Source organism: Diprion similis, chromosome 4, assembly GCF_021155765.1.
Source record: "Diprion similis isolate iyDipSimi1 chromosome 4, iyDipSimi1.1, whole genome shotgun sequence".
NCBI lineage: Eukaryota > Metazoa > Arthropoda > Insecta > Hymenoptera > Diprionidae > Diprion > Diprion similis.
This window is the reverse complement of record NC_060108.1, coordinates 217,628-361,806: the sequence shown is the minus strand read 5'-3', so window position 1 is coordinate 361,806 and position 144,179 is coordinate 217,628.

Here is a 144,179-nt window from a genome sequence, read left to right as displayed (position 1 = left end):
GGCCGTTTCCGGCGTAATTTGACGCGCTGAATGCGATAAAACAAGTTTTAGGTCGCTAGCATGTATAGAAAAAAAGTTACTCACCGATATCCACGAAACAAACGAACGGAATTCGACTTCGTGTTTTAAGCAATATCGGAACAAAGACGACCGTTTCCGGCGTAATTTGACGCGCTGAATGCGATGAAACAAGTTTTAGGTCGCTAGCATGTATAGAAAAAAAGTTACTCACCGATATCCACGAAACAAACAAACGGAATTCGACTTCGTGTTTTGAGCAATATCAGAACAAAGACGACCGTTTCCGGCGTAATTTGACGCGCTGAATGCGATAAAACAAGTTTTAGGTCGCTAGCATGTATAGAAAAAAAGTGACTCACCGATATCCACGAAACAAACAAACGGAATTCGACTTCGTGTCTTGAGCAATATCAGAACAAAGACGACCGTTTCCGGCGTAATTTGACGCGCTGAATGCGATGAAACAAGTTTTAGGTCGCTAGCATGTATAGAAAAAAAGTTACCGACCGATATCCACGAAACAAACAAACGGAATTCGACTCCGTGTTTTGAGCAATATCAGAACAAAGACGACCGTTTTCGGCGTAATTTGACGCGCTGAATGCGATAAAACAAGTTTGAGGTCGCCAGCATGTATAGAAAAAAAGTTATCAACCGATATCTGAAAAACAAACAAACGGACTTCGACTTCGTGTTTCGAGCAATATCAAAACAAAGACGGCCGTTTCCGGCGTAATTTGACGCGCTGAATGCGATAAAACAAGTTTTAGGTCGCTAGCATGTATAGAAAAAAAGTTACCAACCGATATCCACGAAACAAACAAACGGAATTCGACTCCGTGTTTTGAGCAATATCAGAACAAAGACGACCGTTTCCGGCGTAATTTGACGCGCTGAATGCGATAAAACAAGTTCGAGGTCGCCAGCATGTATAGAAAAAAAGTTATCAACCGATATCTGAAAAACAAAAAACGGACTTCGACTTCGTGTTTTAAGCAATATCAAAACAAAGACGACCGTTTCCGGCGTAATTTGACGCGCTAAATGCGATGAAACAAGTTTTAGGTCGCTAGCATGTATAGAAAGAAAGTTATCAACCGATATCTGAAAAACAAACAAACGGACTTTGACTTCGTGTTTCGAGCAATATCAGAACAAAGACGGCCGTTTCCGGCGTAATTTGACGCGCTGAATGCGATAAAACAAGTTTTAGGTCGCTAGCATGTATAGAAAAAAAGTTACTCACCGATATCCACGAAACAAACAAACGATATTCGACTTCGTGTTTTGAGCAATATCAGAACAAAGACGACCGTTTCCGGCGTAATTTGACGCGCTGAATGCGATAAAACAAGTTTCAGGTCGCTAGCATGTATAGAAAAAAAGTTTCCAACCGATATCTGAAAAACAAACAAACGGACTTCGACTTCGTGTTTCGAGCAATATCAAAACAAAGACGGCCGTTTCCGGCGTAATTTGACGCGCTGAATGCGATAAAACAAGTTCGAGGTCGCCAGCATGTATAGAAAAAAAGTTATCAACCGATATCTGAAAAACAAACAAACGGACTTCGACTTCGTGTTTTAAGCAATATCAAAACAAAGACGACCGTTTCCGGCGTAATTTGACGCGCTGAATGCGATAAAACAAGTTTTAGGTCGCTAGCATGTATAGAAAAAAAGTTACTCACCGATATCCACGAAACAAACAAACGGAATTCGACTTCGTGTTTTGAGCAATATCAGAACAAAGACGACCGTTTCCGGCGTAATTTGACGCGCTGAATGCGATGAAACAAGTTTTAGGTCGCTAGCATGTATAGAAAAAAAGTGACTCACCGATATCCACGAAACAAACAAACGGAATTCGACTTCGTGTCTTGAGCAATATCAGAACAAAGACGACCGTTTCCGGCGTAATTTGACGCGCTGAATGCGATAAAACAAGTTTTAGGTCGCTAGCATGTATAGAAAAAAAGTTACCAACCGATATCCACGAAACAAACAAACGGAATTCGACTCCGTGTTTTGAGCAATATCAGAACAAAGACGACCGTTTCCGGCGTAATTTGACGCGCTGAATGCGATAAAACAAGTTTGAGGTCGCCAGCATGTATAGAAAAAAAGTTATCAACCGATATCTGAAAAACAAACAAACGGACTTCGACTTCGTGTTTCGAGCAATATCAAAACAAAGACGGCCGTTTCCGGCGTAATTTGACGCGCTGAATGCGATAAAACAAGTTTTAGGTCGCTAGCATGTATAGAAAAAAAGTTACCAACCGATATCCACGAAACAAACAAACGGAATTCGACTCCGTGTTTTGAGCAATATCAGAACAAAGACGACCGTTTCCGGCGTAATTTGACGCGCTGAATGCGATAAAACAAGTTCGAGGTCGCCAGCATGTATAGAAAAAAAGTTATCAACCGATATCTGAAAAACAAACAAACGGACTTCGACTTCGTGTTTTAAGCAATGACAAAACAAAGACGACCGTTTCCGGCGTAATTTGACGCGCTAAATGCGATGAAACAAGTTTTAGGTCGCTAGCATGTATAGAAAGAAAGTTATCAACCGATATCTGAAAAACAAACAAACGGACTTTGACTTCGTGTTTCGAGCAATATCAGAACAAAGACGGCCGTTTCCGGCGTAATTTGACGCGCTGAATGCGATAAAACAAGTTTTAGGTCGCTAGCATGTATAGAAAAAAAGTTACTCACCGATATCCACGAAACAAACAAACGATATTCGACTTCGTGTTTTGAGCAATATCAGAACAAAGACGACCGTTTCCGGCGTAATTTGACGCGCTGAATGCGATAAAACAAGTTTCAGGTCGCTAGCATGTATAGAAAAAAAGTTTCCAACCGATATCTGAAAAACAAACAAACGGACTTCGACTTCGTGTTTCGAGCAATATCAAAACAAAAACGGCCGTTTCCGGCGTAATTTGACGCGCTGAATGCGATAAAACAAGTTTTAGGTCGCTAGCATGTATAGAAAAAAAGTTACTCACCGATATCCACGAAACAAACGAACGGAATTCGACTTCGTGTTTTAAGCAATATCGGAACAAAGACGACCGTTTCCGGCGTAATTTGACGCGCTGAATGCGATGAAACAAGTTTTAGGTCGCTAGCATGTATAGAAAAAAAGTTACTCACCGATATCCACGAAACAAACAAACGGAATTCGACTTCGTGTTTTGAGCAATATCAGAACAAAGACGACCGTTTCCGGCGTAATTTGACGCGCTGAATGCGATAAAACAAGTTTTAGGTCGCTAGCATGTATAGAAAAAAAGTGACTCACCGATATCCACGAAACAAACAAACGGAATTCGACTTCGTGTCTTGAGCAATATCAGAACAAAGACGACCGTTTCCGGCGTAATTTGACGCGCTGAATGCGATGAAACAAGTTTTAGGTCGCTAGCATGTATAGAAAAAAAGTTACCGACCGATATCCACGAAACAAACAAACGGAATTCGACTCCGTGTTTTGAGCAATATCAGAACAAAGACGACCGTTTTCGGCGTAATTTGACGCGCTGAATGCGATAAAACAAGTTTGAGGTCGCCAGCATGTATAGAAAAAAAGTTATCAACCGATATCTGAAAAACAAACAAACGGACTTCGACTTCGTGTTTCGAGCAATATCAAAACAAAGACGGCCGTTTCCGGCGTAATTTGACGCGCTGAATGCGATAAAACAAGTTTTAGGTCGCTAGCATGTATAGAAAAAAAGTTACCAACCGATATCCACGAAACAAACAAACGGAATTCGACTCCGTGTTTTGAGCAATATCAGAACAAAGACGACCGTTTCCGGCGTAATTTGACGCGCTGAATGCGATAAAACAAGTTCGAGGTCGCCAGCATGTATAGAAAAAAAGTTATCAACCGATATCTGAAAAACAAGAAACGGACTTCGACTTCGTGTTTTAAGCAATATCAAAACAAAGACGACCGTTTCCGGCGTAATTTGACGCGCTAAATGCGATGAAACAAGTTTTAGGTCGCTAGCATGTATAGAAAGAAAGTTATCAACCGATATCTGAAAAACAAACAAACGGACTTTGACTTCGTGTTTCGAGCAATATCAGAACAAAGACGGCCGTTTCCGGCGTAATTTGACGCGCTGAATGCGATAAAACAAGTTTTAGGTCGCTAGCATGTATAGAAAAAAAGTTACTCACCGATATCCACGAAACAAACAAACGATATTCGACTTCGTGTTTTGAGCAATATCAGAACAAAGACGACCGTTTCCGGCGTAATTTGACGCGCTGAATGCGATAAAACAAGTTTCAGGTCGCTAGCATGTATAGAAAAAAAGTTTCCAACCGATATCTGAAAAACAAACAAACGGACTTCGACTTCGTGTTTCGAGCAATATCAAAACAAAGACGGCCGTTTCCGGCGTAATTTGACGCGCTGAATGCGATAAAACAAGTTTTAGGTCGCTAGCATGTATAGAAAAAAAGTTACTCACCGATATCCACGAAACAAACAAACGGAATTCGACTTCGTGTTTTGAGCAATATCAGAACAAAGACGACCGTTTCCGGCGTAATTTGATGCGCTGAATGCGATAAAACAAGTTTGAGGTCGCTAGCATGTATAGAAAAAAAGTTACTCTCCGATATCCACGAAACAAACAAACGGAATTCGACTCCAAGTTTTGAGCAATATCAGAACAAAGACGACCGTTTCCGGCGTAATTTGACGCGCTGAATTCGATAAAACAAGTTTTAGGTCGCCAGCATGTATAGAAAAAAAGTTATCAACCGATATCTGAAAAACAAACAAACGGACTTCGACTTCGTGTTTTAAGCAATATCAAAACAAAGACGACCGTTTCCGGCGTAATTTGACGCGCTGAATGCGATCAAACAAGTTTTAGGTCGCTAGCATGTATAGAAAGAAAGTTACTCACCGATATCCACGAAACAAACAAACGGAATTCGACTTCGTGTTTTGAGCAATATCAGAACAAAGACGACCGTTTCCGGCGTAATTTGACGCGCTAAATGCGATGAAACAAGTTCGAGGTCGCTAGCATGTATAGAAAAAAAGTTACTCACCGATATCCACGAAACAAACAAACGGAATTCGACTCCGTGTTTTAAGCAATATCAGAACAAAGACGACCGTTTCCGGCGTAATTTGACGCGCTGAATGCGATAAAACAAGTTTTAGGTCGCTAGCATGTATAGAAAAAAAGTTACCAACCGATATCTGAAAAACAAACAAACGGACTTCGACTTCGTGTTTCGAGCAATATCAAAACAAAGACGGCCGTTTCCGGCGTAATTTGACGCGCTGAATGCGATAAAACAAGTTTTAGGTCGCTAGCATGTATAAAAAAAAAGTTACTCACCGATATCCACGAAACAAACGAACGGAATTCGACTTCGTGTTTGAAGCAATATCAAAACAAAGACGACCGTTTCCGGCGTAATTTGACGCGCTGAATGCGATAAAACAAGTTTTAGGTCGCTAGCATGTATAGAAAAAAAGTTACTCACCGATATCCACGAAACAAACAAACGGAATTCGACTTCGTGTTTTGAGCAATATCAGAACAAAGACGACCGTTTCTGGCGTAATTTGACGCGCTGAATGCGATGAAACAAGTTTTAGGTCGCTAGCATGTATAGAAAAAAAGTTATCAACCGATATCTGAAAAACAAACAAACGGACTTCGACTTCGTGTTTCGAGCAATATCAAAACAAAGACGGCCGTTTCCGGCGTAATTTGACGCGCTGAATGCGATAAAACAAGTTTTAGGTCGCTAGCATGTATAGAAAAAAAGTTACTCTCCGATATCCACGAAACAAACAAACGGAATTCGACTCCAAGTTTTGAGCAATATCAGAACAAAGACGACCGTTTCCGGCGTAATTTGACGCGCTGAATTCGATAAAACAAGTTTTAGGTCGCCAGCATGTATAGAAAACAAGTTATCAACCGATATCTGAAAAACAAACAAACGGACTTCGACTTCGTGTTTTAAGCAATATCAAAACAAAGACGACCGTTTCCGGCGTAATTTGACGCGCTGAATGCGATCAAACAAGTTTTAGGTCGCTAGCATGTATAGAAAGAAAGTTACTCACCGATATCCACGAAACAAACAAACGGAATTCGACTTCGTGTTTTGAGCAATATCAGAACAAAGACGACCGTTTCCGGCGTAATTTGACGCGCTGAATGCGATAAAACAAGTTTTAGGTCGCTAGCATGTATAGAAAAAAAGTTACCAACCGATATCCACGAAACAAACAAACGGAATTCGACTCCGTGTTTTGAGCAATATCAGAACAAAGATGACCGTTTCCTGCGTAATTTGACGCGCTGAATGCGATAAAACAAGTTTGAGGTCGCCAGCATGTATAGAAAAAAAGTTATCAACCGATATCTGAAAAACAAACAAACGGACTTCGACTTCGTGTTTTAAGCAATATCAAAACAAAGACGACCGTTTTCGGCGTAATTTGACGCGCTGAATGCGATAAAACAAGTTTTAGGTCGCCAGCATGTATAGAAAAAAAGTTATCAACCGATATCTGAAAAACAAACAAACGGACTTCGACTTCGTGTTTTAAGCAATATCAAAACAAAGACGACCATTTCCGGCGTAATTTGACGCGCTAAAGGCGATAAAACAAGTTTCAGGTCGCTAGCATGTATAGAAAAAAAGTTATCAACCGATATCTGAAAAACAAACAAACGGACTTCGACTTCGTGTTTCGAGAAATATCAAAACAAAGACGGCCGTTTCCGGCGTAATTTGACGCGCTGAATGCGATGAAACAAGTTTTAGGTCGCTAGCATGTATAGAAAAAAAGTTACGCACCGATATCCACGAAACAAACGAACGGAATTCGACTTCGTGTTTTAAGCAATATCAAAACAAAGACGACCGTTTCCGGCGTAATTTGACGCGCTGAAGGCGATCAAACAAGTTTCAGGTCGCTAGCATGTATAGAAAAAAAGTTATCAACCGATATCTGAAAAACAAACAAACGGACTTCGACTTCGTGTTTCGAGAAATATCAAAACAAAGACGGCCGTTTCCGGCGTAATTTGACGCGCTGAATGCGATAAAACAAGTTTTAGGTCGCTAGCATGTATAAAAAAAAAGTTACTCACCGATATCCACGAAACAAACGAACGGAATTCGACTTCGTGTTTGAAGCAATATCAAAACAAAGACGACCGTTTCCGGCGTAATTTGACGCGCTGAATGCGATAAAACAAGTTTTAGGTCGCTAGCATGTATAGAAAAAAAGTTACTCACCGATATCCACGAAACAAACAAACGGAATTCGACTTCGTGTTTTGAGCAATATCAGAACAAAGACGACCGTTTCTGGCGTAATTTGACGCGCTGAATGCGATGAAACAAGTTTTAGGTCGCTAGCATGTATAGAAAAAAAGTTATCAACCGATATCTGAAAAACAAACAAACGGACTTCGACTTCGTGTTTCGAGCAATATCAAAACAAAGACGGCCGTTTCCGGCGTAATTTGACGCGCTGAATGCGATAAAACAAGTTTTAGGTCGCTAGCATGTATAGAAAAAAAGTTACTCTCCGATATCCACGAAACAAACAAACGGAATTCGACTCCAAGTTTTGAGCAATATCAGAACAAAGACGACCGTTTCCGGCGTAATTTGACGCGCTGAATTCGATAAAACAAGTTTTAGGTCGCCAGCATGTATAGAAAACAAGTTATCAACCGATATCTGAAAAACAAACAAACGGACTTCGACTTCGTGTTTTAAGCAATATCAAAACAAAGACGACCGTTTCCGGCGTAATTTGACGCGCTGAATGCGATCAAACAAGTTTTAGGTCGCTAGCATGTATAGAAAGAAAGTTACTCACCGATATCCACGAAACAAACAAACGGAATTCGACTTCGTGTTTTGAGCAATATCAGAACAAAGACGACCGTTTCCGGCGTAATTTGACGCGCTGAATGCGATAAAACAAGTTTTAGGTCGCTAGCATGTATAGAAAAAAAGTTACCAACCGATATCCACGAAACAAACAAACGGAATTCGACTCCGTGTTTTGAGCAATATCAGAACAAAGATGACCGTTTCCTGCGTAATTTGACGCGCTGAATGCGATAAAACAAGTTTGAGGTCGCCAGCATGTATAGAAAAAAAGTTATCATCCGATATCTGAAAAACAAACAAACGGACTTCGACTTCGTGTTTTAAGCAATATCAAAACAAAGACGACCGTTTTCGGCGTAATTTGACGCGCTGAATGCGATAAAACAAGTTTTAGGTCGCCAGCATGTATAGAAAAAAAGTTATCAACCGATATCTGAAAAACAAACAAACGGACTTCGACTTCGTGTTTTAAGCAATATCAAAACAAAGACGACCATTTCCAGCGTAATTTGACGCGCTAAAGGCGATAAAACAAGTTTCAGGTCGCTAGCATGTATAGAAAAAAAGTTATCAACCGATATCTGAAAAACAAACAAACGGACTTCGACTTCGTGTTTCGAGAAATATCAAAACAAAGACGGCCGTTTCCGGCGTAATTTGACGCGCTGAATGCGATGAAACAAGTTTTAGGTCGCTAGCATGTATAGAAAAAAAGTTACGCACCGATATCCACGAAACAAACGAACGGAATTCGACTTCGTGTTTTAAGCAATATCAAAACAAAGACGACCGTTTCCGGCGTAATTTGACGCGCTGAAGGCGATCAAACAAGTTTCAGGTCGCTAGCATGTATAGAAAAAAAGTTATCAACCGATATCTGAAAAACAAACAAACGGACTTCGACTTCGTGTTTCGAGAAATATCAAAACAAAGACGGCCGTTTCCGGCGTAATTTGACGCGCTGAATGCGATGAAACAAGTTTTAGGTCGCTAGCATGTATAGAAAAAAAGTTACTCACCGATATCCACGAAACAAACAAACGGAATTCGACTTCGTGTTTTGAGCAATATCAGAACAAAGACGACCGTTTCCGGCGTAATTTGACGCGCTGAATGCGATGAAACAAGTTTTAGGTCGCTAGCATGTATAGAAAAAAAGTTATCAACCGATATCTGAAAAACAAACAAACGGACTTCGACTTCGTGTTTTGAGCAATATCAGAACAAAGACGACCGTTTCCGGCGTAATTTGACGCGCTGAATGCGATGAAACAAGTTTTAGGTCGCTAGCATGTATAGAAAAAAAGTGACTCACCGATATCCACGAAACAAACAAACGGAATTCGACTTCGTGTTTTGAGCAATATCAGAACAAAGACGACCGTTTTCGGCGTAATTTGACGCGCTGAATGCGATAAAACAAGTTTTAGGTCGCTAGCATGTATAGAAAAAAAGTTACCAACCGATATCTGAAAAACAAACAAACGGACTTCGACTTCGTGTTTCGAGCAATATCAAAACAAAGACGGCCGTTTCCGGCGTAATTTGACGCGCTGAATGCGATGAAACAAGTTTTAGGTCGTTAGCATGTATAGAAAAAATGTTCTCACCGATATCCACGAAAAAAACAAACGAAATTCGACTTCGTGTTTTGAGCAATATCAGAACAAAGACGACCGTTCCCGGCGTAATTTGACGCGCTGAATGCGATGAAACAAGTTTTAGGTCGCTAGCATGTATAGAAAAAAAGTTACTCACCGATATCCACGAAACAAACAAACGGAATTCGACTTCGTGTTTTGAGCAATATCAGAACAAAGACGACCGTTTCCGGCGTAATTTGACGCGCTGAATGCGATGAAACAAGTTTTAGGTCGCTAGCATGTATAGAAAAAAAGTTATCAACCGATATCTGAAAAACAAACAAACGGACTTCGACTTCGTGTTTTGAGCAATATCAGAACAAAGACGGCCGTTTTCGGCGTAATTTGACGCGCTGAATGCGATAAAACTAGTTTTAGGTCGCTAGCATGTATAGAAGAAAAGTTACTCACCGATATCCACGGAACAAACGAACGGAATTCGACTTCGTGTTTCAAGCAATATCAAAACAAAGACGACCGTTTCCGGCGTAATTTGACGCGCTGAATGCGATAAAACAAGTTTTAGGTCGCTAGCATGTATAGAAAAAAAGTTACTCACCGATATCCACGGAACAAACAAACGGAATTCGACTTCGTGTTTTGAGCAATATCAGAACAAAGACGACCGTTTCCGGCGTAATTCGACGCGCTGAATGCGATAAAACAAGTTTTAGGTCGCCAGCATGTATAGAAAAAAAGTTATCAACCGATATCTGAAAAACAAACAAACGGACTTCGACTTCGTGTTTCAAGCAATATCAAAACAAAGACGACCGTTTCCGGCGTAATTTGACGCGCTGAATGCGATAAAACAAGTTTTAGGTCTCTAGCATGTATAGAAAAAAAGTTACCAACCGATATCTGAAAAACAAACAAACGGACTTCGACTTCGTGTTTCGAGCAATATCAGAACAAAGATGACCGTTTCCGGCGTAATTTGACGCGCTGAATGCGATGAAACAAGTTTTAGGTCGCTAGCATGTATAGAAAAAAAGTTACCAACCGATATCCACGAAACAAACAAACGGAATTCGACTCCGTGTTTTGAGCAATATCAGAACAAAGACGACCGTTTCCGGCGTTATTTGACGCGCTGAATGCGATAAAACAAGGTTGAGGTCGCCAGCATGTATAGAAAAAAAGTTATCAACCGATATCTGAAAAACAAACAAACGGACTTCGACTTCGTGTTTCGAGCAATATCAAAACAAAGACGGCCGTTTCCGGCGTAATTTGACGCGCTGAATGCGATGAAACAAGTTTTAGGTCGCTAGCATGTATAGAAAAAAAGTTACTCACCGATATCCACGAAACAAACGAACGGAATTCGACTTCGTGTTTTAAGCAATATCAAAACAAAGACGACCGTTTCCGGCGTAATTTGACGCGCTGAAGGCGATAAAACAAGTTTCAGGTCGCTAGCATGTATAGAAAAAAAGTTATCAACCGATATCTGAAAAACAAAGAAACGGACTTCGACTTCGTGTTTCGAGAAATATCGAAACAAAGACGGCCGTTTCCGGCGTAATTTGACGCGCTGAATGCGACGAAACAAGTTTTAGGTCGCTAGCATGTATAGAAAAAAAGTTACCAACCGATATCTGAAAAACAAACAAACGGACTTCGACTTCGTGTTTCGAGCAATATCAAAACAAAGACGGCCGTTTCCGGCGTAATTTGACGCGCTGAATGCGATGAAACAAGTTTTAGGTCTCTAGCATGTATAGAAAAAAAGTTACCAACCGATATCTGAAAAACAAACAAACGGACTTCGACTTCGTGTTTCGAGCAATATCAGAACAAAGATGACCGTTTCCGGCGTAATTTGACGCGCTGAATGCGATGAAACAAGTTTTAGGTCGCTAGCATGTATAGAAAAAAAGTTACCAACCGATATCCACGAAACAAACAAACGGAATTCGACTCCGTGTTTTGAGCAATATCAGAACAAAGACGACCGTTTCCGGCGTTATTTGACGCGCTGAATGCGATAAAACAAGGTTGAGGTCGCCAGCATGTATAGAAAAAAAGTTATCAACCGATATCTGAAAAACAAACAAACGGACTTCGACTTCGTGTTTCGAGCAATATCAAAACAAAGACGGCCGTTTCCAGCGTAATTTGACGCGCTGAATGCGATGAAACAAGTTTTAGGTCGCTAGCATGTATAGAAAAAAAGTTACTCACCGATATCCACGAAACAAACAAACGGAATTCGACTTCGTGTTTTGAGCAATATCAGAACAAAGACGACCGTTTCCGGCGTAATTTGACGCGCTGAATGCGATGAAACAAGTTTTAGGTCGCTAGCATGTATAGAAAAAAAGTTACTCACCGATATCCACGAAACAAACAAACGGACTTCGACTTCGTGTTTCGAGAAATATCAAAACAAAGACGGCCGTTTCCGGCGTAATTTGACGCGCTGAATGCGATGAAACAAGTTTTAGGTCGCTAGCATGTATAGAAAAAAAGTTACTCACCGATATCCACGAAACAAACGAACGGAATTCGACTTCGTGTTTTAAGCAATATCAAAACAAAGACGACCGTTTCCGGCGTAATTTGACGCGCTGAAGGCGATAAAACAAGTTTCAGGTCGCTAGCATGTATAGAAAAAAAGTTATCAACCGATATCTGAAAAACAAAGAAACGGACTTCGACTTCGTGTTTCGAGAAATATCGAAACAAAGACGGCCGTTTCCGGCGTAATTTGACGCGCTGAATGCGACGAAACAAGTTTTAGGTCGCTAGCATGTATAGAAAAAAAGTTACCAACCGATATCTGAAAAACAAACAAACGGACTTCGACTTCGTGTTTCGAGCAATATCAAAACAAAGACGGCCGTTTCCGGCGTAATTTGACGCGCTGAATGCGATGAAACAAGTTTTAGGTCGCTAGCATGTATAGAAAAAAAGTTACTCACCGATATCCACGAAAAAAACAAACGAAATTCGACTTCGTGTTTTGAGCAATATCAGAACAAAGACGACCGTTCCCGGCGTAATTCGACGCGCTGAATGCGATGAAACAAGTTTTAGGTCGCTAGAATGTATAGAAAACAAGTTACTCACCAATATCCACGAAACAAACAAACGGAATTCGACTTCGTGTTTTGAGCAATATCAGAACAAAGACGACCGTTTCCGGCGTAATTTGACGCGCTGAATGCGATGAAACAAGTTTTAGGTCGCTAGCATGTATAGAAAAAAAGTTATCAACCGATATCTGAAAAACAAACAAACGGACTTCGACTTCGTGTTTTGAGCAATATCAGAACAGAGACGACCGTTTCCGGCGTAATTTGACGCGCTGAATGCGATGAATCAAGTTTTAGGTCGCTAGCATGTATAGAAAAAAAGTGACTCACCGATATCCACGAAACAAACAAACGGAATTCGACTTCGTGTTTTGAGCAATATCAGAACAAAGACGACCGTTTCCGGCGTAATTTGACGCGCTGAATGCGATAAAACAAGTTTTAGGTCGCTAGCATGTATAGAAAAAAAGTTACCAACCGATATCCACGAAACAAACAAACGGAATTCGACTCCGTGTTTTAAGCAATATCAGACCAAAGACGACCGTTTCCGGCGTTATTTGACGCGCTGAATGCGATAAAACAAGTTTGAGGTCGCCAGCATGTATAGAAAAAAAGTTATCAACCGATATCTGAAAAACAAACAAACGGACTTCGACTTCGTGTTTCGAGCAATATCAAAACAAAGACGGCCGTTTTCGGCGTAATTTGACGCGCTGAATGCGATAAAACTAGTTTTAGGTCGCTAGCATGTATAGAAGAAAAGTTACTCACCGATATTCACGGAACAAACGAACGGAATTCGACTTCGTGTTTCAAGCAATATCAAAACAAAGACGACCGTTTCCGGCGTAATTTGACGCGCTGAATGCGATAAAACAAGTTTTAGGTCGCTAGCATGTATAGAAAAAAAGTTACTCACCGATATCCACGAAACAAACAAACGGAATTCGACTTCGTGTTTTGAGCAATATCAGAACAAAGACGACCGTTTCCGGCGTAATTTGACGCGCTGAATGCGATGAAACAAGTTTTAGGTCGCTAGCATGTATAGAAAAAAAGTTACTCACCGATATCCACGAAACAAACAAACGGAATTCGACTTCGTGTTTTGAGCAATATCAGAACAAAGACGACCGTTTCCGGCGTAATTCGACGCGCTGAATGCGATAAAACAAGTTTTAGGTCGCCAGCATGTATAGAAAAAAAGTTATCAACCGATATCTGAAAAACAAACAAACGGATTTCGACTTCGTGTTTTAAGCAATATCAAAACAAAGACGACCGTTTCCGGCGTAATTTGACGCGCTGAAGGCGATAAAACAAGTTTCAGGTCGCTAGCATGTATAGAAAAAAAGTTATCAACCAATATCTGAAAAACAAACAAACGGACTTCGACTTCGTGTTTCGAGAAATATCGAAACAAAGACGGCCGTTTCCGGCGTAATTTGACGCGCTGAATGCGATGAAACAAGTTTTAGGTCGCTAGCATGTATAGAAAAAAAGTTACTCACCGATATCCACGAAACTAACAAACGGAATTTGACTTCGTGTTTTGAGCAATATCAGAACAAAGACGACCGTTTCCGGCGTGATTTGACGCGCTGAATGCGATAAAACAAGTTTTAGGTCGCTAGCATGTATAGAAAAAAAGTTACCAACCAATATCCACGAAACAAACAAACGGAATTCGACTCCGTGTTTTAAGCAATATCAGAACAAAGACGACCGTTTCCGGCGTTATTTGACGCGCTGAATGCGATAAAACAAGTTTGAGGTCGCCAGTATGTATAGAAAAAAAGTTATCAACCGATATCTGAAAAACAAACAAACGGACTTCGACTTCGTGTTTCGAGCAATATCAAAACAAAGACGGCCGTTTTCGGCGTAATTTGACGCGCTGAATGCGATAAAACAAGTTTTAGGTCGCTAGCATGTATAGAAAAAAAGTTACTCACCGATATCCACGAAACAAACAAACGGAATTCGACTTCGTGTTTTGAGCAATATCAGAACAAAGACGACCGTTTCTGGCGTAATTTGACGCGCTGAATGCGATGAAACAAGTTTTAGGTCGCTAGCATGTATAGAAAAAAAGTTACTCACCGATATCCACGAAACAAACAAACGGAATTCGACTTCGTGTTTTGAGCAATATCAGAACAAAGACGACCGTTTCCGGCGTAATTCGACGCGCTGAATGCGATAAAACAAGTTTTATGTCGCCAGCATGTATAGAAAAAAAGTTATCAACCGATATCTGAAAAACAAACAAACGGACTTCGACTTCGTGTTTCGAGCAATATCAAAACAAAGACGGCCGTTTTCGGCGTAATTTGACGCGCTGAATGCGATAAAACAAGTTTTAGGTCGCTAGCATGTATAGAAAAAAAGTTACTCACCGATATCCACGAAACAAACAAACGGAATTCGACTTCGTGTTTTGAGCAATATCAGAACAAAGACGGCCGTTTCCGGCGTAATTTGACGCGCTGAATGCGATGAAACAAGTTTTAGGTCGCTAGCATGTATAGAAAAAAAGTTACTCACCGATATCCACGAAACAAACAAACGGAATTCGACTTCGTGTTTTGAGCAATATCAGAACAAAGACGGCCGTTTCCGGCGTAATTTGACGCGCTGAATGCGATGAAACAAGTTTTAGGTCGCTAGCATGTATAGAAAAAAAGTTACTCACCGATAACCACGAAACAAAGGAACGGAATTCGACTTCGTGTTTTAAGCAATATCAAAACAAAGACGACCGTTTCCGGCGTAATTTGACGCGCTGAAGGCGATAAAACAAGTTTCAGGTCGCTAGCATGTATAGAAAAAAAGTTATCACCCGATATCTGAAAAACAAACAAACGGACTTCGACTTCGTGTTTTAAGCAATATCAAAACAAAGACGACCGTTTCCGGCGTAATTTGACGCGCTGAAGGCGATAAAACAAGTTTCAGGTCGCTAGCATGTATAGAAAAAAAGTTATCAACCGAGATCTGAAAAACAAACAAACGGACTTCGACTTCGTGTTTCGAGAAATATCAAAACAAAGACGGCCGTTTCCGGCGTAATTTGACGCGCTGAATGCGATGAAACAAGTTTTAGGTCGCTAGCATGTATAGAAAGAAAGTTACTCACCGATATCCACGAAACAAACGAACGGAATTCGACTTCGTGTTTTAAGCAATATCAAAACAAAGACGACCGTTTCCGGCGTAATTTGACGCGCTGAAGGCGATGAAACAAGTTTCAGGTCGCTAGCATGTATAGAAAAAAAGTTATCAACCGATATCTGAAAAACAAACAAACGGACTTCGACTTCGTGTTTCGAGAAATATCGAAACAAAGACGGCCGTTTCCGGCGTAATTTGACGCGCTGAATGCGATGAAACAAGTTTTAGGTCGCAAGCATGTATAGAAAAAAAGTTACTCACCGATATCCACGAAACAAACGAACGGAAATCGACTTCGTGTTTTAAGCAATATCAAAACAGAGACGACCGTTTCCGGCGTAATTTGACGCGCTGAATGCGATAAAACAAGTTTAAGGTCGCTAGCATGTATAGAAAAAAAGTTACTCACCGATATCCACGAAACAAACGAACGGAATTCCACTTCGTGTTTTAAGCAATATCAAAACAAAGACGACCGTTTCCGGCGTAATTTGACGCGCTGAATGCGATAAAACAAGTTTTAGGTCGCTAGCATGTATAGAAAAAAAGTTACCAACCGATATCTGAAAAACAAACAAACGGACTTCGACTTCGTGTTTCGAGCAATATCAGAACAAAGACGACCGTTTCCGGCGTAATTTGACGCGCTGAATGCGATGAAACAAGTTTTAGGTCGCTAGCATGTATAGAAAAAAAGTTATCAACCGATATCTGAAAAACAAACAAACGGACTTCGACTTCGTGTTTTGAGCAATATCAGAACAAAGACGACCGTTTCCGGCGTAATTTGACGCGCTGAATGCGATGAAACAAGTTTTAGGTCGCTAGCATGTATAGAAAAAAAGTGACTCACCGATATCCACGAAACAAACAAACGGAATTCGACTTCGTGTTTTGAGCAATATCAGAACAAAGACGACCGTTTCCGGCGTAATTTGACGCGCTGAATGCGATAAAACAAGTTTTAGGTCGCTAGCATGTATAGAAAAAAAGTTACCAACCGATATCCACGAAACAAACAAACGGTATTCGACTCCGTGTTTTGAGCAATATCAGAACAAAGACGACCGTTTCCGGCGTTATTTGACGCGCTGAATGCGATAAAACAAGTTTGAGGTCGCCAGCATGTATAGAAAAAAAGTTATCAACCGATATCTGAAAAACAAACAAACGGACTTCGACTTCGTGTTTCGAGCAATATCAAAACAAAGACGGCCGTTTTCGGCGTAATTTGACGCGCTGAATGCGATAAAACAAGTTTTAGGTCGCTAGCATGTATAGAAAAAAAGTTACTCACCGATATCCACGAAACAAACAAACGGAATTCGACTTCGTGTTTTAAGCAATATCAGAACAAAGACGACCGTTTCCGGCGTAATTTGACGCGCTGAATGCGATGAAACAAGTTTTAGGTCGCTAGCATGTATAGAAAAAAAGTTACTCACCGATATCCACGAAACAAACAAACGGAATTCGACTTCGTGTTTTGAGCAATATCAGAACAAAGACGGCCGTTTCCGGCGTAATTTGACGCGCTGAATGCGATGAAACAAGTTTTAGGTCGCTAGCATGTATAGAAAAAAAGTTACTCACCGATATCCACGAAACAAACGAACGGAATTCGACTTCGTGTTTTAAGCAATATCAAAACAAAGACGACCGTTTCCGGCGTAATTTGACGCGCTGAAGGCGATAAAACAAGTTTCAGGTCGCTAGCATGTATAGAAAAAAAGTTATCAACCGATATCTGAAAAACAAACAAACGGACTTCGACTTCGTGTTTCGAGAAATATCAAAACAAAGACGGCCGTTTCCGGCGTAATTTGACGCGCTGAATGCGATGAAACAAGTTTTAGGTCGCTAGCATGTATAGAAAGAAAGTTACTCACCGATATCCACGAAACAAACGAACGGAATTCGACTTCGTGTTTTAAGCAATATCAAAACAAAGACGACCGTTTCCGGCGTAATTTGACGCGCTGAAGGCGATGAAACAAGTTTCAGGTCGCTAGCATGTATAGAAAAAAAGTTATCAACCGATATCTGAAAAACAAACAAACGGACTTCGACTTCGTGTTTCGAGAAATATCGAAACAAAGACGGCCGTTTCCGGCGTAATTTGACGCGCTGAATGCGATGAAACAAGTTTTAGGTCGCTAGCATGTATAGAAAAAAAGTTACTCACCGATATCCACGAAACAAACGAACGGAATTCGACTTCGTGTTTTAAGCAATATCAAAACAGAGACGACTGTTTCCGGCGTAATTTGACGCGCTGAATGCGATAAAATGAGTTTTAGGTCGCTAGCATGTATAGAAAAAAAGTTACTCACCGATATCCACGAAACAAACGAACGGAATTCAACTTCGTGTTTTAAGCAATATCAAAACAAAGACGACCGTTTCCGGCGTAATTTGACGCGCTGAATGCGATGAAACAAGTTTTAGGTCGCTAGCATGTATAGAAAAAAAGTTATCAACCGATATCTGAAAAACAAACAAACGGACTTCGACTTCGTGTTTCGAGCAATATCAAAACAAAGACGGCCGTTTTCGGCGTAATTTGACGCGCTGAATGCGATAAAACAAGTTTTAGGTCGCTAGCATGTATAGAAAAAAAGTTACTCACCGATATCCACGAAACAAACAAACGGAATTCGACTTCGTGTTTTGAGCAATATCAGAACAAAGACGACCGTTTCTGGCGTAATTTGACGCGCTGAATGCGATGAAACAAGTTTTAGGTCGCTAGCATGTATAGAAAAAAAGTTACTCACCGATATCCACGAAACAAACAAACGGAATTCGACTTCGTGTTTTGAGCAATATCAGAACAAAGACGACCGTTTCCGGCGTAATTCGACGCGCTGAATGCGATAAAACAAGTTTTATGTCGCCAGCATGTATAGAAAAAAAGTTATCAACCGATATCTGAAAAACAAACAAACGGACTTCGACTTCGTGTTTCGAGCAATATCAAAACAAAGACGGCCGTTTTCGGCGTAATTTGACGCGCTGAATGCGATAAAACAAGTTTTAGGTCGCTAGCATGTATAGAAAAAAAGTTACTCACCGATATCCACGAAACAAACAAACGGAATTCGACTTCGTGTTTTGAGCAATATCAGAACAAAGACGGCCGTTTCCGGCGTAATTTGACGCGCTGAATGCGATGAAACAAGTTTTAGGTCGCTAGCATGTATAGAAAAAAAGTTACTCACCGATATCCACGAAACAAACAAACGGAATTCGACTTCGTGTTTTGAGCAATATCAGAACAAAGACGGCCGTTTCCGGCGTAATTTGACGCGCTGAATGCGATGAAACAAGTTTTAGGTCGCTAGCATGTATAGAAAAAAAGTTACTCACCGATAACCACGAAACAAAGGAACGGAATTCGACTTCGTGTTTTAAGCAATATCAAAACAAAGACGACCGTTTCCGGCGTAATTTGACGCGCTGAAGGCGATAAAACAAGTTTCAGGTCGCTAGCATGTATAGAAAAAAAGTTATCACCCGATATCTGAAAAACAAACAAACGGACTTCGACTTCGTGTTTTAAGCAATATCAAAACAAAGACGACCGTTTCCGGCGTAATTTGACGCGCTGAAGGCGATAAAACAAGTTTCAGGTCGCTAGCATGTATAGAAAAAAAGTTATCAACCGAGATCTGAAAAACAAACAAACGGACTTCGACTTCGTGTTTCGAGAAATATCAAAACAAAGACGGCCGTTTCCGGCGTAATTTGACGCGCTGAATGCGATGAAACAAGTTTTAGGTCGCTAGCATGTATAGAAAGAAAGTTACTCACCGATATCCACGAAACAAACGAACGGAATTCGACTTCGTGTTTTAAGCAATATCAAAACAAAGACGACCGTTTCCGGCGTAATTTGACGCGCTGAAGGCGATGAAACAAGTTTCAGGTCGCTAGCATGTATAGAAAAAAAGTTATCAACCGATATCTGAAAAACAAACAAACGGACTTCGACTTCGTGTTTCGAGAAATATCGAAACAAAGACGGCCGTTTCCGGCGTAATTTGACGCGCTGAATGCGATGAAACAAGTTTTAGGTCGCAAGCATGTATAGAAAAAAAGTTACTCACCGATATCCACGAAACAAACGAACGGAAATCGACTTCGTGTTTTAAGCAATATCAAAACAGAGACGACCGTTTCCGGCGTAATTTGACGCGCTGAATGCGATGAAACAAGTTTAAGGTCGCTAGCATGTATAGAAAAAAAGTTACTCACCGATATCCACGAAACAAACGAACGGAATTCCACTTCGTGTTTTAAGCAATATCAAAACAAAGACGACCGTTTCCGGCGTAATTTGACGCGCTGAATGCGATAAAACAAGTTTTAGGTCGCTAGCATGTATAGAAAAAAAGTTACCAACCGATATCTGAAAAACAAACAAACGGACTTCGACTTCGTGTTTCGAGCAATATCAGAACAAAGACGACCGTTTCCGGCGTAATTTGACGCGCTGAATGCGATGAAACAAGTTTTAGGTCGCTAGCATGTATAGAAAAAAAGTTATCAACCGATATCTGAAAAACAAACAAACGGACTTCGACTTCGTGTTTTGAGCAATATCAGAACAAAGACGACCGTTTCCGGCGTAATTTGACGCGCTGAATGCGATGAAACAAGTTTTAGGTCGCTAGCATGTATAGAAAAAAAGTGACTCACCGATATCCACGAAACAAACAAACGGAATTCGACTTCGTGTTTTGAGCAATATCAGAACAAAGACGACCGTTTCCGGCGTAATTTGACGCGCTGAATGCGATAAAACAAGTTTTAGGTCGCTAGCATGTATAGAAAAAAAGTTACCAACCGATATCCACGAAACAAACAAACGGTATTCGACTCCGTGTTTTGAGCAATATCAGAACAAAGACGACCGTTTCCGGCGTTATTTGACGCGCTGAATGCGATAAAACAAGTTTGAGGTCGCCAGCATGTATAGAAAAAAAGTTATCAACCGATATCTGAAAAACAAACAAACGGACTTCGACTTCGTGTTTCGAGCAATATCAAAACAAAGACGGCCGTTTTCGGCGTAATTTGACGCGCTGAATGCGATAAAACAAGTTTTAGGTCGCTAGCATGTATAGAAAAAAAGTTACTCACCGATATCCACGAAACAAACAAACGGAATTCGACTTCGTGTTTTAAGCAATATCAGAACAAAGACGACCGTTTCCGGCGTAATTTGACGCGCTGAATGCGATGAAACAAGTTTTAGGTCGCTAGCATGTATAGAAAAAAAGTTACTCACCGATATCCACGAAACAAACAAACGGAATTCGACTTCGTGTTTTGAGCAATATCAGAACAAAGACGGCCGTTTCCGGCGTAATTTGACGCGCTGAATGCGATGAAACAAGTTTTAGGTCGCTAGCATGTATAGAAAAAAAGTTACTCACCGATATCCACGAAACAAACGAACGGAATTCGACTTCGTGTTTTAAGCAATATCAAAACAAAGACGACCGTTTCCGGCGTAATTTGACGCGCTGAAGGCGATAAAACAAGTTTCAGGTCGCTAGCATGTATAGAAAAAAAGTTATCAACCGATATCTGAAAAACAAACAAACGGACTTCGACTTCGTGTTTCGAGAAATATCAAAACAAAGACGGCCGTTTCCGGCGTAATTTGACGCGCTGAATGCGATGAAACAAGTTTTAGGTCGCTAGCATGTATAGAAAGAAAGTTACTCACCGATATCCACGAAACAAACGAACGGAATTCGACTTCGTGTTTTAAGCAATATCAAAACAAAGACGACCGTTTCCGGCGTAATTTGACGCGCTGAAGGCGATGAAACAAGTTTCAGGTCGCTAGCATGTATAGAAAAAAAGTTATCAACCGATATCTGAAAAACAAACAAACGGACTTCGACTTCGTGTTTCGAGAAATATCGAAACAAAGACGGCCGTTTCCGGCGTAATTTGACGCGCTGAATGCGATGAAACAAGTTTTAGGTCGCTAGCATGTATAGAAAAAAAGTTACTCACCGATATCCACGAAACAAACGAACGGAATTCGACTTCGTGTTTTAAGCAATATCAAAACAGAGACGACTGTTTCCGGCGTAATTTGACGCGCTGAATGCGATAAAATGAGTTTTAGGTCGCTAGCATGTATAGAAAAAAAGTTACTCACCGATATCCACGAAACAAACGAACGGAATTCAACTTCGTGTTTTAAGCAATATCAAAACAAAGACGACCGTTTCCGGCGTAATTTGACGCGCTGAATGCGATGAAACAAGTTTTAGGTCGCTAGCATGTATAGAAAAAAAGTTACTAACCGATATCTGAAAAACAAACAAACGGACTTCGACTTCGTGTTTCGAGCAATATCAAAACAAAGACGGCCGTTTCCGGCGTAATTTGACGCGCTGAATGCGATGAAACAAGTTTTAGGTCGCTAGCATGTATAGAAAAAAAGTTACTCACCGATATCCACGAAAAAAACAAACGAAATTCGACTTCGTGTTTTGAGCAATATCAGAACAAAGACGACCGTTCCCGGCGTAATTTGACGCGCTGAATGCGATGAAACAAGTTTTAGGTCGCTAGAATGTATAGAAAAAAAGTTACTCACCGATATCCACGAAACAAACAAACGGAATTCGACTTCGTGTTTTGAGCAATATCAGAACAAACACGACCGTTTCCGGCGTAATTTGACGCGCTGAATGCGATGAAACAAGTTTTAGGTCGCTAGCATGTATAGAAAAAAAGTTATCAACCGATATCTGAAAAACAAACACACGGACTTCGACTTCGTGTTTTGAGCAATATCAGAACAAAGACGACCGTTTCCGGCGTAATTTGACGCGCTGAATGCGATGAAACAAGTTTTAGGTCGCTAGCATGTATAGAAAAAAAGTGACTCACCGATATCCACGAAACAAACAAACGGAATTCGACTTCGTGTTTTGAGCAATATCAGAACAAAGACGACCGTTTCCGGCGTAATTTGACGCGCTGAATGCGATGAAACAAGTTTTAGGTCGCTAGCATGTATAGAAAAAAAGTTACTCACCGATATCCACGAAACAAACGAACGGAATTCGACTTCGTGTTTTAAGCAATATCAAAACAAAGACGACCGTTTCCGGCGTAATTTGACGCGCTGAAGGCGATAAAACAAGTTTCAGGTTGCTAGCATGTATAGAAAAAAAGTTATCAACCGATATCTGAAAAACAAACAAACGGACTTCGACTTCGTGTTTTAAGCAATATCAAAACAAAGACGACCGTTTCCGGCGTAATTTGACGCGCTGAAGGCGATAAAACAAGTTTCAGGTCGCTAGCATGTATAGAAAAAAAGTTATCAACCGATATCTGAAAAACACACAAACGGACTTCGACTTCGTGTTTCGAGAAATATCAAAACAAAGACGGCCGTTTCCGGCGTAATTTGACGCGCTGAATGCGATGAAACAAGTTTTAGGTCGCTAGCATGTATAGAAAAAAAGTTACTCACCGATATCCACGAAACAAACGAACGGAATTCGACTTCGTGTTTTAAGCAATATCAAAACAAAGACGACCGTTTCCGGCGTACTTTGACGCGCTGAAGGCGATAAAACAAGTTTCAGGTCGCTAGCATGTATAGAAAAAAAGTTATCAACCAATATCTGAAAAACAAACAAACGGACTTCGACTTCGTGTTTCGAGAAATATCGAAACAAAGACGGCCGTTTCCGGCGTAATTTGACGCGCTGATCGCGATGAAACAAGTTTTAGGTCGCTAGCATGTATAGAAAAAAAGTTACTCACCGATATCCACGAAACAAACGAACGGAATTCGACTTCGTGTTTTAAGCAATATCAAAACAGAGACGACCGTTTCCGGCGTAATTTGACGCGCTGAATGCGATAAAATAAGTTTTAGGTCGCTAGCATGTATAGAAAAAAAGTTACTCACCGATATCCACGAAACAAACGAACGGAATTCAACTTCGTGTTTTAAGCAATATCAAAACAAAGACGACCGTTTCCGGCGTAATTTGACGCGCTGAATGCGATAAAACAAGTTTTAGGTCGCTAGCATGTATAGAAAAAAAGTTACCAACCGATATCTGAAAAACAAACAAACGGACTTCGACTTCGTGTTTCGAGCAATATCAAAACAAAGACGGCCGTTTCCGGCGTAATTTGACGCGCTGAATGCGATGAAACAAGTTTTAGGTCGCTAGCATGTATAGAAAAAAAGTTACTCACCGATATCCACGAAAAAAACAAACGAAATTCGACTTCGTGTTTTGAGCAATATCAGAACAAAGACGACCGTTCCCGGCGTAATTTGACGCGCTGAATGCGATGAAACAAGTTTTAGGTCGCTAGAATGTATAGAAAAAAAGTTACTCACCGATATCCACGAAACAAACAAACGGAATTCGACTTCGTGTTTTGAGCAATATCAGAACAAACACGACCGTTTCCGGCGTAATTTGACGCGCTGAATGCGATGAAACAAGTTTTAGGTCGCTAGCATGTATAGAAAAAAAGTTATCAACCGATATCTGAAAAACAAACACACGGACTTCGACTTCGTGTTTTGAGCAATATCAGAACAAAGACGACCGTTTCCGGCGTAATTTGACGCGCTGAATGCGATGAAACAAGTTTTAGGTCGCTAGCATGTATAGAAAAAAAGTGACTCACCGATATCCACGAAACAAACAAACGGAATTCGACTTCGTGTTTTGAGCAATATCAGAACAAAGACGACCGTTTCCGGCGTAATTTGACGCGCTGAATGCGATGAAACAAGTTTTAGGTCGCTAGCATGTATAGAAAAAAAGTTACTCACCGATATCCACGAAACAAACGAACGGAATTCGACTTCGTGTTTTGAGCAATATCAAAACAAAGACGACCGTTTCCGGCGTAATTTGACGCGCTGAAGGCGATAAAACAAGTTTCAGGTTGCTAGCATGTATAGAAAAAAAGTTATCAACCGATATCTGAAAAACAAACAAACGGACTTCGACTTCGTGTTTCGAGAAATATCAAAACAAAGACGGCCGTTTCCGGCGTAATTTGACGCGCTGAATGCGATGAAACAAGTTTTAGGTCGCTAGCATGTATAGAAAAAAAGTTACTCACCGATATCCACGAAACAAACGAACGGAATTCGACTTCGTGTTTTAAGCAATATCAAAACAAAGACGACCGTTTCCGGCGTAATTTGACGCGCTGAAGGCGATAAAACAAGTTTCAGGTCGCTAGCATGTATAGAAAAAAAGTTATCAACCAATATCTGAAAAACAAACAAACGGACTTCGACTTCGTGTTTCGAGAAATATCGAAACAAAGACGGCCGTTTCCGGCGTAATTTGACGCGCTGATCGCGATGAAACAAGTTTTAGGTCGCTAGCATGTATAGAAAAAAAGTTATCAACCGATATCTGAAAAACAAACACACGGACTTCGACTTCGTGTTTTGAGCAATATCAGAACAAAGACGACCGTTTCCGGCGTAATTTGACGCGCTGAATGCGATGAAACAAGTTTTAGGTCGCTAGCATGTATAGAAAAAAAGTGACTCACCGATATCCACGAAACAAACAAACGGAATTCGACTTCGTGTTTTGAGCAATATCAGAACAAAGACGACCGTTTCCGGCGTAATTTGACGCGCTGAATGCGATGAAACAAGTTTTAGGTCGCTAGCATGTATAGAAAAAAAGTTACTCACCGATATCCACGAAACAAACGAACGGAATTCGACTTCGTGTTTTGAGCAATATCAAAACAAAGACGACCGTTTCCGGCGTAATTTGACGCGCTGAAGGCGATAAAACAAGATTCAGGTTGCTAGCATGTATAGAAAAAAAGTTATCAACCGATATCTGAAAAACAAACAAACGGACTTCGACTTCGTGTTTCGAGAAATATCAAAACAAAGACGGCCGTTTCCGGCGTAATTTGACGCGCTGAATGCGATGAAACAAGTTTTAGGTCGCTAGCATGTATAGAAAAAAAGTTACTCACCGATATCCACGAAACAAACGAACGGAATTCGACTTCGTGTTTTAAGCAATATCAAAACAAAGACGACCGTTTCCGGCGTAATTTGACGCGCTGAAGGCGATAAAACAAGTTTCAGGTCGCTAGCATGTATAGAAAAAAAGTTATCAACCAATATCTGACAAACAAACAAACGGACTTCGACTTCGTGTTTCGAGAAATATCGAAACAAAGACGGCCGTTTCCGGCGTAATTTGACGCGCTGATCGCGATGAAACAAGTTTTAGGTCGCTAGCATGTATAGAAAAAAAGTTATCAACCAATATCTGAAAAACAAACAAACGGACTTCGACTTCGTGTTTCGAGAAATATCGAAACAAAGACGGCCGTTTCCGGCGTAATTTGACGCGCTGATCGCGATGAAACAAGTTTTAGGTCGCTAGCATGTATAGAAAAAAAGTTACTCACTGATATCCACGAAACAAACGAACGGAATTCGACTTCGTTTTTTAAGCAATATCAAAACAGAGACGACCGTTTCCGGCGTAATTTGACGCGCTGAATGCGATAAAACAAGTTTTAGGTCGCTAGCATGTATAGAAAAAAAGTTACTCACCGATATCCACGAAACAAACAAACGGAATTCAACTTCGTGTTTTAAGCAATATCAAAACAAAGACGACCGTTTCCGGCGTAATTTGACGCGCTGAATGCGATAAAACAAGTTTTAGGTCGCTAGCATGTATAGAAAAAAAGTTACCAACCGATATCTGAAAAACAAACAAACGGACTTCGACTTCGTGTTTCGAGCAATATCAAAACAAAGACGGCCGTTTCCGGCGTAATTTGACGCGCTGAATGCGATGAAACAAGTTTTAGGTCGCTAGCATGTATAGAAAAAAAGTTACTCACCGATATCCACGAAGAAAACAAACGAAATTCGACTTCGTGTTTTGAGCAATATCAGAACAAAGACGACCGTTCCCGGCGTAATTTGACGCGCTGAATGCGATGAAACAAGTTTTAGGTCGCTAGAATGTATAGAAAAAAAGTTACTCACCGATATCCACGAAACAAACAAACGGAAATCGACTTCGTGTTTTGAGCAATATCAGAACAAAGACGACCGTTTCCGGCGTAATTTGACGCGCTGAATGCGATGAAACAAGTTTTAGGTCGCTAGCATGTATAGAAAAAAAGTTATCAACCGATATCTGAAAAACAAACACACGGACTTCGACTTCGTGTTTTGAGCAATATCAGAACAAAGACGACCGTTTCCGGCGTAATTTGACGCGCTGAAGGCGATAAAACAAGTTTTAGGTCGCTAGCATGTATAGAAAAAAAGTTATCAACCGATATCTGAAAAACAAACAAACGGACTTCGACTTCGTGTTTCGAGAAATATCAAAACAAAGACGGCCGTTTCCGGCGTAATTTGACGCGCTGAATGCGATGAAACAAGTTTTAGGTCGCTAGCATGTATAGAAAAAAAGTTACTCACCGATATCCACGAAACAAACGAACGGAATTCGACTTCGTGTTTTAAGCAATATCAAAACAAAGACGACCGTTTCCGGCGTAATTTGACGCGCTGAAGGCGATAAAACAAGTTTCAGGTCGCTAGCATGTATAGAAAAAAAGTTATCAACCGATATCTGATAAACAAACAAACGGACTTCGAATTCGTGTTTCGAGAAATATCGAAACAAAGACGGCCGTTTCCGGCTTAATTTGACGCGCTGAATGCGATGAAACAAGTTTTAGGTCGCTAGCATGTATAGAAAAAAAGTTACTCACCGATATCCACGAAACAAACGAACGGAATTCGACTTCGTGTTTTAAGCAATATCAAAACAGAGACGACCGTTTCCGGCGTAATTTGACGCGCTGAATGCGATAAAACAAGTTTTAGGTCGCTAGCATGTATAGAAAAAAAGTTACTCACCGATATCCACGAAACAAACGAACGGAATTCAACTCCGTGTTTTAAGCAATATCAAAACAAAGACGACCGTTTCCGGCGTAATTTGACGCGCTGAATGCGATGAAACAAGTTTTAGGTCGCTAGCATGTATAGAAAAAAAGTTACCAACCGATATCTGAAAAACAAACAAACGGACTTCGACTTCGTGTTTCGAGCAATATCAAAACAAAGACGGCCGTTTCCGGCGTAATTTGACGCGCTGAATGCGATGAAACAAGTTTTAGGTTGCTAGCATGTATAGAAAAAAAGTTACTCACCGATATCCACGAAAAAAACAAACGAAATTCGACTTCGTGTTTTGAGCAATATCAGAACAAAGACGACCGTTCCCGGCGTAATTTGACGCGCTGAATGCGATGAAACAAGTTTTAGGTCGCTAGAATGTATAGAAAAAAAGTTACTCACCGATATCCACGAAACAAACAAACGGAAATCGACTTCGTGTTTTGAGCAATATCAGAACAAAGACGACCGTTTCCGGCGTAATTTGACGCGCTGAATGCGATGAAACAAGTTTTAGGTCGCTAGCATGTATAGAAAAAAAGTTATCAACCGATATCTGAAAAACAAACACACGGACTTCGACTTCGTGTTTTGAGCAATATCAGAACAAAGACGACCGTTTCCGGCGTAATTTGACGCGCTGAAGGCGATAAAACAAGTTTTAGGTCGCTAGCATGTATAGAAAAAAAGTTATCAACCGATATCTGAAAAACAAACAAACGGACTTCGACTTCGTGTTTCGAGAAATATCAAAACAAAGACGGCCGTTTCCGGCGTAATTTGACGCGCTGAATGCGATGAAACAAGTTTTAGGTCGCTAGCATGTATAGAAAAAAAGTTACTCACCGATATCCACGAAACAAACGAACGGAATTCGACTTCGTGTTTTAAGCAATATCAAAACAAAGACGACCGTTTCCGGCGTAATTTGACGCGCTGAAGGCGATAAAACAAGTTTCAGGTCGCTAGCATGTATAGAAAAAAAGTTATCAACCGATATCTGATAAACAAACAAACGGACTTCGACTTCGTGTTTCGAGAAATATCGAAACAAAGACGGCCGTTTCCGGCTTAATTTGACGCGCTGAATGCGATGAAACAAGTTTTAGGTCGCTAGCATGTATAGAAAAAAAGTTACTCACCGATATCCACGAAACAAACGAACGGAATTCGACTTCGTGTTTTAAGCAATATCAAAACAGAGACGACCGTTTCCGGCGTAATTTGACGCGCTGAATGCGATAAAACAAGTTTTAGGTCGCTAGCATGTATAGAAAAAAAGTTACTCACCGATATCCACGAAACAAACGAACGGAATTCAACTCCGTGTTTTAAGCAATATCAAAACAAAGACGACCGTTTCCGGCGTAATTTGACGCGCTGAATGCGATGAAACAAGTTTTAGGTCGCTAGCATGTATAGAAAAAAAGTTACCAACCGATATCTGAAAAACAAACAAACGGACTTCGACTTCGTGTTTCGAGCAATATCAAAACAAAGACGGCCGTTTCCGGCGTAATTTGACGCGCTGAATGCGATGAAACAAGTTTTAGGTTGCTAGCATGTATAGAAAAAAAGTTACTCACCGATATCCACGAAAAAAACAAACGAAATTCGACTTCGTGTTTTGAGCAATATCAGAACAAAGACGACCGTTACCGGCGTAATTTGACGCGCTGAATGCGATGAAACAAGTTTTAGGTCGCTAGAATGTATAGAAAAAAAGTTACTCACCGATATCCACGAAACAAACAAACGGAATTCGACTTCGTGTTTGGAGCAATATCAGAACAAAGACGACCGTTTCCGGCGTTATTTGACGCGCTGAATGCGATGAAACAAGTTTTAGGTCGCTAGCATGTATAGAAAAAAAGTTACTCACCGATATCCACGAAACAAACAAACGGAATTCGACTTCGTGTTTTGAGCAATATCAGAACAAAGACGACCGTTTCCGGCGTGATTTGACGCGCTGAATGCGATAAAACAAGTTTTAGGTCGCTAGCATGTATAGAAAAAAAGTTACCAACCGATATCCACGAAACAAACAAACGGAATTCGACTCCGTGTTTTAAGCAATATCAGAACAAAGACGACCGTTTCCGGCGTTATTTGACGCGCTGAATGCGATAAAACAAGTTTGAGGTCGCCAGTATGTATAGAAAAAAAGTTATCAACCGATATCTGAAAAACAAACAAACGGACTTCGACTTCGTGTTTCGAGCAATATCAAAACAAAGACGGCCGTTTTCGGCGTAATTTGACGCGCTGAATGCGATAAAACTAGTTTTAGGTCGCTAGCATGTATAGAAGAAAAGTTACTCACCGATATCCACGGAACAAACGAACGGAATTCGACTTCGTGTTTCAAGCAATATCAAAAAAAAGACGACCGTTTCCGGCGTAATTTGACGCGCTGAATGCGATAAAACAAGTTTTAGGTCGCTAGCATGTATAGAAAAAAAGTTACTCACCGATATCCACGAAACAAACAAACGGAATTCGACTTCGTGTTTTGAGCAATATCAGAACAAAGACGACCGTTTCCGGCGTAATTTGACGCGCTGAATGCGATGAAACAAGTTTTAGGTCGCTAGCATGTATAGAAAAAAAGTTACTCACCGATATCCACGAAACAAACAAACGGAATTCGACTTCGTGTTTTGAGCAATATCAGAACAAAGACGACCGTTTCCGGCGTAATTCGACGCGCTGAATGCGATAAAACAAGTTTTATGTCGCCAGCATGTATAGAAAAAAAGTTATCAACCGATATCTGAAAAACAAACAAACGGACTTCGACTTCGTGTTTCGAGCAATATCAAAACAAAGACGGCCGTTTTCGGCGTAATTTGACGCGCTGAATGCGATGAAACAAGTTTTAGGTCGCTAGCATGTATAGAAAAAAAGTTACTCACCGATATCCACGAAACAAACAAACGGAATTCGACTTCGTGTTTTGAGCAATATCAGAACAAAGACGACCGTTTCCGGCGTAATTTGACGCGCTGAAGGCGATAAAACAAGTTTTAGGTCGCTAGCATGTATAGAAAAAAAGTAATCAACCGATATCTGAAAAACAAACAAACGGACTTCGACTTCGTGTTTCGAGAAATATCAAAACAAAGACGGCCGTTTCCGGCGTAATTTGACGCGCTGAATGCGATGAAACAAGTTTTAGGTCGCTAGCATGTATAGAAAAAAAGTTACTCACCGATATCCACGAAACAAACGAACGGAATTCGACTCCGTGTTTTAAGCAATATCAAAACAAAGACGACCGTTTCCGGCGTAATTTGACGCGCTGAAGGCGATAAAACAAGTTTCAGGTCGCTAGCATGTATAGAAAAAAAGTTATCAACCGATATCTGATAAACAAACAAACGGACTTCGACTTCGTGTTTCGAGAAATATCGAAACAAAGACGGCCGTTTCCGGCTTAATTTGACGCGCTGAATGCGATGAAACAAGTTTTAGGTCGCTAGCATGTATAGAAAAAAAGTTACTCACCGATATCCACGAAACAAACGAACGGAATTCGACTTCGTGTTTTAAGCAATATCAAAACAGAGACGACCGTTTCCGGCGTAATTTGACGCGCTGAATGCGATAAAACAAGTTTTAGGTCGCTAGCATGTATAGAAAAAAAGTTACTCACCGATATCCACGAAACAAACGAACGGAATTCAACTCCGTGTTTTAAGCAATATCAAAACAAAGACGACCGTTTCCGGCGTAATTTGACGCGCTGAATGCGATAAAACAAGTTTTAGGTCGCTAGCATGTATAGAAAAAAAGTTACCAACCGATATCTGAAAAACAAACAAACGGACTTCGACTTCGTGTTTCGAGCAATATCAGAACAAAGACGGCCGTTTCCGGCGTAATTTGACGCGCTGAATGCGATGAAACAAGTTTTAGGTTGCTAGCATGTATAGAAAAAAAGTTACTCACCGATATCCACGAAAAAAACAAACGAAATTCGACTTCGTGTTTTGAGCAATATCAGAACAAAGACGACCGTTACCGGCGTAATTTGACGCGCTGAATGCGATGAAACAAGTTTTAAGTCGCTAGAATGTATAGAAAAAAAGTTACTCACCGATATCCACGAAACAAACAAACGGAATTCGACTTCGTGTTTGGAGCAATATCAGAACAAAGACGACCGTTTCCGGCGTTATTTGACGCGCTGAATGCGATGAAACAAGTTTTAGGTCGCTAGCATGTATAGAAAAAAAGTTATCGACCGATATCTGAAAAACAAACACACGGACTTCGACTTCGTGTTTTGAGCAATATCAGAACAAAGACGACCGTTTCCGGCGTAATTTGACGCGCTGAATGCGATGAAACAAGTTTTAGGTCGCTAGCATGTATAGAAAAAAAGTGACTCACCGATATCCACGAAACAAACAAACGGAATTCGACTTCGTGTTTTGAGCAATATCAGAACAAAGACGACCGTTTCCGGCGTAATTTGACGCGCTGAATGCGATAAAACAAGTTTTAGGTCGCTAGCATGTATAGAAAAAAAGTTACCAACCGATATCCACGAAACAAACAAACGGAATTCGACTCCGTGTTTCAAGCAATATCAGAACAAAGACGACCGTTTCCGGCGTTATTTGACGCGCTGAATGCGATAAAACAAGTTTGAGGTCGCCAGCATGTATAGAAAAAAAGTTATCAACCGATATCTGAAAAACAAACAAACGGACTTCGACTTCGTGTTTCGAGCAATATCAAAACAAAGACGGCCGTTTTCGGCGTAATTTGACGCGCTGAATGCGATGAAACAAGTTTTAGGTCGCTAGCATGTATAGAAAAAAAGTTACTCACCGATATCCACGAAACAAACAAACGGAATTCGACTTCGTGTTTTGAGCAATATCAGAACAAAGACGACCGTTTCCGGCGTGATTTGACGCGCTGAATGCGATAAAACAAGTTTTAGGTCGCTAGCATGTATAGAAAAAAAGTTACCAACCGATATCCACGAAACAAACAAACGGAATTCGACTCCGTGTTTTAAGCAATATCAGAACAAAGACGACCGTTTCCGGCGTTATTTGACGCGCTGAATGCGATAAAACAAGTTTGAGGTCGCCAGTATGTATAGAAAAAAAGTTATCAACCGATATCTGAAAAACAAACAAACGGACTTCGACTTCGTGTTTCGAGCAATATCAAAACAAAGACGGCCGTTTTCGGCGTAATTTGACGCGCTGAATGCGATAAAACTAGTTTTAGGTCGCTAGCATGTATAGAAGAAAAGTTACTCACCGATATCCACGGAACAAACGAACGGAATTCGACTTCGTGTTTCAAGCAATATCAAAAAAAAGACGACCGTTTCCGGCGTAATTTGACGCGCTGAATGCGATAAAACAAGTTTTAGGTCGCTAGCATGTATAGAAAAAAAGTTACTCACCGATATCCACGAAACAAACAAACGGAATTCGACTTCGTGTTTTGAGCAATATCAGAACAAAGACGACCGTTTCCGGCGTAATTTGACGCGCTGAATGCGATGAAACAAGTTTTAGGTCGCTAGCATGTATAGAAAAAAAGTTACTCACCGATATCCACGAAACAAACAAACGGAATTCGACTTCGTGTTTTGAGCAATATCAGAACAAAGACGACCGTTTCCGGCGTAATTCGACGCGCTGAATGCGATAAAACAAGTTTTATGTCGCCAGCATGTATAGAAAAAAAGTTATCAACCGATATCTGAAAAACAAACAAACGGACTTCGACTTCGTGTTTTAAGCAATATCAAAACAAAGACGACCGTTTCCGGCGTAATTTGACGCGCTGAAGGCGATAAAACAAGTTTTAGGTCGCTAGCATGTATAGAAAAAAAGTTATCAACCGATATCTGAAAAACAAACAAACGGACTTCGACTTCGTGTTTCGAGAAATATCAAAACAAAGACGGCCGTTTCCGGCGTAATTTGACGCGCTGAATGCGATGAAACAAGTTTTAGGTCGCTAGCATGTATAGAAAAAAAGTTACTCACCGATATCCACGAAACAAACGAACGGAATTCGACTTCGTGTTTTAAGCAATATCGAAACAAAGACGACCGTTTCCGGCGTAATTTGACGCGCTGAAGGCGATAAAACAAGTTTCAGGTCGCTAGCATGTATAGAAAAAAAGTTATCAACCGATATCTGAAAAACGAACAAACGGACTTCGACTTCGTGTTTCGAGAAATATCGAAACAAAGACGGCCGTTTCCGGCGTAATTTGACGCGCTGAATGCGATGAAACAAGTTTTAGGTCGCTAGCATGTATAGAAAAAAAGTTACTCACCGATATCCACGAAACAAACGAACGGAAATCGACTTCGTGTTTTAAGCAATATCAAAACAGAGACGACCGTTTCCGGCGTAATTTGACGCGCTGAATGCGATGAAACAAGTTTAAGGTCGCTAGCATGTATAGAAAAAAAGTTACTCACCGATATCCACGAAACAAACGAACGAAATTCGACTTCGTGTTTTGAGCAATATCAGAACAAAGACGACCGTTACCGGCGTAATTTGACGCGCTGAATGCGATGAAACAAGTTTTAAGTCGCTAGAATGTATAGAAAAAAAGTTACTCACCGATATCCACGAAACAAACAAACGGAATTCGACTTCGTGTTTGGAGCAATATCAGAACAAAGACGACCGTTTCCGGCGTTATTTGACGCGCTGAATGCGATGAAACAAGTTTTAGGTCGCTAGCATGTATAGAAAAAAAGTTATCGACCGATATCTGAAAAACAAACACACGGACTTCGACTTCGTGTTTTGAGCAATATCAGAACAAAGACGACCGTTTCCGGCGTAATTTGACGCGCTGAATGCGATGAAACAAGTTTTAGGTCGCTAGCATGTATAGAAAAAAAGTGACTCACCGATATCCACGAAACAAACAAACGGAATTCGACTTCGTGTTTTGAGCAATATCAGAACAAAGACGACCGTTTCCGGCGTAATTTGACGCGCTGAATGCGATAAAACAAGTTTTAGGTCGCTAGCATGTATAGAAAAAAAGTTACCAACCGATATCCACGAAACAAACAAACGGAATTCGACTCCGTGTTTCAAGCAATATCAGAACAAAGACGACCGTTTCCGGCGTTATTTGACGCGCTGAATGCGATAAAACAAGTTTGAGGTCGCCAGCATGTATAGAAAAAAAGTTATCAACCGATATCTGAAAAACAAACAAACGGACTTCGACTTCGTGTTTCGAGCAATATCAAAACAAAGACGGCCGTTTTCGGCGTAATTTGACGCGCTGAATGCGATGAAACAAGTTTTAGGTCGCTAGCATGTATAGAAAAAAAGTTACTCACCGATATCCACGAAACAAACAAACGGAATTCGACTTCGTGTTTTGAGCAATATCAGAACAAAGACGACCGTTTCCGGCGTGATTTGACGCGCTGAATGCGATAAAACAAGTTTTAGGTCGCTAGCATGTATAGAAAAAAAGTTACCAACCGATATCCACGAAACAAACAAACGGAATTCGACTCCGTGTTTTAAGCAATATCAGAACAAAGACGACCGTTTCCGGCGTTATTTGACGCGCTGAATGCGATAAAACAAGTTTGAGGTCGCCAGTATGTATAGAAAAAAAGTTATCAACCGATATCTGAAAAACAAACAAACGGACTTCGACTTCGTGTTTCGAGCAATATCAAAACAAAGACGGCCGTTTTCGGCGTAATTTGACGCGCTGAATGCGATAAAACTAGTTTTAGGTCGCTAGCATGTATAGAAGAAAAGTTACTCACCGATATCCACGGAACAAACGAACGGAATTCGACTTCGTGTTTCAAGCAATATCAAAAAAAAGACGACCGTTTCCGGCGTAATTTGACGCGCTGAATGCGATAAAACAAGTTTTAGGTCGCTAGCATGTATAGAAAAAAAGTTACTCACCGATATCCACGAAACAAACAAACGGAATTCGACTTCGTGTTTTGAGCAATATCAGAACAAAGACGACCGTTTCCGGCGTAATTTGACGCGCTGAATGCGATGAAACAAGTTTTAGGTCGCTAGCATGTATAGAAAAAAAGTTACTCACCGATATCCACGAAACAAACAAACGGAATTCGACTTCGTGTTTTGAGCAATATCAGAACAAAGACGACCGTTTCCGGCGTAATTCGACGCGCTGAATGCGATAAAACAAGTTTTATGTCGCCAGCATGTATAGAAAAAAAGTTATCAACCGATATCTGAAAAACAAACAAACGGACTTCGACTTCGTGTTTTAAGCAATATCAAAACAAAGACGACCGTTTCCGGCGTAATTTGACGCGCTGAAGGCGATAAAACAAGTTTTAGGTCGCTAGCATGTATAGAAAAAAAGTTATCAACCGATATCTGAAAAACAAACAAACGGACTTCGACTTCGTGTTTCGAGAAATATCAAAACAAAGACGGCCGTTTCCGGCGTAATTTGACGCGCTGAATGCGATGAAACAAGTTTTAGGTCGCTAGCATGTATAGAAAAAAAGTTACTCACCGATATCCACGAAACAAACGAACGGAATTCGACTTCGTGTTTTAAGCAATATCGAAACAAAGACGACCGTTTCCGGCGTAATTTGACGCGCTGAAGGCGATAAAACAAGTTTCAGGTCGCTAGCATGTATAGAAAAAAAGTTATCAACCGATATCTGAAAAACGAACAAACGGACTTCGACTTCGTGTTTCGAGAAATATCGAAACAAAGACGGCCGTTTCCGGCGTAATTTGACGCGCTGAATGCGATGAAACAAGTTTTAGGTCGCTAGCATGTATAGAAAAAAAGTTACTCACCGATATCCACGAAACAAACGAACGGAAATCGACTTCGTGTTTTAAGCAATATCAAAACAGAGACGACCGTTTCCGGCGTAATTTGACGCGCTGAATGCGATGAAACAAGTTTAAGGTCGCTAGCATGTATAGAAAAAAAGTTACTCACCGATATCCACGAAACAAACGAACGGAATTCAACTTCGTGTTTTAAGCAATATCAAAACAAAGACGACCGTTTCCGGCGTAATTTGACGCGCTGAATGCGATAAAACAAGTTTTAGGTCGCTAGCATGTATAGAAAAAAAGTTACCAACCGATATCTGAAAAACAAACAAACGGACTTCGACTTCGTGTTTCGAGCAATATCAGAACAAAGACGACCGTTTCCGGCGTAATTTGACGCGCTGAATGCGATGAAACAAGTTTTAGGTCGCTAGCATGTATAGAAAAAAAGTTATCAACCGATATCTGAAAAACAAACAAACGGACTTCGACTTCGTGTTTTGAGCAATATCAGAACAAAGACGACCGTTTCCGGCGTAATTTGACGCGCTGAATGCGATGAAACAAGTTTTAGGTCGCTAGCATGTATAGAAAAAAAGTGACTCACCGATATCCACGAAACAAACAAACGGAATTCGACTTCGTGTTTTGAGCAATATCAGAACAAAGACGACCGTTTCCGGCGTAATTTGACGCGCTGAATGCGATAAAACAAGTTTGAGGTCGCTAGCATGTATAGAAAAAAAGTTAACAACCGATATCCACGAAACAAACAAACGGAATTCGACTCCGTGTTTTGAGCAATATCAGAACAAAGACGACCGTTTCCGGCGTTATTTGACGCGCTGAATGCGATAAAACAAGTTTGAGGTCGCCAGCATGTATAGAAAAAAAGTTATCAACCGATATCTGAAAAACAAACAAACGGACTTCGACTTCGTGTTTCGAGCAATATCAAAACAAAGACGGCCGTTTTCGGCGTAATTTGACGCGCTAAATGCGATAAAACAAGTTTTAGGTCGCTAGCATGTATAGAAAAAAAGTTACTCACCGATATCCACGAAACAAACAAACGGAATTCGACTTCGTGTTTCGAGCAATATCAGAACAAAGACGACCGTTTCCGGCGTAATTTGACGCGCTGAATGCGATGAAACAAGTTTTAGGTCGCTAGCATGTATAGAAAAAAAGTTACTCACCGATATCCACGAAACAAACAAACGGAATTCGACTTCGTGTTTTGAGCAATATCAGAACAAAGACGGCCGTTTCCGGCGTAATTTGACGCGCTGAATGCGATGAAACAAGTTTTAGGTCGCTAGCATGTATAGAAAAAAAGTTACTCACCGATATCCACGAAACAAACGAACGGAATTCGACTTCGTGTTTTAAGCAATATCAAAACAAAGACGACCGTTTCCGGCGTAATTTGACGCGCTGAAGGCGATAAAACAAGTTTCAGGTCGCTAGCATGTATAGAAAAAAAGTTATCAACCGATATCTGAAAAACAAACAAACGGACTTCGACTTCGTGTTTCAAGCAATATCAAAACAAAGACGACCGTTTCCGGCGTAATTTGACGCGCTGAAGGCGATAAAACAAGTTTCAGGTCGCTAGCATGTATAGAAAAAAAGTTATCAACCGATATCTGAAAAACAAACAAACGGACTTCGACTTCGTGTTTCGAGAAATATCAAAACAAAGACGGCCGTTTCCGGCGTAATTTGACGCGCTGAATGCGATGAAACAAGTTTTAGGTCGCTAGCATGTATAGAAAGAAAGTTACTCACCGATATCCACGAAACAAACGAACGGAATTCGACTTCGTGTTTTAAGCAATATCAAAACAAAGACGACCGTTTCCGGCGTAATTTGACGCGCTGAAGGCGATGAAACAAGTTTCAGGTCGCTAGCATGTATAGAAAAAAAGTTATCAACCGATATCTGAAAAACAAACAAACGGACTTCGACTTCGTGTTTCGAGAAATATCGAAACAAAGACGGCCGTTTCCGGCGTAATTTGACGCGCTGAATGCGATGAAACAAGTTTTAGGTCGCTAGCATGTATAGAAAAAAAGTTACTCACCGATATCCACGAAACAAACGAACGGAATTCGACTTCGTGTTTTAAGCAATATCAAAACAGAGACGACCGTTTCCGGCGTAATTTGACGCGCTGAATGCGATAAAACAAGTTTTAGGTCGCTAGCATGTATAGAAAAAAAGTTACTCACCGATATCCACGAAACAAACGAACGGAATTCAACTTCGTGTTTTAAGCAATATCAAAACAAAGACGACCGTTTCCGGCGTAATTTGACGCGCTGAATGCGATAAAACAAGTTTTAGGTCGCTAGCATGTATAGAAAAAAAGTTACCAACCGATATCTGAAAAACAAACAAACGGACTTCGACTTCGTGTTTCGAGCAATATCAAAACAAAGACGGCCGTTTCCGGCGTAATTTGACGCGCTGAATGCGATGAAACAAGTTTCAGGTCGCTAGCATGTATAGAAAAAAAGTTACTCACCGATATCCACGAAAAAAACAAACGAAATTCGACTTCGTGTTTTGAGCAATATCAGAACAAAGACGACCGTTCCCGGCGTAATTTGACGCGCTGAATGCGATGAAACAAGTTTTAGGTCGCTAGAATGTATAGAAAAAAAGTTACTCACCGATATCCACGAAACAAACAAACGGAATTCGACTTCGTGTTTTGAGCAATATCAGAACAAACACGACCGTTTCCGGCGTAATTTGACGCGCTGAATGCGATGAAACAAGTTTTAGGTCGCTAGCATGTATAGAAAAAAAGTTATCAACCGATATCTGAAAAACAAACAAACGGACTTCGACTTCGTGTTTCGAGCAATATCAAAACAAAGACGGCCGTTTCCGGCGTAATTTGACGCGCTGAATGCGATGAAACAAGTTTTAGGTCGCTAGAATGTATAGAAAAAAAGTTACTCACCGATATCCACGAAACAAACAAACGGAATTCGACTTCGTGTTTGGAGCAATATCAGAACAAAGACGACCGTTTCCGGCGTAATTTGACGCGCTGAATGCGATGAAACAAGTTTTAGGTCGCTAGCATGTATAGAAAAAAAGTTATCGACCGATATCTGAAAAACAAACACACGGACTTCGACTTCGTGTTTTGAGCAATATCAGAACAAAGACGACCGTTTCCGGCGTAATTTGACGCGCTGAATGCGATGAAACAAGTTTTAGGTCGCTAGCATGTATAGAAAAAAAGTGACTCACCGATACCCACGAAACAAACAAACGGAATTCGACTTCGTGTTTTGAGCAATATCAGAACAAAGACGACCGTTTCCAGCGTAATTTGACGCGCTGAAAGCGATAAAACAAGTTTTAGGTCGCTAGCATGTATAGAAAAAAAGTTACTAACCGATATCCACGAAACAAACAAACGGAATTCGACTCCGTGTTTCAAGCAATATCAGAACAAAGACGACCGTTTCCGGCGTTATTTGACGCGCTGAATGCGATAAAACAAGTTTGAGGTCGCCAGCATGTATAGAAAAAAAGTTATCAACCGATATCTGAAAAACAAACAAACGGACTTCGACTTCGTGTTTCGAGCAATATCAAAACAAAGACGGCCGTTTTCGGCGTAATTTGACGCGCTGAATGCGATAAAACTAGTTTTAGGTCGCTAGCATGTATAGAAGAAAAGTTACTCACCGATATCCACGGAACAAACGAACGGAATTCGACTTCGTGTTTCAAGCAATATCAAAACAAAGACGACCGTTTCCGGCGTAATTTGACGCGCTGAATGCGATAAAACAAGTTTTAGGTCGCTAGCATGTATAGAAAAAAAGTTACTCACCGATATCCACGAAACAAACAAACGGAATTCGACTTCGTGTTTTGAGCAATATCAGAACAAAGACGACCGTTTCCGGCGTAATTTGACGCGCTGAATGCGATGAAACAAGTTTTAGGTCGCTAGCATGTATAGAAAAAAAGTTACTAACCGATATCCACGAAACAAACAAACGGAATTCGACTTCGTGTTTTGAGCAATATCAGAACAAAGACGACCGTTTCCGGCGTAATTCGACGCGCTGAATGCGATAAAACAAGTTTTAGGTCGCCAGCATGTATAGAAAAAAAGTTATCAACCGATATCTGAAAAACAAACAAACGGACTTCGACTTCGTGTTTTAAGCAATATCAAAACAAAGACGACCGTTTCCGGCGTAATTTGACGCGCTGAAGGCGATAAAATAAGTTTTAGGTCGCTAGCATGTATAGAAAAAAAGTTACCAACCGATATCCACGAAACAAACAAACGGAATTCGACTCCGTGTTTCAAGCAATATCAGAACAAAGACGACCGTTTCCGGCGTTATTTGACGCGCTGAATGCGATCAAACAAGTTTGAGGTCGCCAGCATGTATAGAAAAAAAGTTATCAACCGATATCTGAAAAACAAACAAACGGACTTCGACTTCGTGTTTCGAGCAATATCAAAACAAAGACGGCCGTTTTCGGCGTAATTTGACGCGCTGAATGCGATAAAACTAGTTTTAGGTCGCTAGCATGTATAGAAGAAAAGTTACTCACCGATATCCACGGAACAAACGAACGGAATTCGACTTCGTGTTTCAAGCAATATCAAAACAAAGACGACCGTTTCCGGCGTAATTTGACGCGCTGAATGCGATAAAACAAGTTTTAGGTCGCTAGCATGTATAGAAAAAAAGTTACTCACCGATATCCACGAAACAAACAAACGGAATTCGACTTCGTGTTTTGAGCAATATCAGAACAAAGACGACCGTTTCCGGCGTAATTTGACGCGCTGAATGCGATGAAACAAGTTTTAGGTCGCTAGCATGTATAGAAAAAAAGTTACTAACCGATATCCACGAAACAAACAAACGGAATTCGACTTCGTGTTTTGAGCAATATCAGAACAAAGACGACCGTTTCCGGCGTAATTCGACGCGCTGAATGCGATGAAACAAGTTTTAGGTCGCTAGCATGTATAGAAAAAAAGTTACTAACCGATATCCACGAAACAAACGAACGGAATTCGACTTCGTGTTTTAAGCAATATCAAAACAAAGACGACCGTTTTCGGCGTAATTTGACGCGCTGAATGCGATAAAACCAGTTTTCGGTCGCTAGCATGTATAGAAAAAAAGATACTCACCGATATCCACGAAACAAACGAACGGAATTCGACTTCGTGTTTTAAGCAATATCAAAACAAAGACGACCGTTTTCGGCGTAATTTGACGCGCTGAATGCGATAGAACAAGTTTTAGGTCGCTAGCATGTATAGAGAAAAAGTTACTCACCGATATCCACGAAACAAACAAACGGAATTCGACTTCGTGTTTCGAGCAATATCAAAACAAAGACGGCCGTTTCCGGCGTAATTTGACGCGCTGAATGCGATGAAACAAGTTTTCGGTCGCTAGCATGTATAGAAAAAAAGATACTCACCGATATCCACGAAACAAACAAACGGAATTCGACTTCGTGTTTCGAGCAATATCAAAACAAAGACGGCCGTTTCCGGCGTAATTTGACGCGCTGAATGCGATAAAACAAGTTTTAGGTCGCTAGCATGTATAGAAAAAAAGTTACTCACCGATATCCACGAAACAAACGAACGGAATTCGACTTCGTGTTTTAAGCAATATCAAAACAAAGACGACCGTTTTCGGCGTAATTTGACGCGCTGAATGCGATAGAACAAGTTTTAGGTCGCTAGCATGTATAGAAAAAAAGTTACTCACCGATATCCACGAAACAAACAAACGGAATTCGACTTCGTGTTTCGAGCAATATCAAAACAAAGACGGCCGTTTCCGGCGTAATTTGACGCGCTGAATGCGATGAAACAAGTTTTAGGTCGCTAGCATGTATAGAAAAAAAGTTACTCACTGATATCCACGAAACAAACAAACGGAATTCGACTTCGTGTTTTGAGCAATATCAGAACAAAGACGACCGTTTCCGGCGTAATTTGACGCGCTGAATTCGATAAAACAAGTTTTAGGTCGCCAGCATGTATAAAAAAAAAGTTATCAACCGATATCTGAAAAACAAACAAACGGACTTCGACTTCGTGTTTCGAGCAATATCAAAACAAAGACGGCCGTTTCCGGCGTAATTTGACGCGCTGAATGCGATAAAACAAGTTTTAGGTCGCTAGCATGTATAGAAAAAAAGTTACTCACCGATATCCACGAAACAAACGAACGGAATTCGACTTCGTGTTTTAAGCAATATCAAAACAAAGACGACCGTTTTCGGCGTAATTTGACGCGCTGAATGCGATAAAACCAGTTTTCGGTCGCTAGCATGTATAGAAAAAAAGTTACTCACCGATATCCACGAAACAAACAAACGGAATTCGACTTCGTGTTTCGAGCAATATCAAAACAAAGACGGCCGTTTCCGGCGTAATTTGACGCGCTGAATGCGATAAAACAAGTTTTAGGTCGCTAGCATGTATAGAAAAAAAGTTACTCACCGATATCCACGAAACAAACGAACGGAATTCGACTTCGTGTTTTAAGCAATATCAAAACAAAGACGACCGTTTTCGGCGTAATTTGACGCGCTGAATGCGATAGAACAAGTTTTAGGTCGCTAGCATGTATAGAAAAAAAGTTACTCACCGATATCCACGAAACAAACAAACGGAATTCGACTTCGTGTTTCGAGCAATATCAAAACAAAGACGGCCGTTTCCGGCGTAATTTGACGCGCTGAATGCGATGAAACAAGTTTTAGGTCGCTAGCATGTATAGAAAAAAAGTTACTCACTGATATCCACGAAACAAACAAACGGAATTCGACTTCGTGTTTTGAGCAATATCAGAACAAAGCCGACCGTTTCCGGCGTATTTTGACGCGCTGAATGCGATAAAACAAGTTTTAGGTCGCTAGCATGTATAGAAAAAAAGTTACTCACCGATATCCACGAAACAAACAAACGGAATTCGACTCCGTGTTTTGAGCAATATCAGAACAAAGACGACCGTTTCCGGCGTAATTTGACGCGCTGAATTCGATAAAACAAGTTTTAGGTCGCCAGCATGTATAAAAAAAAAGTTATCAACCGATATCTGAAAAACAAACAAACGGACTTCGACTTCGTGTTTTGAGCAATATCAAAACAAAGACGACCGTTTCCGGCGTAATTTGACGCGCTGAATGCGATAAAACAAGTTTTAGGTCGCTAGCATGTATAGAAAAAAAGTTACTCACCGATATCCACGAAACAAACAAACGGAATTCGACTTCGTGTTTTGAGCAATATCAGAACAAAGACGACCGTTTCCGGCGTAATTTGACGCGCTGAATGCGATGAAACAAGTTTTAGGTCGCTAGCATGTATAGAAAAAAAGTTACTAACCGATATCCACGAAACAAACGAACGGAATTCGACTTCGTGTTTTAAGCAATATCAAAACAAAGACGACCGTTTTCGGCGTAATTTGACGCGCTGAATGCGATAAAACAAGTTTTAGGTCGCTTGCATGTATAGAAAAAAAGTTACTCACCGATATCCACGAAACAAACAAACGGAATTCGACTTCGTGTTTTGAGCAATATCAAAACAAAGACGGCCGTTTCCGGCGTAATTTGACGCGCTGAATGCGATAAAACAAGTTTTAGGTCGCTAGCATGTATAGAAGAAAAGTTACTCACCGATATCCACGAAACAAACAAACGGAATTCGACTTCGTGTTTTGAGCAATATCAGAACAAAGACGACCGTTTCCGGCGTAATTTGACGCGCTGAATGCGATAAAACAAGTTTTAGGTCGCTAGCATGTATAGAAAAAAAGTTACTCACCGATATCCACGAAACAAACAAACGGAATTCGACTCCGTGTTTTGAGCAATATCAGAACAAAGACGACCGTTTCCGGCGTAATTTGACGCGCTGAATGCGATAAAACAAGTTTCAGGTCGCTGGCATGTATAGAAAAAAAGTTTTCAACCGATATCTGAAAAACAAACAAACGGAATTCGACTTCGTGTTTTGAGCAATATCAGAACAAAGACGACCGTTTCCGGCGTAATTTGACGCGCTGAATGCGATAAAACAAGTTTTAGGTCGCTAGCATGTATAGAAAAAAAGTGGATCACCGATATCCACGAAACAAACAAACGGAATTCGACTTCGTGTTTTGAGCAATATCAGAACAAAGACGACCGTTTCCGGCGTAATTTGACGCGCTGAATGCGATAAAACAAGTTTCAGGTCGCTAGCATGTATAGAAAAAAAGTTTCCAACCGATATCTGAAAAACAAACAAACGGACTTCGACTTCGTGTTTCGAGCAATATCAAAACAAAGACGGCCGTTTCCGGCGTAATTTGACGCGCTGAATGCGATGAAACAAGTTTTAGGTCGCTAGCATGTATAGAAAAAAAGTTACTCACCGATATCCACGAAACAAACAAATGGAATTCGACTTCGTGTTTTGAGCAATATCAGAACAAAGACGACCGTTTCCGGCGTAATTTGACGCGCTGAATGCGATGAAACAAGTTTTAGGTCGCTAGCATGTATAGAAAAAAAGTTACTCACCGATATCCACGAAACAAACAAACGGAATTCGACTTCGTGTTTTGAGCAATATCAGAACAAAGACGACCGTTTCCGGCGTAATTTGACGCGCTGAATGCGATGAAACAAGTTTTAGGTCGCTAGCATGTATAGAAAAAAAGTTATCAACCGATATCTGAAAAACAAACAAACGGACTTCGACTTCGTGTTTTGAGCAATATCAGAACAAAGACGACCGTTGCCGGCGTAATTTGACGCGCTGAATGCAATAAAACAAGTTTCAGGTCGCTGGCATGTATAGAAAAAAAGTTTCCAACCGATATCTGAAAAACAAACAAACGGACTTCGACTTCGTGTTTCGAGCAATATCAAAACAAAGACGGCCGTTTCCGGCGTAATTTGACGCGCTGAATGCGATGAAACAAGTTTTAGGTCGCTAGCATGTATAGAAAAAAAGTTACTCACCGATATCCACGAAACAAACAAACGGAATTCGACTTCGTGTTTTGAGCAATATCAGAACAAAGACGACCGTTTCCGGCGTAATTTGACGCGCTGAATGCAATAAAACAAGTTTCAGGTCGCTGGCATGTATAGAAAAAAAGTTTCCAACCGATATCTGAAAAACAAACGAACGGACTTCGACTTCGTGTTTCGAGCAATATCAAAACAAAGACGGCCGTTTCCGGCGTAATTTGACGCGCTGAATGCGATAGAACAAGTTTGAGGTCGCTAGCATGTATAGAAAAAAAGTTACTCACCGATATCCACGAAACAAACAAACGGAATTCGACTCCGTGTTTTGAGCAATATCAGAACAAAGACGACCGTTTCCGGCGTAATTTGACGCGCTGAATGCGATAAAACAAGTTTCAGGTCGCTGGCATGTATAGAAAAAAAGTTTTCAACCGATATCTGAAAAACAAACAAACGGAATTCGACTTCGTGTTTTGAGCAATATCAGAACAAAGACGACCGTTTCCGGCGTAATTTGACGCGCTGAATGCGATAAAACAAGTTTTAGGTCGCTAGCATGTATAGAAAAAAAGTGGATCACCGATATCCACGAAACAAACAAACGGAATTCGACTTCGTGTTTTGAGCAATATCAGAACAAAGACGACCGTTTCCGGCGTAATTTGACGCGCTGAATGCGATAAAACAAGTTTCAGGTCGCTAGCATGTATAGAAAAAAAGTTTCCAACCGATATCTGAAAAACAAACAAACGGACTTCGACTTCGTGTTTCGAGCAATATCAAAACAAAGACGGCCGTTTCCGGCGTAATTTGACGCGCTGAATGCGATGAAACAAGTTTTAGGTCGCCAGCATGTATAGAAAAAAAGTTATCAACCGATATCTGAAAAACAAACAAACGGACTTCGACTTCGTGTTTTGAGCAATATCAGAACAAAGACGACCGTTTCCGGCGTAATTTGACGCGCTGAATGCGATGAAACAAGTTTTAGGTCGCTAGCATGTATAGAAAAAAAGTGGATCACCGATATCCACGAAACAAACAAACGGAATTCGACTTCGTGTTTTGAGCAATATCAGAACAAAGACGACCGTTTCCGGCGTAATTTGACGCGCTGAATGCGATAAAACAAGTTTCAGGTCGCTAGCATGTATAGAAAAAAAGTTTCCAACCGATATCTGAAAAACAAACAAACGGACTTCGACTTCGTGTTTCGAGCAATATCAAAACAAAGACGGCCGTTTCCGGCGTAATTTGACGCGCTGAATGCGATAAAACAAGTTTTAGGTCGCTAGCATGTATAGAAAAAAAGTTACTCACCGATATCCACGAAACAAACGAACGGAATTCGACTTCGTGTTTTGAGCAATATCAAAACAAAGACGACCGTTTCCGGCGTAATTTGACGCGCTGAATGCGATGAAACAAGTTTTAGGTCGCTAGCATGTATAGAAAAAAAGTTACTCACCGATATCCACGAAACAAACAAACGGAATTCGACTTCGTGTTTTGAGCAATATCAGAACAAAGACGACCGTTTCCGGCGTAATTTGACGCGCTGAATGCAATAAAACAAGTTTCAGGTCGCTGGCATGTATAGAAAAAAAGTTTCCAACCGATATCTGAAAAACAAACGAACGGACTTCGACTTCGTGTTTCGAGCAATATCAAAACAAAGACGGCCGTTTCCGGCGTAATTTGACGCGCTGAATGCGATAGAACAAGTTTGAGGTCGCTAGCATGTATAGAAAAAAAGTTACTCACCGATATCCACGAAACAAACAAACGGAATTCGACTCCGTGTTTTGAGCAATATCAGAACAAAGACGACCGTTTCCGGCGTAATTTGACGCGCTGAATGCGATAAAACAAGTTTCAGGTCGCTGGCATGTATAGAAAAAAAGTTTTCAACCGATATCTGAAAAACAAACAAACGGAATTCGACTTCGTGTTTTGAGCAATATCAGAACAAAGACGACCGTTTCCGGCGTAATTTGACGCGCTGAATGCGATAAAACAAGTTTTAGGTCGCTAGCATGTATAGAAAAAAAGTGGATCACCGATATCCACGAAACAAACAAACGGAATTCGACTTCGTGTTTTGAGCAATATCAGAACAAAGACGACCGTTTCCGGCGTAATTTGACGCGCTGAATGCGATAAAACAAGTTTCAGGTCGCTAGCATGTATAGAAAAAAAGTTTCCAACCGATATCTGAAAAACAAACAAACGGACTTCGACTTCGTGTTTCGAGCAATATCAAAACAAAGACGGCCGTTTCCGGCGTAATTTGACGCGCTGAATGCGATGAAACAAGTTTTAGGTCGCTAGCATGTATAGAAAAAAAGTTACTCACCGATATCCACGAAACAAACAAATGGAATTCGACTTCGTGTTTTGAGCAATATCAGAACAAAGACGACCGTTTCCGGCGTAATTTGACGCGCTGAATGCGATGAAACAAGTTTTAGGTCGCTAGCATGTATAGAAAAAAAGTTACTCACCGATATCCACGAAACAAACAAACGGAATTCGACTTCGTGTTTTGAGCAATATCAGAACAAAGACGACCGTTTCCGGCGTAATTTGACGCGCTGAATGCGATGAAACAAGTTTTAGGTCGCTAGCATGTATAGAAAAAAAGTTATCAACCGATATCTGAAAAACAAACAAACGGACTTCGACTTCGTGTTTTGAGCAATATCAGAACAAAGACGACCGTTGCCGGCGTAATTTGACGCGCTGAATGCAATAAAACAAGTTTCAGGTCGCTGGCATGTATAGAAAAAAAGTTTCCAACCGATATCTGAAAAACAAACAAACGGACTTCGACTTCGTGTTTCGAGCAATATCAAAACAAAGACGGCCGTTTCCGGCGTAATTTGACGCGCTGAATGCGATAAAACAAGTTTGAGGTCGCTAGCATGTATAGAAAAAAAGTTACTCACCGATATCCACGAAACAAACAAACGGAATTCGACTCCGTGTTTTGAGCAATATCAGAACAAAGACGACCGTTTCCGGCGTAATTTGACGCGCTGAATGCGATAAAACAAGTTTCAGGTCGCTGGCATGTATAGAAAAAAAGTTTTCAACCGATATCTGAAAAACAAACAAACGGAATTCGACTTCGTGTTTTGAGCAATATCAGAACAAAGACGACCGTTTCCGGCGTAATTTGACGCGCTGAATGCGATAAAACAAGTTTTAGGTCGCTAGCATGTATAGAAAAAAAGTTACTCACCGATATCCACGAAACAAACAAACGGAATTCGACTCCGTGTTTTGAGCAATATCAGAACAAAGACGACCGTTTCCGGCGTAATTTGACGCGCTGAATTCGATAAAACAAGTTTTAGGTCGCCAGCATGTATAGAAAAAAAGTTATCAACCGATATCTGAAAAACAAACAAACGGACTTCGACTTCGTGTTTCAAGCAATATCAAAATAAAGACGACCGTTTCCGGCGTAATTTGACGCGCTGAATGCGATAAAACAAGTTTTAGGTCGCTAGCATGTATAGAAAAAAAGTTATCAACCGATATCTGAAAAACAAACAAACGGACTTCGACTCCGTGTTTTGAGCAATATCAAAACAAAGACGACCGTTTCCGGCGTAATTTGACGCGCTGAATGCGATAAAACAAGTTTCAGGTCGCCAGCATGTATAGAAAAAAAGTTATCAACCGATATCTGAAAAACAAACAAACGGACTTCGACTTCGTGTTTTAAGCAATATCAAAACAAAGACGACTGTTTCCGGCGTAATTTGACGCGCTGAATGCGATAAAACAAGTTTGAGGTCGCTAGCATGTATAGAAAAAAAGTTACTCACCGATATCCACGAAACAAACAAACGGAATTCGACTCCGTGTTTTGAGCAATATCAGAACAGAGACGACCGTTTCCGGCGTAATTTGACGCGCTGAATGCGATAAAACAAGTTTCAGGTCGCTGGCATGTATAGAAAAAAAGTTACTCACCGATATCCACGAAACAAACAAACGGAATTCGACTCCGTGTTTTGAGCAATATCAGAACAAAGACGACCGTTTCCGGCGTAATTTGACGCGCTGAATGCGATAAAACAAGTTTGAGGTCGCTAGCATGTATAGAAAAAAAGTTACTCACCGATATCCACTAAACAAACAAACGGGATTCGACTCCGTGTTTTGAGCAATATCAGAACAAAGACGACCGTTTCCGGCGTAATTTGACGCGCTGAATGCGATGAAACAAGTTTTAGGTCGCTAGCATGTATAAAAAAAAAGTTACTCACCGATATCCACGAAACAAACAAACGGAATTCGACTTCGTGTTTTGAGCAATATCAGAACAAAGACGACCATTTCCGGCGTAATTTGACGCGCTGAATGCGATAAAACAAGTTTTAGGTCGCTAGCATGTATAGAAAAAAAGTTACTCACCGATATCCACGAAACAAACAAACGGAATTCGACTCCGTGTTTTGAGCAATATCAGAACAAAGACGACCGTTTCCGGCGTAATTTGACGCGCTGAATGCGATAAAACAAGTTTCAGGTCGCTGGCATGTATAGAAAAAAAGTTACTCACCGATATCCACGAAACAAACAAACGGAATTCGACTCCGTGTTTTGAGCAATATCAGAACAAAGACGACCGTTTCCGGCGTAATTTGACGCGCTGAATGCGATAAAACAAGTTTCAGGTCGCTGGCATGTATAGAAAAAAAGTTTCCAACCGATATCTGGAAAACAAACAAACGGAATTCGACTTCGTGTTTTGAGCAATATCAGAACAAAGACGACCGTTTCCGGCGTAATTTGACGCGCTGAATGCGATAAAACAAGTTTAAGGTCGCTAGCATGTATAGAAAAAAAGTTACTCACCGATATCCACGAAACAAACAAACGGAATTCGACTCCGTGTTTTGAGCAATATCAGAACAAAGACGACCGTTTCCGGCGTAATTTGACGCGCTGAATGCGATGAAACAAGTTTTAGGTCGCTAGCATGTATAGAAAAAAAGTTACTCACCGATATCCACGAAACAAACAAACGGAATTCGACTTCGTGTTTTGAGCAATATCAGAACAAAGACGACCGTTTCCGGCGTAATTTGACGCGCTGAATGCGATGAAACAAGTTTTAGGTCGCTAGCATGTATAGAAAAAAAGTTATCAACCGATATCTGAAAAACAAACAAACGGACTTCGACTTCGTGTTTTGAGCAATATCAGAACAAAGACGACCGTTTCCGGCGTCATTTGACGCGCTTAATGCGATGAAACAAGTTTTAGGTCGCTAGCATGTATACAAAAAAAGTTACTCACCGATATCCACGAAACAAACAAACGGAATTCGACTTCGTGTTTTGAGCAATATCAAAACAAAGACGACGGTTTCTGGCGTAATTTGACGCGCTGAATGCGATAAATCAAGTTTCAGGTCGCTGGCATGTATAGAAAAAAAGTTCCCAACCGATATCTGAAAAACAAACAAACGGACTTCGACTTCGTGTTTCGAGCAATATCAAAACAAAGACGGCCGTTTTCGGCGTAATTTGACGCGCTGAATGCGATAGAACAAGTTTGAGGTCGCTAGCATGTATAGAAAAAAAGTTGCTCACCGATATCCACGAAACAAACAAACGGAATTCGACTCCGTGTTTTGAGCAATATCAGAACAAAGACGACCGTTTCCGGCGTAATTTGACGCGCTGAATGCGATAAAACAAGTTTCAGGTCGCTGGCATGTATAGAAAAAAAGTGGATCACCGATATCCATGAAACAAACAAACGGAATTCGACTTCGTGTTTTGAGCAATATCAGAACAAAGACGACCGTTTCCAGCGTAATTTGACGCGCTGAATGCGATAAAACAAGTTTCAGGTCGCTAGCATGTATAGAAAAAAAGTTTCCAACCGATATCTGAAAAACAAACAAACGGACTTCGACTTCGTGTTTCGAGCAATATCAAAACAAAGACGGCCGTTTCCGGCGTAATTTGACGCGCTGAATGCGATAAAACAAGTTTTAGGTCGCTAGCATGTATAGAAAAAAAGTTACTCACCGATATCCACGAAACAAACGAACGGAATTCGACTTCGTGTATTAAGCAATATCGAAACAAATACGACCGTTTCCGGCGTAATTTGACGCGCTGAATGCGATAAAACAAGTTTGAGGTCGCTAGCATGTATAGAAAAAAAGTTACTCACCGATATCCACTAAACAAACAAACGGGATTCGACTCCGTGTTTTGAGCAATATCAGAACAAAGACGACCGTTTCCGGCGTAATTTGACGCGCTGAATGCGATGAAACAAGTTTTAGGTCGCTAGCATGTATAAAAAAAAAGTTACTCACCGATATCCACGAAACAAACAAACGGAATTCGACTTCGTGTTTTGAGCAATATCAGAACAAAGACGACCGTTTCCGGCGTAATTTGACGCGCTGAATGCGATGAAACAAGTTTTAGGTCGCTAGCATGTATAGAAAAAAAGTGGATCACCGATATCCACGAAACAAACAAACGGAATTCGACTTCGTGTTTTGAGCAATATCAGAACAAAGACGACCGTTTCCGGCGTAATTTGACGCGCTGAATGCGATAAAACAAGTTTCAGGTCGCTAGCATGTATAGAAAAAAAGTTTCCAACCGATATCTGAAAAACAAACAAACGGACTTCGACTTCGTGTTTCGAGCAATATCAAGACAAAGACGGCCGTTTCCGGCGTAATTTGACGCGCTGAATGCGATGAAACAAGTTTTAGGTCGCTAGCATGTATAGAAAAAAAGTTACTCACCGATATTCACGAAACAAACGAACGGAATTCGACTTCGTGTTTTAAGCAATATCAAAACAAAGACGACCGTTTCCGGCGTAATTTGACGCGCTGAATGCGATGGAACAAGTTTTAGGTCGCTAGCATGTATAGAAAAAAAGTTACTCACCGATATCCACGAAACAAACAAACGGAATTCGACTTCGTGTTTTGAGCAATATCAGAACAAAGACGACCGTTTCCGGCGTAATTTGACGCGCTGAATGCGATGAAACAAGTTTCAGGTCGCTAGCATGTATAGAAAAAAAGTTACTCACCGATATCCACGAAACAAACAAACGGAATTCGACTTCGTGTTTTGAGCAATATCAGAACAAAGACGACCGTTTCCGGCGTAATTTGATGCGCTGAATGCGATGAAACAAGTTTTAGGTCGCTAGCATGTATAGAAAAAAAGTTATCAACCGATATCTGAAAAACAAACAAACGGACTTCGACTTCGTGTTTTGAGCAATATCAGAACAAAGACGACCGTTTCCGGCGTAATTTGACGCGCTGAATGCGATGAAACAAGTTTTAGGTCGATAGCATGTATAGAAAAAAAGTTACTCACCGATATCCACGAAACAAACAAACGGAATTCGACTTCGTGTTTTGAGCAATATCAAAACAAAGACGACCGTTTCCGGCGTAATTTGACGCGCTGAATGCGATAAAACAAGTTTCAGGTCGCTGGCATGTATAGAAAAAAAGTTTCCAACCGATATCTGAAAAACAAACAAACGGACTTCGACTTCGTGTTTCGAGCAATATCAAAACAAAGACGGCCGTTTCCGGCGTAATTTGACGCGCTGAATGCGATAGAACAAGTTTGAGGTCGCTAGCATGTATAGAAAAAAAGTTACTCACCGATATCCACGAAACAAACAAACGGAATTCGACTCCGTGTTTTGAGCAATATCAGAACAAAGACGACCGTTTCCGGCGTAATTTGACGCGCTGAATGCGATAAAACAAGTTTCAGGTCGCTGGCATGTATAGAAAGAAAGTTTCCAACCGATATCTGAAAAACAAACAAACGGAATTCGACTTCGTGTTTTGAGCAATATCAGAACAAAGACGACCGTTTCCGGCGTAATTTGACGCGCTAAATGCGATAAAACAAGTTTTAGGTCGCTAGCATGTATAGAAAAAAAGTTACTCATTGATATCCACGAAACAAACAAACGGAATTCGACTCCGTGTTTTGAGCAATATCAGAACAAAGACGACCGTTTCCGGTGTAATTTGACGCGCTGAATTCGATAAAACAAGTTTTAGGTCGCCAGCATGTATAGAAAAAAAGTTATCAACCGATATCTGAAAAACAAACAAACGGACTTCGACTTCGTGTTTCAAGCAATATCAAAACAAAGACGACCGTTTCCGGCGTAATTTGACGCGCTGAATGCGATAAAACAAGTTTTAGGTCGCTAGCATGTATAGAAAAAAAGTTATCAACCGATATCTGAAAAACAAACAAACGGACTTCGACTCCGTGTTTTGAGCAATATCAAAACAAAGACGACCGTTTCCGGCGTAATTTGACGCGCTGAATGCGATAAAACAAGTTTTAGGTCGCTAGCATGTATAGAAAAAAAGTTACTCACCGATATCCACGAAACAAACGAACGGAATTCGACTTCGTGTTTTAAGCAATATCAAAACAAAGACGACCGTTTCCGGCGTAATTTGACGCGCTGAATGCGATGAAACAAGTTTTGGGTCGCTAGCATGTATAGAAAAAAAGTTTCCAACCGATATCTGAAAAACAAACAAACGGAATTCGACTCCGTGTTTTGAGCAATATCAGAACAAAGACGACCGTTTCCGGCGTAATTTGACGCGCTGAATGCGATAAAACAAGTTTCAGGTCGCTGGCATGTATAGAAAAAAAGTTACTCACCGATATCCACGAAACAAACAAACGGAATTCGACTCCGTGTTTTGAGCAATATCAGAACAAAGACGACCGTTTCCGGCGTAATTTGACGCGCTGAATGCGATGAAACAAGTTTTAGGTCGCTAGCATGTATAGAAAAAAAGTTACTCACCGATATCCACGAAACAAACAAACGGAATTCGACTTCGTGTTTTGAGCAATATCAAAACAAAGACGACCGTTTCCGGCGTAATTTGACGCGCTGAATGCGATAAAACAAGTTTCAGGTCGCTGGCATGTATAGAAAAAAAGTTTCCAACCGATATCTGAAAAACAAACAAACGGACTTCGACTTCGTGTTTCGAGCAATATCAAAACAAAGAGGGCCGTTTCCGGCGTAATTTGACGCGCTGAATGCGATAGAACAGGTTTGAGGTCGCTAGCATGTATAGAAAAAAAGTTACTCACCGATATCCACGAAACAAACAAACGGAATTCGACTCCGTGTTTTGAGCAATATCAGAACAAAGACGACCGTTTCCGGCGTAATTTGACGCGCTGAATGCGATAAAACAAGTTTCAGGTCGCTGGCATGTATAGAAAAAAAGTTTCCAACCGATATCTGAAAAACAAACAAACGGAATTCGACTTCGTGTTTTGAGCAATATCAGAACAAAGACGACCGTTTCCGGCGTAATTTGACGCGCTGAATGCGATAAAACAAGTTTTAGGTCGCTAGCATGTATAGAAAAAAAGTTACTCACCGATATCCACGAAACAAACAAACGGAATTCGACTCCGTGTTTTGAGCAATATCAGAACAAAGACGACCGTTTCCGGCGTAATTTGACGCGCTGAATTCGATAAAACAAGTTTTAGGTCGCCAGCATGTATAGAAAAAAAGTTATTAACCGATATCTGAAAAACAAACAAACGGACTTCGACTTCGTGTTTTGAGCAATATCAGAACAAAGACGACCGTTTCCGGCGTAATTTGACGCGCTGAATGCGATGAAACAAGTTTCAGGTCGCTAGCATGTATAGAAAAAAAGTGACTCACCGATATCCACGAAACAAACAAACGGAATTCGACTTCGTGTTTTGAGCAATATCAGAACAAAGACGACCGTTTCCGGCGTAATTTGACGCGCTGAATGCGATAAAACAAGTTTCAGGTCGCTAGCATGTATAGAAAAAAAGTTTCCAACCGATATCTGAAAAACAAACAAACGGACTTCGACTTCGTGTTTCGAGCAATATCAAAACAAAGACGGCCGTTTCCGGCGTAATTTGACGCGCTGAATGCGATAAAACAAGTTTTAGGTCGCTAGCATGTATAGAAAAAAAGTTACTCACCGATATCCACGAAACAAACGAACGGAATTCGACTTCGTGTTTTAAGCAATATCAAAACAAAGACGACCGTTTCCGGCGTAATTTGACGCGCTGAATGCGATGAAACAAGTTTGAGGTCGCTAGCATGTATAGAAAAAAAGTTACTCACCGATATCCACGAAACAAACAAACGGAATTCGACTTCGTGTTTTGAGCAATATCAGAACAAAGACGACCGTTTACGGCGTAATTTGACGCGCTGAATGCGATGAAACAAGTTTTAGGTCGCTAGCATGTATAGAAAAAAAGTTACTCACCGATATCCACGAAACAAACAAACGGAATTCGACTTCGTGTTTTGAGCAATATCAGAACAAAGACGACCGTTTCCGGCGTAATTTGACGCGCTGAATGCGATGAAACAAGTTTCAGGTCGCTAGCATGTATAGAAAAAAAGTTATCAACCGATATCTGAAAAACAAACAAACGGACTTCGACTTCGTGTTTTGAGCAATATCAGAACAAAGACGACCGTTTCCGGCGTAATTTGACGCGCTGAATGCGATGAAACAAGTTTTAGGTCGCTAGCATGTATAGAAAAAAAGTTACTCACCGATATCCACGAAACAAACAAACGGAATTCGACTTCGTGTTTTGAGCAATATCAAAACAAAGACGACCGTTTCCGGCGTAATTTGACGCGCTGAATGCGATGAAACAAGTTTTAGGTCGCTAGCATGTATAGAAAAAAAGTTACTCACCGATATCCACGAAACAAACGAACGGAATTCGACTTCGTGTTTTAAGCAATATCAAAACAAAGACGACCGTTTCCGGCGTAATTTGACGCGCTGAATGCGATGAAACGAGTTTTAGGTCGCTAGCATGTATAGAAAAAAAGTTATCAACCGATATCTGAAAAACAAACAAACGGACTTCGACTTCGTGTTTTGAGCAATATCAGAACAAAGACGACCGTTTCCGGCGTAATTTGACGCGCTAAATGCGATGAAACAAGTTTTAGGTCGCTAGCATGTATAGAAAAAAAGTTACTCACCGATATCCACGAAACAAACAAACGGAATTCGACTTCGTGTTTTGAGCAATATCAGAACAAAGACGGCCGTTTCCGGCGTAATTTGACGCGCTGAATGCGATGAAACAAGTTTTAGGTCGCTAGCATGTATAGAAAAAAAGTTACTCACCGATATCCACGAAACAAACGAACGGAATTCGACTTCGTGTTTTAAGCAATATCAAAACAAAGACGACCGTTTCCGGCGTAATTTGACGCGCTGAATGCGATGAAACGAGTTTTAGGTCGCTAGCATGTATAGAAAAAAAGTTATCAACCGATATCTGAAAAACAAACAAACGGACTTCGACTTCGTGTTTTGAGCAATATCAGAACAAAGACGACCGTTTCCGGCGTAATTTGACGCGCTAAATGCGATGAAACAAGTTTTAGGTCGCTAGCATGTATAGAAAAAAAGTGACTCACCGATATCCACGAAACAAACAAACGGAATTCGACTTCGTGTCTTGAGCAATATCAGAACAAAGACGACCGTTTCCGGCGTAATTTGACGCGCTGAATGCGATAAAACAAGTTTTAGGTCGCTAGCATGTATAGAAAAAAAGTTACCAACCGATATCCACGAAACAAACAAACGGAATTCGACTCCGTGTTTTGAGCAATATCAGAACAAAGACGACCGTTTCCGGCGTAATTTGACGCGCTGAATGCGATAAAACAAGTTTGAGGTCGCCAGCATGTATAGAAAAAAAGTTATCAACCGATATCTGAAAAACAAACAAACGGACTTCGACTTCGTGTTTCGAGCAATATCAAAACAAAGACGGCCGTTTCCGGCGTAATTTGACGCGCTGAATGCGATAAAACAAGTTTTGGGTCGCTAGCATGTATAGAAAAAAAGTTACCAACCGATATCCACGAAACAAACAAACGGAATTCGACTCCGTGTTTTGAGCAATATCAGAACAAAGACGACCGTTTCCGGCGTAATTTGACGCGCTGAATGCGATAAAACAAGTTCGAGGTCGCCAGCATGTATAGAAAAAAAGTTATCAACCGATATCTGAAAAACAAACAAACGGACTTCGACTTCGTGTTTTAAGCAATATCAAAACAAAGACGACCGTTTCCGGCGTAATTTGACGCGCTAAATGCGATGAAACAAGTTTTAGGTCGCTAGCATGTATAGAAAGAAAGTTATCAACCGTTATCTGAAAAACAAACAAACGGAATTCGACTTCGTGTTTTGAGCAATATCAGAACAAAGACGACCGTTTCCGGCGTAATTTGACGCGCTGAATGCGATAAAACAAGTTTTAGGTCGCTAGCATGTATAGAAAAAAAGTTACTCACCGATATCCACGAAACAAACAAACGGAATTCGACTCCGTGTTTTGATTAATATCAGAACAAAGACGACCGTTTCCGGCGTAATTTGACGCGCTGAATTCGATAAAACAAGTTTTAGGTCGCCAGCATGTATAGAAAAAAAGTTATTAACCGATATCTGAAAAACAAACAAACGGACTTCGACTTCGTGTTTTGAGCAATATCAGAACAAAGACGACCGTTTCCGGCGTAATTTGACGCGCTGAATGCGATGAAACAAGTTTTAGGTCGCTAGCATGTATAGAAAAAAAGTGACTCACCGATATCCACGAAACAAACAAACGGAATTCGACTTCGTGTTTTGAGCAATATCAGAACAAAGACGACCGTTTCCGGCGTAATTTGACGCGCTAAATGCGATGAAACAAGTTTTAGGTCGCTAGCATGTATAGAAAAAAAGTTACTCACCGATATCCACGAAACAAACAAACGGAATTCGACTTCGTGTTTTGAGCAATATCAGAACAAAGACGGCCGTTTCCGGCGTAATTTGACGCGCTGAATGCGATGAAACAAGTTTTAGGTCGCTAGCATGTATAGAAAAAAAGTTACTCACCGATATCCACGAAACAAACGAACGGAATTCGACTTCGTGTTTTAAGCAATATCAAAACAAAGACGACCGTTTCCGGCGTAATTTGACGCGCTGAATGCGATGAAACGAGTTTTAGGTCGCTAGCATGTATAGAAAAAAAGTTATCAACCGATATCTGAAAAACAAACAAACGGACTTCGACTTCGTGTTTTGAGCAATATCAGAACAAAGACGACCGTTTCCGGCGTAATTTGACGCGCTAAATGCGATGAAACAAGTTTTAGGTCGCTAGCATGTATAGAAAAAAAGTGACTCACCGATATCCACGAAACAAACAAACGGAATTCGACTTCGTGTCTTGAGCAATATCAGAACAAAGACGACCGTTTCCGGCGTAATTTGACGCGCTGAATGCGATAAAACAAGTTTTAGGTCGCTAGCATGTATAGAAAAAAAGTTACCAACCGATATCCACGAAACAAACAAACGGAATTCGACTCCGTGTTTTGAGCAATATCAGAACAAAGACGACCGTTTCCGGCGTAATTTGACGCGCTGAATGCGATAAAACAAGTTTGAGGTCGCCAGCATGTATAGAAAAAAAGTTATCAACCGATATCTGAAAAACAAACAAACGGACTTCGACTTCGTGTTTCGAGCAATATCAAAACAAAGACGGCCGTTTCCGGCGTAATTTGACGCGCTGAATGCGATAAAACAAGTTTTGGGTCGCTAGCATGTATAGAAAAAAAGTTACCAACCGATATCCACGAAACAAACAAACGGAATTCGACTCCGTGTTTTGAGCAATATCAGAACAAAGACGACCGTTTCCGGCGTAATTTGACGCGCTGAATGCGATAAAACAAGTTCGAGGTCGCCAGCATGTATAGAAAAAAAGTTATCAACCGATATCTGAAAAACAAACAAACGGACTTCGACTTCGTGTTTTAAGCAATATCAAAACAAAGACGACCGTTTCCGGCGTAATTTGACGCGCTAAATGCGATGAAACAAGTTTTAGGTCGCTAGCATGTATAGAAAGAAAGTTATCAACCGTTATCTGAAAAACAAACAAACGGAATTCGACTTCGTGTTTTGAGCAATATCAGAACAAAGACGACCGTTTCCGGCGTAATTTGACGCGCTGAATGCGATAAAACAAGTTTTAGGTCGCTAGCATGTATAGAAAAAAAGTTACTCACCGATATCCACGAAACAAACAAACGGAATTCGACTCCGTGTTTTGATTAATATCAGAACAAAGACGACCGTTTCCGGCGTAATTTGACGCGCTGAATTCGATAAAACAAGTTTTAGGTCGCTAGCATGTATAGAAAAAAAGTTACCAACCGATATCCACGAAACAAACAAACGGAATTCGACTCCGTGTTTTGAGCAATATCAGAACAAAGACGACCGTTTCCGGCGTAATTTGACGCGCTGAATGCGATAAAACAAGTTTGAGGTCGCCAGCATGTATAGAAAAAAAGTTATCAACCGATATCTGAAAAACAAACAAACGGACTTCGACTTCGTGTTTCGAGCAATATCAAAACAAAGACGGCCGTTTCCGGCGTAATTTGACGCGCTGAATGCGATAAAACAAGTTTTGGGTCGCTAGCATGTATAGAAAAAAAGTTACCAACCGATATCCACGAAACAAACAAACGGAATTCGACTCCGTGTTTTGAGCAATATCAGAACAAAGACGACCGTTTCCGGCGTAATTTGACGCGCTGAATGCGATAAAACAAGTTCGAGGTCGCCAGCATGTATAGAAAAAAAGTTATCAACCGATATCTGAAAAACAAACAAACGGACTTCGACTTCGTGTTTTAAGCAATATCAAAACAAAGACGACCGTTTCCGGCGTAATTTGACGCGCTAAATGCGATGAAACAAGTTTTAGGTCGCTAGCATGTATAGAAAGAAAGTTATCAACCGTTATCTGAAAAACAAACAAACGGAATTCGACTTCGTGTTTTGAGCAATATCAGAACAAAGACGACCGTTTCCGGCGTAATTTGACGCGCTGAATGCGATAAAACAAGTTTTAGGTCGCTAGCATGTATAGAAAAAAAGTTACTCACCGATATCCACGAAACAAACAAACGGAATTCGACTCCGTGTTTTGATTAATATCAGAACAAAGACGACCGTTTCCGGCGTAATTTGACGCGCTGAATTCGATAAAACAAGTTTTAGGTCGCCAGCATGTATAGAAAAAAAGTTATTAACCGATATCTGAAAAACAAACAAACGGACTTCGACTTCGTGTTTTGAGCAATATCAGAACAAAGACGACCGTTTCCGGCGTAATTTGACGCGCTGAATGCGATGAAACAAGTTTTAGGTCGCTAGCATGTATAGAAAAAAAGTGACTCACCGATATCCACGAAACAAACAAACGGAATTCGACTTCGTGTCTTGAGCAATATCAGAACAAAGACGACCGTTTCCGGCGTAATTTGACGCGCTGAATGCGATAAAACAAGTTTTAGGTCGCTAGCATGTATAGAAAAAAAGTTACCAACCGATATCCACGAAACAAACAAACGGAATTCGACTCCGTGTTTTGAGCAATATCAGAACAAAGACGACCGTTTCCGGCGTAATTTGACGCGCTGAATGCGATAAAACAAGTTTGAGGTCGCCAGCATGTATAGAAAAAAAGTTATCAACCGATATCTGAAAAACAAACAAACGGACTTCGACTTCGTGTTTCGAGCAATATCAAAACAAAGACGGCCGTTTCCGGCGTAATTTGACGCGCTGAATGCGATAAAACAAGTTTTAGGTCGCTAGCATGTATAGAAAAAAAGTTACCAACCGATATCCACGAAACAAACAAACGGAATTCGACTCCGTGTTTTGAGCAATATCAGAACAAAGACGACCGTTTCCGGCGTAATTTGACGCGCTGAATGCGATAAAACAAGTTCGAGGTCGCCAGCATGTATAGAAAAAAAGTTATCAACCGATATCTGAAAAACAAACAAACGGACTTCGACTTCGTGTTTTAAGCAATATCAAAACAAAGACGACCGTTTCCGGCGTAATTTGACGCGCTAAATGCGATGAAACAAGTTTTAGGTCGCTAGCATGTATAGAAAGAAAGTTATCCACCGATATCTGAAAAACAAACAAACGGACTTTGACTTCGTGTTTCGAGCAATATCAGAACAAAGACGGCCGTTTCCGGCGTAATTTGACGCGCTGAATGCGATAAAACAAGTTTTAGGTCGCTAGCATGTATAGAAAAAAAGTTACTCACCGATATCCACGAAACAAACAAACGATATTCGACTTCGTGTTTTGGGCAATATCAGAACAAAGACGACCGTTTCCGGCGTAATTTGACGCGCTGAATGCGATAAAACAAGTTTCAGGTCGCTAGCATGTATAGAAAAAAAGTTTCCAACCGATATCTGAAAAACAAACAAACGGACTTCGACTTCGTGTTTCGAGCAATATCAAAACAAAAACGGCCGTTTCCGGCGTAATTTGACGCGCTGAATGCGATAAAACAAGTTTCAGGTCGCTAGCATGTATAGAAAAAAAGTTACTCACCGATATCCACGAAACAAACGAACGGAATTCGACTTCGTGTTTTAAGCAATATCAGAACAAAGACGACCGTTTCCGGCGTAATTTGACGCGCTGAATGCGATGAAACAAGTTTTAGGTCGCTAGCATGTATAGAAAAAAAGTTACTCACCGATATCCACGAAACAAACAAACGGAATTCGACTTCGTGTTTTGAGCAATATCAGAACAAAGACGACCGTTTCCGGCGTAATTTGACGCGCTGATCGCGATGAAACAAGTTTTAGGTCGCTAGCATGTATAGAAAAAAAGTGACTCACCGATATCCACGAAACAAACAAACGGAATTCGACTTCGTGTCTTGAGCAATATCAGAACAAAGACGACCGTTTCCGGCGTAATTTGACGCGCTGAATGCGATAAAACTAGTTTTAGGTCGCTAGCATGTATAGAAAAAAAGTTACCAACCGATATCCACGAAACAAACAAACGGAATTCGACTCCGTGTTTTGAGCAATATCAGAACAAAGACGACCGTTTCCGGCGTAATTTGACGCGCTGAATGCGATAAAACAAGTTCGAGGTCGCCAGCATGTATAGAAAAAAAGTTATCAACCGATATCTGAAAAACAAACAAACGGACTTCGACTTCGTGTTTTAAGCAATATCAAAACAAAGACGACCGTTTCCGGCGTAATTTGACGCGCTAAATGCGATGAAACAAGTTTTAGGTCGCTAGCATGTATAGAAAGAAAGTTATCAACCGATATCTGAAAAACAAACAAACGGACTTTGACTTCGTGTTTCGAGCAATATCAGAACAAAGACGGCCGTTTCCGGCGTAATTTGACGCGCTGAATGCGATAAAACAAGTTTTAGGTCGCTAGCATGTATAGAAAAAAAGTTACTCACCGATATCCACGAAACAATCAAACGATATTCGACTTCGTGTTTTGAGCAATATCAGAACAAAGACGACCGTTTCCGGCGTAATTTGACGCGCTGAATGCGATAAAACAAGTTTCAGGTCGCTAGCATGTATAGAAAAAAAGTTTCCAACCGATATCTGAAAAACAAACGAACGGAATTCGACTTCGTGTTTGAAGCAATATCAAAACAAAGACGACCGTTTCCGGCGTAATTTGACGCGCTGAATGCGATAAAACAAGTTTTAGGTCGCTAGCATGTATAGAAAAAAAGTGACTCACCGATATCCACGAAACAAACGAACGGAATTCGACTTCGTGTTTTAAGCAATATCAGAACAAAGACGACCGTTTCCGGCGTAATTTGACGCGCTGAATGCGATGAAACAAGTTTTAGGTCGCTAGCATGTATAGAAAAAAAGTTACTCACCGATATCCACGAAACAAACAAACGGAATTCGACTCCGTGTTTTGAGCAATATCAGAACAAAGACGACCGTTTCCGGCGTAATTTGACGCGCTGAATGCGATAAAACAAGTTTTAGGTCGCTAGCATGTATAGAAAAAAAGTGACTCACCGATATCCACGAAACAAACAAACGGAATTCGACTTCGTGTCTTGAGCAATATCAGAACAAAGACGACCGTTTCCGGCGTAATTTGACGCGCTGAATGCGATAAAACAAGTTTTAGGTCGCTAGCATGTATAGAAAAAAAGTTACCGACCGATATCCACGAAACAAACAAACGGAATTCGACTCCGTGTTTTGAGCAATATCAGAACAAAGACGACCGTTTTCGGCGTAATTTGACGCGCTGAATGCGATAAAACAAGTTTGAGGTCGCCAGCATGTATAGAAAAAAAGTTATCAACCGATATCTGAAAAACAAACAAACGGACTTCGACTTCGTGTTTCGAGCAATATCAAAACGAAGACGGCCGTTTCCGGCGTAATTTGACGCGCTGAATGCGATAAAACAAGTTTTAGGTCGCTAGCATGTATAGAAAAAAAGTTACCGACCGATATCCACGAAACAAACAAACGGAATTCGACTCCGTGTTTTGAGCAATATCAGAACAAAGACGACCGTTTTCGGCGTAATTTGACGCGCTGAATGCGATAAAACAAGTTTTAGGTCGCTAGCATGTATAGAAAAAAAGTTTCCAACCGATATCTGAAAAACAAACGAACGGAATTCGACTTCGTGTTTGAAGCAATATCAAAACAAAGACGACCGTTTCCGGCGTAATTTGACGCGCTGAATGCGATAAAACAAGTTTTAGGTCGCTAGCATGTATAGAAAAAAAGTGACTCACCGATATCCACGAAACAAACAAACGGAATTCGACTTCGTGTCTTGAGCAATATCAAAACAAAGACGGCCGTTTCCGGCGTAATTTGACGCGCTGAATGCGATAAAACAAGTTTTAGGTCGCTAGCATGTATAGAAAAAAAGTTTCCAACCGATATCTGAAAAACAAACGAACGGAATTCGACTTCGTGTTTGAAGCAATATCAAAACAAAGACGACCGTTTCCGGCGTAATTTGACGCGCTGAATGCGATAAAACAAGTTTTAGGTCGCTAGCATGTATAGAAAAAAAGTGACTCACCGATATCCACGAAACAAACAAACGGAATTCGACTTCGTGTCTTGAGCAATATCAGAACAAAGACGACCGTTTCCGGCGTAATTTGACGCGCTGAATGCGATAAAACAAGTTTTAGGTCGCTAGCATGTATAGAAAAAAAGTTACCGACCGATATCCACGAAACAAACAAACGGAATTCGACTCCGTGTTTTGAGCAATATCAGAACAAAGACGACCGTTTTCGGCGTAATTTGACGCGCTGAATGCGATAAAACAAGTTTGAGGTCGCCAGCATGTATAGAAAAAAAGTTATCAACCGATATCTGAAAAACAAACAAACGGACTTCGACTTCGTGTTTCGAGCAATATCAAAACAAAGACGGCCGTTTCCGGCGTAATTTGACGCGCTGAATGCGATAAAACAAGTTTTAGGTCGCTAGCATGTATAGAAAAAAAGTTACCAACCGATATCCACGAAACAAACAAACGGAATTCGACTCCGTGTTTTGAGCAATATCAGAACAAAGACGACCGTTTCCGGCGTAATTTGACGCGCTGAATGCGATAAAACAAGTTCGAGGTCGCCAGCATGTATAGAAAAAAAGTTATCAACCGATATCTGAAAAACAAACGAACGGAATTCGACTTCGTGTTTGAAGCAATATCAAAACAAAGACGACCGTTTCCGGCGTAATTTGACGCGCTGAATGCGATAAAACAAGTTTTAGGTCGCTAGCATGTATAGAAAAAAAGTGACTCACCGATATCCACGAAACAAACAAACGGAATTCGACTTCGTGTCTTGAGCAATATCAGAACAAAGACGACCGTTTCCGGCGTAATTTGACGCGCTGAATGCGATAAAACAAGTTTTAGGTCGCTAGCATGTATAGAAAAAAAGTTACCGACCGATATCCACGAAACAAACAAACGGAATTCGACTCCGTGTTTTGAGCAATATCAGAACAAAGACGACCGTTTTCGGCGTAATTTGACGCGCTGAATGCGATAAAACAAGTTTGAGGTCGCCAGCATGTATAGAAAAAAAGTTATCAACCGATATCTGAAAAACAAACAAACGGACTTCGACTTCGTGTTTCGAGCAATATCAAAACAAAGACGGCCGTTTCCGGCGTAATTTGACGCGCTGAATGCGATAAAACAAGTTTTAGGTCGCTAGCATGTATAGAAAAAAAGTTACCAACCGATATCCACGAAACAAACAAACGGAATTCGACTCCGTGTTTTGAGCAATATCAGAACAAAGACGACCGTTTCCGGCGTAATTTGACGCGCTGAATGCGATAAAACAAGTTCGAGGTCGCCAGCATGTATAGAAAAAAAGTTATCAACCGATATCTGAAAAACAAACAAACGGACTTCGACTTCGTGTTTTAAGCAATATCAAAACAAAGACGACCGTTTCCGGCGTAATTTGACGCGCTAAATGCGATGAAACAAGTTTTAGGTCGCTAGCATGTATAGAAAGAAAGTTATCAACCGATATCTGAAAAACAAACAAACGGACTTTGACTTCGTGTTTCGAGCAATATCAGAACAAAGACGGCCGTTTCCGGCGTAATTTGACGCGCTGAATGCGATAAAACAAGTTTTAGGTCGCTAGCATGTATAGAAAAAAAGTTACTCACCGATATCCACGAAACAAACAAACGATATTCGACTTCGTGTTTTGAGCAATATCAGAACAAAGACGACCGTTTCCGGCGTAATTTGACGCGCTGAATGCGATAAAACAAGTTTCAGGTCGCTAGCATGTATAGAAAAAAAGTTTCCAACCGATATCTGAAAAACAAACAAACGGACTTCGACTTCGTGTTTCGAGCAATATCAAAACAAAGACGGCCGTTTCCGGCGTAATTTGACGCGCTGAATGCGATAAAACAAGTTTTAGGTCGCTAGCATGTATAGAAAAAAAGTTACTCACCGATATCCACGAAACAAACAAACGGAATTCGACTTCGTGTTTTGAGCAATATCAGAACAAAGACGACCGTTTCCGGCGTAATTTGACGCGCTGAATGCGATAAAACAAGTTTTAGGTCGCTAGCATGTATAGAAAAAAAGTTACTCTCCGATATCCACGAAACAAACAAACGGAATTCGACTCCAAGTTTTGAGCAATATCAGAACAAAGACGACCGTTTCCGGCGTAATTTGACGCGCTGAATTCGATAAAACAAGTTTTAGGTCGCCAGCATGTATAGAAAAAAAGTTATCAACCGATATCTGAAAAACAAACAAACGGACTTCGACTTCGTGTTTTAAGCAATATCAAAACAAAGACGACCGTTTCCGGCGTAATTTGACGCGCTGAATGCGATCAAACAAGTTTTAGGTCGCTAGCATGTATAGAAAGAAAGTTACTCACCGATATCCACGAAACAAACAAACGGAATTCGACTTCGTGTTTTGAGCAATATCAGAACAGAGACGACCGTTTCCGGCGTAATTTGACGCGCTAAATGCGATGAAACAAGTTTGAGGTCGCTAGCATGTATAGAAAAAAAGTTACTCACCGATATCCACGAAACAAACAAACGGAATTCGACTCCGTGTTTTAAGCAATATCAGAACAAAGACGACCGTTTCCGGCGTAATTTGACGCGCTGAATGCGATAAAACAAGTTTTAGGTCGCTAGCATGTATAGAAAAAAAGTTACCAACCGATATCTGAAAAACAAACAAACGGACTTCGACTTCGTGTTTCGAGCAATATCAAAACAAAGACGGCCGTTTCCGGCGTAATTTGACGCGCTGAATGCGATAAAACAAGTTTTAGGTCGCTAGCATGTATAAAAAAAAAGTTACTCACCGATATCCACGAAACAAACGAACGGAATCCGACTTCGTGTTTGAAGCAATATCAAAACAAAGACGACCGTTTCCGGCGTAATTTGACGCGCTGAATGCGATAAAACAAGTTTTAGGTCGCTAGCATGTATAGAAAAAAAGTTACTCACCGATATCCACGAAACAAACAAACGGAATTCGACTTCGTGTTTTGAGCAATATCAGAACAAAGACGACCGTTTCCGGCGTAATTTGACGCGCTGAATGCGATGAAACAAGTTTTAGGTCGCTAGCATGTATAGAAAAAAAGTGACTCACCGATATCCACGAAACAAACAAACGGAATTCGACTTCGTGTCTTGAGCAATATCAGAACAAAGACGACCGTTTCCGGCGTAATTTGACGCGCTGAATGCGATAAAACAAGTTTTAGGTCGCTAGCATGTATAGAAAAAAAGTTACCAACCGATATCCACGAAACAAACAAACGGAATTCGACTCCGTGTTTTGAGCAATATCAGAACAAAGACGACCGTTTCCGGCGTAATTTGACGCGCTGAATGCGATAAAACAAGTTTGAGGTCGCCAGCATGTATAGAAAAAAAGTTATCAACCGATATCTGAAAAACAAACAAACGGACTTCGACTTCGTGTTTCGAGCAATATCAAAACAAAGACGGCCGTTTCCGGCGTAATTTGACGCGCTGAATGCGATAAAACAAGTTTTAGGTCGCTAGCATGTATAGAAAAAAAGTTACCAACCGATATCCACGAAACAAACAAACGGAATTCGACTCCGTGTTTTGAGCAATATCAGAACAAAGACGACCGTTTCCGGCGTAATTTGACGCGCTGAATGCGATAAAACAAGTTCGAGGTCGCCAGCATGTATAGAAAAAAAGTTATCAACCGATATCTGAAAAACAAACAAACGGACTTCGACTTCGTGTTTTAAGCAATATCACAACAAAGACGACCGTTTCCGGCGTAATTTGACGCGCTAAATGCGATGAAACAAGTTTTAGGTCGCTAGCATGTATAGAAAGAAAGTTATCAACCGATATCTGAAAAACAAACAAACGGACTTTGACTTCGTGTTTCGAGCAATATCAGAACAAAGACGGCCGTTTCCGGCGTAATTTGACGCGCTGAATGCGATAAAACAAGTTTTAGGTCGCTAGCATGTATAGAAAAAAAGTTACTCACCGATATCCACGAAACAAACAAACGATATTCGACTTCGTGTTTTGAGCAATATCAGAACAAAGACGACCGTTTCCGGCGTAATTTGACGCGCTGAATGCGATAAAACAAGTTTCAGGTCGCTAGCATGTATAGAAAAAAAGTTTCCAACCGATATCTGAAAAACAAACAAACGGACTTCGACTTCGTGTTTCGAGCAATATCAAAACAAAAACGGCCGTTTCCGGCGTAATTTGACGCGCTGAATGCGATAAAACAAGTTTTAGGTCGCTAGCATGTATAGAAAAAAAGTTACTCACCGATATCCACGAAACAAACGAACGGAATTCGACTTCGTGTTTTAAGCAATATCGGAACAAAGACGACCGTTTCCGGCGTAATTTGACGCGCTGAATGCGATGAAACAAGTTTTAGGTCGCTAGCATGTATAGAAAAAAAGTTACTCACCGATATCCACGAAACAAACAAACGGAATTCGACTTCGTGTTTTGAGCAATATCAGAACAAAGACGACCGTTTCCGGCGTAATTTGACGCGCTGAATGCGATAAAACAAGTTTTAGGTCGCTAGCATGTATAGAAAAAAAGTGACTCACCGATATCCACGAAACAAACAAACGGAATTCGACTTCGTGTCTTGAGCAATATCAGAACAAAGACGACCGTTTCCGGCGTAATTTGACGCGCTGAATGCGATGAAACAAGTTTTAGGTCGCTAGCATGTATAGAAAAAAAGTTACCGACCGATATCCACGAAACAAACAAACGGAATTCGACTCCGTGTTTTGAGCAATATCAGAACAAAGACGACCGTTTTCGGCGTAATTTGACGCGCTGAATGCGATAAAACAAGTTTGAGGTCGCCAGCATGTATAGAAAAAAAGTTATCAACCGATATCTGAAAAACAAACAAACGGACTTCGACTTCGTGTTTCGAGCAATATCAAAACAAAGACGGCCGTTTCCGGCGTAATTTGACGCGCTGAATGCGATAAAACAAGTTTTAGGTCGCTAGCATGTATAGAAAAAAAGTTACCAACCGATATCCACGAAACAAACAAACGGAATTCGACTCCGTGTTTTGAGCAATATCAGAACAAAGACGACCGTTTCCGGCGTAATTTGACGCGCTGAATGCGATAAAACAAGTTCGAGGTCGCCAGCATGTATAGAAAAAAAGTTATCAACCGATATCTGAAAAACAAAAAACGGACTTCGACTTCGTGTTTTAAGCAATATCAAAACAAAGACGACCGTTTCCGGCGTAATTTGACGCGCTAAATGCGATGAAACAAGTTTTAGGTCGCTAGCATGTATAGAAAGAAAGTTATCAACCGATATCTGAAAAACAAACAAACGGACTTTGACTTCGTGTTTCGAGCAATATCAGAACAAAGACGGCCGTTTCCGGCGTAATTTGACGCGCTGAATGCGATAAAACAAGTTTTAGGTCGCTAGCATGTATAGAAAAAAAGTTACTCACCGATATCCACGAAACAAACAAACGATATTCGACTTCGTGTTTTGAGCAATATCAGAACAAAGACGACCGTTTCCGGCGTAATTTGACGCGCTGAATGCGATAAAACAAGTTTCAGGTCGCTAGCATGTATAGAAAAAAAGTTTCCAACCGATATCTGAAAAACAAACAAACGGACTTCGACTTCGTGTTTCGAGCAATATCAAAACAAAGACGGCCGTTTCCGGCGTAATTTGACGCGCTGAATGCGATAAAACAAGTTTTAGGTCGCTAGCATGTATAGAAAAAAAGTTACTCACCGATATCCACGAAACAAACAAACGGAATTCGACTTCGTGTTTTGAGCAATATCAGAACAAAGACGACCGTTTCCGGCGTAATTTGATGCGCTGAATGCGATAAAACAAGTTTGAGGTCGCTAGCATGTATAGAAAAAAAGTTACTCTCCGATATCCACGAAACAAACAAACGGAATTCGACTCCAAGTTTTGAGCAATATCAGAACAAAGACGACCGTTTCCGGCGTAATTTGACGCGCTGAATTCGATAAAACAAGTTTTAGGTCGCCAGCATGTATAGAAAAAAAGTTATCAACCGATATCTGAAAAACAAACAAACGGACTTCGACTTCGTGTTTTAAGCAATATCAAAACAAAGACGACCGTTTCCGGCGTAATTTGACGCGCTGAATGCGATCAAACAAGTTTTAGGTCGCTAGCATGTATAGAAAGAAAGTTACTCACCGATATCCACGAAACAAACAAACGGAATTCGACTTCGTGTTTTGAGCAATATCAGAACAAAGACGACCGTTTCCGGCGTAATTTGACGCGCTAAATGCGATGAAACAAGTTCGAGGTCGCTAGCATGTATAGAAAAAAAGTTACTCACCGATATCCACGAAACAAACAAACGGAATTCGACTCCGTGTTTTAAGCAATATCAGAACAAAGACGACCGTTTCCGGCGTAATTTGACGCGCTGAATGCGATAAAACAAGTTTTAGGTCGCTAGCATGTATAGAAAAAAAGTTACCAACCGATATCTGAAAAACAAACAAACGGACTTCGACTTCGTGTTTCGAGCAATATCAAAACAAAGACGGCCGTTTCCGGCGTAATTTGACGCGCTGAATGCGATAAAACAAGTTTTAGGTCGCTAGCATGTATAAAAAAAAAGTTACTCACCGATATCCACGAAACAAACGAACGGAATTCGACTTCGTGTTTGAAGCAATATCAAAACAAAGACGACCGTTTCCGGCGTAATTTGACGCGCTGAATGCGATAAAACAAGTTTGAGGTCGCTAGCATGTATAGAAAAAAAGTTACTCTCCGATATCCACGAAACAAACAAACGGAATTCGACTCCAAGTTTTGAGCAATATCAGAACAAAGACGACCGTTTCCGGCGTAATTTGACGCGCTGAATTCGATAAAACAAGTTTTAGGTCGCCAGCATGTATAGAAAAAAAGTTATCAACCGATATCTGAAAAACAAACAAACGGACTTCGACTTCGTGTTTTAAGCAATATCAAAACAAAGACGACCGTTTCCGGCGTAATTTGACGCGCTGAATGCGATCAAACAAGTTTTAGGTCGCTAGCATGTATAGAAAGAAAGTTACTCACCGATATCCACGAAACAAACAAACGGAATTCGACTTCGTGTTTTGAGCAATATCAGAACAAAGACGACCGTTTCCGGCGTAATTTGACGCGCTAAATGCGATGAAACAAGTTCGAGGTCGCTAGCATGTATAGAAAAAAAGTTACTCACCGATATCCACGAAACAAACAAACGGAATTCGACTCCGTGTTTTAAGCAATATCAGAACAAAGACGACCGTTTCCGGCGTAATTTGACGCGCTGAATGCGATAAAACAAGTTTTAGGTCGCTAGCATGTATAGAAAAAAAGTTACCAACCGATATCTGAAAAACAAACAAACGGACTTCGACTTCGTGTTTCGAGCAATATCAAAACAAAGACGGCCGTTTCCGGCGTAATTTGACGCGCTGAATGCGATAAAACAAGTTTTAGGTCGCTAGCATGTATAAAAAAAAAGTTACTCACCGATATCCACGAAACAAACGAACGGAATTCGACTTCGTGTTTGAAGCAATATCAAAACAAAGACGACCGTTTCCGGCGTAATTTGACGCGCTGAATGCGATAAAACAAGTTTTAGGTCGCTAGCATGTATAGAAAAAAAGTTACTCACCGATATCCACGAAACAAACAAACGGAATTCGACTTCGTGTTTTGAGCAATATCAGAACAAAGACGACCGTTTCTGGCGTAATTTGACGCGCTGAATGCGATGAAACAAGTTTTAGGTCGCTAGCATGTATAGAAAAAAAGTTATCAACCGATATCTGAAAAACAAACAAACGGACTTCGACTTCGTGTTTCGAGCAATATCAAAACAAAGACGGCCGTTTCCGGCGTAATTTGACGCGCTGAATGCGATAAAACAAGTTTTAGGTCGCTAGCATGTATAGAAAAAAAGTTACTCTCCGATATCCACGAAACAAACAAACGGAATTCGACTCCAAGTTTTGAGCAATATCAGAACAAAGACGACCGTTTCCGGCGTAATTTGACGCGCTGAATTCGATAAAACAAGTTTTAGGTCGCCAGCATGTATAGAAAACAAGTTATCAACCGATATCTGAAAAACAAACAAACGGACTTCGACTTCGTGTTTTAAGCAATATCAAAACAAAGACGACCGTTTCCGGCGTAATTTGACGCGCTGAATGCGATCAAACAAGTTTTAGGTCGCTAGCATGTATAGAAAGAAAGTTACTCACCGATATCCACGAAACAAACAAACGGAATTCGACTTCGTGTTTTGAGCAATATCAGAACAAAGACGACCGTTTCCGGCGTAATTTGACGCGCTGAATGCGATAAAACAAGTTTTAGGTCGCTAGCATGTATAGAAAAAAAGTTACCAACCGATATCCACGAAACAAACAAACGGAATTCGACTCCGTGTTTTGAGCAATATCAGAACAAAGATGACCGTTTCCTGCGTAATTTGACGCGCTGAATGCGATAAAACAAGTTTGAGGTCGCCAGCATGTATAGAAAAAAAGTTATCAACCGATATCTGAAAAACAAACAAACGGACTTCGACTTCGTGTTTTAAGCAATATCAAAACAAAGACGACCGTTTCCGGCGTAATTTGACGCGCTGAATGCGATCAAACAAGTTTTAGGTCGCTAGCATGTATAGAAAGAAAGTTATCAACCGATATCTGAAAAACAAAGAAACGGACTTCGACTTCGTGTTTCGAGAAATATCGAAACAAAGACGGCCGTTTCCGGCGTAATTTGACGCGCTGAATGCGACGAAACAAGTTTTAGGTCGCTAGCATGTATAGAAAAAAAGTTACCAACCGATATCTGAAAAACAAACAAACGGACTTCGACTTCGTGTTTCGAGCAATATCAAAACAAAGACGGCCGTTTCCGGCGTAATTTGACGCGCTGAATGCGATGAAACAAGTTTTAGGTCGCTAGCATGTATAGAAAAAAAGTTACTCACCGATATCCACGAAAAAAACAAACGAAATTCGACTTCGTGTTTTGAGCAATATCAGAACAAAGACGACCGTTCCCGGCGTAATTCGACGCGCTGAATGCGATGAAACAAGTTTTAGGTCGCTAGAATGTATAGAAAACAAGTTACTCACCGATATCCACGAAACAAACAAACGGAATTCGACTTCGTGTTTTGAGCAATATCAGAACAAAGACGACCGTTTCCGGCGTAATTTGACGCGCTGAATGCGATGAAACAAGTTTTAGGTCGCTAGCATGTATAGAAAAAAAGTTATCAACCGATATCTGAAAAACAAACAAACGGACTTCGACTTCGTGTTTTGAGCAATATCAGAACAGAGACGACCGTTTCCGGCGTAATTTGACGCGCTGAATGCGATGAATCAAGTTTTAGGTCGCTAGCATGTATAGAAAAAAAGTGACTCACCGATATCCACGAAACAAACAAACGGAATTCGACTTCGTGTTTTGAGCAATATCAGAACAAAGACGACCGTTTCCGGCGTAATTTGACGCGCTGAATGCGATAAAACAAGTTTTAGGTCGCTAGCATGTATAGAAAAAAAGTTACCAACCGATATCCACGAAACAAACAAACGGAATTCGACTCCGTGTTTTAAGCAATATCAGACCAAAGACGACCGTTTCCGGCGTTATTTGACGCGCTGAATGCGATACAACAAGTTTGAGGTCGCCAGCATGTATAGAAAAAAAGTTATCAACCGATATCTGAAAAACAAACAAACGGACTTCGACTTCGTGTTTCGAGCAATATCAAAACAAAGACGGCCGTTTTCGGCGTAATTTGACGCGCTGAATGCGATAAAACTAGTTTTAGGTCGCTAGCATGTATAGAAGAAAAGTTACTCACCGATATTCACGGAACAAACGAACGGAATTCGACTTCGTGTTTCAAGCAATATCAAAACAAAGACGACCGTTTCCGGCGTAATTTGACGCGCTGAATGCGATAAAACAAGTTTTAGGTCGCTAGCATGTATAGAAAAAAAGTTACTCACCGATATCCACGAAACAAACAAACGGAATTCGACTTCGTGTTTTGAGCAATATCAGAACAAAGACGACCGTTTCCGGCGTAATTTGACGCGCTGAATGCGATGAAACAAGTTTTAGGTCGCTAGCATGTATAGAAAAAAAGTTACTCACCGATATCCACGAAACAAACAAACGGAATTCGACTTCGTGTTTTGAGCAATATCAGAACAAAGACGACCGTTTCCGGCGTAATTCGACGCGCTCAATGCGATAAAACAAGTTTTAGGTCGCCAGCATGTATAGAAAAAAAGTTATCAACCGATATCTGAAAAACAAACAAACGGATTTCGACTTCGTGTTTTAAGCAATATCAAAACAAAGACGACCGTTTCCGGCGTAATTTGACGCGCTGAAGGCGATAAAACAAGTTTCAGGTCGCTAGCATGTATAGAAAAAAAGTTATCAACCAATATCTGAAAAACAAACAAACGGACTTCGACTTCGTGTTTCGAGAAATATCGAAACAAAGACGGCCGTTTCCGGCGTAATTTACGCGCTGAATGCGATGAAACAAGTTTTAGGTCGCTAGCATGTATAGAAAAAAAGTTACTCACCGATATCCACGAAACAAACGAACGGAAATCGACTTCGTGTTTTAAGCAATATCAAAACAGAGACGACCGTTTCCGGCGTGATTTGACGCGCTGAATGCGATAAAACAAGTTTAAGGTCGCTAGCATGTATAGAAAAAAAGTTACTCACCGATATCCACGAAACAAACGAACGGAATTCGACTTCGTGTTTCAAGCAATATCAAAACAAAGACGACCGTTTCCGGCGTAATTTGACGCGCTGAATGCGATAAAACAAGTTTTAGGTCGCTAGCATGTATAGAAAAAAAGTTACTCACCGATATCCACGAAACAAACAAACGGAATTCGACTTCGTGTTTTGAGCAATATCAGAACAAAGACGACCGTTTCTGGCGTAATTTGACGCGCTGAATGCGATGAAACAAGTTTTAGGTCGCTAGCATGTATAGAAAAAAAGTTACTCACCGATATCCACGAAACAAACAAACGGAATTCGACTTCGTGTTTTGAGCAATATCAGAACAAAGACGACCGTTTCCGGCGTAATTCGACGCGCTGAATGCGATAAAACAAGTTTTATGTCGCCAGCATGTATAGAAAAAAAGTTATCAACCGATATCTGAAAAACAAACAAACGGACTCCGACTTCGTGTTTTAAGCAATATCAAAACAAAGACGACCGTTTCCGGCGTAATTTGACGCGCTGAAGGCGATAAAACAAGTTTTAGGTCGCTAGCATGTATAGAAAAAAAGTTATCAACCGATATCTGAAAAACAAACAAACGGACTTCGACTTCGTGTTTCGAGAAATATCGAAACAAAGACGGCCGTTTCCGGCGTAATTTACGCGCTGAATGCGATGAAACAAGTTTTAGGTCGCTAGCATGTATAGAAAAAAAGTTACTCACCGATATCCACGAAACAAACGAACGGAAATCGACTTCGTGTTTTAAGCAATATCAAAACAGAGACGACCGTTTCCGGCGTAATTTGACGCGCTGAATGCGATAAAACAAGTTTAAGGTCGCTAGCATGTATAGAAAAAAAGTTACTCACCGATATCCACGAAACAAACGAACGGAATTCGACTTCGTGTTTCAAGCAATATCAAAACAAAGACGACCGTTTCCGGCGTAATTTGACGCGCTGAATGCGATAAAACAAGTTTTAGGTCGCTAGCATGTATAGAAAAAAAGTTACTCACCGATATCCACGAAACAAACAAACGGAATTCGACTTCGTGTTTTGAGCAATATCAGAACAAAGACGACCGTTTCCGGCGTAATTTGACGCGCTGAATGCGATAAAACAAGTTTTAGGTCGCTAGCGCGTATAGAAAAAAAGTTGCTCACCGATATCCACGAAACAAACAAACGGAATTCGACTTCGTGTTTTGAGCAATATCAGAACAAAGACGACCGTTTCCGGCGTAATTCGACGCGCTGAATGCGATAAAACAAGTTTTAGGTCGCCAGCATGTATAGAAAAAAAGTTATCAACCGATATCTGAAAAACAAACAAACGGACTTCGACTTCGTGTTTCAAGCAATATCAAAACAAAGACGACCGTTTCCGGCGTAATTTGACGCGCTGAATGCGATAAAACAAGTTTTAGGTCTCTAGCATGTATAGAAAAAAAGTTACCAACCGATATCTGAAAAACAAACAAACGGACTTCGACTTCGTGTTTCGAGCAATATCAGAACAAAGATGACCGTTTCCGGCGTAATTTGACGCGCTGAATGCGATGAAACAAGTTTTAGGTCGCTAGCATGTATAGAAAAAAAGTTACCAACCGATATCCACGAAACAAACAAACGGAATTCGACTCCGTGTTTTGAGCAATATCAGAACAAAGACGACCGTTTCCGGCGTTATTTGACGCGCTGAATGCGATAAAACAAGTTTGAGGTCGCCAGCATGTATAGAAAAAAAGTTATCAACCGATATCTGAAAAACAAACAAACGGACTTCGACTTCGTGTTTCGAGCAATATCAAAACAAAGACGGCCGTTTTCGGCGTAATTTGACGCGCTGAATGCGATCAAACAAGTTTTAGGTCGCTAGCATGTATAGAAAAAAAGTTACTCACCGATATCCACGAAACAAACAAACGGAATTCGACTTCGTGTTTTGAGCAATATCAGAACAAAGACGACCGTTTCCGGCGTAATTTGACGCGCTGAATGCGATGAAACAAGTTTTAGGTCGCTAGCATGTATAGAAAAAAAGTTACTCACCGATATCCACGAAACAAACAAACGGACTTCGACTTCGTGTTTCGAGAAATATCAAAACAAAGACGGCCGTTTCCGGCGTAATTTGACGCGCTGAATGCGATGAAACAAGTTTTAGGTCGCTAGCATGTATAGAAAAAAAGTTACTCACCGATATCCACGAAACAAACGAACGGAATTCGACTTCGTGTTTTAAGCAATATCAAAACAAAGACGACCGTTTCCGGCGTAATTTGACGCGCTGAAGGCGATAAAACAAGTTTCAGGTCGCTAGCATGTATAGAAAAAAAGTTATCAACCGATATCTGAAAAACAAAGAAACGGACTTCGACTTCGTGTTTCGAGAAATATCGAAACAAAGACGGCCGTTTCCGGCGTAATTTGACGCGCTGAATGCGACGAAACAAGTTTTAGGTCGCTAGCATGTATAGAAAAAAAGTTACCAACCGATATCTGAAAAACAAACAAACGGACTTCGACTTCGTGTTTCGAGCAATATCAAAACAAAGACGGCCGTTTCCGGCGTAATTTGACGCGCTGAATGCGATGAAACAAGTTTTAGGTCGCTAGCATGTATAGAAAAAAAGTTACCAACCGATATCTGAAAAACAAACAAACGGACTTCGACTTCGTGTTTCGAGCAATATCAAAACAAAGACGGCCGTTTCCGGCGTAATTTGACGCGCTGAATGCGATGAAACAAGTTTTAGGTCGCTAGCATGTATAGAAAAAAAGTTACTCACCGATATCCACGAAAAAAACAAACGAAATTCGACTTCGTGTTTTGAGCAATATCAGAACAAAGACGACCGTTCCCGGCGTAATTCGACGCGCTGAATGCGATGAAACAAGTTTTAGGTCGCTAGAATGTATAGAAAACAAGTTACTCACCGATATCCACGAAACAAACAAACGGAATTCGACTTCGTGTTTTGAGCAATATCAGAACAAAGACGACCGTTTCCGGCGTAATTTGACGCGCTGAATGCGATGAAACAAGTTTTAGGTCGCTAGCATGTATAGAAAAAAAGTTATCAACCGATATCTGAAAAACAAACAAACGGACTTCGACTTCGTGTTTTGAGCAATATCAGAACAGAGACGACCGTTTCCGGCGTAATTTGACGCGCTGAATGCGATGAATCAAGTTTTAGGTCGCTAGCATGTATAGAAAAAAAGTGACTCACCGATATCCACGAAACAAACAAACGGAATTCGACTTCGTGTTTTGAGCAATATCAGAACAAAGACGACCGTTTCCGGCGTAATTTGACGCGCTGAATGCGATAAAACAAGTTTTAGGTCGCTAGCATGTATAGAAAAAAAGTTACCAACCGATATCCACGAAACAAACAAACGGAATTCGACTCCGTGTTTTAAGCAATATCAGACCAAAGACGACCGTTTCCGGCGTTATTTGACGCGCTGAATGCGATACAACAAGTTTGAGGTCGCCAGCATGTATAGAAAAAAAGTTATCAACCGATATCTGAAAAACAAACAAACGGACTTCGACTTCGTGTTTCGAGCAATATCAAAACAAAGACGGCCGTTTTCGGCGTAATTTGACGCGCTGAATGCGATAAAACTAGTTTTAGGTCGCTAGCATGTATAGAAGAAAAGTTACTCACCGATATTCACGGAACAAACGAACGGAATTCGACTTCGTGTTTCAAGCAATATCAAAACAAAGACGACCGTTTCCGGCGTAATTTGACGCGCTGAATGCGATAAAACAAGTTTTAGGTCGCTAGCATGTATAGAAAAAAAGTTACTCACCGATATCCACGAAACAAACAAACGGAATTCGACTTCGTGTTTTGAGCAATATCAGAACAAAGACGACCGTTTCCGGCGTAATTTGACGCGCTGAATGCGATGAAACAAGTTTTAGGTCGCTAGCATGTATAGAAAAAAAGTTACTCACCGATATCCACGAAACAAACAAACGGAATTCGACTTCGTGTTTTGAGCAATATCAGAACAAAGACGACCGTTTCCGGCGTAATTCGACGCGCTCAATGCGATAAAACAAGTTTTAGGTCGCCAGCATGTATAGAAAAAAAGTTATCAACCGATATCTGAAAAACAAACAAACGGATTTCGACTTCGTGTTTTAAGCAATATCAAAACAAAGACGACCGTTTCCGGCGTAATTTGACGCGCTGAAGGCGATAAAACAAGTTTCAGGTCGCTAGCATGTATAGAAAAAAAGTTATCAACCAATATCTGAAAAACAAACAAACGGACTTCGACTTCGTGTTTCGAGAAATATCGAAACAAAGACGGCCGTTTCCGGCGTAATTTACGCGCTGAATGCGATGAAACAAGTTTTAGGTCGCTAGCATGTATAGAAAAAAAGTTACTCACCGATATCCACGAAACAAACGAACGGAAATCGACTTCGTGTTTTAAGCAATATCAAAACAGAGACGACCGTTTCCGGCGTGATTTGACGCGCTGAATGCGATAAAACAAGTTTAAGGTCGCTAGCATGTATAGAAAAAAAGTTACTCACCGATATCCACGAAACAAACGAACGGAATTCGACTTCGTGTTTCAAGCAATATCAAAACAAAGACGACCGTTTCCGGCGTAATTTGACGCGCTGAATGCGATAAAACAAGTTTTAGGTCGCTAGCATGTATAGAAAAAAAGTTACTCACCGATATCCACGAAACAAACAAACGGAATTCGACTTCGTGTTTTGAGCAATATCAGAACAAAGACGACCGTTTCTGGCGTAATTTGACGCGCTGAATGCGATGAAACAAGTTTTAGGTCGCTAGCATGTATAGAAAAAAAGTTACTCACCGATATCCACGAAACAAACGAACGGAATTCGACTTCGTGTTTTGAGCAATATCAGAACAAAGACGACCGTTTCCGGCGTAATTCGACGCGCTGAATGCGATAAAACAAGTTTTATGTCGCCAGCATGTATAGAAAAAAAGTTATCAACCGATATCTGAAAAACAAACAAACGGACTCCGACTTCGTGTTTTAAGCAATATCAAAACAAAGACGACCGTTTCCGGCGTAATTTGACGCGCTGAAGGCGATAAAACAAGTTTTAGGTCGCTAGCATGTATAGAAAAAAAGTTATCAACCGATATCTGAAAAACAAACAAACGGACTTCGACTTCGTGTTTCGAGAAATATCGAAACAAAGACGGCCGTTTCCGGCGTAATTTACGCGCTGAATGCGATGAAACAAGTTTTAGGTCGCTAGCATGTATAGAAAAAAAGTTACTCACCGATATCCACGAAACAAACGAACGGAAATCGACTTCGTGTTTTAAGCAATATCAAAACAGAGACGACCGTTTCCGGCGTAATTTGACGCGCTGAATGCGATAAAACAAGTTTAAGGTCGCTAGCATGTATAGAAAAAAAGTTACTCACCGATATCCACGAAACAAACGAACGGAATTCGACTTCGTGTTTCAAGCAATATCAAAACAAAGACGACCGTTTCCGGCGTAATTTGACGCGCTGAATGCGATAAAACAAGTTTTAGGTCGCTAGCATGTATAGAAAAAAAGTTACTCACCGATATCCACGAAACAAACAAACGGAATTCGACTTCGTGTTTTGAGCAATATCAGAACAAAGACGACCGTTTCCGGCGTAATTTGACGCGCTGAATGCGATAAAACAAGTTTTAGGTCGCTAGCGCGTATAGAAAAAAAGTTGCTCACCGATATCCACGAAACAAACAAACGGAATTCGACTTCGTGTTTTGAGCAATATCAGAACAAAGACGACCGTTTCCGGCGTAATTCGACGCGCTGAATGCGATAAAACAAGTTTTAGGTCGCCAGCATGTATAGAAAAAAAGTTATCAACCGATATCTGAAAAACAAACAAACGGACTTCGACTTCGTGTTTCAAGCAATATCAAAACAAAGACGACCGTTTCCGGCGTAATTTGACGCGCTGAATGCGATAAAACAAGTTTTAGGTCTCTAGCATGTATAGAAAAAAAGTTACCAACCGATATCTGAAAAACAAACAAACGGACTTCGACTTCGTGTTTCGAGCAATATCAGAACAAAGATGACCGTTTCCGGCGTAATTTGACGCGCTGAATGCGATGAAACAAGTTTTAGGTCGCTAGCATGTATAGAAAAAAAGTTACCAACCGATATCCACGAAACAAACAAACGGAATTCGACTCCGTGTTTTGAGCAATATCAGAACAAAGACGACCGTTTCCGGCGTTATTTGACGCGCTGAATGCGATAAAACAAGTTTGAGGTCGCCAGCATGTATAGAAAAAAAGTTATCAACCGATATCTGAAAAACAAACAAACGGACTTCGACTTCGTGTTTCGAGCAATATCAAAACAAAGACGGCCGTTTTCGGCGTAATTTGACGCGCTGAATGCGATCAAACAAGTTTTAGGTCGCTAGCATGTATAGAAAAAAAGTTACTCACCGATATCCACGAAACAAACAAACGGAATTCGACTTCGTGTTTTGAGCAATATCAGAACAAAGACGACCGTTTCCGGCGTAATTTGACGCGCTGAATGCGATGAAACAAGTTTTAGGTCGCTAGCATGTATAGAAAAAAAGTTACTCACCGATATCCACGAAACAAACAAACGGACTTCGACTTCGTGTTTCGAGAAATATCAAAACAAAGACGGCCGTTTCCGGCGTAATTTGACGCGCTGAATGCGATGAAACAAGTTTTAGGTCGCTAGCATGTATAGAAAAAAAGTTACTCACCGATATCCACGAAACAAACGAACGGAATTCGACTTCGTGTTTTAAGCAATATCAAAACAAAGACGACCGTTTCCGGCGTAATTTGACGCGCTGAAGGCGATAAAACAAGTTTCAGGTCGCTAGCATGTATAGAAAAAAAGTTATCAACCGATATCTGAAAAACAAAGAAACGGACTTCGACTTCGTGTTTCGAGAAATATCGAAACAAAGACGGCCGTTTCCGGCGTAATTTGACGCGCTGAATGCGACGAAACAAGTTTTAGGTCGCTAGCATGTATAGAAAAAAAGTTACCAACCGATATCTGAAAAACAAACAAACGGACTTCGACTTCGTGTTTCGAGCAATATCAAAACAAAGACGGCCGTTTCCGGCGTAATTTGACGCGCTGAATGCGATGAAACAAGTTTTAGGTCGCTAGCATGTATAGAAAAAAAGTTACTCACCGATATCCACGAAAAAAACAAACGAAATTCGACTTCGTGTTTTGAGCAATATCAGAACAAAGACGACCGTTCCCGGCGTAATTCGACGCGCTGAATGCGATGAAACAAGTTTTAGGTCGCTAGAATGTATAGAAAACAAGTTACTCACCAATATCCACGAAACAAACAAACGGAATTCGACTTCGTGTTTTGAGCAATATCAGAACAAAGACGACCGTTTCCGGCGTAATTTGACGCGCTGAATGCGATGAAACAAGTTTTAGGTCGCTAGCATGTATAGAAAAAAAGTTATCAACCGATATCTGAAAAACAAACAAACGGACTTCGACTTCGTGTTTTGAGCAATATCAGAACAGAGACGACCGTTTCCGGCGTAATTTGACGCGCTGAATGCGATGAATCAAGTTTTAGGTCGCTAGCATGTATAGAAAAAAAGTGACTCACCGATATCCACGAAACAAACAAACGGAATTCGACTTCGTGTTTTGAGCAATATCAGAACAAAGACGACCGTTTCCGGCGTAATTTGACGCGCTGAATGCGATAAAACAAGTTTTAGGTCGCTAGCATGTATAGAAAAAAAGTTACCAACCGATATCCACGAAACAAACAAACGGAATTCGACTCCGTGTTTTAAGCAATATCAGACCAAAGACGACCGTTTCCGGCGTTATTTGACGCGCTGAATGCGATAAAACAAGTTTGAGGTCGCCAGCATGTATAGAAAAAAAGTTATCAACCGATATCTGAAAAACAAACAAACGGACTTCGACTTCGTGTTTCGAGCAATATCAAAACAAAGACGGCCGTTTTCGGCGTAATTTGACGCGCTGAATGCGATAAAACTAGTTTTAGGTCGCTAGCATGTATAGAAGAAAAGTTACTCACCGATATTCACGGAACAAACGAACGGAATTCGACTTCGTGTTTCAAGCAATATCAAAACAAAGACGACCGTTTCCGGCGTAATTTGACGCGCTGAATGCGATAAAACAAGTTTTAGGTCGCTAGCATGTATAGAAAAAAAGTTACTCACCGATATCCACGAAACAAACAAACGGAATTCGACTTCGTGTTTTGAGCAATATCAGAACAAAGACGACCGTTTCCGGCGTAATTTGACGCGCTGAATGCGATGAAACAAGTTTTAGGTCGCTAGCATGTATAGAAAAAAAGTTACTCACCGATATCCACGAAACAAACAAACGGAATTCGACTTCGTGTTTTGAGCAATATCAGAACAAAGACGACCGTTTCCGGCGTAATTCGACGCGCTGAATGCGATAAAACAAGTTTTAGGTCGCCAGCATGTATAGAAAAAAAGTTATCAACCGATATCTGAAAAACAAACAAACGGATTTCGACTTCGTGTTTTAAGCAATATCAAAACAAAGACGACCGTTTCCGGCGTAATTTGACGCGCTGAAGGCGATAAAACAAGTTTCAGGTCGCTAGCATGTATAGAAAAAAAGTTATCAACCAATATCTGAAAAACAAACAAACGGACTTCGACTTCGTGTTTCGAGAAATATCGAAACAAAGACGGCCGTTTCCGGCGTAATTTGACGCGCTGAATGCGATGAAACAAGTTTTAGGTCGCTAGCATGTATAGAAAAAAAGTTACTCACCGATATCCACGAAACAAACAAACGGAATTTGACTTCGTGTTTTGAGCAATATCAGAACAAAGACGACCGTTTCCGGCGTGATTTGACGCGCTGAATGCGATAAAACAAGTTTTAGGTCGCTAGCATGTATAGAAAAAAAGTTACCAACCAATATCCACGAAACAAACAAACGGAATTCGACTCCGTGTTTTAAGCAATATCAGAACAAAGACGACCGTTTCCGGCGTTATTTGACGCGCTGAATGCGATAAAACAAGTTTGAGGTCGCCAGTATGTATAGAAAAAAAGTTATCAACCGATATCTGAAAAACAAACAAACGGACTTCGACTTCGTGTTTCGAGCAATATCAAAACAAAGACGGCCGTTTTCGGCGTAATTTGACGCGCTGAATGCGATAAAACAAGTTTTAGGTCGCTAGCATGTATAGAAAAAAAGTTACTCACCGATATCCACGAAACAAACAAACGGAATTCGACTTCGTGTTTTGAGCAATATCAGAACAAAGACGACCGTTTCTGGCGTAATTTGACGCGCTGAATGCGATGAAACAAGTTTTAGGTCGCTAGCATGTATAGAAAAAAAGTTACTCACCGATATCCACGAAACAAACAAACGGAATTCGACTTCGTGTTTTGAGCAATATCAGAACAAAGACGACCGTTTCCGGCGTAATTCGACGCGCTGAATGCGATAAAACAAGTTTTATGTCGCCAGCATGTATAGAAAAAAAGTTATCAACCGATATCTGAAAAACAAACAAACGGACTTCGACTTCGTGTTTCGAGCAATATCAAAACAAAGACGGCCGTTTTCGGCGTAATTTGACGCGCTGAATGCGATAAAACAAGTTTTAGGTCGCTAGCATGTATAGAAAAAAAGTTACTCACCGATATCCACGAAACAAACAAACGGAATTCGACTTCGTGTTTTGAGCAATATCAGAACAAAGACGGCCGTTTCCGGCGTAATTTGACGCGCTGAATGCGATGAAACAAGTTTTAGGTCGCTAGCATGTATAGAAAAAAAGTTACTCACCGATATCCACGAAACAAACAAACGGAATTCGACTTCGTGTTTTGAGCAATATCAGAACAAAGACGGCCGTTTCCGGCGTAATTTGACGCGCTGAATGCGATGAAACAAGTTTTAGGTCGCTAGCATGTATAGAAAAAAAGTTACTCACCGATAACCACGAAACAAAGGAACGGAATTCGACTTCGTGTTTTAAGCAATATCAAAACAAAGACGACCGTTTCCGGCGTAATTTGACGCGCTGAAGGCGATAAAACAAGTTTCAGGTCGCTAGCATGTATAGAAAAAAAGTTATCACCCGATATCTGAAAAACAAACAAACGGACTTCGACTTCGTGTTTTAAGCAATATCAAAACAAAGACGACCGTTTCCGGCGTAATTTGACGCGCTGAAGGCGATAAAACAAGTTTCAGGTCGCTAGCATGTATAGAAAAAAAGTTATCAACCGAGATCTGAAAAACAAACAAACGGACTTCGACTTCGTGTTTCGAGAAATATCAAAACAAAGACGGCCGTTTCCGGCGTAATTTGACGCGCTGAATGCGATGAAACAAGTTTTAGGTCGCTAGCATGTATAGAAAGAAAGTTACTCACCGATATCCACGAAACAAACGAACGGAATTCGACTTCGTGTTTTAAGCAATATCAAAACATAGACGACCGTTTCCGGCGTAATTTGACGCGCTGAAGGCGATGAAACAAGTTTCAGGTCGCTAGCATGTATAGAAAAAAAGTTATCAACCGATATCTGAAAAACAAACAAACGGACTTCGACTTCGTGTTTCGAGAAATATCGAAACAAAGACGGCCGTTTCCGGCGTAATTTGACGCGCTGAATGCGATGAAACAAGTTTTAGGTCGCAAGCATGTATAGAAAAAAAGTTACTCACCGATATCCACGAAACAAACGAACGGAAATCGACTTCGTGTTTTAAGCAATATCAAAACAGAGACGACCGTTTCCGGCGTAATTTGACGCGCTGAATGCGATAAAACAAGTTTAAGGTCGCTAGCATGTATAGAAAAAAAGTTACTCACCGATATCCACGAAACAAACGAACGGAATTCCACTTCGTGTTTTAAGCAATATCAAAACAAAGACGACCGTTTCCGGCGTAATTTGACGCGCTGAATGCGATAAAACAAGTTTTAGGTCGCTAGCATGTATAGAAAAAAAGTTACCAACCGATATCTGAAAAACAAACAAACGGACTTCGACTTCGTGTTTCGAGCAATATCAGAACAAAGACGACCGTTTCCGGCGTAATTTGACGCGCTGAATGCGATGAAACAAGTTTCAGGTCGCTAGCATGTATAGAAAAAAAGTTATCAACCGATATCTGAAAAACAAACAAACGGACTTCGACTTCGTGTTTTGAGCAATATCAGAACAAAGACGACCGTTTCCGGCGTAATTTGACGCGCTGAATGCGATGAAACAAGTTTTAGGTCGCTAGCATGTATAGAAAAAAAGTGACTCACCGATATCCACGAAACAAACAAACGGAATTCGACTTCGTGTTTTGAGCAATATCAGAACAAAGACGACCGTTTCCGGCGTAATTTGACGCGCTGAATGCGATAAAACAAGTTTTAGGTCGCTAGCATGTATAGAAAAAAAGTTACCAACCGATATCCACGAAACAAACAAACGGTATTCGACTCCGTGTTTTGAGCAATATCAGAACAAAGACGACCGTTTCCGGCGTTATTTGACGCGCTGAATGCGATAAAACAAGTTTGAGGTCGCCAGCATGTATAGAAAAAAAGTTATCAACCGATATCTGAAAAACAAACAAACGGACTTCGACTTCGTGTTTCGAGCAATATCAAAACAAAGACGGCCGTTTTCGGCGTAATTTGACGCGCTGAATGCGATAAAACAAGTTTTAGGTCGCTAGCATGTATAGAAAAAAAGTTACTCACCGATATCCACGAAACAAACAAACGGAATTCGACTTCGTGTTTTAAGCAATATCAGAACAAAGACGACCGTTTCCGGCGTAATTTGACGCGCTGAATGCGATGAAACAAGTTTTAGGTCGCTAGCATGTATAGAAAAAAAGTTACTCACCGATATCCACGAAACAAACAAACGGAATTCGACTTCGTGTTTTGAGCAATATCAGAACAAAGACGGCCGTTTCCGGCGTAATTTGACGCGCTGAATGCGATGAAACAAGTTTTAGGTCGCTAGCATGTATAGAAAAAAAGTTACTCACCGATATCCACGAAACAAACGAACGGAATTCGACTTCGTGTTTTAAGCAATATCAAAACAAAGACGACCGTTTCCGGCGTAATTTGACGCGCTGAAGGCGATAAAACAAGTTTCAGGTCGCTAGCATGTATAGAAAAAAAGTTATCAACCGATATCTGAAAAACAAACAAACGGACTTCGACTTCGTGTTTCGAGAAATATCAAAACAAAGACGGCCGTTTCCGGCGTAATTTGACGCGCTGAATGCGATGAAACAAGTTTTAGGTCGCTAGCATGTATAGAAAGAAAGTTACTCACCGATATCCACGAAACAAACGAACGGAATTCGACTTCGTGTTTTAAGCAATATCAAAACAAAGACGACCGTTTCCGGCGTAATTTGACGCGCTGAAGGCGATGAAACAAGTTTCAGGTCGCTAGCATGTATAGAAAAAAAGTTATCAACCGATATCTGAAAAACAAACAAACGGACTTCGACTTCGTGTTTCGAGAAATATCGAAACAAAGACGGCCGTTTCCGGCGTAATTTGACGCGCTGAATGCGATGAAACAAGTTTTAGGTCGCTAGCATGTATAGAAAAAAAGTTACTCACCGATATCCACGAAACAAACGAACGGAATTCGACTTCGTGTTTTAAGCAATATCAAAACAGAGACGACTGTTTCCGGCGTAATTTGACGCGCTGAATGCGATAAAATGAGTTTTAGGTCGCTAGCATGTATAGAAAAAAAGTTACTCACCGATATCCACGAAACAAACGAACGGAATTCAACTTCGTGTTTTAAGCAATATCAAAACAAAGACGACCGTTTCCGGCGTAATTTGACGCGCTGAATGCGATAAAACAAGTTTTAGGTCGCTAGCATGTATAGAAAAAAAGTTACTAACCGATATCTGAAAAACAAACAAACGGACTTCGACTTCGTGTTTCGAGCAATATCAAAACAAAGACGGCCGTTTCCGGCGTAATTTGACGCGCTGAATGCGATGAAACAAGTTTTAGGTCGCTAGCATGTATAGAAAAAAAGTTACTCACCGATATCCACGAAAAAAACAAACGAAATTCGACTTCGTGTTTTGAGCAATATCAGAACAAAGACGACCGTTCCCGGCGTAATTTGACGCGCTGAATGCGATGAAACAAGTTTTAGGTCGCTAGAATGTATAGAAAAAAAGTTACTCACCGATATCCACGAAACAAACAAACGGAATTCGACTTCGTGTTTTGAGCAATATCAGAACAAACACGACCGTTTCCGGCGTAATTTGACGCGCTGAATGCGATGAAACAAGTTTTAGGTCGCTAGCATGTATAGAAAAAAAGTTATCAACCGATATCTGAAAAACAAACACACGGACTTCGACTTCGTGTTTTGAGCAATATCAGAACAAAGACGACCGTTTCCGGCGTAATTTGACGCGCTGAATGCGATGAAACAAGTTTTAGGTCGCTAGCATGTATAGAAAAAAAGTGACTCACCGATATCCACGAAACAAACAAACGGAATTCGACTTCGTGTTTTGAGCAATATCAGAACAAAGACGACCGTTTCCGGCGTAATTTGAGGCGCTGAATGCGATGAAACAAGTTTTAGGTCGCTAGCATGTATAGAAAAAAAGTTACTCACCGATATCCACGAAACCAACGAACGGAATTCGACTTCGTGTTTTAAGCAATATCAAAACAAAGACGACCGTTTCCGGCGTAATTTGACGCGCTGAAGGCGATAAAACAAGTTTCAGGTTGCTAGCATGTATAGAAAAAAAGTTATCAACCGATATCTGAAAAACAAACAAACGGACTTCGACTTCGTGTTTTAAGCAATATCAAAACAAAGACGACCGTTTCCGGCGTAATTTGACGCGCTGAAGGCGATAAAACAAGTTTCAGGTCGCTAGCATGTATAGAAAAAAAGTTATCAACCGATATCTGAAAAACACACAAACGGACTTCGACTTCGTGTTTCGAGAAATATCAAAACAAAGACGGCCGTTTCCGGCGTAATTTGACGCGCTGAATGCGATGAAACAAGTTTTAGGTCGCTAGCATGTATAGAAAAAAAGTTACTCACCGATATCCACGAAACAAACGAACGGAATTCGACTTCGTGTTTTAAGCAATATCAAAACAAAGACGACCGTTTCCGGCGTACTTTGACGCGCTGAAGGCGATAAAACAAGTTTCAGGTCGCTAGCATGTATAGAAAAAAAGTTATCAACCAATATCTGAAAAACAAACAAACGGACTTCGACTTCGTGTTTCGAGAAATATCGAAACAAAGACGGCCGTTTCCGGCGTAATTTGACGCGCTGATCGCGATGAAACAAGTTTTAGGTCGCTAGCATGTATAGAAAAAAAGTTACTCACCGATATCCACGAAACAAACGAACGGAATTCGACTTCGTGTTTTAAGCAATATCAAAACAGAGACGACCGTTTCCGGCGTAATTTGACGCGCTGAATGCGATAAAATAAGTTTTAGGTCGCTAGCATGTATAGAAAAAAAGTTACTCACCGATATCCACGAAACAAACGAACGGAATTCAACTTCGTGTTTTAAGCAATATCAAAACAAAGACGACCGTTTCCGGCGTAATTTGACGCGCTGAATGCGATAAAACAAGTTTTAGGTCGCTAGCATGTATAGAAAAAAAGTTACCAACCGATATCTGAAAAACAAACAAACGGACTTCGACTTCGTGTTTCGAGCAATATCAAAACAAAGACGGCCGTTTCCGGCGTAATTTGACGCGCTGAATGCGATGAAACAAGTTTTAGGTCGCTAGCATGTATAGAAAAAAAGTTACTCACCGATATCCACGAAAAAAACAAACGAAATTCGACTTCGTGTTTTGAGCAATATCAGAACAAAGACGACCGTTCCCGGCGTAATTTGACGCGCTGAATGCGATGAAACAAGTTTTAGGTCGCTAGAATGTATAGAAAAAAAGTTACTCACCGATATCCACGAAACAAACAAACGGAATTCGACTTCGTGTTTTGAGCAATATCAGAACAAACACGACCGTTTCCGGCGTAATTTGACGCGCTGAATGCGATGAAACAAGTTTTAGGTCGCTAGCATGTATAGAAAAAAAGTTATCAACCGATATCTGAAAAACAAACACACGGACTTCGACTTCGTGTTTTGAGCAATATCAGAACAAAGACGACCGTTTCCGGCGTAATTTGACGCGCTGAATGCGATGAAACAAGTTTTAGGTCGCTAGCATGTATAGAAAAAAAGTGACTCACCGATATCCACGAAACAAACAAACGGAATTCGACTTCGTGTTTTGAGCAATATCAGAACAAAGACGACCGTTTCCGGCGTAATTTGACGCGCTGAATGCGATGAAACAAGTTTTAGGTCGCTAGCATGTATAGAAAAAAAGTTACTCACCGATATCCACGAAACAAACGAACGGAATTCGACTTCGTGTTTTGAGCAATATCAAAACAAAGACGACCGTTTCCGGCGTAATTTGACGCGCTGAAGGCGATAAAACAAGTTTCAGGTTGCTAGCATGTATAGAAAAAAAGTTATCAACCGATATCTGAAAAACAAACAAACGGACTTCGACTTCGTGTTTCGAGAAATATCAAAACAAAGACGGCCGTTTCCGGCGTAATTTGACGCGCTGAATGCGATGAAACAAGTTTTAGGTCGCTAGCATGTATAGAAAAAAAGTTACTCACCGATATCCACGAAACAAACGAACGGAATTCGACTTCGTGTTTTAAGCAATATCAAAACAAAGACGACCGTTTCCGGCGTAATTTGACGCGCTGAAGGCGATAAAACAAGTTTCAGGTCGCTAGCATGTATAGAAAAAAAGTTATCAACCAATATCTGAAAAACAAACAAACGGACTTCGACTTCGTGTTTCGAGAAATATCGAAACAAAGACGGCCGTTTCCGGCGTAATTTGACGCGCTGATCGCGATGAAACAAGTTTTAGGTCGCTAGCATGTATAGAAAAAAAGTTATCAACCGATATCTGAAAAACAAACACACGGACTTCGACTTCGTGTTTTGAGCAATATCAGAACAAAGACGACCGTTTCCGGCGTAATTTGACGCGCTGAATGCGATGAAACAAGTTTTAGGTCGCTAGCATGTATAGAAAAAAAGTGACTCACCGATATCCACGAAACAAACAAACGGAATTCGACTTCGTGTTTTGAGCAATATCAGAACAAAGACGACCGTTTCCGGCGTAATTTGACGCGCTGAATGCGATGAAACAAGTTTTAGGTCGCTAGCATGTATAGAAAAAAAGTTACTCACCGATATCCACGAAACAAACGAACGGAATTCGACTTCGTGTTTTGAGCAATATCAAAACAAAGACGACCGTTTCCGGCGTAATTTGACGCGCTGAAGGCGATAAAACAAGATTCAGGTTGCTAGCATGTATAGAAAAAAAGTTATCAACCGATATCTGAAAAACAAACAAACGGACTTCGACTTCGTGTTTCGAGAAATATCAAAACAAAGACGGCCGTTTCCGGCGTAATTTGACGCGCTGAATGCGATGAAACAAGTTTTAGGTCGCTAGCATGTATAGAAAAAAAGTTACTCACCGATATCCACGAAACAAACGAACGGAATTCGACTTCGTGTTTTAAGCAATATCAAAACAAAGACGACCGTTTCCGGCGTAATTTGACGCGCTGAAGGCGATAAAACAAGTTTCAGGTCGCTAGCATGTATAGAAAAAAAGTTATCAACCAATATCTGAAAAACAAACAAACGGACTTCGACTTCGTGTTTCGAGAAATATCGAAACAAAGACGGCCGTTTCCGGCGTAATTTGACGCGCTGATCGCGATGAAACAAGTTTTAGGTCGCTAGCATGTATAGAAAAAAAGTTATCAACCAATATCTGAAAAACAAACAAACGGACTTCGACTTCGTGTTTCGAGAAATATCGAAACAAAGACGGCCGTTTCCGGCGTAATTTGACGCGCTGATCGCGATGAAACAAGTTTTAGGTCGCTAGCATGTATAGAAAAAAAGTTACTCACTGATATCCACGAAACAAACGAACGGAATTCGACTTCGTTTTTTAAGCAATATCAAAACAGAGACGACCGTTTCCGGCGTAATTTGACGCGCTGAATGCGATAAAACAAGTTTTAGGTCGCTAGCATGTATAGAAAAAAAGTTACTCACCGATATCCACGAAACAAACAAACGGAATTCAACTTCGTGTTTTAAGCAATATCAAAACAAAGACGACCGTTTCCGGCGTAATTTGACGCGCTGAATGCGATAAAACAAGTTTTAGGTCGCTAGCATGTATAGAAAAAAAGTTACCAACCGATATCTGAAAAACAAACAAACGGACTTCGACTTCGTGTTTCGAGCAATATCAAAACAAAGACGGCCGTTTCCGGCGTAATTTGACGCGCTGAATGCGATGAAACAAGTTTTAGGTCGCTAGCATGTATAGAAAAAAAGTTACTCACCGATATCCACGAAGAAAACAAACGAAATTCGACTTCGTGTTTTGAGCAATATCAGAACAAAGACGACCGTTCCCGGCGTAATTTGACGCGCTGAATGCGATGAAACAAGTTTTAGGTCGCTAGAATGTATAGAAAAAAAGTTACTCACCGATATCCACGAAACAAACAAACGGAAATCGACTTCGTGTTTTGAGCAATATCAGAACAAAGACGACCGTTTCCGGCGTAATTTGACGCGCTGAATGCGATGAAACAAGTTTTAGGTCGCTAGCATGTATAGAAAAAAAGTTATCAACCGATATCTGAAAAACAAACACACGGACTTCGACTTCGTGTTTTGAGCAATATCAGAACAAAGACGACCGTTTCCGGCGTAATTTGACGCGCTGAAGGCGATAAAACAAGTTTTAGGTCGCTAGCATGTATAGAAAAAAAGTTATCAACCGATATCTGAAAAACAAACAAACGGACTTCGACTTCGTGTTTCGAGAAATATCAAAACAAAGACGGCCGTTTCCGGCGTAATTTGACGCGCTGAATGCGATGAAACAAGTTTTAGGTCGCTAGCATGTATAGAAAAAAAGTTACTCACCGATATCCACGAAACAAACGAACGGAATTCGACTTCGTGTTTTAAGCAATATCAAAACAAAGACGACCGTTTCCGGCGTAATTTGACGCGCTGAAGGCGATAAAACAAGTTTCAGGTCGCTAGCATGTATAGAAAAAAAGTTATCAACCGATATCTGATAAACAAACAAACGGACTTCGACTTCGTGTTTCGAGAAATATCGAAACAAAGACGGCCGTTTCCGGCTTAATTTGACGCGCTGAATGCGATGAAACAAGTTTTAGGTCGCTAGCATGTATAGAAAAAAAGTTACTCACCGATATCCACGAAACAAACGAACGGAATTCGACTTCGTGTTTTGAGCAATATCAAAACAGAGACGACCGTTTCCGGCGTAATTTGACGCGCTGAATGCGATAAAACAAGTTTTAGGTCGCTAGCATGTATAGAAAAAAAGTTACTCACCGATATCCACGAAACAAACGAACGGAATTCAACTCCGTGTTTTAAGCAATATCAAAACAAAGACGACCGTTTCCGGCGTAATTTGACGCGCTGAATGCGATGAAACAAGTTTTAGGTCGCTAGCATGTATAGAAAAAAAGTTACCAACCGATATCTGAAAAACAAACAAACGGACTTCGACTTCGTGTTTCGAGCAATATCAAAACAAAGACGGCCGTTTCCGGCGTAATTTGACGCGCTGAATGCGATGAAACAAGTTTTAGGTTGCTAGCATGTATAGAAAAAAAGTTACTCACCGATATCCACGAAAAAAACAAACGAAATTCGACTTCGTGTTTTGAGCAATATCAGAACAAAGACGACCGTTACCGGCGTAATTTGACGCGCTGAATGCGATGAAACAAGTTTTAGGTCGCTAGAATGTATAGAAAAAAAGTTACTCACCGATATCCACGAAACAAACAAACGGAATTCGACTTCGTGTTTGGAGCAATATCAGAACAAAGACGACCGTTTCCGGCGTTATTTGACGCGCTGAATGCGATGAAACAAGTTTTAGGTCGCTAGCATGTATAGAAAAAAAGTTATCGACCGATATCTGAAAAACAAACACACGGACTTCGACTTCGTGTTTTGAGCAATATCAGAACAAAGACGACCGTTTCCGGCGTAATTTGACGCGCTGAATGCGATGAAACAAGTTTTAGGTCGCTAGCATGTATAGAAAAAAAGTGACTCACCGATATCCACGAAACAAACAAACGGAATTCGACTTCGTGTTTTGAGCAATATCAGAACAAAGACGACCGTTTCCGGCGTAATTTGACGCGCTGAATGCGATAAAACAAGTTTTAGGTCGCTAGCATGTATAGAAAAAAAGTTACCAACCGATATCCACGAAACAAACAAACGGAATTCGACTCCGTGTTTCAAGCAATATTAGAACAAAGACGACCGTTTCCGGCGTTATTTGACGCGCTGAATGCGATAAAACAAGTTTGAGGTCGCCAGCATGTATAGAAAAAAAGTTATCAACCGATATCTGAAAAACAAACAAACGGACTTCGACTTCGTGTTTCGAGCAATATCAAAACAAAGACGGCCGTTTTCGGCGTAATTTGACGCGCTGAATGCGATGAAACAAGTTTTAGGTCGCTAGCATGTATAGAAAAAAAGTTACTCACCGATATCCACGAAACAAACAAACGGAATTCGACTTCGTGTTTTGAGCAATATCAGAACAAAGACGACCGTTTCCGGCGTGATTTGACGCGCTGAATGCGATAAAACAAGTTTTAGGTCGCTAGCATGTATAGAAAAAAAGTTACCAACCGATATCCACGAAACAAACAAACGGAATTCGACTCCGTGTTTTAAGCAATATCAGAACAAAGACGACCGTTTCCGGCGTTATTTGACGCGCTGAATGCGATAAAACAAGTTTGAGGTCGCCAGTATGTATAGAAAAAAAGTTATCAACCGATATCTGAAAAACAAACAAACGGACTTCGACTTCGTGTTTCGAGCAATATCAAAACAAAGACGGCCGTTTTCGGCGTAATTTGACGCGCTGAATGCGATAAAACTAGTTTTAGGTCGCTAGCATGTATAGAAGAAAAGTTACTCACCGATATCCACGGAACAAACGAACGGAATTCGACTTCGTGTTTCAAGCAATATCAAAAAAAAGACGACCGTTTCCGGCGTAATTTGACGCGCTGAATGCGATAAAACAAGTTTTAGGTCGCTAGCATGTATAGAAAAAAAGTTACTCACCGATATCCACGAAACAAACAAACGGAATTCGACTTCGTGTTTTGAGCAATATCAGAACAAAGACGACCGTTTCCGGCGTAATTTGACGCGCTGAATGCGATGAAACAAGTTTTAGGTCGCTAGCATGTATAGAAAAAAAGTTACTCACCGATATCCACGAAACAAACAAACGGAATTCGACTTCGTGTTTTGAGCAATATCAGAACAAAGACGACCGTTTCCGGCGTAATTCGACGCGCTGAATGCGATAAAACAAGTTTTATGTCGCCAGCATGTATAGAAAAAAAGTTATCAACCGATATCTGAAAAACAAACAAACGGACTTCGACTTCGTGTTTCGAGCAATATCAAAACAAAGACGGCCGTTTTCGGCGTAATTTGACGCGCTGAATGCGATGAAACAAGTTTTAGGTCGCTAGCATGTATAGAAAAAAAGTTACTCACCGATATCCACGAAACAAACAAACGGAATTCGACTTCGTGTTTTGAGCAATATCAGAACAAAGACGACCGTTTCCGGCGTAATTTGACGCGCTGAAGGCGATAAAACAAGTTTTAGGTCGCTAGCATGTATAGAAAAAAAGTAATCAACCGATATCTGAAAAACAAACAAACGGACTTCGACTTCGTGTTTCGAGAAATATCAAAACAAAGACGGCCGTTTCCGGCGTAATTTGACGCGCTGAATGCGATGAAACAAGTTTTAGGTCGCTAGCATGTATAGAAAAAAAGTTACTCACCGATATCCACGAAACAAACGAACGGAATTCGACTCCGTGTTTTAAGCAATATCAAAACAAAGACGACCGTTTCCGGCGTAATTTGACGCGCTGAAGGCGATAAAACAAGTTTCAGGTCGCTAGCATGTATAGAAAAAAAGTTATCAACCGATATCTGATAAACAAACAAACGGACTTCGACTTCGTGTTTCGAGAAATATCGAAACAAAGACGGCCGTTTCCGGCTTAATTTGACGCGCTGAATGCGATGAAACAAGTTTTAGGTCGCTAGCATGTATAGAAAAAAAGTTACTCACCGATATCCACGAAACAAACGAACGGAATTCGACTTCGTGTTTTAAGCAATATCAAAACAGAGACGACCGTTTCCGGCGTAATTTGACGCGCTGAATGCGATAAAACAAGTTTTAGGTCGCTAGCATGTATAGAAAAAAAGTTACTCACCGATATCCACGAAACAAACGAACGGAATTCAACTCCGTGTTTTAAGCAATATCAAAACAAAGACGACCGTTTCCGGCGTAATTTGACGCGCTGAATGCGATAAAACAAGTTTTAGGTCGCTAGCATGTATAGAAAAAAAGTTACCAACCGATATCTGAAAAACAAACAAACGGACTTCGACTTCGTGTTTCGAGCAATATCAGAACAAAGACGGCCGTTTCCGGCGTAATTTGACGCGCTGAATGCGATGAAACAAGTTTTAGGTTGCTAGCATGTATAGAAAAAAAGTTACTCACCGATATCCACGAAAAAAACAAACGAAATTCGACTTCGTGTTTTGAGCAATATCAGAACAAAGACGACCGTTACCGGCGTAATTTGACGCGCTGAATGCGATGAAACAAGTTTTAAGTCGCTAGAATGTATAGAAAAAAAGTTACTCACCGATATCCACGAAACAAACAAACGGAATTCGACTTCGTGTTTGGAGCAATATCAGAACAAAGACGACCGTTTCCGGCGTTATTTGACGCGCTGAATGCGATGAAACAAGTTTTAGGTCGCTAGCATGTATAGAAAAAAAGTTATCGACCGATATCTGAAAAACAAACACACGGACTTCGACTTCGTGTTTTGAGCAATATCAGAACAAAGACGACCGTTTCCGGCGTAATTTGACGCGCTGAATGCGATGAAACAAGTTTTAGGTCGCTAGCATGTATAGAAAAAAAGTGACTCACCGATATCCACGAAACAAACAAACGGAATTCGACTTCGTGTTTTGAGCAATATCAGAACAAAGACGACCGTTTCCGGCGTAATTTGACGCGCTGAATGCGATAAAACAAGTTTTAGGTCGCTAGCATGTATAGAAAAAAAGTTACCAACCGATATCCACGAAACAAACAAACGGAATTCGACTCCGTGTTTCAAGCAATATCAGAACAAAGACGACCGTTTCCGGCGTTATTTGACGCGCTGAATGCGATAAAACAAGTTTGAGGTCGCCAGCATGTATAGAAAAAAAGTTATCAACCGATATCTGAAAAACAAACAAACGGACTTCGACTTCGTGTTTCGAGCAATATCAAAACAAAGACGGCCGTTTTCGGCGTAATTTGACGCGCTGAATGCGATGAAACAAGTTTTAGGTCGCTAGCATGTATAGAAAAAAAGTTACTCACCGATATCCACGAAACAAACAAACGGAATTCGACTTCGTGTTTTGAGCAATATCAGAACAAAGACGACCGTTTCCGGCGTGATTTGACGCGCTGAATGCGATAAAACAAGTTTTAGGTCGCTAGCATGTATAGAAAAAAAGTTACCAACCGATATCCACGAAACAAACAAACGGAATTCGACTCCGTGTTTTAAGCAATATCAGAACAAAGACGACCGTTTCCGGCGTTATTTGACGCGCTGAATGCGATAAAACAAGTTTGAGGTCGCCAGTATGTATAGAAAAAAAGTTATCAACCGATATCTGAAAAACAAACAAACGGACTTCGACTTCGTGTTTCGAGCAATATCAAAACAAAGACGGCCGTTTTCGGCGTAATTTGACGCGCTGAATGCGATAAAACTAGTTTTAGGTCGCTAGCATGTATAGAAGAAAAGTTACTCACCGATATCCACGGAACAAACGAACGGAATTCGACTTCGTGTTTCAAGCAATATCAAAAAAAAGACGACCGTTTCCGGCGTAATTTGACGCGCTGAATGCGATAAAACAAGTTTTAGGTCGCTAGCATGTATAGAAAAAAAGTTACTCACCGATATCCACGAAACAAACAAACGGAATTCGACTTCGTGTTTTGAGCAATATCAGAACAAAGACGACCGTTTCCGGCGTAATTTGACGCGCTGAATGCGATGAAACAAGTTTTAGGTCGCTAGCATGTATAGAAAAAAAGTTACTCACCGATATCCACGAAACAAACAAACGGAATTCGACTTCGTGTTTTGAGCAATATCAGAACAAAGACGACCGTTTCCGGCGTAATTCGACGCGCTGAATGCGATAAAACAAGTTTTATGTCGCCAGCATGTATAGAAAAAAAGTTATCAACCGATATCTGAAAAACAAACAAACGGACTTCGACTTCGTGTTTTAAGCAATATCAAAACAAAGACGACCGTTTCCGGCGTAATTTGACGCGCTGAAGGCGATAAAACAAGTTTTAGGTCGCTAGCATGTATAGAAAAAAAGTTATCAACCGATATCTGAAAAACAAACAAACGGACTTCGACTTCGTGTTTCGAGAAATATCAAAACAAAGACGGCCGTTTCCGGCGTAATTTGACGCGCTGAATGCGATGAAACAAGTTTTAGGTCGCTAGCATGTATAGAAAAAAAGTTACTCACCGATATCCACGAAACAAACGAACGGAATTCGACTTCGTGTTTTAAGCAATATCGAAACAAAGACGACCGTTTCCGGCGTAATTTGACGCGCTGAAGGCGATAAAACAAGTTTCAGGTCGCTAGCATGTATAGAAAAAAAGTTATCAACCGATATCTGAAAAACGAACAAACGGACTTCGACTTCGTGTTTCGAGAAATATCGAAACAAAGACGGCCGTTTCCGGCGTAATTTGACGCGCTGAATGCGATGAAACAAGTTTTAGGTCGCTAGCATGTATAGAAAAAAAGTTACTCACCGATATCCACGAAACAAACGAACGGAAATCGACTTCGTGTTTTAAGCAATATCAAAACAGAGACGACCGTTTCCGGCGTAATTTGACGCGCTGAATGCGATGAAACAAGTTTAAGGTCGCTAGCATGTATAGAAAAAAAGTTACTCACCGATATCCACGAAACAAACGAACGAAATTCGACTTCGTGTTTTGAGCAATATCAGAACAAAGACGACCGTTACCGGCGTAATTTGACGCGCTGAATGCGATGAAACAAGTTTTAAGTCGCTAGAATGTATAGAAAAAAAGTTACTCACCGATATCCACGAAACAAACAAACGGAATTCGACTTCGTGTTTGGAGCAATATCAGAACAAAGACGACCGTTTCCGGCGTTATTTGACGCGCTGAATGCGATGAAACAAGTTTTAGGTCGCTAGCATGTATAGAAAAAAAGTTATCGACCGATATCTGAAAAACAAACACACGGACTTCGACTTCGTGTTTTGAGCAATATCAGAACAAAGACGACCGTTTCCGGCGTAATTTGACGCGCTGAATGCGATGAAACAAGTTTTAGGTCGCTAGCATGTATAGAAAAAAAGTGACTCACCGATATCCACGAAACAAACAAACGGAATTCGACTTCGTGTTTTGAGCAATATCAGAACAAAGACGACCGTTTCCGGCGTAATTTGACGCGCTGAATGCGATAAAACAAGTTTTAGGTCGCTAGCATGTATAGAAAAAAAGTTACCAACCGATATCCACGAAACAAACAAACGGAATTCGACTCCGTGTTTCAAGCAATATCAGAACAAAGACGACCGTTTCCGGCGTTATTTGACGCGCTGAATGCGATAAAACAAGTTTGAGGTCGCCAGCATGTATAGAAAAAAAGTTATCAACCGATATCTGAAAAACAAACAAACGGACTTCGACTTCGTGTTTCGAGCAATATCAAAACAAAGACGGCCGTTTTCGGCGTAATTTGACGCGCTGAATGCGATGAAACAAGTTTTAGGTCGCTAGCATGTATAGAAAAAAAGTTACTCACCGATATCCACGAAACAAACAAACGGAATTCGACTTCGTGTTTTGAGCAATATCAGAACAAAGACGACCGTTTCCGGCGTGATTTGACGCGCTGAATGCGATAAAACAAGTTTTAGGTCGCTAGCATGTATAGAAAAAAAGTTACCAACCGATATCCACGAAACAAACAAACGGAATTCGACTCCGTGTTTTAAGCAATATCAGAACAAAGACGACCGTTTCCGGCGTTATTTGACGCGCTGAATGCGATAAAACAAGTTTGAGGTCGCCAGTATGTATAGAAAAAAAGTTATCAACCGATATCTGAAAAACAAACAAACGGACTTCGACTTCGTGTTTCGAGCAATATCAAAACAAAGACGGCCGTTTTCGGCGTAATTTGACGCGCTGAATGCGATAAAACTAGTTTTAGGTCGCTAGCATGTATAGAAGAAAAGTTACTCACCGATATCCACGGAACAAACGAACGGAATTCGACTTCGTGTTTCAAGCAATATCAAAAAAAAGACGACCGTTTCCGGCGTAATTTGACGCGCTGAATGCGATAAAACAAGTTTTAGGTCGCTAGCATGTATAGAAAAAAAGTTACTCACCGATATCCACGAAACAAACAAACGGAATTCGACTTCGTGTTTTGAGCAATATCAGAACAAAGACGACCGTTTCCGGCGTAATTTGACGCGCTGAATGCGATGAAACAAGTTTTAGGTCGCTAGCATGTATAGAAAAAAAGTTACTCACCGATATCCACGAAACAAACAAACGGAATTCGACTTCGTGTTTTGAGCAATATCAGAACAAAGACGACCGTTTCCGGCGTAATTCGACGCGCTGAATGCGATAAAACAAGTTTTATGTCGCCAGCATGTATAGAAAAAAAGTTATCAACCGATATCTGAAAAACAAACAAACGGACTTCGACTTCGTGTTTTAAGCAATATCAAAACAAAGACGACCGTTTCCGGCGTAATTTGACGCGCTGAAGGCGATAAAACAAGTTTTAGGTCGCTAGCATGTATAGAAAAAAAGTTATCAACCGATATCTGAAAAACAAACAAACGGACTTCGACTTCGTGTTTCGAGAAATATCAAAACAAAGACGGCCGTTTCCGGCGTAATTTGACGCGCTGAATGCGATGAAACAAGTTTTAGGTCGCTAGCATGTATAGAAAAAAAGTTACTCACCGATATCCACGAAACAAACGAACGGAATTCGACTTCGTGTTTTAAGCAATATCGAAACAAAGACGACCGTTTCCGGCGTAATTTGACGCGCTGAAGGCGATAAAACAAGTTTCAGGTCGCTAGCATGTATAGAAAAAAAGTTATCAACCGATATCTGAAAAACGAACAAACGGACTTCGACTTCGTGTTTCGAGAAATATCGAAACAAAGACGGCCGTTTCCGGCGTAATTTGACGCGCTGAATGCGATGAAACAAGTTTTAGGTCGCTAGCATGTATAGAAAAAAAGTTACTCACCGATATCCACGAAACAAACGAACGGAAATCGACTTCGTGTTTTAAGCAATATCAAAACAGAGACGACCGTTTCCGGCGTAATTTGACGCGCTGAATGCGATGAAACAAGTTTAAGGTCGCTAGCATGTATAGAAAAAAAGTTACTCACCGATATCCACGAAACAAACGAACGGAATTCAACTTCGTGTTTTAAGCAATATCAAAACAAAGACGACCGTTTCCGGCGTAATTTGACGCGCTGAATGCGATAAAACAAGTTTTAGGTCGCTAGCATGTATAGAAAAAAAGTTACCAACCGATATCTGAAAAACAAACAAACGGACTTCGACTTCGTGTTTCGAGCAATATCAGAACAAAGACGACCGTTTCCGGCGTAATTTGACGCGCTGAATGCGATGAAACAAGTTTTAGGTCGCTAGCATGTATAGAAAAAAAGTTATCAACCGATATCTGAAAAACAAACAAACGGACTTCGACTTCGTGTTTTGAGCAATATCAGAACAAAGACGACCGTTTCCGGCGTAATTTGACGCGCTGAATGCGATGAAACAAGTTTTAGGTCGCTAGCATGTATAGAAAAAAAGTGACTCACCGATATCCACGAAACAAACAAACGGAATTCGACTTCGTGTTTTGAGCAATATCAGAACAAAGACGACCGTTTCCGGCGTAATTTGACGCGCTGAATGCGATAAAACAAGTTTGAGGTCGCTAGCATGTATAGAAAAAAAGTTAACAACCGATATCCACGAAACAAACAAACGGAATTCGACTCCGTGTTTTGAGCAATATCAGAACAAAGACGACCGTTTCCGGCGTTATTTGACGCGCTGAATGCGATAAAACAAGTTTGAGGTCGCCAGCATGTATAGAAAAAAAGTTATCAACCGATATCTGAAAAACAAACAAACGGACTTCGACTTCGTGTTTCGAGCAATATCAAAACAAAGACGGCCGTTTTCGGCGTAATTTGACGCGCTAAATGCGATAAAACAAGTTTTAGGTCGCTAGCATGTATAGAAAAAAAGTTACTCACCGATATCCACGAAACAAACAAACGGAATTCGACTTCGTGTTTCGAGCAATATCAGAACAAAGACGACCGTTTCCGGCGTAATTTGACGCGCTGAATGCGATGAAACAAGTTTTAGGTCGCTAGCATGTATAGAAAAAAAGTTACTCACCGATATCCACGAAACAAACAAACGGAATTCGACTTCGTGTTTTGAGCAATATCAGAACAAAGACGGCCGTTTCCGGCGTAATTTGACGCGCTGAATGCGATGAAACAAGTTTTAGGTCGCTAGCATGTATAGAAAAAAAGTTACTCACCGATATCCACGAAACAAACGAACGGAATTCGACTTCGTGTTTTAAGCAATATCAAAACAAAGACGACCGTTTCCGGCGTAATTTGACGCGCTGAAGGCGATAAAACAAGTTTCAGGTCGCTAGCATGTATAGAAAAAAAGTTATCAACCGATATCTGAAAAACAAACAAACGGACTTCGACTTCGTGTTTTAAGCAATATCAAAACAAAGACGACCGTTTCCGGCGTAATTTGACGCGCTGAAGGCGATAAAACAAGTTTCAGGTCGCTAGCATGTATAGAAAAAAAGTTATCAACCGATATCTGAAAAACAAACAAACGGACTTCGACTTCGTGTTTCGAGAAATATCAAAACAAAGACGGCCGTTTCCGGCGTAATTTGACGCGCTGAATGCGATGAAACAAGTTTTAGGTCGCTAGCATGTATAGAAAGAAAGTTACTCACCGATATCCACGAAACAAACGAACGGAATTCGACTTCGTGTTTTAAGCAATATCAAAACAAAGACGACCGTTTCCGGCGTAATTTGACGCGCTGAAGGCGATGAAACAAGTTTCAGGTCGCTAGCATGTATAGAAAAAAAGTTATCAACCGATATCTGAAAAACAAACAAACGGACTTCGACTTCGTGTTTCGAGAAATATCGAAACAAAGACGGCCGTTTCCGGCGTAATTTGACGCGCTGAATGCGATGAAACAAGTTTTAGGTCGCTAGCATGTATAGAAAAAAAGTTACTCACCGATATCCACGAAACAAACGAACGGAATTCGACTTCGTGTTTTAAGCAATATCAAAACAGAGACGACCGTTTCCGGCGTAATTTGACGCGCTGAATGCGATAAAACAAGTTTTAGGTCGCTAGCATGTATAGAAAAAAAGTTACTCACCGATATCCACGAAACAAACGAACGGAATTCAACTTCGTGTTTTAAGCAATATCAAAACAAAGACGACCGTTTCCGGCGTAATTTGACGCGCTGAATGCGATAAAACAAGTTTTAGGTCGCTAGCATGTATAGAAAAAAAGTTACCAACCGATATCTGAAAAACAAACAAACGGACTTCGACTTCGTGTTTCGAGCAATATCAAAACAAAGACGGCCGTTTCCGGCGTAATTTGACGCGCTGAATGCGATGAAACAAGTTTCAGGTCGCTAGCATGTATAGAAAAAAAGTTACTCACCGATATCCACGAAAAAAACAAACGAAATTCGACTTCGTGTTTTGAGCAATATCAGAACAAAGACGACCGTTCCCGGCGTAATTTGACGCGCTGAATGCGATGAAACAAGTTTTAGGTCGCTAGAATGTATAGAAAAAAAGTTACTCACCGATATCCACGAAACAAACAAACGGAATTCGACTTCGTGTTTTGAGCAATATCAGAACAAACACGACCGTTTCCGGCGTAATTTGACGCGCTGAATGCGATGAAACAAGTTTTAGGTCGCTAGCATGTATAGAAAAAAAGTTATCAACCGATATCTGAAAAACAAACAAACGGACTTCGACTTCGTGTTTCGAGCAATATCAAAACAAAGACGGCCGTTTCCGGCGTAATTTGACGCGCTGAATGCGATGAAACAAGTTTTAGGTCGCTAGAATGTATAGAAAAAAAGTTACTCACCGATATCCACGAAACAAACAAACGGAATTCGACTTCGTGTTTGGAGCAATATCAGAACAAAGACGACCGTTTCCGGCGTAATTTGACGCGCTGAATGCGATGAAACAAGTTTTAGGTCGCTAGCATGTATAGAAAAAAAGTTATCGACCGATATCTGAAAAACAAACACACGGACTTCGACTTCGTGTTTTGAGCAATATCAGAACAAAGACGACCGTTTCCGGCGTAATTTGACGCGCTGAATGCGATGAAACAAGTTTTAGGTCGCTAGCATGTATAGAAAAAAAGTGACTCACCGATACCCACGAAACAAACAAACGGAATTCGACTTCGTGTTTTGAGCAATATCAGAACAAAGACGACCGTTTCCAGCGTAATTTGACGCGCTGAATGCGATAAAACAAGTTTTAGGTCGCTAGCATGTATAGAAAAAAAGTTACTAACCGATATCCACGAAACAAACAAACGGAATTCGACTCCGTGTTTCAAGCAATATCAGAACAAAGACGACCGTTTCCGGCGTTATTTGACGCGCTGAATGCGATAAAACAAGTTTGAGGTCGCCAGCATGTATAGAAAAAAAGTTATCAACCGATATCTGAAAAACAAACAAACGGACTTCGACTTCGTGTTTCGAGCAATATCAAAACAAAGACGGCCGTTTTCGGCGTAATTTGACGCGCTGAATGCGATAAAACTAGTTTTAGGTCGCTAGCATGTATAGAAGAAAAGTTACTCACCGATATCCACGGAACAAACGAACGGAATTCGACTTCGTGTTTCAAGCAATATCAAAACAAAGACGACCGTTTCCGGCGTAATTTGACGCGCTGAATGCGATAAAACAAGTTTTAGGTCGCTAGCATGTATAGAAAAAAAGTTACTCACCGATATCCACGAAACAAACAAACGGAATTCGACTTCGTGTTTTGAGCAATATCAGAACAAAGACGACCGTTTCCGGCGTAATTTGACGCGCTGAATGCGATGAAACAAGTTTTAGGTCGCTAGCATGTATAGAAAAAAAGTTACTAACCGATATCCACGAAACAAACAAACGGAATTCGACTTCGTGTTTTGAGCAATATCAGAACAAAGACGACCGTTTCCGGCGTAATTCGACGCGCTGAATGCGATAAAACAAGTTTTAGGTCGCCAGCATGTATAGAAAAAAAGTTATCAACCGATATCTGAAAAACAAACAAACGGACTTCGACTTCGTGTTTTAAGCAATATCAAAACAAAGACGACCGTTTCCGGCGTAATTTGACGCGCTGAAGGCGATAAAATAAGTTTTAGGTCGCTAGCATGTATAGAAAAAAAGTTACCAACCGATATCCACGAAACAAACAAACGGAATTCGACTCCGTGTTTCAAGCAATATCAGAACAAAGACGACCGTTTCCGGCGTTATTTGACGCGCTGAATGCGATCAAACAAGTTTGAGGTCGCCAGCATGTATAGAAAAAAAGTTATCAACCGATATCTGAAAAACAAACAAACGGACTTCGACTTCGTGTTTCGAGCAATATCAAAACAAAGACGGCCGTTTTCGGCGTAATTTGACGCGCTGAATGCGATAAAACTAGTTTTAGGTCGCTAGCATGTATAGAAGAAAAGTTACTCACCGATATCCACGGAACAAACGAACGGAATTCGACTTCGTGTTTCAAGCAATATCAAAACAAAGACGACCGTTTCCGGCGTAATTTGACGCGCTGAATGCGATAAAACAAGTTTTAGGTCGCTAGCATGTATAGAAAAAAAGTTACTCACCGATATCCACGAAACAAACAAACGGAATTCGACTTCGTGTTTTGAGCAATATCAGAACAAAGACGACCGTTTCCGGCGTAATTTGACGCGCTGAATGCGATGAAACAAGTTTTAGGTCGCTAGCATGTATAGAAAAAAAGTTACTAACCGATATCCACGAAACAAACAAACGGAATTCGACTTCGTGTTTTGAGCAATATCAGAACAAAGACGACCGTTTCCGGCGTAATTCGACGCGCTGAATGCGATGAAACAAGTTTTAGGTCGCTAGCATGTATAGAAAAAAAGTTACTAACCGATATCCACGAAACAAACGAACGGAATTCGACTTCGTGTTTTAAGCAATATCAAAACAAAGACGACCGTTTTCGGCGTAATTTGACGCGCTGAATGCGATAAAACCAGTTTTCGGTCGCTAGCATGTATAGAAAAAAAGATACTCACCGATATCCACGAAACAAACGAACGGAATTCGACTTCGTGTTTTAAGCAATATCAAAACAAAGACGACCGTTTTCGGCGTAATTTGACGCGCTGAATGCGATAGAACAAGTTTTAGGTCGCTAGCATGTATAGAGAAAAAGTTACTCACCGATATCCACGAAACAAACAAACGGAATTCGACTTCGTGTTTCGAGCAATATCAAAACAAAGACGGCCGTTTCCGGCGTAATTTGACGCGCTGAATGCGATGAAACAAGTTTTCGGTCGCTAGCATGTATAGAAAAAAAGATACTCACCGATATCCACGAAACAAACAAACGGAATTCGACTTCGTGTTTCGAGCAATATCAAAACAAAGACGGCCGTTTCCGGCGTAATTTGACGCGCTGAATGCGATAAAACAAGTTTTAGGTCGCTAGCATGTATAGAAAAAAAGTTACTCACCGATATCCACGAAACAAACGAACGGAATTCGACTTCGTGTTTTAAGCAATATCAAAACAAAGACGACCGTTTTCGGCGTAATTTGACGCGCTGAATGCGATAGAACAAGTTTTAGGTCGCTAGCATGTATAGAAAAAAAGTTACTCACCGATATCCACGAAACAAACAAACGGAATTCGACTTCGTGTTTCGAGCAATATCAAAACAAAGACGGCCGTTTCCGGCGTAATTTGACGCGCTGAATGCGATGAAACAAGTTTTAGGTCGCTAGCATGTATAGAAAAAAAGTTACTCACTGATATCCACGAAACAAACAAACGGAATTCGACTTCGTGTTTTGAGCAATATCAGAACAAAGACGACCGTTTCCGGCGTAATTTGACGCGCTGAATTCGATAAAACAAGTTTTAGGTCGCCAGCATGTATAAAAAAAAAGTTATCAACCGATATCTGAAAAACAAACAAACGGACTTCGACTTCGTGTTTCGAGCAATATCAAAACAAAGACGGCCGTTTCCGGCGTAATTTGACGCGCTGAATGCGATAAAACAAGTTTTAGGTCGCTAGCATGTATAGAAAAAAAGTTACTCACCGATATCCACGAAACAAACGAACGGAATTCGACTTCGTGTTTTAAGCAATATCAAAACAAAGACGGCCGTTTCCGGCGTAATTTGACGCGCTGAATGCGATAAAACAAGTTTTAGGTCGCTAGCATGTATAGAAAAAAAGTTACTCACCGATATCCACGAAACAAACGAACGGAATTCGACTTCGTGTTTTAAGCAATATCAAAACAAAGACGACCGTTTTCGGCGTAATTTGACGCGCTGAATGCGATAAAACCAGTTTTCGGTCGCTAGCATGTATAGAAAAAAAGTTACTCACCGATATCCACGAAACAAACAAACGGAATTCGACTTCGTGTTTCGAGCAATATCAAAACAAAGACGGCCGTTTCCGGCGTAATTTGACGCGCTGAATGCGATAAAACAAGTTTTAGGTCGCTAGCATGTATAGAAAAAAAGTTACTCACCGATATCCACGAAACAAACGAACGGAATTCGACTTCGTGTTTTAAGCAATATCAAAACAAAGACGACCGTTTTCGGCGTAATTTGACGCGCTGAATGCGATAGAACAAGTTTTAGGTCGCTAGCATGTATAGAAAAAAAGTTACTCACCGATATCCACGAAACAAACAAACGGAATTCGACTTCGTGTTTCGAGCAATATCAAAACAAAGACGGCCGTTTCCGGCGTAATTTGACGCGCTGAATGCGATGAAACAAGTTTTAGGTCGCTAGCATGTATAGAAAAAAAGTTACTCACTGATATCCACGAAACAAACAAACGGAATTCGACTTCGTGTTTTGAGCAATATCAGAACAAAGCCGACCGTTTCCGGCGTATTTTGACGCGCTGAATGCGATAAAACAAGTTTTAGGTCGCTAGCATGTATAGAAAAAAAGTTACTCACCGATATCCACGAAACAAACAAACGGAATTCGACTCCGTGTTTTGAGCAATATCAGAACAAAGACGACCGTTTCCGGCGTAATTTGACGCGCTGAATTCGATAAAACAAGTTTTAGGTCGCCAGCATGTATAAAAAAAAAGTTATCAACCGATATCTGAAAAACAAACAAACGGACTTCGACTTCGTGTTTTGAGCAATATCAAAACAAAGACGACCGTTTCCGGCGTAATTTGACGCGCTGAATGCGATAAAACAAGTTTTAGGTCGCTAGCATGTATAGAAAAAAAGTTACTCACCGATATCCACGAAACAAACAAACGGAATTCGACTTCGTGTTTTGAGCAATATCAGAACAAAGACGACCGTTTCCGGCGTAATTTGACGCGCTGAATGCGATAAAACAAGTTTTAGGTCGCTAGCATGTATAGAAAAAAAGTTACTCACCGATATCCACGAAACAAACGAACGGAATTCGACTTCGTGTTTTAAGCAATATCAAAACAAAGACGACCGTTTTCGGCGTAATTTGACGCGCTGAATGCGATAAAACAAGTTTTAGGTCGCTTGCATGTATAGAAAAAAAGTTACTCACCGATATCCACGAAACAAACAAACGGAATTCGACTTCGTGTTTTGAGCAATATCAAAACAAAGACGGCCGTTTCCGGCGTAATTTGACGCGCTGAATGCGATAAAACAAGTTTTAGGTCGCTAGCATGTATAGAAGAAAAGTTACTCACCGATATCCACGAAACAAACAAACGGAATTCGACTTCGTGTTTTGAGCAATATCAGAACAAAGACGACCGTTTCCGGCGTAATTTGACGCGCTGAATGCGATAAAACAAGTTTTAGGTCGCTAGCATGTATAGAAAAAAAGTTACTCACCGATATCCACGAAACAAACAAACGGAATTCGACTTCGTGTTTTGAGCAGTATCAGAACAAAGACGACCGTTTCCGGCGTAATTTGACGCGCTGAATGCGATGAAACAAGTTTCAGGTCGCTAGCATGTATGGAAAAAAAGTGATCAACCGATATCTGAAAAACAAACAAACGGACTTCGACTTCGTGTTTCGAGCAATATCAAAACAAAGACGGCCGTTTCCGGCGTAATTTGACGCGCTGAATGCGATAAAACAAGTTTTAGGTCGCTAGCATGTATAGAAAAAAAGTTACTCACCGATATCCACGAAACAAACGAACGGAATTCGACTTCGTGTTTTAAGCAATATCAAAACAAAGACGACCGTTTCCGGCGTAATTTGACGCGCTGAATGCGATAAAACAAGTTTTAGGTCGCTAGCATGTATAGAAAAAAAGTTACTCACCGATATCCACGAAACAAACAAACGGAATTCGACTTCGTGTTTTGAGCAATATCAGAACAAAGACGACCGTTTCCGGCGTAATTTGACGCGCTGAATGCGATAAAACAAGTTTTAGGTCGCTAGCATGTATAGAAAAAAAGTTACCAACCGATATCCACGAAACAAACAAACGGAATTTGACTCCGTGTTTTGAGCAATATCAGAACAAAGACGACCGTTTCCGGCGTAATTTGACGCGCTGAATGCGATAAAACAAGTTTGAGGTCGCCAGCATGTATAGAAAAAAAGTTATCAACCGATATCTGAAAAACAAACAAACGGACTTCGACTTCGTGTTTCAAGCAATATCAAAACAAAGACGACCGTTTCCGGCGTAATTTGACGCGCTGAATGCGATGAAACAAGTTTTAGGTCACTAGCATGTATAGAAAAAAAGTTATCAACCGATATCTGAAAAACAAACAAACGGACTTTGACTTCGTGTTTTGAGCAATATCAGAACAAAGACGACCGTTTCCGGCGTAATTTGACGCGCTGGATGCGATAAAACAAGTTTGAGGTCGCCAGCATGTATAGAAAAAAAGTTATCAACCGATATCTGAAAAACAAACAAACGGACTTCGACTTCGTGTTTTAAGCAATATCAAAACAAAGACGACCGTTTCCGGCGTAATTTGACGCGCTGAATGCGATGAAACAAGTTTTAGGTCGCTAGCATGTATAGAAAAAAAGTTACTCACCGATATCCACGAAACAAACAAACGGAATTCGACTTCGTGTTTTGAGCAATATCAGAACAAAGACGACCGTTTCCGGCGTAATTTGACGCGCTGAATGCGATAAAACAAGTTTTAGGTCGCTAGCATGTATAGAAAAAAAGTTACCAACCGATATCCACGAAACAAACAAACGGAATTCGACTCTGTGTTTTGAGCAATATCAGAACAAAGACGACCGTTTCCGGCGTAATTTGACGCGCCGAATGCGATAGAACAAGTTTGAGGTCGCCAGCATGTATAGAAAAAAAAGTTATCAACCGATATCTGAAAAACAAACAAACGGACTTCGACTTCGTGTTTTAAGCAATATCAAAACAAAGACGACCGTTTACGGCGTAATTTGACGCGCTGAATGCGATGAAACAAGTTTTAGGTCGCTAGCATGTATAGAAAAAAAGTTATCAACCGATATCTGAAAAACAAACAAACGGACTTCGACTTCGTGTTTTGAGCAATATCAGAACAAAGACGACCGTTTCCGGCGTAATTTAACGCGCTGAATGCGATAAAACAAGTTTTAGGTCGCTAGCATGTATAGAAAAAAAGTTACTCACCGATATCCACGAAACAAACAAACGGAATTCGACTTCGTGTTTTGAGCAATATCAGAACAAAGACGACCGTTTCCGGCGTAATTTGACGCGCTGAATGCGATGAAACAAGTTTTAGGTCGCTAGCATGTATAGAAAAAAAGTTATCAACCGATATCTGAAAAACAAACAAACGGACTTCGACTTCGTGTTTTAAGCAATATCAAAACAAAGACGACCGTTTCCGGCGTAATTTGACGCGCTGAATGCGATAAAACAAGTTCTAGGTCGCTAGCATGTATAGAAAAAAAGTTATCAACCGATATCTGAAAAACAAACAAACGGACTTCGACTTCGTGTTTTGAGCAATATCAGAACAAAGACGACCGTTTCCGGCGTAATTTAACGCGCTGAATGCGATAAAACAAGTTTTAGGTCGCTAGCATGTATAGAAAAAAAGTTACTCACCGATATCCACGAAACAAACAAACGGAATTCGACTTCGTGTTTTGAGCAATATCAGAACAAAGACGACCGTTTCCGGCGTAATTTGACGCGCTGAATGCGATAAAACAAGTTTTAGGTCGCTAGCATGTATAGAAAAAAAGTTACCAACCGATATCCACGAAACAAACAAACGGAATTCGACTCTGTGTTTTGAGCAATATCAGAACAAAGACGACCGTTTCCGGCGTAATTTGACGCGCCGAATGCGATAGAACAAGTTTGAGGTCGCCAGCATGTATAGAAAAAAAGTTATCAACCGATATCTGAAAAACAAACAAACGGACTTCGACTTCGTGTTTTAAGCAATATCAAAACAAAGACGACCGTTTACGGCGTAATTTGACGCGCTGAATGCGATGAAACAAGTTTTAGGTCGCTAGCATGTATAGAAAAAAAGTTATCAACCGATATCTGAAAAACAAACAAACGGACTTCGACTTCGTGTTTTGAGCAATATCAGAACAAAGACGACCGTTTCCGGCGTAATTTAACGCGCTGAATGCGATAAAACAAGTTTTAGGTCGCTAGCATGTATAGAAAAAAAGTTACTCACCGATATCCACGAAACAAACAAACGGAATTCGACTTCGTGTTTTGAGCAATATCAGAACAAAGACAACCGTTTTCGGCGTAATTTGACGCGCTGAATGCGATGAAACAAGTTTTAGGTCGCTAGCATGTATAGAAAAAAAGTTATCAACCGATATCCACGAAACAAACAAACGGACTTCGACTTCGTGTTTTAAGCAATATCAAAACAAAGACGACCGTTTACGGCGTAATTTGACGCGCTGAATGCGATGAAACAAGTTTTCGGTCGCTAGCATGTATAGAAAAAAAGTTATCAACCGATATCTGAAAAACAAACAAACGGACTTCGACTTCGTGTTTTAAGCAATATCGAAACAAAGACGACCGTTTTCGGCGTAATTTGACGCGCTGAATGCGATGAAACAAGTTTTAGGTCGCTAGCATGTATAGAAAAAAAGTTATCAACCGATATCTGAAAAACAAACAAACGGACTTCGACTTCGTGTTTTAAGCAATATCAAAACAAAGACGACCGTTTCCGGCGTAATTTGACGCGCTGAATGCGATAAAACAAGTTTTAGGTCGCTAGCATGTATAGAAAAAAAGTTACTCACCGATATCCACGAAACAAACAAACGGAATTCGACTTCGTGTTTTGAGCAATATCAGAACAAAGACGACCGTTTCCGGCGTAATTTGACTCGCTGAATGCGATAAAACAAGTTTTAGGTCGCTAGCATGTATAGAAAAAAAGTTACCAACCGATATCCACGAAACAAACAAACGGAATTCGACTCCGTGTTTTGAGCAATATCAGAACAAAGACGACCGTTTCCGGCGTAATTTGACGCGCTGAATGCGATAAAACAAGTTTGAGGTCGCCAGCATGTATAGAAAAAAAGTTATCAACCGATATCTGAAAAACAAACAAACGGACTTCGACTTCGTGTTTTAAGCAATATCAAAACAAAGACGACCGTTTCCGGCGTAATTTGACGCGCTGAATGCGATGAAACAAGTTTTAGGTCACTAGCATGTATAGAAAAAAAGTTATCAACCGATATCTGAAAAACAAACAAACGGACTTCGACTTCGTGTTTTGAGCAATATCAGAACAAAGACGACCGTTTCCGGCGTAATTTAACGCGCTGAATGCGATAAAACAAGTTTTAGGTCGCTAGCATGTATAGAAAAAAAGTTACTCACCGATATCCACGAAACAAACAAACGGAATTCGACTTCGTGTTTTGAGCAATATCAGAACGAAGACGACCGTTTCCGGCGTAATTTGACGCGCTGAATGCGATAAAACAAGTTTTAGGTCGCTAGCATGTATAGAAAAAAAGTTACCAACCGATATCCACGAAACAAACAAACGGAATTCGACTCTGTGTTTTGAGCAATATCAGAACAAAGACGACCGTTTCCGGCGTAATTTGACGCGCCGAATGCGATAGAACAAGTTTGAGGTCGCCAGCATGTATAGAAAAAAAAGTTATCAACCGATATCTGAAAAACAAACAAACGGACTTCGACTTCGTGTTTTAAGCAATATCAAAACAAAGACGACCGTTTACGGCGTAATTTGACGCGCTGAATGCGATGAAACAAGTTTTAGGTCGCTAGCATGTATAGAAAAAAAGTTATCAACCGATATCTGAAAAACAAACAAACGGACTTCGACTTCGTGTTTTGAGCAATATCAGAACAAAGACGACCGTTTCCGGCGTAATTTGACGCGCCGAATGCGATAGAACAAGTTTTAGGTCGCTAGCATGTATAGAAAAAAAGTTATCAACCGATATCTGAAAAACAAACAAACGGACTTCGACTTCGTGTTTTAAGCAATATCAAAACAAAGACGACCGTTTCCGGCGTAATTTGACGCGCTGAATGCGATGAAACAAGTTTTAGGTCACTAGCATGTATAGAAAAAAAGTTATCAACCGATATCTGAAAAACAAACAAACGGACTTCGACTTCGTGTTTCAAGCAATATCAAAACAAAGACGACCGTTTCCGGCGTAATTTGACGCGCTGAATGCGATGAAACAAGTTTTAGGTCACTAGCATGTATAGAAAAAAAGTTATCAACCGATATCTGAAAAACAAACAAACGGACTTTGACTTCGTGTTTTGAGCAATATCAGAACAAAGACGACCGTTTCCGGCGTAATTTGACGCGCTGAATGCGATGAAACAAGTTTTAGGTCACTAGCATGTATAGAAAAAAAGTTATCAACCGATATCTGAAAAACAAACAAACGGACTTTGACTTCGTGTTTTGAGCAATATCAGAACAAAGACGACCGTTTCCGGCGTAATTTGACGCGCTGGATGCGATAAAACAAGTTTGAGGTCGCCAGCATGTATAGAAAAAAAGTTATCAACCGATATCTGAAAAACAAACAAACGGACTTCGACTTCGTGTTTTAAGCAATATCAAAACAAAGACGACCGTTTCCGGCGTAATTTGACGCGCTGAATGCGATGAAACAAGTTTTAGGTCGCTAGCATGTATAGAAAAAAAGTTACTCACCGATATCCACGAAACAAACAAACGGAATTCGACTTCGTGTTTTGAGCAATATCAGAACAAAGACGACCGTTTCCGGCGTAATTTGACGCGCTGAATGCGATAAAACAAGTTTTAGGTCGCTAGCATGTATAGAAAAAAAGTTACCAACCGATATCCACGAAACAAACAAACGGAATTCGACTCTGTGTTTTGAGCAATATCAGAACAAAGACGACCGTTTCCGGCGTAATTTGACGCGCCGAATGCGATAGAACAAGTTTGAGGTCGCCAGCATGTATAGAAAAAAAAGTTATCAACCGATATCTGAAAAACAAACAAACGGACTTCGACTTCGTGTTTTAAGCAATATCAAAACAAAGACGACCGTTTACGGCGTAATTTGACGCGCTGAATGCGATGAAACAAGTTTTAGGTCGCTAGCATGTATAGAAAAAAAGTTATCAACCGATATCTGAAAAACAAACAAACGGACTTCGACTTCGTGTTTTGAGCAATATCAGAACAAAGACGACCGTTTCCGGCGTAATTTAACGCGCTGAATGCGATAAAACAAGTTTTAGGTCGCTAGCATGTATAGAAAAAAAGTTACTCACCGATATCCACGAAACAAACAAACGGAATTCGACTTCGTGTTTTGAGCAATATCAGAACAAAGACGACCGTTTCCGGCGTAATTTGACGCGCTGAATGCGATGAAACAAGTTTTAGGTCGCTAGCATGTATAGAAAAAAAGTTATCAACCGATATCTGAAAAACAAACAAACGGACTTCGACTTCGTGTTTTAAGCAATATCAAAACAAAGACGACCGTTTCCGGCGTAATTTGACGCGCTGAATGCGATAAAACAAGTTCTAGGTCGCTAGCATGTATAGAAAAAAAGTTATCAACCGATATCTGAAAAACAAACAAACGGACTTCGACTTCGTGTTTTGAGCAATATCAGAACAAAGACGACCGTTTCCGGCGTAATTTAACGCGCTGAATGCGATAAAACAAGTTTTAGGTCGCTAGCATGTATAGAAAAAAAGTTACTCACCGATATCCACGAAACAAACAAACGGAATTCGACTTCGTGTTTTGAGCAATATCAGAACAAAGACGACCGTTTCCGGCGTAATTTGACGCGCTGAATGCGATAAAACAAGTTTTAGGTCGCTAGCATGTATAGAAAAAAAGTTACCAACCGATATCCACGAAACAAACAAACGGAATTCGACTCTGTGTTTTGAGCAATATCAGAACAAAGACGACCGTTTCCGGCGTAATTTGACGCGCCGAATGCGATAGAACAAGTTTGAGGTCGCCAGCATGTATAGAAAAAAAGTTATCAACCGATATCTGAAAAACAAACAAACGGACTTCGACTTCGTGTTTTAAGCAATATCAAAACAAAGACGACCGTTTACGGCGTAATTTGACGCGCTGAATGCGATGAAACAAGTTTTAGGTCGCTAGCATGTATAGAAAAAAAGTCATCAACCGATATCTGAAAAACAAACAAACGGACTTCGACTTCGTGTTTTGAGCAATATCAGAACAAAGACGACCGTTTCCGGCGTAATTTAACGCGCTGAATGCGATAAAACAAGTTTTAGGTCGCTAGCATGTATAGAAAAAAAGTTACTCACCGATATCCACGAAACAAACAAACGGAATTCGACTTCGTGTTTTGAGCAATATCAGAACAAAGACAACCGTTTTCGGCGTAATTTGACGCGCTGAATGCGATGAAACAAGTTTTAGGTCGCTAGCATGTATAGAAAAAAAGTTATCAACCGATATCCACGAAACAAACAAACGGACTTCGACTTCGTGTTTTAAGCAATATCAAAACAAAGACGACCGTTTACGGCGTAATTTGACGCGCTGAATGCGATGAAACAAGTTTTCGGTCGCTAGCATGTATAGAAAAAAAGTTATCAACCGATATCTGAAAAACAAACAAACGGACTTCGACTTCGTGTTTTAAGCAATATCGAAACAAAGACGACCGTTTTCGGCGTAATTTGACGCGCTGAATGCGATGAAACAAGTTTTAGGTCGCTAGCATGTATAGAAAAAAAGTTATCAACCGATATCTGAAAAACAAACAAACGGACTTCGACTTCGTGTTTTAAGCAATATCAAAACAAAGACGACCGTTTCCGGCGTAATTTGACGCGCTGAATGCGATGAAACAAGTTTTAGGTCGCTAGCATGTATAGAAAAAAAGTTACTCACCGATATCCACGAAACAAACAAACGGAATTCGACTTCGTGTTTTGAGCAATATCAGAACAAAGACGACCGTTTCCGGCGTAATTTGACTCGCTGAATGCGATAAAACAAGTTTTAGGTCGCTAGCATGTATAGAAAAAAAGTTACCAACCGATATCCACGAAACAAACAAACGGAATTCGACTCCGTGTTTTGAGCAATATCAGAACAAAGACGACCGTTTCCGGCGTAATTTGACGCGCTGAATGCGATAAAACAAGTTTGAGGTCGCCAGCATGTATAGAAAAAAAGTTATCAACCGATATCTGAAAAACAAACAAACGGACTTCGACTTCGTGTTTTAAGCAATATCAAAACAAAGACGACCGTTTCCGGCGTAATTTGACGCGCTGAATGCGATGAAACAAGTTTTAGGTCACTAGCATGTATAGAAAAAAAGTTATCAACCGATATCTGAAAAACAAACAAACGGACTTCGACTTCGTGTTTTGAGCAATATCAGAACAAAGACGACCGTTTCCGGCGTAATTTAACGCGCTGAATGCGATAAAACAAGTTTTAGGTCGCTAGCATGTATAGAAAAAAAGTTACTCACCGATATCCACGAAACAAACAAACGGAATTCGACTTCGTGTTTTGAGCAATATCAGAACGAAGACGACCGTTTCCGGCGTAATTTGACGCGCTGAATGCGATAAAACAAGTTTTAGGTCGCTAGCATGTATAGAAAAAAAGTTACCAACCGATATCCACGAAACAAACAAACGGAATTCGACTCTGTGTTTTGAGCAATATCAGAACAAAGACGACCGTTTCCGGCGTAATTTGACGCGCCGAATGCGATAGAACAAGTTTGAGGTCGCCAGCATGTATAGAAAAAAAAGTTATCAACCGATATCTGAAAAACAAACAAACGGACTTCGACTTCGTGTTTTAAGCAATATCAAAACAAAGACGACCGTTTACGGCGTAATTTGACGCGCTGAATGCGATGAAACAAGTTTTAGGTCGCTAGCATGTATAGAAAAAAAGTTATCAACCGATATCTGAAAAACAAACAAACGGACTTCGACTTCGTGTTTTGAGCAATATCAGAACAAAGACGACCGTTTCCGGCGTAATTTGACGCGCCGAATGCGATAGAACAAGTTTTAGGTCGCTAGCATGTATAGAAAAAAAGTTATCAACCGATATCTGAAAAACAAACAAACGGACTTCGACTTCGTGTTTTAAGCAATATCAAAACAAAGACGACCGTTTCCGGCGTAATTTGACGCGCTGAATGCGATGAAACAAGTTTTAGGTCACTAGCATGTATAGAAAAAAAGTTATCAACCGATATCTGAAAAACAAACAAACGGACTTCGACTTCGTGTTTTGAGCAATATCAGAACAAAGACGACCGTTTCCGGCGTAATTTAACGCGCTGAATGCGATAAAACAAGTTTTAGGTCGCTAGCATGTATAGAAAAAAAGTTACTCACCGATATCCACGAAACAAACAAACGGAATTCGACTTCGTGTTTTGAGCAATATCAGAACGAAGACGACCGTTTCCGGCGTAATTTGACGCGCTGAATGCGATAAAACAAGTTTTAGGTCGCTAGCATGTATAGAAAAAAAGTTACTCACCGATATCCACGAAACAAACAAACGGAATTCGACTTCGTGTTTTGAGCAATATCAGAACGAAGACGACCGTTTCCGGCGTAATTTGACGCGCTGAATGCGATAAAACAAGTTTTAGGTCGCTAGCATGTATAGAAAAAAAGTTACCAACCGATATCCACGAAACAAACAAACGGAATTCGACTCCGTGTTTTGAGCAATATCAGAACAAAGACGACCGTTTCCGGCGTAATTTGACGCGCTGAATGCGATAAAACAAGTTTGAGGTCGCCAGCATGTATAGAAAAAAAGTTATCAACCGATATCTGAAAAACAAACAAACGGACTTCGACTTCGTGTTTTAAGCAATATCAAAACAAAGACGACCGTTTCCGGCGTAATTTGACGCGCTGAATGCGATGAAACAAGTTTTAGGTCACTAGCATGTATAGAAAAAAAGTTATCAACCGATATCTGAAAAACAAACAAACGGACTTCGACTTCGTGTTTTGAGCAATATCAGAACAAAGACGACCGTTTCCGGCGTAATTTAACGCGCTGAATGCGATAAAACAAGTTTTAGGTCGCTAGCATGTATAGAAAAAAAGTTACTCACCGATATCCACGAAACAAACAAACGGAATTCGACTCCGCGTTTTGAGCAATATCAGAACAAAGACGACCGTTTCCGGCGTAATTTGACGCGCTGAATGCGATAAAACAAGTTTTAGGTCGCTAGCATGTATCGAAAAAAAGTTACCAACCGATATCTGAAAAACAAACAAACGGACTTCGACCTCGTGTTTCGAGCAATATCAAAACAAAGACGGCCGTTTCCGTTGTAATTTGACGCGCTGAATGCGATAAAACAAGTTTTAGGTCGCCAGCATGTATAGAAAAAAAGTTATCAACCGATATCTGAAAAACAAACAAACGGACTTCGACTTCGTGTTTTAAGCAATATCAAAACAAAGATGACCGTTTCGGGCGTAATTTGACGCGCTGAATGCGATAAAACAAGTTTTAGGTCGCTAGCATGTATAGAAAAAAAGTTACCAACCGATATCCAGGAAACAAACGAACGGAATTCGACTTCGTGTTTTGAGCAATATCAGAACAAAGACGACCGTTTCCGGCGTAATTTGACTCGCTGAATGCGATAAAACAAGTTTTAGGTCGCTAGCATGTATAGAAAAAAAGTTACCAACCGATATCCACGAAACAAACAAACGGACTTCGACTTCGTGTTTTAAGCAATATCAAAACAAAGACGACCGTTTACGGCGTAATTTGACGCGCTGAATGCGATGAAACAAGTTTTCGGTCGCTAGCATGTATAGAAAAAAAGTTATCAACCGATATCTGAAAAACAAACAAACGGACTTCGACTTCGTGTTTTAAGCAATATCGAAACAAAGACGACCGTTTTCGGCGTAATTTGACGCGCTGAATGCGATGAAACAAGTTTTAGGTCGCTAGCATGTATAGAAAAAAAGTTATCAACCGATATCTGAAAAACAAACAAACGGACTTCGACTTCGTGTTTTAAGCAATATCAAAACAAAGACGACCGTTTGCGGCGTAATTTGACGCGCTGAATGCGATAAAACAAGTTTTAGGTCGCTAGCATGTATAGAAAAAAAGTTACTCACCGATATCCACGAAACAAACAAACGGAATTCGACTTCGTGTTTTGAGCAATATCAGAACAAAGACGACCGTTTCCGGCGTAATTTGACTCGCTGAATGCGATAAAACAAGTTTTAGGTCGCTAGCATGTATAGAAAAAAAGTTACCAACCGATATCCACGAAACAAACAAACGGAATTCGACTCCGTGTTTTGAGCAATATCAGAACAAAGACGACCGTTTCCGGCGTAATTTGACGCGCTGAATGCGATAAAACAAGTTTGAGGTCGCCAGCATGTATAGAAAAAAAGTTATCAACCGATATCTGAAAAACAAACAAACGGACTTCGACTTCGTGTTTTAAGCAATATCAAAACAAAGACGACCGTTTCCGGCGTAATTTGACGCGCTGAATGCGATGAAACAAGTTTTAGGTCACTAGCATGTATAGAAAAAAAGTTATCAACCGATATCTGAAAAACAAACAAACGGACTTCGACTTCGTGTTTTGAGCAATATCAGAACAAAGACGACCGTTTCCGGCGTAATTTAACGCGCTGAATGCGATAAAACAAGTTTTAGGTCGCTAGCATGTATAGAAAAAAAGTTACTCACCGATATCCACGAAACAAACAAACGGAATTCGACTTCGTGTTTTGAGCAATATCAGAACGAAGACGACCGTTTCCGGCGTAATTTGACGCGCTGAATGCGATAAAACAAGTTTTAGGTCGCTAGCATGTATAGAAAAAAAGTTACCAACCGATATCCACGAAACAAACAAACGGAATTCGACTCTGTGTTTTGAGCAATATCAGAACAAAGACGACCGTTTCCGGCGTAATTTGACGCGCCGAATGCGATAGAACAAGTTTGAGGTCGCCAGCATGTATAGAAAAAAAAGTTATCAACCGATATCTGAAAAACAAACAAACGGACTTCGACTTCGTGTTTTAAGCAATATCAAAACAAAGACGACCGTTTACGGCGTAATTTGACGCGCTGAATGCGATGAAACAAGTTTTAGGTCGCTAGCATGTATAGAAAAAAAGTTATCAACCGATATCTGAAAAACAAACAAACGGACTTCGACTTCGTGTTTTGAGCAATATCAGAACAAAGACGACCGTTTCCGGCGTAATTTAACGCGCTGAATGCGATGAAACAAGTTTTAGGTCGCTAGCATGTATAGAAAAAAAGTTATCAACCGATATCTGAAAAACAAACAAACGGACTTCGACTTCGTGTTTTGAGCAATATCAGAACAAAGACGACCGTTTCCGGCGTAATTTAACGCGCTGAATGCGATCAAACAAGTTTTAGGTCGCTAGCATGTATAGAAAAAAAGTTATCAACCGATATCTGAAAAACAAACAAACGGACTTCGACTTCGTGTTTTAAGCAATATCAAAACAAAGACGACCGTTTCCGGCGTAATTTGACGCGCTGAATGCGATGAAACAAGTTTTAGGTCACTAGCATGTATAGAAAAAAGTTATCAACCGATATCTGAAAAACAAACAAACGGACTTCGACTTCGTGTTTTGAGCAATATCAGAACAAAGACGACCGTTTCCGGCGTAATTTAACGCGCTGAATGCGATAAAACAAGTTTTAGGTCGCTAGCATGTATAGAAAAAAAGTTACTTACCGATATCCACGAAACAAACAAACGGAATTCGACTTCGTGTTTTGAGCAATATCAGAACGAAGACGACCGTTTCCGGCGTAATTTGACGCGCTGAATGCGATAAAACAAGTTTTAGGTCGCTAGCATGTATAGAAAAAAAGTTACTCACTGATATCCACGAAACAAACAAACGGAATTCGACTTCGTGTTTTGAGCAATATCAGAACGAAGACGACCGTTTCCGGCGTAATTTGACGCGCTGAATGCGATAAAACAAGTTTTAGGTCGCTAGCATGTATAGAAAAAAAGTTACCAACCGATATCCACGAAACAAACAAACGGAATTCGACTCCGTGTTTTGAGCAATATCAGAACAAAGACGACCGTTTCCGGCGTAATTTGACGCGCTGAATGCGATAAAACAAGTTTGAGGTCGCCAGCATGTATAGAAAAAAAGTTATCAACCGATATCTGAAAAACAAACAAACGGACTTCGACTTCGTGTTTTAAGCAATATCAAAACAAAGACGACCGTTTCCGGCGTAATTTGACGCGCTGAATGCGATGAAACAAGTTTTAGGTCACTAGCATGTATAGAAAAAAAGTTATCAACCGATATCTGAAAAACAAACAAACGGACTTCGACTTCGTGTTTTGAGCAATATCAGAACAAAGACGACCGTTTCCGGCGTAATATAACGCGCTGAATGCGATAAAACAAGTTTTAGGTCGCTAGCATGTATAGAAAAAAAGTTACTCACCGATATCCACGAAACAAACAAACGGAATTCGACTCCGCGTTTTGAGCAATATCAGAACAAAGACGACCGTTTCCGGCGTAATTTGACGCGCTGAATGCGATAAAACAAGTTTTAGGTCGCTAGCATGTATCGAAAAAAAGTTACCAACCGATATCTGAAAAACAAACAAACGGACTTCGACCTCGTGTTTCGAGCAATATCAAAACAAAGACGGCCGTTTCCGTTGTAATTTGACGCGCTGAATGCGATAAAACAAGTTTTAGGTCGCCAGCATGTATAGAAAAAAAGTTATCAACCGATATCTGAAAAACAAACAAACGGACTTCGACTTCGTGTTTTAAGCAATATCAAAACAAAGATGACCGTTTCGGGCGTAATTTGACGCGCTGAATGCGATAAAACAAGTTTTAGGTCGCTAGCATGTATAGAAAAAAAGTTACCAACCGATATCCAGGAAACAAACGAACGGAATTCGACTTCGTGTTTTGAGCAATATCAGAACAAAGACGACCGTTTCCGGCGTAATTTGACGCGCTGAATGCGATAAAACAAGTTTTAGGTCCCTAGCATGTATAGAAAAAAAGTTACTCACCGATATCCACGGAACAAACAAACGGAATTCGACTCCGTGTTTTGAGCAATATCAGAACAAAGACGACCGTTTCCGGCGTAATTTGACGCGCTGAATGCGAAAATACAAGTTCTAGGTCGCTAGCATGTATAGAAAAAAAGTTACCAACCGATATCCACGAAACAAACGAACGGAATTCGACGTCGTGTTTTAAGCAATATCAGAACAAAGACGACCGTTTCCGGCGTAATTTGACGCGCTGAATGCGATAAAACAAGTTTTAGGTCGCTAGCATGTATCGAAAAAAAGTTACCAACCGATATCCACGAAACAAACGAACGGAATTCGACGTCGTGTTTGAAGCAATATCAGAACAAAGACGACCGTTTCCGGCGTAATTTGACGCGCTGAATGCGATAAAACAAGTTTTAGGTCGCTAGCATGTATAGAAAAAAAGTTACTCACCGATATCCACGGAACAAACAAACGGAATTCGACTCCGTGTTTTGAGCAATATCAGAACAAAGACGACCGTTTCCGGCGTAATTTGACGCGCTGAATGCGATGAAACAAGTTTTAGGTCGCTAGCATGTATCGAAAAAAAGTTACCAACCGATATCTGAAAAACAAACAAACGGACGTCGACCTCGTGTTTCGAGCAATATCAAAACAAAGACGGCCGTTTCCGGCGTAATTTGACGCGCTGAATGCGATAAAACAAGTTTTAGGTCGCTAGCATGTATAGAAAAAAAGTTACCAACCGATATCTGAAAAACAAACAAACGGACTTCGACTTCGTGTTTCGAGCAATATCAAAACAAAGACGGCCGTTTCCGGCGTAATTTGACGCGCTGAATGCGATAATACAAGTTTTAGGTCGCTAGCATGTATAGAAAAAAAGTTACCCACCGATATCCACGAAACAAACAAACGGAATTCGACTCCGCGTTTTGAGCAATATCAGAACAAAGACGACCGTTTCCGGCGTAATTTGACGCGCTGAATGCGATAAAACAAGTTTTAGGTCGCCAGCATGTATAGAAAAAAGGTTATCAACCGATATCTGAAAAACAACCAAACGGACTTCGACTTCATGTTTTAAGCAATATCAAAACAAAGACGGCCGTTTCCGGCGTAATTTGACGCGCTGAATGCGATAAAACAAGTTTTAGGTCGCCAGCATGTATAGAAAAAAAGTTATCAACCGATATCTGAAAAACAAACAAACGGACTTCGACTTCGTGTTTTAAGCAATATCAAAACAAAGATGACCGTTTCCGGCGTAATTTGACGCGCTGAATGCGATAAAACAAGTTTTAGGTCGCTAGCATGTATAGAAAAAAAGTTACCAACCGATATCCAGGGAACAAACGAACGGAATTCGACTTCGTGTTTTGAGCAATATCAGAACAAAGACGACCGTTTCCGGCGTAATTTGACGCGCTGAATGCGATCAAACAAGTTTTAGGTCACTAGCATGTATAGAAAAGAGGTTACTCACCGATATCCACGGAACAAACAAACGGAATTCGACTCCGTGTTTTGAGCAATATGAGAACAAAGACGACCGTTTCCGGCGTAATTTGACGCGCTGAATGCGATAATACAAGTTTTAGGTCGCTAGCATGTATAAAAAAAAAGTTACCAACCGATATCCACGAAACAAACGAACGGAATTCGACGTCGTGTTTTAAGCAATATCAGAACAAAGACGACCGTTTCCGGCGTAATTTGACGCGCCGAATGCGATAAAACAAGTTTTAGGTCGCTAGCATGTATAGAAAAAAAGTTACTCACCGATATCCACGGAACAAACAAACGGAATTCGACTCCGTGTTTTGAGCAATATCAGAACAAAGACGACCGTTTCCGGCGTAATTTGACGCGCTGAATGCGATAAAACAAGTTTTAGGTCGCTAGCATGTATCGAAAAAAAGTTAATAACCGATATCTGAAAAACAAACAAACGGACTTCGACCTCGTGTTTCGAGCAATATCAAAACAAAGACGGCCGTTTCCGGCGTAATTTGACGCGCTGAATGCGATAATACAAGTTTCAGGTCGCTAGCATGTATAGAAAAAAAGTTACCAACCGATATCCACAAAACAAACGAACGGAATTTGACTCCGTGTTTTAAGCAATATCAGAACAAAGACGACCGTTTCCGGCGTAATTTGACGGGCTGAATGCGATAAAACAAGTTTTAGGTCGCTAGCATGTATAGAAAAAAAGTTACCAACCGATATCTGAAAAACAAACAAACGGACTTCGACTTCGTGTATCGAGCAATATCAAAACAAAGACGGCCGTTTCCGGCGTAATTTGACGCGCTGAATGCGATAATACAAGTTTTAGGTCGCTAGCATGTATAGAAAAAAAGTTACCCACCGATATCCACGAAACAAACAAACGGACTTCGACTTCGTGTTTTAAGCAATATCAAAACAAAGACGGCCGTTTCCGGCGTAATTTGACGCGCTGAATGCGATAAAACAAGTTTTAGGTCGCCAGCATGTATAGAAAAAAAGTTATCAACCGATATCTGAAAAACAAACAAACGGACTTCGACTTCGTGTTTTAAGCAATATCAAAACAAAGATGACCGTTTCCGGCGTAATTTGACGCGCTGAATGCGATAAAACAAGTTTTAGGTCGCTAGCATGTATAGAAAAAAAGTTACCAACCGATATCCAGGAAACAAACGAACGGAATTCGACTTCGTGTTTTGAGCAATATCAGAACAAAGACGACCGTTTCCGGCGTAATTTGACGCGCTGAATGCGATAAAACAAGTTTTAGGTCACTAGCATGTATAGAAAAAAAGTTACTCACCGATATCCACGGAACAAACAAACGGAATTCGACTCCGTGTTTTGAGCAATATCAGAACAAAGACGACCGTTTCCGGCGTAATTTGACGCGCTGAATGCGATAAAACAAGTTTTAGGTCGCTAGCATGTATCGAAAAAAAGTTACTGACCGATATCTGAAAAACAAACAAACGGACTTCGACCTCGTGTTTCGAGCAATATCAAAACAAAGACGGCCGTTTTCGGCGTAATTTGACGCGCTGAATGCGATAATACAAGTTTTAGGTCGCCAGCATGTATAGAAAAAAAGTTATCAACCGATATCTGAAAAACAAACAAACGGACTTCGACTTCGTGTTTCGAGCATTATCAGAACAAAGACGACCGTTTCCGGCGTAATTTGACGCGCTGAATGCGATAAAACAAGTTTTAGGTCGCCAGCATGTATAGAAAAAAAGTTATCAACCGATATCTGGAAAACAACCAAACGGACTTCGACTTCGTGTTTTAAGCAATATCAAAACAAAGACGGCCGTTTCCGGCGTAATTTGACGCGCTGAATGCGATAAAACAAGTTTTAGGTCGCCAGCATGTATAGAAAAAAAGTTATCAACCGATATCTGAAAAACAAACAAACGGACTTCGACTTCGTGTTTTAAGCAATATCAAAACAAAGATGACCGTTTCCGGCGTAATTTGACGCGCTGAATGCGATAAAACAAGTTTTAGGTCGCTAGCATGTATAGAAAAAAAGTTACCAACCGATATCCAGGAAACAAACGAACGGAATTCGACTTCGTGTTTTGAGCAATATCAGAACAAAGACGACCGTTTCCGGCGTAATTTGACGCGCTGAATGCGATAAAACAAGTTTTAGGTCACTAGCATGTATAGAAAAAAAGTTACTCACCGATATCCACGGAACAAACAAACGGAATTCGACTCCGTGTTTTGAGCAATATCAGAACAAAGACGACCGTTTCCGGCGTAATTTGACGCGCTGAATGCGATAAAACAAGTTTTAGGTCGCTAGCATGTATCGAAAAAAAGTTACTAACCGATATCTGAAAAACAAACAAACGGACTTCGACCTCGTGTTTCGAGCAATATCAAAACAAAGACGACCGTTTCCGGCGTAATTTGACGCGCTGAATGCGATAATACAAGTTTTAGGTCGCTAGCATGTATAGAAAAAAAGTTACTCACCGATATCCACGGAACAAACAAACGAAATTCGACTTCGTGTTTTAAGCAATATCAAAACGAAGACGACCGTTTCCGGCGTAATTTGACGCGCTGAATAAGATAAAACAAGTTTTAGGTCGCTAGCATGTATAGAAAAAAAGTTACCAACCGATATCTGAAAAACAAACAAACGGACTTCGACTTCGTGTTTCGAGCAATATCAAAACAAAGACGGCCGTTTCCGGCGTAATTTGACGCGCTGAATGCGATAATACAAGTTTTAGGTCGCTAGCATGTATAGAAAAAAAGTTACCCACCGATATCCACGAAACAAACAAACGGAATTCGACTCCGCGTTTTGAGCAATATCAGAACAAAGACGACCGTTTCCGGCGTAATTTGACGCGCTGAATGCGATCAAACAAGTTTTAGGTCGCTAGCATGTATAGAAAAAAAGTTACCAACCGATATCCACAAAACAAACGAACGGAATTTGACTTCGTGTTTTAAGCAATATCAGAACAAAGACGACCGTTTCCGGCGTAATTCGACGGGCTGAATGCGATAAAACAAGTTTTAGGTCGCTAGCATGTATAGAAAAAAAGTTACTCACCGATATCCACGGAACAAACAAACGGAATTCGACTCCGTGTTTTGAGCAATATCAGAACAAAGACGAGCGTTTCCGGCGTAATTTGACGCGCTGAATGCGATAAAACAAGTTTTAGGTCGCTAGCATGTATAGAAAAAAAGTTACCAACCGATATCTGAAAAACAAACAAACGGACTTCGACTTCGTGTTTCGAGCTATATCAAAACAAAGACGGCCGTTTCCGGCGTGATTTGACGCGCTGAATGCGATAATACAAGTTTTAGGTCGCTAGCATGTATAGAAAAAAAGTTACCAACCGATATCCACGAAACAAACGAACGGAATTCGACTTCGTGTTTTGAGCAATATCAGAACAAAGACGACCGTTTCCGGCGTAATTTGACGCGCTGAATGCGATAAATCAAGTTTCAGGTCGCTAGCATGTATAGAAAAAAAGTTACTCACCGATATCCACGGAACAAACAAACGAAATCCGACTCCGTGTTTTGAGCAATATCAGAACAAAGACGACCGTTTCCGGCGTAATTTGACGCGCTGAATGCGATAGAACAAGTTTTAGGTCGCTAGCATGTATAGAAAAAATGTTACTAACCGATATCTGAAAAACAAACAAACGGAATTCGACTCCGTGTTTTGAGCAATATCAGAACAAAGACGACCGTTTCCGGCGTAATTTGACGCGCTGAATGCGATAAAACAAGTTTTAGGTCGCCAGCATGTATAGAAAAAAAGTTATCAACCGATATCTGAAAAACAGACAAACGGACTTCGACTTCGTGTTTTAAGCAATATCAAAACAAAGACGACCGTTTCCGGCGTAATTTGACGCGCTGAATGCGATAAAACAAGTTTTAGGTCGCTAGCATGTATAGAAAAAAAGTTACCAACCGATATCTGAAAAACAAACAAACGGACTTCGACTTCGTGTTTCGAGCAATATCAAAACAAAGACGGCCGTTTCCGGCGTAATTTGACGCGCTGAATGCGATAAAACAAGTTTTAGGTCACTAGCATGTATAGAAAAAAAGTTACTCACCGATATCCACGGAACAAACAAACGGAATTCGACTCCGTGTTTTGAGCAATATCAGAACAAAGACGACCGTTTCCGGCGTAATTTGACGCGCTGAATGCGATAAAACAAGTTTTAGGTCGCTAGCATGTATCGAAAAAAAGTTACTAACCGATATCTGAAAAACAAACAAACGGACTTCGACCTCGTGTTTCGAGCAATATCAAAACAAAGACGGCCGTTTTCGGCGTAATTTGACGCGCTGAATGCGATAATACAAGTTTTAGGTCGCTAGCATGTATAGAAAAAAAGTTACTCACCGATATCCACGAAACAAACAAACGGAATTCGACTCCGCGTTTTGAGCAATATCAGAACAAAGACGACCGTTTCCGGCGTAATTTGACGCGCTGAATGCGATAAAACAAGTTTCAGGTCGCTAGCATGTATAGAAAAAAAGTTACCAACCGATATCCACAAAACAAACGAACGGAATTTGACTCCGTGTTTTAAGCAATATCAGAACAAAGACGACCGTTTCCGGCGTAATTTGACGCGCTGAATGCGATAAAACAAGTTTCAGGTCGCTAGCATGTATAGAAAAAAAGTTACCAACCGATATCTGAAAAACAAACAAACGGACTTCGACTTCGTGTTTCGAGCAATATCAAAACAAAGACGGCCGTTTCCGGCGTAATTTGACGCGCTGAATGCGATAATACAAGTTTCAGGTCGCTAGCATGTATAGAAAAAAAGTTACCAACCGATATCCACGAAACAAACGAACGGAATTCGACGTCGTGTTTTAAGCAATATCAGAACAAAGACGACCGTTTCCGGCGTAATTTGACGCGCTGAATGCGATAAAACAAGTTTTAGGTCGCTAGCATGTATAGAAAAAAAGTTACTCACCGATATCCACGGAACAAACAAACGGAATTCGACTCCGTGTTTTGAGCAATATCAGAACAAAGACGACCGTTTCCGGCGTAATTTGACGCGCTGAATGCGATAAAACAAGTTTTAGGTCGCTAGCATGTATCGAAAAAAAGTTACCAACCGATATCTGAAAAACAAACAAACGGACTTCGACCTCGTGTTTCGAGCAATATCACAACAAAGACGGCCGTTTCCGGCGAATTTTGACGCGCTAAATGCGATAAAACAAGTTTCAGGTCGCCAGCATGTATAGAAAAAAAGTTATCAACCGATATCTGAAAAACAAACAAACGGACTTCGACTTCGTGTTTCGATTATTATCAGAACAAAGACGACCGTTTCCGGCGTAATTTGACGCGCTGAATGCGATAAAACAAGTTTTAGGTCGCTAGCATGTATAGAAAAAAAGTTACTCACCGATATCCACGGAACAAACAAACGAAATTCGACTTCGTGTTTTAAGCAATATCAAAACGAAGACGACCGTTTCCGGCGTAATTTGACGCGCTGAATAAGATAAAACAAGTTTTAGGTCGCTAGCATGTATAGAAAAAAAGTTACCAACCGATATCTGAAAAACAAACAAACGGACTTCGACTTCGTGTTTCGAGCAATATCAAAACAAAGACGGCCGTTTCCGGCGTAATTTGACGCGCTGAATGCGATAATACAAGTTTTAGGTCGCTAGCATGTATAGAAAAAAAGTTACCCACCGATATCCACGAAACAAACAAACGGAATTCGACTCCGCGTTTTGAGCAATATCAGAACAAAGACGACCGTTTCCGGCGTAATTTGACGCGCTGAATGCGATAAAACAAGTTTTAGGTCGCTAGCATGTATAGAAAAAAAGTTACCAACCGATATCCACAAAACAAACGAACGGAATTTGACTTCGTGTTTTAAGCAATATCAGAACAAAGACGACCGTTTCCGGCGTAATTCGACGGGCTGAATGCGATAAAACAAGTTTTAGGTCGCTAGCATGTATAGAAAAAAAGTTACTCACCGATATCCACGAAACAAACAAACGGAATTCGACTTCGTGTTTTGAGCAATATCAGAACAAAGACGAGCGTTTCCGGCGTAATTTGACGCGCTGAATGCGATAAAACAAGTTTTAGGTCGCTAGCATGTATAGAAAAAAAGTTACTCACCGATATCCACGGAACAAACAAACGGAATTCGACTCCGTGTTTTGAGCAATATCAGAACAAAGACGAGCGTTTCCGGCGTAATTTGACGCGCTGAATGCGATAATACAAGTTTTAGGTAGCTAGCATGTATCGAAAAGAAGTTACCAACCGATATCTGAAAAACAAACAAACGGACTTCGACCTCGTGTTTCGAGCAATATCAAAACAAAGACGGCCGTTTCCGGCGTAATTTGACGCGCTGAATGCGATAAATCAAGTTTCAGGTCGCTAGCATGTATAGAAAAAAAGTTACTCACCGATATCCACGGAACAAACAAACGAAATCCGACTCCGTGTTTTGAGCAATATCAGAACAAAGACGACCGTTTCCGGCGTAATTTGACGCGCTGAATGCGATAGAACAAGTTTTAGGTCGCTAGCATGTATAGAAAAAAAGTTACTAACCGATATCTGAAAAACAAACAAACGGAATTCGACTCCGTGTTTTGAGCAATATCAGAACAAAGACGACCGTTTCCGGCGTAATTTGACGCGCTGAATGCGATAAAACAAGTTTTAGGTCGCCAGCATGTATAGAAAAAAAGTTATCAACCGATATCTGAAAAACAGACAAACGGACTTCGACTTCGTGTTTTAAGCAATATCAAAACAAAGACGACCGTTTCCGGCGTAATTTGACGCGCTGAATGCGATAAAACAAGTTTCAGGTCGCTAGCATGTATAGAAAAAAAGTTACCAACCGATATCTGAAAAACAAACAAACGGACTTCGACTTCGTGTTTCGAGCAATATCAAAACAAAGACGGCCGTTTCCGGCGTAATTTGACGCGCTGAATGCGATAATACAAGTTTTAGGTCGCTCGCATGTATAGAAAAAAAGTTACTCACCGATATCCACGAAACAAACAAACGGAATTCGACTCCGTGTTTTGAGCAATATCAGAACAAAGACGACCGTTTCCGGCGTAATTTGACGCGCTGAATGCGATAAAACAAGTTTTAGGTGGCTAGCATGTATCGAAAAGAAGTTACCAACCGATATCTGAAAAACAAACAAACGGACTTCGACCTCGTGTTTCGAGCAATATCAAAACAAAGACGGCCGTTTCCGGCGTAATTTGACGCGCTGAATGCGATAAAACAAGTTTTAGGTCGCTAGCATGTATAAAAAAAAAGTTACTCACCGATATCCACGGAACAAACAAACGGAATTCGACTCCGTGTTTTGAGCAATATCAGAACAAAGACGAGCGTTTCCGGCGTAATTTGACGCGCTGAATGCGATAAAACAAGTTTTAGGTCGCTAGCATGTATAGAAAAAAAGTTACCAACCGATATCTGAAAAACAAACAAACGGACTTCGACTTCGTGTTTCGAGCAATATCAAAACAAAGACGGCCGTTTCCGGCGTAATTTGACGCGCTGAATGCGATAATACAAGTTTTAGGTCGCTAGCATGTATAGAAAAAAAGTTACTCACCGATATCCACGGAACAAACAAACGGAATTCGACTCCGTGTTTTGAGCAATATCAGAACAAAGACGACCGTTTCCGGCGTAATTTGACGCGCTGAATGCGATAAAACAAGTTTTAGGTCGCTAGAATGTATAGAAAAAAAGTTACTCACCGATATCCACGGAACAAACAAACGGAATTCGACTCTGTGTTTTGAGCAATATCAGAACAAAGACGAGCGTTTTCGGCGTAATTTGACGCGCTGAATGCGATAAAACAAGTTTTAGGTCGCTAGCATGTATAGAAAAAAAGTAACCAACCGATATCTGAAAAACAAACAAACGGACTTCGACTTCGTGTTTCGAGCAATATCAAAACAAAGACGGCCGTTTCCGGCGTAATTTGACGCGCTGAATGCGATAATACAAGTTTCAGGTCGCTAGCATGTATAGAAAAAAAGTTACCAACCGATATCCACGAAACAAACGAACGGAATTCGACGTCGTGTTTTAAGCAATATCAGAACAAAGACGACCGTTTCCGGCGTAATTTGACGCGCTGAATGCGATAAAACAAGTTTTAGGTCGCTAGCATGTATAGAAAAAAAGTTACTTACCGATATCCACGGAACAAACAAACGGAATTCGACTCCGTGTTTCGAGCAATATCAGAACAAAGACGACCGTTTCCGGCGTAATTTGACGCGCTGAATGCGATAAAACAAGTTTTAGGTCGCTAGCATGTATAGAAAAAAAGTTACTCACCGATATCCACGGAACAAACAAACGGAATTCGACTCCGTGTTTTGAGCAATATCAGAACAAAGACGAGCGTTTCCGGCGTAATTTGACGCGCTGAATGCGATAAAACAAGTTTTAGGTCGCTAGCATGTATAGAAAAAAAGTTACCAACCGATATCTGAAAAACAAACAAACGGACTTCGACTTCGTGTTTCGAGCAATATCAAAACAAAGACGGCCGTTTCCGGCGTAATTTGACGCGCTGAATGCGATAATACAAGTTTTAGGTCGCTAGCATGTATAGAAAAAAAGTTACTCACCGATATCCACGGAACAAACAAACGGAATTCGACACCGTGTTTTGAGCAATATCAGAACAAAGACGACCGTTTCCGGCGTAATTTGACGCGCTGAATGCGATAAAACAAGTTTTAGGTCGCTAGAATGTATAGAAAAAAAGTTACTCACCGATATCCACGGAACAAACAAACGGAATTCGACTCTGTGTTTTGAGCAATATCAGAACAAAGACGAGCGTTTTCGGCGTAATTTGACGCGCTGAAAGCGATAAAACAAGTTTTAGGTCGCTAGCATGTATAGAAAAAAAGTTACCATCCGATATCTGAAAAACAAACAAACGGACTTCGACTTCGTGTTTCGAGCAATATCAAAACAAAGACGGCCGTTTCCGGCGTAATTTGACGCGCTGAATGCGATAATACAAGTTTTAGGTCGCTAGCATGTATAGAAAAAAAGTTACCAACCGATATCCACGAAACAAACGAACGGAATTCGACGTCGTGTTTTAAGCAATATCAGAACAAAGACGACCGTTTCCGGCGTAATTTGACGCGCTGAATGCGATAAAACAAGTTTCAGGTCGCTAGCATGTATAGAAAAAACGTTACTCACCGATATCCACGGAACAAACAAACGGAATTCGACTCCGTGTTTTGAGCAATATCAGAACAAAGACGACCGTTTCCGGCGTAATTTGACGCGCTGAATGCGATGAAACAAGTTTTAGGTCGCTAGCATGTATAGAAAAAAAGTTACTCACCGATATCCACGGAACAAACAAACGGAATTCGACTCCGTGTTTTGAGCAATATCAGAACAAAGACGACCGTTTCCGGCGTAATTTGACGCGCTGAATGCGATAAAACAAGTTTTAGGTCGCCAGCATGTATAGAAAAAAAGTTATCAACCGATATCTGAAAAACAGACAAACGGACTTCGACTTCGTGTTTTAAGCAATATCAAAACAAAGACGACCGTTTCCGGCGTAATTTGACGCGCTGAATGCGATAAAACAAGTTTCAGGTCGCTAGCATGTATAGAAAAAAAGTTACTCACCGATATCCACGGAACAAACAAACGGAATTCGACTCCGTGTTTTGAGCAATATCAGAACAAAGACGACCGTTTCCGGCGTAATTTGACGCGCTGAATGCGATGAAACAAGTTTTAGGTCGCTAGCATGTATAGAAAAAAAGTTACTCACCGATATCCACGGAACAAACAAACGGAATTCGACTCCGTGTTTTGAGCAATATCAGAACAAAGACGAGCGTTTCCGGCGTAATTTGACGCGCTGAATGCGATAATACAAGTTTTAGGTAGCTAGCATGTATCGAAAAGAAGTTACCAACCGATATCTGAAAAACAAACAAACGGACTTCGACTTCGTGTTTCGAGCAATATCAAAACAAAGACGGCCGTTTCCGGCGTAATTTGACGCGCTGAATGCGATAATACAAGTTTTAGGTCGCTCGCATGTATAGAAAAAAAGTTACTCACCGATATCCACGGAACAAACAAACGGAATTCGACTCCGTGTTTTGAGCAATATCAGAACAAAGACGAGCGTTTCCGGCGTAATTTGACGCGCTGAATGCGATAATACAAGTTTTAGGTAGCTAGCATGTATCGAAAAGAAGTTACCAACCGATATCTGAAAAACAAACAAACGGACTTCGACCTCGTGTTTCGAGCAATATCAAAACAAAGACGGCCGTTTCCGGCGTAATTTGACGCGCTGAATGCGATAAAACAAGTTTTAGGTCGCTAGCATGTATAGAAAAAAAGTTACTCACCGATATCCACGGAACAAACAAACGGAATTCGACTCCGTGTTTTGAGCAATATCAGAACAAAGACGAGCGTTTCCGGCGTAATTTGACGCGCTGAATGCGATAAAACAAGTTTAAGGTCGCTAGCATGTATAGAAAAAAAGTTACCAACCGATATCTGAAAAACAAACAAACGGACTTCGACTTCGTGTTTCGAGCAATATCAAAACAAAGACGGCCGTTTCCGGCGTAATTTGACGCGCTGAATGCGATAATACAAGTTTTAGGTCGCTAGCATGTATAGAAAAAAAGTTACCAACCGATATCCACGAAACAAACGAACGGAATTCGACGTCGTGTTTTAAGCAATATCAGAACAAAGACGACCGTTTCCGGCGTAATTTGACGCGCTGAATGCGATAAAACAAGTTTTAGGTCGCTAGCATGTATAGAAAAAAAGTTACTCACCGATATCCACGGAACAAACAAACGGAATTCGACTCCGTGTTTTGAGCAATATCAGAACAAAGACGACCGTTTCCGGCGTAATTTGACGCGCTGAATGCGATGAAACAAGTTTTAGGTCGCTAGCATGTATAGAAAAAAAAGTTACTCACCGATATCCACGGAACAAACAAACGGAATTCGACTCCGTGTTTTGAGCAATATCAGAACAAAGACGACCGTTTCCGGCGTAATTTGACGCGCTAAATGCGATGAAACAAGTTTTAGGTCGCTAGCATGTATAGAAAAAAAGTTACTCACCGATATCCACGGAACAAACAAACGGAATTTGACTCCGTGTTTTGAGCAATATCAGAACAAAGACGAGCGTTTCCGGCGTAATTTGACGCGCTGAATGCGATAAAACAAGTTTCAGGTCGCTAGCATGTATAGAAAAAAAGTTACTCACCGATATCCACGGAACAAACAAACGGAATTCGACTCCGTGTTTTGAGCAATATCAGAACAAAGACGACCGTTTCCGGCGTAATTTGACGCGCTGAATGCGATGAAACAAGTTTTAGGTCGCTAGCATGTATAGAAAAAAAGTTACTCACCGATATCCACGGAACAAACAAACGGAATTCGACTCCGTGTTTTGAGCAATATCAGAACAAAGACGACCGTTTCCGGCGTAATTTGACGCGCTGAATGCGATAAAACAAGTTTTAGGTCGCCAGCATGTATAGAAAAAAAGTTATCAACCGATATCTGAAAAACAGACAAACGGACTTCGACTTCGTGTTTTAAGCAATATCAAAACAAAGACGACCGTTTCCGGCGTAATTTGACGCGCTGAATGCGATAAAACAAGTTTTAGGTCGCTAGCATGTATAGAAAAAAAGTTACCAACCGATATCTGAAAAACAAACAAACGGACTTCGACTTCGTGTTTCGAGCAATATCAAAACAAAGACGGCCGTTTCCGGCGTAATTTGACGCGCTGAATGCGATAATACAAGTTTTAGGTCGCTCGCATGTATAGAAAAAAAGTTACTCACCGATATCCACGGAACAAACAAACGGAATTCGACTCCGTGTTTTGAGCAATATCAGAACAAAGACGACCGTTTCCGGCGTAATTTGACGCGCTGAATGCGATAAAACAAGTTTTAGGTGGCTAGCATGTATCGAAAAGAAGTTACCAACCGATATCTGAAAAACAAACAAACGGACTTCGACCTCGTGTTTCGAGCAATATCAAAACAAAGACGGCCGTTGCCGGCGTAATTTGACGCGCTGAATGCGATAAAACAAGTTTTAGGATGCTAGCATGTATAGAAAAAAAGTTACTCACCGATATCCACGGAACAAACAAACGGAATTCGACTCCGTGTTTTGAGCAATATCAGAACAAAGACGAGCGTTTCCGGCGTAATTTGACGCGCTGAATGCGATAATACAAGTTTTAGGTAGCTAGCATGTATCGAAAAGAAGTTACCAACCGATATCTGAAAAACAAACAAACGGACTTCGACCTCGTGTTTCGAGCAATATCAAAACAAAGACGGCCGTTTCCGGCGTAATTTGACGCGCTGAATGCGATAAAACAAGTTTTAGGTCGCTAGCATGTATAGAAAAAAAGTTACTCACCGATATCCACGGAACAAACAAACGGAATTCGACTCCGTGTTTTGAGCAATATCAGAACAAAGACGAGCGTTTCCGGCGTAATTTGACGCGCTGAATGCGATAAAACAAGTTTTAGGTCGCTAGCATGTATAGAAAAAAAGTTACCAACCGATATCTGAAAAACAAACAAACGGACTTCGACTTCGTGTTTCGAGCAATATCAAAACAAAGACGGCCGTTTCCGGCGTAATTTGACGCGCTGAATGCGATAATACAAGTTTTAGGTCGCTAGCATGTATAGAAAAAAAGTTACCAACCGATATCCACGAAACAAACGAACGGAATTCGACGTCGTGTTTTAAGCAATATCAGAACAAAGACGACCGTTTCCGGCGTAATTTGACGCGCTGAATGCGATAAAACAAGTTTTAGGTCGCTAGCATGTATAGAAAAAAAGTTACTCACCGATATCCACGGAACAAACAAACGGAATTCGACTCCGTGTTTTGAGCAATATCAGAACAAAGACGACCGTTTCCGGCGTAATTTGACGCGCTGAATGCGATGAAACAAGTTTTAGGTCGCTAGCATGTATAGAAAAAAAAGTTACTCACCGATATCCACGGAACAAACAAACGGAATTCGACTCCGTGTTTTGAGCAATATCAGAACAAAGACGACCGTTTCCGGCGTAATTTGACGCGCTAAATGCGATGAAACAAGTTTTAGGTCGCTAGCATGTATAGAAAAAAAGTTACTCACCGATATCCACGGAACAAACAAACGGAATTTGACTCCGTGTTTTGAGCAATATCAGAACAAAGACGAGCGTTTCCGGCGTAATTTGACGCGCTGAATGCGATAAAACAAGTTTTAGGTCGCTAGCATGTATCGAAAAAAAGTTACCAACCGATATCTGAAAAACAAACAAACGGACTTCGACCTCGTGTTTCGAGCAATATCAAAACAAAGACGGCCGTTTCCGGCGTAATTTGACGCGCTGAATGCGATAAAACAAGTTTTAGGTCGCCAGCATGTATAGAAAAAAAGTTATCAACCGATATCTGAAAAACAAACAAACGGACTTCGACGTCGTGTTTTAAGCAATATCAGAACAAAGACGGCCGTTTCCGGCGTAATTTGACGCGCTGAATGCGATAATACAAGTTTTAGGTAGCTAGCATGTATCGAAAAGAAGTTACCAACCGATATCTGAAAAACAAACAAACGGACTTCGACCTCGTGTTTCGAGCAATATCAAAACAAAGACGGCCGTTTCCGGCGTAATTTGACGCGCTGAATGCGATAAAACAAGTTTTAGGTCGCTAGCATGTATAGAAAAAAAGTTACTCACCGATATCCACGGAACAAACAAACGGAATTCGACTCCGTGTTTTGAGCAATATCAGAACAAAGACGAGCGTTTCCGGCGTAATTTGACGCGCTGAATGCGATAAAACAAGTTTTAGGTCGCTAGCATGTATAGAAAAAAAGTTACCAACCGATATCTGAAAAACAAACAAACGGACTTCGACTTCGTGTTTCGAGCAATATCAAAACAAAGACGGCCGTTTCCGGCGTAATTTGACGCGCTGAATGCGATAATACAAGTTTTAGGTCGCTAGCATGTATAGAAAAAAAGTTACCAACCGATATCCACGAAACAAACGAACGGAATTCGACGTCGTGTTTTAAGCAATATCAGAACAAAGACGACCGTTTCCGGCGTAATTTGACGCGCTGAATGCGATAAAACAAGTTTTAGGTCGCTAGCATGTATAGAAAAAAAGTTACTCACCGATATCCACGGAACAAACAAACGGAATTCGACTCCGTGTTTTGAGCAATATCAGAACAAAGACGACCGTTTCCGGCGTAATTTGACGCGCTGAATGCGATGAAACAAGTTTTAGGTCGCTAGCATGTATAGAAAAAAAGTTACTCACCGATATCCACGGAACAAACAAACGGAATTCGACTCCGTGTTTTGAGCAATATCAGAACAAAGACGACCGTTTCCGGCGTAATTTGACGCGCTGAATGCGATGAAACAAGTTTTAGGTCGCTAGCATGTATAGAAAAAAAGTTACTCACCGATATCCACGGAACAAACAAACGGAATTTGACTCCGTGTTTTGAGCAATATCAGAACAAAGACGAGCGTTTCCGGCGTAATTTGACGCGCTGAATGCGATAAAACAAGTTTTAGGTCGCTAGCATGTATAGAAAAAAAGTTACCAACCGATATCTGAAAAACAAACAAACGGACTTTGACTTCGTGTTTCGAGCAATATCAAAACAAAGACGGCCGTTTCCGGCGTAATTTGACGCGCTGAATGCGATAATACAAGTTTTAGGTCGCTAGCATGTATAGAAAAAAAGTTACTCACCGATATCCACGAAACAAACAAACGGAATTCGACTCCGCGTTTTGAGCAATATCAGAACAAAGACGACCGTTTCCGGCGTAATTTGACGCGCTGAATGCGATAAAACAAGTTTTAGGTCGCTAGCATGTATAGCAAAAAAGTTACCAACCGATATCCACAAAACAAACGAACGGAATTTGACTTCGTGTTTTAAGCAATATCAGAACAAAGACGACCGTTTCCGGCGTAATTTGACGGGCTGAATGCGATAAAACAAGTTTCAGGTCGCTAGCATGTATAGAAAAAAAGTTACTCACCGATATCCACGGAACAAACAAACGGAATTCGACTCCGTGTTTTGAGCAATATCAGAACAAAGACGAGCGTTTCCGGCGTAATTTGACGCGCTGAATGCGATAAAACAAGTTTTAGGATGCTAGCATGTATAGAAAAAAAGTTACTCACCGATATCCACGGAACAAACAAACGGAATTCGACTCCGTGTTTTGAGCAATATCAGAACAAAGACGAGCGTTTCCGGCGTAATTTGACGCGCTGAATGCGATAATACAAGTTTTAGGTAGCTAGCATGTATCGAAAAGAAGTTACCAACCGATATCTGAAAAACAAACAAACGGACTTCGACCTCGTGTTTCGAGCAATATCAAAACAAAGACGGCCGTTTCCGGCGTAATTTGACGCGCTGAATGCGATAAAACAAGTTTTAGGTCGCTAGCATGTATAGAAAAAAAGTTACTCACCGATATCCACGGAACAAACAAACGGAATTCGACTCCGTGTTTTGAGCAATATCAGAACAAAGACGAGCGTTTCCGGCGTAATTTGACGCGCTGAATGCGATAAAACAAGTTTTAGGTCGCTAGCATGTATAGAAAAAAAGTTACCAACCGATATCTGAAAAACAAACAAACGGACTTCGACTTCGTGTTTCGAGCAATATCAAAACAAAGACGGCCGTTTCCGGCGTAATTTGACGCGCTGAATGCGATAATACAAGTTTTAGGTCGCTAGCATGTATAGAAAAAAAGTTACCAACCGATATCCACGAAACAAACGAACGGAATTCGACGTCGTGTTTTAAGCAATATCAGAACAAAGACGACCGTTTCCGGCGTAATTTGACGCGCTGAATGCGATAAAACAAGTTTTAGGTCGCTAGCATGTATAGAAAAAAAGTTACTCACCGATATCCACGGAACAAACAAACGGAATTCGACTCCGTGTTTTGAGCAATATCAGAACAAAGACGACCGTTTCCGGCGTAATTTGACGCGCTGAATGCGATGAAACAAGTTTTAGGTCGCTAGCATGTATAGAAAAAAAAGTTACTCACCGATATCCACGGAACAAACAAACGGAATTCGACTCCGTGTTTTGAGCAATATCAGAACAAAGACGACCGTTTCCGGCGTAATTTGACGCGCTAAATGCGATGAAACAAGTTTTAGGTCGCTAGCATGTATAGAAAAAAAGTTACTCACCGATATCCACGGAACAAACAAACGGAATTTGACTCCGTGTTTTGAGCAATATCAGAACAAAGACGAGCGTTTCCGGCGTAATTTGACGCGCTGAATGCGATAAAACAAGTTTTAGGTCGCTAGCATGTATCGAAAAAAAGTTACCAACCGATATCTGAAAAACAAACAAACGGACTTCGACCTCGTGTTTCGAGCAATATCAAAACAAAGACGGCCGTTTCCGGCGTAATTTGACGCGCTGAATGCGATAAAACAAGTTTTAGGTCGCCAGCATGTATAGAAAAAAAGTTATCAACCGATATCTGAAAAACAAACAAACGGACTTCGACGTCGTGTTTTAAGCAATATCAGAACAAAGACGGCCGTTTCCGGCGTAATTTGACGCGCTGAATGCGATAATACAAGTTTTAGGTAGCTAGCATGTATCGAAAAGAAGTTACCAACCGATATCTGAAAAACAAACAAACGGACTTCGACCTCGTGTTTCGAGCAATATCAAAACAAAGACGGCCGTTTCCGGCGTAATTTGACGCGCTGAATGCGATAAAACAAGTTTTAGGTCGCTAGCATGTATAGAAAAAAAGTTACTCACCGATATCCACGGAACAAACAAACGGAATTCGACTCCGTGTTTTGAGCAATATCAGAACAAAGACGAGCGTTTCCGGCGTAATTTGACGCGCTGAATGCGATAAAACAAGTTTTAGGTCGCTAGCATGTATAGAAAAAAAGTTACCAACCGATATCTGAAAAACAAACAAACGGACTTCGACTTCGTGTTTCGAGCAATATCAAAACAAAGACGGCCGTTTCCGGCGTAATTTGACGCGCTGAATGCGATAATACAAGTTTTAGGTCGCTAGCATGTATAGAAAAAAAGTTACCAACCGATATCCACGAAACAAACGAACGGAATTCGACGTCGTGTTTTAAGCAATATCAGAACAAAGACGACCGTTTCCGGCGTAATTTGACGCGCTGAATGCGATAAAACAAGTTTTAGGTCGCTAGCATGTATAGAAAAAAAGTTACTCACCGATATCCACGGAACAAACAAACGGAATTCGACTCCGTGTTTTGAGCAATATCAGAACAAAGACGACCGTTTCCGGCGTAATTTGACGCGCTGAATGCGATGAAACAAGTTTTAGGTCGCTAGCATGTATAGAAAAAAAGTTACTCACCGATATCCACGGAACAAACAAACGGAATTCGACTCCGTGTTTTGAGCAATATCAGAACAAAGACGACCGTTTCCGGCGTAATTTGACGCGCTGAATGCGATGAAACAAGTTTTAGGTCGCTAGCATGTATAGAAAAAAAGTTACTCACCGATATCCACGGAACAAACAAACGGAATTTGACTCCGTGTTTTGAGCAATATCAGAACAAAGACGAGCGTTTCCGGCGTAATTTGACGCGCTGAATGCGATAAAACAAGTTTTAGGTCGCTAGCATGTATAGAAAAAAAGTTACCAACCGATATCTGAAAAACAAACAAACGGACTTTGACTTCGTGTTTCGAGCAATATCAAAACAAAGACGGCCGTTTCCGGCGTAATTTGACGCGCTGAATGCGATAATACAAGTTTTAGGTCGCTAGCATGTATAGAAAAAAAGTTACTCACCGATATCCACGAAACAAACAAACGGAATTCGACTCCGCGTTTTGAGCAATATCAGAACAAAGACGACCGTTTCCGGCGTAATTTGACGCGCTGAATGCGATAAAACAAGTTTTAGGTCGCTAGCATGTATAGCAAAAAAGTTACCAACCGATATCCACAAAACAAACGAACGGAATTTGACTTCGTGTTTTAAGCAATATCAGAACAAAGACGACCGTTTCCGGCGTAATTTGACGGGCTGAATGCGATAAAACAAGTTTCAGGTCGCTAGCATGTATAGAAAAAAAGTTACTCACCGATATCCACGGAACAAACAAACGGAATTCGACTCCGTGTTTTGAGCAATATCAGAACAAAGACGAGCGTTTCCGGCGTAATTTGACGCGCTGAATGCGATAAAACAAGTTTTAGGTCGCTAGCATGTATAGAAAAAAAGTTACCAACCGATATCTGAAAAACAAACATACGGACTTCGACTTCGTGTTTCGAGCTATATCAAAACAAAGACGGCCGTTTCCGGCGTAATTTGACGCGCT